General features: G+C 37.5%; 1 protein-coding gene across 1 annotated transcript; it reads right to left on the bottom strand.

Annotated features, from left to right (window-relative positions):
- Positions 1-1757: 1757 nt before the first annotated feature.
- arhgap15 (Rho GTPase activating protein 15) lies at positions 1758-78200 on the bottom strand. Its single transcript, XM_083776277.1, has 13 exons — positions 78162-78200; positions 72597-72756; positions 65242-65310; positions 64346-64498; positions 61493-61582; positions 44581-44679; positions 42848-43001; positions 39031-39168; positions 37118-37216; positions 34186-34263; positions 30368-30502; positions 14514-14619; positions 1758-2488 (listed from the first exon to the last, which is right to left on the bottom strand). The coding sequence occupies exons 1-13, from the start codon at positions 78173-78175 to the stop codon at positions 2308-2310; spliced, it is 1476 nt and encodes a 491-aa protein (XP_083632403.1). The 5' UTR covers positions 78176-78200; the 3' UTR covers positions 1758-2307.
- Positions 78201-144179: the final 65979 nt, after the last annotated feature.

Here is a 144179-nt window from a genome sequence, read left to right on the forward strand (position 1 = left end):
TCAGTAGCACCGTCGGGACGTAAAAAGTGGTCGGACAATATTCGATATCGAGAGTTGAGACTATAGAGCAATTGCAGCTACTGGCTATATAACCATTCTGGCTATATAGCCAGAATGGTCATTGCGGCGAGAGGCAAGCATTCAGCAGTAGCCGATACACAACGATGATTGCGCAACAAAATGGGAACGGTGCTAGAGAGACCAACCAGCCCATTTTATACTTTGACTATTCAATAGCAGACATACAAACTAGTAGATCTGCTGCACACAAAAAAAGTGAAATTGTGTGAAAATCTTTGAATATATATTCTTTTAAAGCGAACATTTTTAACTAAAATCTTTGTTTCTGGCTAATATATTTTGAGACGGCGACCAAAACCAAATACATCATTTTGGGGGTCCTTTACATGAAAAAGTTGAGCACCACCGATATATATTTTTCTGAAAACTGTTATGATTCAGAAGACATTTGACTCAGGTTTTAATGGGTTTAGTAATAACAGGAGCAGACATGACAAGAGTTTGACATGGGTTTTAAAGAGAGATATTGTGGCCCAGGCCGTAGCGTAACGGTCTGGGCACCGGACTGGTGATCCAGTCGCGGTGTGCCGCGGGTTCGACTCCCGAACCCGACACGGCCTTTACCGCATGTCATCCCCCCATCTCTCTCCCGTTTCCTGTCAGCCTACTATCTGTCCCTTAAAAAATCAATAAAAGGCGTAAGCCGCAAAAAAATATCTTAAAAAAAAAAAAAAAAAAAAAGAGAGATATTGTAAAATGCCAATGTTTATTGATGAAGGCTTGTTATACGAAATCATCTCTGGTCCTTTGTCATGACATTCAGCTTGGCACACAGAGAGAGAACACTGTCAACCTAGCATCAGGACTTTTCCAAAGAGCAAACGCAGACTTACCGTATAAAGCAGAAACAACCATTAATCAAGTTGAGAAATGCCAGTTATATAAAAGAAAATCAAGCACATGGTTGAGCAATACATTGCGGTTTCAGAATCATTATTCGGCCATCGCCGTGACCAACCCGGACGTTTCTTACAAATGGCTTGCATTGAGTGTTGTGCATCCGGGCGCGTTCGGAAATGCGCACCGGGAATGTGGTCAGTTTGTTGAGTGTGGTGGGCGGTGACGTCACAGAGTGCGTTCAGTGTGCCTTATTTACGAACGACCACAGCTGTGACGCATTCACACGAATCACACCGGACAACCCCAGCTTCAGGGTAGGGTCGCTCAGTGAGTGCACTGAATAAACGAACGACAAGAGAGCACACCAGTGCGTTCAGGGCGCATTTCCGAACGCGCCCTTCAAATCTTAGTTTTACTACACAACACATGCTTTTTTTAATTCTACATTTTCACCTTTTCACCCAAAATTAATTCCTCCCCACCCGCATGTTTATGTGTTTGCCATGATGGGGATAGGAGCCAGATTCAAACTCGGGTCCTGGTGAAACACAAGGAGCATTATGGTCACTGGGTGCACTAACTGGCACCCATTTGTGGTAACACACCCTGCGTCATTCTGCGTCCATAATTCTTGCTCTGTTGGCTGTGTCTTTTTGAATTAAAAATAAATCCTCTCCAAACTTTGGGCTAATAATCATCCAACTAATTATTTACCCAGCCCCCCGACAAATCAGTCAATCCAAGCGCACTTTTGGAACCATGCACACTTATTTTCTTTTAAAAAGTTCTTATGTACTTTCTGTATTTCTTCGTAAGCTCATCTAACTTCTCAGGGTGGGACAGGTCTGCTCTGTGCACAGCAGCCATATTGGAAAGATACTGGATCTCCTCCTTACTTCCTTCACAGGTCTTACCAATGATAGTAATGAAGGCTCTGGTCAAAGGGTGCTGATGATATTGTGCTTGGTGGTTGAGTGGCTCACTGTTAAACACTCTGCTACACTAGTGGGTCTCAAATGGGGTCCAACTGAGGTACACTCATGGTTCCTTAGAGGGGTTTCAAATGGCCCATCACGGGCACATAGACCCGTAATGGTCCATTTGGTTCCATTTGAACGCTCAGAGTTATGGGGGTCCCTGCAATTACAGAACTTTGAGAACCACTGTGCGCCACTAAATGGAACAGAGCCTTCATTAGTATCATTGTGATCACCTGTGAAGTCAGTAAGGAAGAGGCTCCAGTACGGCTGCTAGACGGAGCCTATTCATGCTCTGCAGCACGACGGTGTACAGTATGTGTACAGTATGCCCATGGGGCTACAGCACCATGGTGTACACTATGTCCCTGTACTGTACTGTACAGTACAGTATGCCCATGGGGCTTTACTAGTCCAGGCTGAAGACCTCTTGGTTGTTGAGGAGTATTAGCTCCACTATCTGGTTCTGGAAGGCCATGGTGACTGCCATGGTCCCGGGGTCGGGCAGCTCGGGCCACATCAGCGTCGGGCCGAACACAATGCTCAGGCCCTGCGTGGACATCAGGTTCTTCCTCGAGCAGGACAGGACTCTTGACAAAGAAAATAATATATAATAACATTATTACACAGAATTAATCGTGCATTATAGGATGTACTACTATACTATACTATACTATACTATACTATACTCATACTCATCTATCAATTACACACCATGAAGCCTTGAATCCATGGAGATTTTCTTTGTTTTCTCTTTTGTCACATTCCTGAGCCAATATTCCAATATTTGTTAAGTTTGTTAAGTTAATAGGAAAGCAAAACTATATGTAACGCATCATGTGTGTGGTTTTTCCTTGGTTTCCTACTGCTAGAAATCTATGTCAATTCAAGGCTTCATGGGTTGGTTTCATCTATAAACGAAAGTCTCGTATGACATACAGTACGACAGTAAAAGTTAAATGTGCATTGTATTAAAAAGTATAAAGCGTGGCAAAAATGAGTTTTGTGTGGAGGATTTCTGCATTGTACCTAATCATGCAATCAATTTATTAAGGCTACATGATAATACAGTTGCAGACTTAATGCTAACCCAACTAAGGTTCGGTCAGTTTGTGGTTAGAGTAGAGGTCAGCTCAGTGACCTTGTGGTTAAGAGTGTCCGCCCTGAGATTAGGAGGTCACACCAAAGACTATAAAATGGGACCCAGTGAATGCCTCCCTGCTTGGCACTCAGCATTGAGGGTAAATCCCTGTGGCATATTATAGTCCAGGGGGTGTACTTGTACATCGTAATCACATAATGTATCTGTACATCTTCACGCTGCAGAAACAGGATATATGCTCCTGAGTCCTGGCCTATACGGGCCACATCTGTTGGTTTCCAAGGCTATTTACTTCTTAAGTCCTCAGAGTACCTTGCCCTTTTGGCGAGAGAAACGACTCCCGCTACGAACAACACGCACTTCTATTATTCCTGCTCGACTTGTCAGCACAGAGTCTTTTTTTTACCCTTAAATGGCCCCTGTCGAAATGGTATCTTGTTTCAATACTGGCAACACTGGTATGTCATTTCGTGAACCCAGCTTTAGGTACTAAAGATCCAGCCCAGGTTGGGAGCCACAACCCAAACCACTCCAGTCTCCACACCACACTTTCAGCAGGAGCTCTGTGTGTGTGTGTGTGTGTGTGTGTGTGTGTGTGTGTGTGTGTGTGTGTGTGTGTGTGTGTGTGTGTGTGTGTGTGTGTGTGTGTGTGTGTGTGTGTGTGTGTGTGTGTGTGTGTGTGTGTGTGTGTGTGTGTGTGTGTGTGTGTGTGTGTGTGTGTGTGTGTGTGTGTGTGTGTGTGTGTGTGTGTGTGTGTGTGTGTGTGTGTGTGCGTGCGTGCGTGCGTGCGTGCGTGCGTGCGTGCGTGCGTGCGTGCGCACGCAGAACATCCATCGACTCAATTGGGGGAACGTTCTAAAAGTAATGTGGATCGAGGTTTTAGTGCCGGGAGCCTGGAAAGGCAAGGGAAACCAGCAAATGCGTGACAACTTAACAAACGCGTATACCGACTTGAGCGAGAGACTCCACATTCTGCGGTTGGGATCACGAAAGGTAGCAAGCATAACCATAGTGTGTATAACCCCAGCTGGGGAGAGGCGGACGGCAGGGCATGCACGTTGTCGGGTTTGAACCTCCCTCCCACTTTGCAGTAATTCTTCAAGAAGGTGTTCCATTAAAAAAAAGGCAGAGCTTAACCACTTTAATTAACCCTGGCATACCTATTTTGGGAACGTCATTAGAGGCATTATAGCCCATTAACAAACACGTGCATGGTATGAGTTTGTAGATACAGTATACCATATGCTTTTTTGCATTCAAATCTACTATTATTGAAAATATTGGAAGGGAGTTATGTGAGGACGTTAGGTCTGCACTGCGTCCATTTGGGGAGTGGAGGAAGTGATGGAGGAAGGAGCCGAAGCAGGCAGTCCAGGCAGTAACAACAGGAGAGTTCTGCATTCTCCCCACGCTGAGGCTTGGCTGGTGGTCAGAGGCAGGCCAGGCTGGGCTTGAGGGGGGGGGGTAGAGGAGAGCCTATCTCCACGGAGGGAGGCAGCCCACAGGCTTCTGGGCCCGTTATGGAGTGAGGCCTGGAACAGGATGGAAGGACTGTGGCTGAGGGCCCATCTCCAAGCTGTCAGTGGGCTCTTGACGGAGCGTTCTGAGGTGGGATCGGGTCCCTCCTTTGCCCAAAAAAAGGATCCTGCACATACACACACGCGCACGCACACACACACGGCCCCTCTCGGCAGCATAATTGCATCCAAAAGGTATTGTCAGCCTGCCAGAGCGTGTTCATTCGTTGGTTCTTCGTCTCCACCAACCACCACACTCTGGCGTCTGAAGCGTGGTATTTCTGGGAGAGCCCGAGTGATGTTATCTATGGCTTACGTGTCATACGACGCAAAGCAGGGGGGGGGGGTCGAGAAAAAAAAAAAGTAATACGCCCCCGTAAAATCTCCGAGCCCTAAACTGTTATTTAGATGCAACACACATGTGTGCTGTTGAAGAATGGTTTGTGACGCTTCAATTGTACCCCCCCCCCCCCCCCCTGCATACAATATGTGCTTTATACTGGAGGCTTATTTCAAGCCACATTATGTTACGGGACAATGTACCAAAATGTATAGCAGGAAACACTCCATATGATGTTGCACTGTATTTCCTGTCCCAATAAGGATCAGGATGTACGGTAATGGTTAACCACATAAACCCTATGTTTGCTGTACGACAAATAGAGAACATTGCCAATCGTCAAGTTCACAACGCGCACATCGCAAGCTTGTACGGTACTATATGGATCGGCTCTTTTCACTATTTTGGAAGGAAATTAATTGAGCAATTTAGAAAAATGTTAAATTAAGTTTTTGTTTACTTTGTAAACTTCCCCCCAAAATATGGATGGCAGGTTAATTGCATGTGCAATTGGTTAATTGCATGTGATGGCCAACATCTTGCCCTGCCATATGTCATTAGAATATGGCCTTGTGTATGTGCGTGCCATGCATATTCCTTAACCTCATTAGCGGGAACAAAAGCACTGATGATCATCCACACTGACACAGTCATTATGAATAATTATCCTCATCTCACTTTTTGAGCTAAGAAATGAAATTTTCCTTGAAATATGCCTTTAATCTGTCCCACGTCAAAACGGGGACCTTGCGCAGAAGTAATAATGCCCACAACACACACTAAAGTGGGCTAATGGCGTATGGAAGTCAATCGGTGATAAAGGACCACTACCGGAGCGGCGAGCGAGCAGTAACGCATTGCGTTATTGTTTGCTGTAATGGCATTTTCATTCCGTCATTAGATCATGAAATATGCATGTGCCGCGTGGTGCCCGCCAAAGCTGGAAATAATGGTTGATTTATACGAGGTCGGCGTGCCGGTGAAACACGTCGCAAATAGCCGATCTACAAGCTTAGAATGTGTTGTGAACGCATTGCGTTCTGAGCTTGTAGATCGGCTAGTTTCAGGTGCAGCGACTCTGCATACATCAGCCATTAAAGATGCATGAACGGTGAATAATTGGTAGAAATGGTTCTGGAGGGGAAAGAAAGTTGTAATTGTATCCAGATTTTTTGGGGTGGGAGCTCAGTTTCCAGGTGGGTGTTGTTTACATTGCAGGATGTCGATTCACTGCTACCCCAATTATCAGCTCTGCTTAAAAAGCATAATTACAGTTTTATTATCACAATACAGTCTCCTTAAATACATGCTCTGCTGCAGTCTGCTGCTCCGTGATGGTTTTTCAGACACCAGAAATTAAATCAAATATATATATTGGTATAAAAAAGAAGATTTTTTTTTGGGGGGAAAATCAATAAATCTGGCTTGGGTTCATGCAGGAGATGTGGAGGTACAGTACTGTAAACAGCAGCAGTGTAGAAGACTGAGAGGCCTTAATGGCATATTCCGATATTATCATGGGCCCTTGTTGGATTTATCCACTTAAACCCTCTATTCTAACTGTTGCGGCACATTGTGAGCTGTAGAGCTCTTTTTAGTTTAGTCTTTTTTACTTCATAGGGCTTAAGTGATTATGTAATTTGTCTCGAATTGAACAAGCAATGTATGCTATACTGTCATACTATTAGTCTTATTATTGAAGAAGCTCCTGGGAAAATGTGCAGAAAGTGAAAGTTATTAATACATACAGTATTGTGCATCATGCATACAAATGTCAACGCATACAGTAGGCTACACAACATGCACACACAATAACTAACTAAAACTCGAAAGCATTTTATAAAACGCATCTTTTAAAAGGAGCCTGTTCAGAGCCCCAGAATAAATTCCTGTTCTCCAAACGTCCTCAATTATACTGTACATGCAGATAATGAAAAACAATAACAGGTGACGATCATTAATTTACTGTCAGTATATGGAAGAGTTGTAATTAAGATTCCTTTCATGGTAATTGTCGCGGATGTTTCCTTGGATGCCAGACCCATGTTGGGAATGTCTGACAACTGCTGAAAGTTAAAAAAGAAAAAAAAAAGAAAAAAGAAAAAAAGTGTAGCTGCAACATTCAACAGATGTGTCTCTATCGCTGTAGAGAGACCAGCAATTAACTGAATGCATTTTGTAAAAAATATGTGCAGTTTCCAATTAGCCGGGATTCTCTGTATAAGGGGAGGGAGGGGGGGAGAGAGAGAGAGAGAGAGAGAGAGAGAGAGATGTCGAGGTCATTTGCATGTCCCTCACACCCTGGGTGAGAGTTGGCAGCCCTGACTCTCAAATTGCCCCCTGGCACTAGTAGTTGACCAAAACTTGCAAACTGCATAAACTTTCTGTATTTTCAAGAATCCCCACAACTCTGACAGACCTGTAACCTCAATGAAGTCCCCTGACCCCACTTTGAGAACCACTGGTTTAAAACAGCCCCTACAGTATGTCAGTGTCACGTTTTAGCCCAAGACCCAAAGACGTTTGCCTAGTGAAAACAGCAGATTTTTTCACTACTGCCTCAATTCACTTTAGCTATTTTCTTATATATTTTGTTATACAATGGTGGCGTAAGCCGTAAGGCATACCAATAGCTGATCTACAAGCTCCGCAACCCATCGTGAGCTTATACATGTGCGAATGTCGGTGCGGTTTGCCAACAATGACATGTTAAAATAGGCTCACCAGGTTAAATTGAGTAGTTAAATGTAGCAGAATGCTGAGAGAAGAGTGTTTTGTTCCCAAAAGTAAGTGTGTGTGTGTGTGTGTGTGTGTGTGTGTGTGTGTGTGTGTGTGTGTGTGTGTGTGTGTGTGTGTGTGTGTGTGTGTAGAAGAGCGAGACAGAACAAGTTTGCTTGTGCACACATGAGTGTTTATACAGTGTATATATATGGTGAGTTTCTGTGACTAAGTGTTTCTGGGTGTGTCCCTGAGTGCAGCGTAAGTGAAACCCGATTAGAATGTGTACACGCTATAATTTCCCATTTATGTCTGCAATTAACCTCAGCCCCATGCCTGTACACAGTATATCACTGCTTCCATGGCTGTCCTGGCATCAGCATTTTAACTTAATTAGAACAGTACAATGATCTAAGGGTCTGGATTGCCATGCCTAATGGCTCACTAATGATCTCAAATAAGAAGACTCAATTATTAAAGTAATTCTACTGTATATTCACAGGAGGAATACATCACCTAAGCTCCTCTCTGGCTAATTCCCTGGCTCTGTGGTGATCGACTGGGAGTTGGTGTTAATACACCAGCTGCTGATTCTCCTTCCTATCTACGTCTATAGCGTTGCTCCACAACCTCCTCCCTTTCACTCCCCTCCACATCTCACTCATCTTCAGCCCCCCCTATACGTCTATAGCGTTGCTCCACCACCTCCTCCTTTCCATTCCCCTCCACATCTCACTCCTCCTCAGCCCCCCCGCCTCACCCACCCTACCCACCCCACAACATATCCAACTTCCTTTCTGTCCAGCCTTTATATTGTCTGTCCTTTGACTTCCCACGATCGACCTGTATCGTGTGACACGCGGCACGCTAGCCTGGGGGACAGACAGAGAGACGCAACCGCCCCCCAAACTTTTTCCTCCTCGGTGTGTGTGTGTGACAGGCTTTGGAGGAGGAGCAGAGAGTGCGATGCCCGGTGTGTGTGTGTGCGTGCGTGCGTGGTGTGCGACTCACGGTGCCGTGCACACTGGCCAGTGTCCGGGGCGTGCCCAGGAGGTGACTGCAGGGCTCCGTTGATATGAACTGACGAACCATTGATAGCAGTCCACTAGAAGCTGACGTGCGCGAACCCAAGATGCCAATGCTAATTAATTAGCATCTCATTTTCCGTGCGCGCGGGGGAGGGGGGGGGGGGGTCATGACAGGAAATGGGAGCTGGACCATGATGGCGTCCCCTACCCTCCACCCCTCTCCACCCACCCACCCACCCTACCCCTCAGCCTGGAAGGCTCGCGCTAATTGGGTCAGGATCATTGCCTCCTTCAGGATCATGGGACAGATAATAAATTGAGGTGGGGAGAGGGGAGGAGGGGCTAAGAAGGATGGACGGAAGGGCTAGGGGGGCTGGGGCTGTTGGGAAGTGGGGGGGGGGGGCGGGTGCAACAGAGTGGGGTAATGGCTCAAGAGGTTGAAAGTGGACGTGTCACTGTCTCAACGCATACCCACAGCGCGTATACTCACGACCTGAGCTAGAAAATACCCAGTGGTGCGCTGAGGCAACTCGCGGTGGCGGAAATGTTTCCCGCCGACCACTATGTCCTTGTTTAGTGTGGTGATTCTCAGCAATGTCTGATTGTCAACCTTTTAAATTAAAATTAAAGGACTGCCAGGTTCATATTGTCGCTGTGTGTCTCTTTTCCTTGACTTGGACCCTTACGGGTCCATTTGGTTCCATTTGTACACTCTTGGAGTAATGGAGTTCCTAATATACTTATAGGTGTCCTAGAGCAGTGGTTTCAACCCTTTTTATATTAAGGTCCATTTTTTATTTGGCATTTGAGCTACTTGCAGGACCACCATTTGATGAGATTAGCCACTCAGACCCCAAACTCTGAATATGTTGTCATTGGATAAGATTTTATCTACCACCATAATAACTGATGTTAAAATACAAGAGCGTATACCTAATGCTGCTTCTCTGACAAAACTCTGTCTAATCACTAATCAGCACAGCTGATGATATTTCTAATGTGATCCGTGTCTAATCCGTTCTCAAATCTTCTATTAACAGCTAGGTGTGCTGCCTGTCATGCTCATTTCAGCACGGCTGGATAGCCTATTTCAACCAATTGCTTGGTCAGAAGACCTGTACCTGTAGTACCTACTTTATATTACTACTACCTGTAGTAGCAATATAAATATTTCATTCCACGTTTGTCTTTTTTCTCCTTTTTTGGGTGACTCCTCTGTGTACCACCAGAGGGGGGCTCAAGTACCACCATTTGTTGGGAACCTCTGACCCCCCCCCCCACACACACACAAATACAATAATAAGGATGTAATCCGTTCTGCTCCGGTAACCCGCTGCTCGGCGTTCGTTCAGGGGACTGCGCTGAACCAAGACGGTCGCTCGCTCCCGTCGGCGGGCGTTGTTTTCCACCATTCTCCTAAGGCCAGCGGAGGAGTGGAGACGGAAAACAGAGCCCAGTTGGATGTTTTAAAAACCCTCGTGGTAAATGGCAACCATGAACAGCAGTGACAAAAACACCCACAAAAAGAGGGGAAAGAAATAGAACGGCTAAGTGAAGGTACACTTCAGAAGAATCTGGTTTCCTTGACCACATCATCACAATGCGAGTACACAGCTCCATATTGAAGCCAGACCCCATGGACGGGGGTAGGGTGGGGAGGGAGGGAGGGAGGAACGCCGGTTCCACACAGGCAGAGGGACGAAGCCACAACAAAGGAGTTCGAAAACTTCATAGACTCCTACATTGCTAAAGGCCCGGCCCCAGCCAGGACCAAAATAAAAAACCCTCAGCCGAACCCGAGGAAAAAAACAAAACACGCGCGCGCACGATTCGGGGTAAACCTCACTTCATGTGGCAGACGACGAGGATAAACACACGCGCACACACGCACGCACATATTATTATACTTGTGAGGACATCAACATATTAGGACGGTATTGAAAGGAGCAAACTCTAAACGTAAGACCAAACCCTAAATCTAACCTCTAAATATCTAACCCTATAAACCCAACCTGAACCTTTTCCTAATTGTCATTGTAACGCCTGCACAGATCATATTTAACCTTAGACATTTTTTTTTCTGAGGACCAGGATTGGTGGTCCTTATTTCTTCCAATTCTACTATACCTGCATAGAAATAGAAGTACACACATGCACGTGCACACTCAACTACACACTCCAAAAGTGCAATCTTGTAATCTCATCCGACATCTCTGATAAGACCCATGGTCAACTGATAGGCTTGGAGAAAGTGTTATTATTTCCCCCCAGTGCCCCCTCCCCTCTCTCCCAGGGGTAAAAAAGCCCCCAGTGCCTCCTACTCTCTGTCCCCGGGGGTAGGAGGAAAAAAAGCAAAGCTAAACTGCATCCCCTCTCTGCTATGCTACGCTGCCTGTTCTTGAGGCAGAGAGAGAGAGGGAGAGAGAGGGCAAATAAGTATGTATACGGTAAATAAATAAATAAATCACACATGATACTCATTTATTGTGGTCGAGTGTGCAATTTAGATTAGGCACAGGGCTATGTATCCAGCGTGTGAGAGTGAGGAACAGAGGGTAGAGAAAGAAAAAAAGAGGAGAGAGAAATACATTTGGGGAGGTGGGGGGTGGTGGTGATGCGGTATGCGAGAGAGAAAGTGTAATGCCAAATGTATACTTCGCCATGTGATGGAGTCGCATGCACGCATAGAGCTGCAAAGTCACATCGCTGAGAGCACAGAGACGTGCACGCGCTGTGAGTGTGTAGATCTGCTATTTTCTGGCAGTGCAGCACGTCATGCGGCGAAGTATAAATCAGGATCAAGGGGGAGAGAGAGAGAAAGAGGGAGAAAGAGACATACTAAGTGAATAAATGCCCAGCCACATCAGTAGGTGTGGGTGTGTCGGGGCGGGGGGGCAGTCCCTGGCCCCCTGCCTTCCCCAGGGGCCCGTTCGCCTGTCGTTCCTCCTGTCACATGAGACGTCTCTGGGTTGATTATTTGCACGGCGAAAGCGGAGGCAGGAGGAGGGTGGGGGGGCCGGGGGGGGGGGGGGGAGCGATTTTGCGGCCGGGCGACAGACTTGGAGGCACTGGCGGGGATTTAGCCCTGTCCCCGCAATCCCTCCTCGCGTTATAGTGAAAGCGTGTGAACTTTCAAAAACAATGGCATGCACTGAGACTCGGGTGTACAGTACATACGACTGTACACGCGGCCCGTCGGCGGCGGGCCGTTTTGCGGGCGACGTTGTTCGGCGTGTCGTCATGCGCGCTCACGGCCCACTTCAAAAGAATCCCGGCTGCATGGGGAATGCTTGGGAAGGGCTGACCCATAGTATGGATCATACTGCAGGAGGAGATTTAATGTTTGTTAAATTGACTGTCAAATACCATACGATTTTCTTTCTTTCAATAGGTGTGATTGATTCTCAGAGTGGGGTGTTTGAGATGTGGGATATTTCTAATATAACATTTTAACAACAAGTCTTGTATGTGGCTCATATGGGGGTCTGTTGCTGAATACATTAGCTATCTCCATAATCACATTTTTTTAAGTGTTAAACTAAACCTTCTAAAGTAGCATATACACAAGCTCGAAACGCAGAATGTTGCGGATCTACTTTTGCTATTTTTGAAATAGAATCCTGAAAAGTAACAGAGACAACTTTAAATCATTGCATGTGTGTGTGTTTAAGAGCGAGAAAGTGAGCTGATGGTCTTGAAAAGGAGCAGGCAGAGAGAGAGAGAGAGAGAGAGAGAGAGAGAGAAAGAGCGATGCCGCCCCTGGCAGCCGTTCTCTGAGGGCGATTCTACAGGAATATGAATAGGGAGCTTTGCACTAATTGAGGAACCTGGCATGCGAAAGCAAACAGACAAACACATTCTCCCGTCCCAGCCAAGGGGTATGTTCCAGTTAGGGAGGGGCTCATAAATCTAAAATGAGTCAGTTGGCCTCCTGCGCAGGCTGGTAAATATGGCGGAGAGAGCTAGGGATGGGGATGGAACACCTCTCCAGGGATGTGGGTTTAGCCATATGGCCCCTCTTTAGCCTGGCCAGGACAAGGCTAGAGTGGACAGGAGCCAGTCCAACTGCGCTGCTGCACGCAAAGCAGTGAGGTCAGCTCGCCTCGCCTCGCCTGGGCTCTCACAGGAGACCTGGAGAGTGCAGGAGGAAGGGCAGGAGAGCGAGCGACCTCTACACTCCCCCTGCCCCCCCTCCACCCAGCTCCCATACACCCCTGGTCTGACCTCTCTGTCAATCTGCCTCGCAGAGCGCTGGACAGACAGCTGCACACAGCAGACCTGACTCAGGGCTTACTTTATTTAACTGCCTGTAAGCAGTGGTGTAAAGTAACTAAGTACATTATGTAGTCAAGTACTGTATTTAAGTACACCTTTTTTTTTGTTGCTTTACTGGTGTATTTCCAATTGTCAATACTTTTACTTCTGTTCCACTACAGTTCCGGAGCAAATATAGTAATTTTAATCCACTACAAGTATTATACTGTGAGCTTGTAGAATGTAGATCAGCAATTCTTTTAAGGATTTGTGTACACTTTAAAACTTGAAATGGGGGATTTCTACGTATTAATATTTCCTGCATTTCTACGTATTTTTAAGTACATTTTGATACCAATAGGCTACTTTTGTACTTATACTCAAGTATATTTTTAATTCCGTACTTTTACTTGTATTTCTACATTGCAGTATTGATAGTTCTACTTGAGTACTTTATCCACCACTGCTTATAAAAACCTTATTCCAGTTTTTCCCTATTTTTTCCTTTTTCCGTAAACGAATGCCCTACTTTCGTTTGAGAGCGTCATGCTAAAGTAGTGAAACTGGCCATTCGCACAGGATCATGATGACACGCTGCTATGGGATGGGCTGTTTTTACTGTTTTCAAAACAGCTAACAAGAGTTTCCATTCATCCATCCATCTTCAACCAGCAACAGCAACAGCTCCTCCAGAGAGCTCCAGACTTCCCTCTCCAGAGCAACATTTACATTTGTGACTTCCTCCTGGGGGATCCCGAAGCATTCCAAGGTCTGCCCAAGGGTCTCCTCCCAGTGGAATGTGCCTCGAGGACCTCCCTAGGGAGACGCCCGAGAGGCATCCAAACCAGATGCCCGAACCACCTAAGCTGGTCCTTTCCAGGCGAAGAAGCAGCGACTCTACTCCGAGTCTCTCTCGTGTGACTGAACTTCTCACCCTATCTCTTAAGGGAAATGCTAGCCCCCCGTCGGAGAAATCTCAGTTCGGACGCTTGTATTCGCAACCTTATTCTTTGTGTCATGACCCCTTTATGACCATAGGTAAGAGTGGGAACGAAGATTGCTCGGTAGACAGAGAGCTTTGCCTTCTGGCTCAAGAGCTTGTGACTAAATAATAACTACTTTGGCTTGATTAGAACACAGGTTTAAAAAATTATTCCCCAATTCCTGAAAAGTTAAGATTTGGGTCATGGGAGTTTTCCGCCCGACAGCGACGATATAATGTGTGTGCGTGTGCACACGTACATGCACATGTGTATGCATGTGCATATGCTAGCATATGTGTGAAGTGAGGGGTGCTCTTATCATCATCATTCCGACCAATCACAATTCGCGTCATCACTTTTGTCTCCAATGTTTGTGTTTACACACTTTTGTCTTCAATGTTTGTGTTTACACAGACCCTCAACGCTGGACATGTAGGAGTTGGAAAGGAACCTGTCTTCACCCCCACCCATTCCACTGAGCGAGACCTCTCTGTCCTGAGGACAGCGTAGCACCGATATAGCCATACAACAGCGGCGTAACGCCCCTGATACAACAGCCCCAGGCTGGGGTCGGCGGATCTTTGCTAGCTTGGTAGCACCCCTCAAAAATGTGAGTACTTTTTGCCACCCCTGCTGATATGTAACAATGAGAGCTAGATCAGGATGAACTTACTTCTGTAGGTGGCTAAAGAGGACTACCATGGTGTCTCGGTTCGGTTTGGGGAGCTGTGTGACCAAGTTCTTCATAGCCTGCACCTTCTGCATAGGATCCTTGTTTTCTGCACAGGAGAAAAATAAAAAAATGGAGCAGGCATTTTATGCATGACATTAAGGGCCAGCTGCGATACTATAATTAATTTGATTAATTTACTTACTTTGAGCACTCTAATTGCTTCGGTAATTAAAACTTACTCATAAACTATGGTCAGTCATGCCGCGCTGACCACGGAGTAATTAATTCCAAAGGCACGGTGCAGGGAGGAAGTTTTCCTTAGATGTGGCTAAAACGCTCGCATATAGCCTAAGAGCCCACACCTACAGTAGACACGGTATAGATCTCAAAAAAGTAAAGCAACTAACTAAGTACATTTCCATCTGGCATTGTACTTGCCTATTGTAAATAATGCAGTTCTTACACCATGCTAATTTGACATCTTGAGTTAATATAGATACTTTGTAGATGTAGAGATATGAATACAAAACATACAATTACCAGTTAAGCCCCATTTTATACTTCCACATTCTCACAACACTCCTAATCTACGAGCTTGTACAGGATATCTGCTATTTTCGAAAAGGTTTGAAAAATGTTTGTAGGCCTACTATTATATTCATGCCAACACGTTTGTGCTTTTTAACGCTAAGATTGTGAATGCGCGTAGTATTATTTTTTACACATATTGTGGTATTTCTACTTTGACTCAAAGGAGCACTTTTTTAAACAGATTCTAAAGATCCATTTTGAGCTTGTAGATCTGCTACTCTGGCTATTTTTTAATTTGAATCCTGAACAGTAACAGTTTGGGATATAAGGTTTCCACCCGACAGACGATGTGAAGACAGGTTGAAAAATAGTGATGTAGTCCTTTAACACAGTGGTTCCCAAACTGTGGTGGTGCACGAGCACCTTGTAGGGAAATGAAAAGGCTAATGGTGGTGCTATGGTTTTATTTTAAATATATGAACAAATTATGCCAATATATGGCAAATATATAGTCTATGCTGCATAGCATCCGTCGATTGGATTCCCTATGACGTTTCCATACGTCCTATGGATGGGATGTGTTAAAGGGCCACTTCACCACTTTTGCAACCAGCTCTGATTTTAACACAATGAGTTCCACCTGGGGGACAAAAGTGCTTGGGTGCCACGTGATGAGAAGCAATTCCACTATGACGCACCCGGTTTAGGATGCCATCCTGAATGCTAAAGCAATAGTCAATTCTAGCGAGCTAAAGTCCATCCTTGCTCTAGAAAACGCCAATGTTCAATCACACTCATCTGATAATTTGAAATTACCTCGGAACAATGCCGATCTATTCGAATCCACGAACAGCGCCGTAGTTTCTGAGAAAAGAGTGTGCAAAGGCCGTGGCTAAACAGAAGCTAATGTGGTTGATCGTGCAGATGCAGTACAGACGAGGCCTTAGCAACCCTGCCTAGCAACCAGAGTGCTTCCAAAAACAGCGAGGCAATCTTATATCGATATTAAATGCCTTAAGACGAGCCTACTCGTCATGAGCACCTCGCATAAATAATTAATAGGATGAGTATACCAAGTATATAGTATAAGTCAATAGCAACAAATGTGTTCATGATGTTTAGGACACAATAAACACTTTCCTGGGGGTTGTATGTGTGCATTTAGATATTTTAGTCATGATGCCATGTTCATGCCCAAAAATTAAAGTACTTCTTCCAGAAGTACGTCTGCTCTCCTGGCTTCATCCCTTTTGAGTGGCATTAGTGGGACTTTCAGTAGAAATGGTTGATTATTACCGGAAGCCATTAGATGCTACATTGTATACTACAGTAACACGAAGCCTTGATTGCTGACCAATTAGAGGAGCAGCGTGTGGGAATACTGGTAGCAGGAGCCCTTCCTCTGGGGAGCGGCACATATTGGCGCTAATGCAGGCGATGGAGAGCTCAGTGAAATGACCATCATCCTCCTCTTTATATCGGAGAGCCCCGAAGCTTGGCCTCTGACCCCCGGTGACACGGGAAGCATCCATCATGCGGCCGTTAAGGGTCACGCTCGTGGAAGCGTTGCAAAAAAGGTCTGCACGACCTTAACGATCAGGTGAAAAGAGGAGAGCCGATCCCCTTTTGTTTTTACCTGTTGGAGTTGAAGAGCTTTGTTTGAAAGTCCTGTGAGCAGACCATTACAGTAATCCAGTCTACTGGAAGCAAAAGCATGTATTAGTGTTTCTAGGTCTTGCTTAGTCCCCTGACCCTTGCAATATTTTTAAGGTGATAATAGGCAGATTAAATATATGACATATCATATGATATAATATGATTTTCTCTCTTCACCTGCCTTCAGAATAATAAAAAAGTGAGAACCCTGCCTCGATCCATCCTCGCCTGTCCGTCCGTCCCTACCCTCTCTCACCTCGACGGCCCAGAGACCCCCCACCCTCCCTTGCTTGTGCAGGACAGAGAGAGAGAGAGAGAGAGAGGGAGAGAGCCACTAATGGAGTCTGTCCTCGGCGTTCTCATTAGGGCAGGTTGTTAGCAGACACAGGCAGGACAATGTTTGGCCCGGCTTGTCTGTTGTAGCGTTCGAAAGGCTCCCCTTGAGCACGGCTCGCAGCAGATGTCTGCGTGTACACCGAGCTGGCACGGAGCACAGGTGGCAGATGCCCGCGTCGGGTGCCAACCCCCGCCAGTTGGGCACAGATGGACGAGCACGTTCAGGGGGAGAGAGAGTAGGGCCCCCCCTGACCTTCTGCTGTAGGTGAGGCTCTCTGGAATGTGTTGCAGGCAGGAGGAGCCCCCCCCCCCTCTCTGTCTCTCTCTTTCCACCACCACCTCGTGCTGTTTTCAATTGGTGGACAAGTGACCAAGTACGTTTACTTTAGTAGCCTGCCCTACTGCACTTAAGTGTCATTGCTGTCGGGCAGAAACCTGTCCATATTTTAACATTTTGTGTTTTGTTTTTTTGGTAAATTAATGCCCTAATTGATCATACTACAGTGTCAAAAGCATCAAGAGTAGCAGATCTACAAGCTCGTTTTGAGCTTGTCAATCTGCTACTTTTGTGTTCTTGAATTTGATCCTTTTTGAATTTGGACATAATGAGGTTTCCACCCGACAGAGACGGGTGTGTCTGTGTTTTACTTAGTATTTTGATCTTTTTGGGATGAATTTCACTCCACTACATCGCAAAGACTAATATTGCACTTTTGACATTTGACATTTCTAGAAAGGTTCTGCAAACTCACAATGCATCGTGATGCAACACGTTGTGAGCTTGCAGATCTGCTACATTTGTCTACATTTCAATATGGCAATTCATTTATATTTAAAAAGAAACTGCACTTTTAATTTGTACTTCTGAGTACAACTCTGACAGAGCAAATTAGTAATATTCGACCAGCTACTGTACTTTGACTCGAGCACTGGGGGGTCGAGTTACTCAGTCCAGCACTCGTGCTGCCTTCACTCGCTTCTCCCCACCGACCGACCAACAACACGAGACATTTTTGGAAATGTCAAAAGGGAAAAACTAGCTCTTTCAGGACTAAAGCTTCCAACGTGAGGTGGTGTCCCTGTTTTCTATTTCAAAGTGGAGGATCGACATTTGCCAGCATCTGCTGTTGCGCACAATCTATCAGCAGTAGCCTGGCTTTGAAATATTTAATCTAGTCTCTTACTGGCACAAAGGACATGATTCATTAATTACTTTGCCGTCGGTGGTGGACATATTGGAGATGCCCCTCAGCCTAGCATTGCGGACAGATGGTGGGGACACTGTCATTAATTTAATACAGGAAGAAAGTACTGCTATAGGACAGTGGCAGCAGAAATATGCTGAATCACTTCAGCTAACCATACACACACACACACACACACACACACACACACACACACACACACACACACACACACACACACACACCCCTGAACGGCCGGGATCAATTTAGGAATGACATTAGGACTGGGCAATTACCCGAGAATATATCAAAACCCTTTTTTTAAGAACCAATAACCGACTTAAAACCAATTAAATAATCGAAGATCAAGTTATATATATACACATATATATATATATATATATATATATATATATATATATATATATATATAATTAACTGAAAAACAATGATAATAGATTTTTAAATATTCTTTTATAATCTAAATCGATTAATCTGATTAACCACTTCAGTCCTGTATTATACCTTGTTGGACAATGGTGGCGTGTAAAACAAATTAGTGATAAATAGCTGATCTACAAGCTCGTAGATCTGCTTTTCACTCTTATATGAATAATCGTTCATTTCATGAGACCAAAGTTTGAAATAATCTTGATACTGAATCAAAGTCACATCGACGCCCGCAGCCTCTAAATGAGACCATGCAATGCAAAATGATAGCCAGTAGTACACAAGTTAAAGTTCCAACAAGAATGCCTCCAATTTAGTAACAAAAAAATAAAAAATGACTGATCAATCGCATACAGGGAGCAGCAACAGGGGCTTGGTGGGAAATGATGGGAAATTGTCTTTGGACGAGTGATGTTAACCCACAGAAGACTCAAATGAACATTAGTCATGTCAAAGAGCAGTCCCATGGCTGCAGCATTAGGCCGCTTTTTGGACACCTAGAGGGAACACAGTGATTTATGGCCTGTTATGACAAGAGACCATTACAAGTCCCCACTGAGCCCTGTTTACAGAAACACAAACAAACAGCGCATTGTTGGACAAAGAAATTCAATACAATGACACGGGGTAACGCAAGGAGCAGTAACAGGTCGCCTGCACATTTCAACACTCATCAACAGAGCCCGTTGTCGCCGGGCGGAAACCTTTTATCTCCATATTTCATGTTTATTTTTACTTACATAAATTAATGCCCTAATCCAGTGGTTCTCAAACGTTTTCATATCAATTAAGGACCCCCAAATTGAAATGTATTAGGCCGCGGACCCCCATCTCAGAATGTTTCGTGCCACGGACCACCAGGAGACTAGATTGGTGTAATAGCAGATATACAAGCTTGTAGATCTGCAATTTTTTTAATAGCCAACATATGAATCCATAGTAGTTATTCATTGATATAGTGGTTAAAATGATTGTGATGCTGTATTAACTACCTTTGCTGGAACCCCCCAAAGACCCTTTGAGAACCACTGCCCTGTACAGTGTAACAGCATTGTGGAAAAGTAGCGATTTTTAGCCCCATCTACAAGCACACAACTTGTGACACGCATGATGAAAAGTATCAACTTAAGAGCTTGTGTGGCTAAATAATTAGTCTCTGTCGGGTGTCCAAAAGCATCAAAAGTAGCAGATCTATTTTACTTATTTGTATTCCATTTCCTGAAAATTAACGGTTTTGGACATACAAGTTATTCTATACTTGAGCTCTGTCAGTGTGCTAAAGGAGAAAAGTAAACTTGCGTGTGTGTGTGTGTGTGTGTGTGTGTGTGTGTGTGTGTGTGTGTGTGTGTGTGTGTGTGTGTGTGTGTGTGTGTGTGTGTTTTTTGAATTTCCTGAACCTAAAATCAATATGTACACAATTCCCTTTTTTGCTTTTTCCATTTCCGGATAAATTGTATTAATTATCCAAACAATAGCCTCAAGTTTTTTTTTCCTTTTTTTCGCAGATAATTGTTTCAAACGGGTGACACAGTGACTATAGCGACACATTCGGCACCTAAAACTGTTCATCTAATCCCATTACAAACACCACAGAGTCCTAGTTTGTTTGGAGACAGCCTGCATGCGTGTACGAGGCGTCTCCAGGCTCCTCCAGTCTGCTAGCTTACATCCGCTCTAGCCCGTCAAAAGGCAAATATTAGCAGAGAGCAAAATAATCCTGCAGGTTGTGATTAAGATTTTAAATGGATCCCAATTGTGTGCTTTTGGTTAATGAATAACAAAGTCTTAGAGGATGGCGTCTTGTAATTTATAAAACATGAAAAAGCTCCTTGATGAAATATAGAAACTAGATATATTTTTGCATTTCAAACGATTTGCATGGCCAGCTTACTTGCATGCAAATGAGGTGGAGTTTCAAAGAGTTATAAAAATAAATTAACTAATAAGTACCATTGAATTCCCCCCTCCCTCCTCCGTTTCCTTAGGAAAAAGGTGTCATCTTGATCAGGAGTAAATGAATTATAGGGGAGTTGGGGGGGGGGGGGAGATTACACAATTAACCCACAAAAGTCGCACCCAGCAGCCAGCACACACACGTGCAGAAGTAAAATTTATTCATTTCCGTCATTGCATATTAATGTGAGGGCTTCACTCGGCACCCCAAACACAGAAATACACAAACATAATTAATACTCATTACGAATAAGTGAATAATCAATCTGACTGATAATGGTGGCGCTGCACTCAATGAGTCTGGCTTCATCAACGGAATAGAAATTCCTCTGCGACAAAAAAAACAAACAAACAAAGAGTGTTCTCCTCAACACGGCCGAGGTAAAGACACTTCAGAAGGAGAGATGTTACTGTATATACCGTATATCCGTGGTTCTCAAACTTTTTTGTGGAAATTTGGGGAAAAGGACCCCCAGAAGAGAAGATTTATGCAAAAAATATAAGACTTCCAAGCTCACTTCGTGCCACGCTGTGATCTTGTAGATCTGCTATTTTTGATAGCCATCAACTACATAAGTGGATAGTGGTTAAAAGACTACATTATCTACTTTAGCTGGGGACCTCCTGAAACCTTCCCAAGGGCCCTTGGAGGTTCCTGGACCCCACTTTGAGAACCAACGCTATACTGTGTCTGTATATACTTAATTGACTGGGGACCCCCAGGGCTCCATACTTGGTTCAATCTCTTCGCCGAAATTAGCTCACAAAGCGTGTCAACAGGACACTAATTCCACCCAATGTTCGTTCCAGAATACTGTAGGTACACTAGGGCAGTGGTTCCCAAAGTGGGGTCCGGGGACCCCCAGGGGTCCTTGAGGATGTTCCAGGGGGTCCCCAGCTAAATGATAGTTTTGTACACTCTTTGAGTTAAGTAAAAATCTTCTCTTATGGGGGTCTCTGCATGGCATATATTTTTCAAACGGGGGTCCGCAGGCTAATTAGTGTCAATGTGGGGGTCCTTGACATGAAGAAGATTGGGAACCTCTGCATTAAGGTTCATGCGGTTAAAGGCCCTTCCCTCCATAATAGTGCTCATAGCAAATTATGAATATATTTAACAACTAGGACACGACATAAATATGTACAAGAATTGATATGTAAATGACGAGGTCTTTGAAGCTGTGGTGTGTGTGTTACCCAAGATGACCTGAAGCTAGCGATGGACTTTACCCTTTTCCAAGAAAAATCTGGATAAAATATGCATCTGGTGATGGTGATTGGTGACCCAGTTGTTGGCCAATATTACAGTAGTGGTACTGTACGTGGGCTGTTGTTACATTGCATCATAGATATTCATACTGTAAGAGCATTGTCCAATCTGACAATACTAACATTTTCAAAATGTTTCAAACACAGAGACAATAGCCATCTAAATGCTCACAATGTGTCAAATATATACCCAAAGTCCCAGACGATTCTCATATCACATACTGTATTAATATCAATATATTGCTCAGCCCTAAATGACGCTGCAAAAACTAAATATAAAGCATACATGTTTGTCCTGTATAGTGGCAGATTTCTGGGTATGATGCCGATCACCACTTCTACCCTGGATTTTTACCATTGAGCTAATAGTCTGCCTGCTTGCTCAAGGTGTCTAGGTGAGACATGATCTTTGACACAATCTAAATGTCATCATTTATATTGTATTAAACACATTGCATGCCAAAGACGTATATTTAAGTCCTATGGTCTTTAAAAGATACAAAGCGACAAATATGCTGTACATCTTTGTATCTTTGCATCTGCCTGTGTGAATGCAGCATACGATTCATATATAATCTGCATTCTGCATGGTCTTAGATTCATATACTGTAGGATCTAGTCTTAGATTGAGTAGCATTCCATTTCAGATCTGTTCTTAGATTCATATAGGCTCTAGATCGTGGACAAGCATTCATATAACTCTGGTTTTCTTGCCTGGGTGGCCCAGTTACACTACAAACGCACATGCCTATTTCCATGGTTACTGAGGGCAAAAAGACGAGGACCAAACAACTAGGGATAATGTGCCTTTTCCCCTAATTAGCATTTTCAAATTAACAGAGTAGCATTTTTTTTTTACGACTATGGTTGCCAGTTTTAATTTCTGGGAACAAGACTAGGAGACAAAGGAAACAAGAAAGGAAAGACAAAACGAAAGGATGAATGTTAAGAGGGGTCAGAAAAAGTCAACATTCATTTACAGAAGCTTGATGCAATGTACTGCCAGTGTTGCAGATCTACAAGCAGATCTACAAGCCTGTAGTATGCAAGCAACTAAGTATAGATCACATAATGCACAGTGTAATGCACAGTGTAATGCTTGCACACAGCGGCACACAGCTACTGTACACTGTAACAATTATCACATAAAGCTATGCACAATGCAGCCTCAACCTGCTGAGCAAAAACATGCTCTGCCCAACACTCCCACTAAGGAAAGAAAAACAACAAAACAAAACAACACTCAAAACTCTCCCAACGGCGTTGGTGGTGTGTGTGTGTGTTTCAAACGACATCTATGTCAGCTCTCAAAACAGATAAAACTCAATTCATCAGTTTGTTTGCATTGATTTGCCGGGGAACAAAAAGGCACGCTTGTCTGTGAGACAGGTGGCTGGAGATTCCAGATCCCCCGCTCTGATACTAGGGCCACATGAATAATAGATTCTGCTCCGTCGGTGCCAGGATCATGGCCTGCAAACACAGCTGCTACGCTACGCCATCCAAGAATGAACAGCTCACAGGGAAGGGAAACGGGGCATGGGCCCCACCTGAGGACCCAGGAAAACACACACACACACACACACACACACACACACACACACACACACACACACACACACACACACACACACACACACACACACACACAAAATAACCCCCTCTAACTAAACCTAGTGAGATGAGAGACAGACTGAGAGATATCAGGCTTTTGTTCAGAGTCAGACTGCAGGCAAATCTGATTTGTTTCCCCCAAATCTGATCTTTAAAATTCCCCTATTCTTCTGGGGGGGGGGGGGGGGGGGGAGACGTTCGCCAGAAACGGCAGATTGAGCTTGTAGATCTGCTATTATTTCTGGAGAAGAGATTCGGTGTTGAAGGAAACTAGCGTAGAGAAGTAACAGTTGCTAAGTTGTTAAGATTGAATGGCCACACTGCTTATATCGTCTCTGTCGGGTGGAAACCTCATAGTGTATGTCCAAAACTGTTACTTTTCAGGATTCAAATTCAAAAATAGCAAAAGTATCAAATCTACAAGCTTGTGGATCTGCTACTATTGATGCTTTTGTGTGGGGCAGTAGCATGATCACGTTGGACATTATCTTTTAGAAAAAAGCGGTTTCTGCCCAACAGCGACAATTTGCAAGTGATCGGATTGGATTTTGTACTCAGACGTCGCTGACATATCTACGTTGGTTGCTGTGGTAACGATCGTAACATCTTAGGCGTGAGTAATGTCCAGTCGCTTGACAGCGGCCCTCACGGAAAATAGCAGAAACTGGCAGAATAGAAGTTTTTGTCGAGTGATATGCCGTACAACTATGTAAATATATCTGATTCCAAGCAGCGTATATTGACTACAATTCTGATTTGGACTGCCAGTGTACATGTGAACATGACAGAGTGGAGAGAAGGGACGTCTTTGCAAAACTAATTGAATAAATGGGAAGATTAAAAGCCACAGTCCTCGATTCCTCGGACTTGTGTGGTTGATCAGAAAGTTATAGCTTTGTTTAACATGTACGTTAAGTTAACATGTGCATGACATATCTCAGTCATGATTGCCATATTATTAGAAGTGCAAATATGAGTAGTGTATTGAATTGAATTGAGTGGGTACATATGGAAAGCCTGATGGCTAGCGGAAACATGAGTGGTCTCCACCCACCTGCACACTGCTGTGAATGTGCACGCCGCCACAGCAGAGCCTGCATGGTTTAGCTGGGGGGCTGGGGGATTTCAATTAGTTTGCCGGTGATGCAGGGGCTAGCCTAACGATCCCACCTCTCATTTCAACATGGCCGGGGACACACCCAGAGGGACTCCCCCTGCCACGCAACCCCATTAGCTTCACTCGCCAAGATGGCCGCCGCGGCGGTGCTAATGATGACGACCCGTCTCTTCCATTGCCACCGAGAGAGCGTTTCACACAGTGTCTTAAATGGAGGTTGATGGATGATGGGCACAGGGCAGGGAGTCACAAAAAAACAGATGAGCTCCACTGCTCATCTAAACGCATCATCCAGAGGGCCAGCCCGGTGTCCTCCTCTATTTAGAGGAACACGGTGGGCTCGTTATCAGAATGACACAAGCTGGCGGTGTTGCCAGATTCTGCGAGAGAAATAAGCAACCAGGTCTATGAAAAAGTCCAAAAGAAGCGACTAGGCCACATGAGCACTTAAAACACACTGTATACAACCATATTGGCTATTTTCTAAAACATGGTGGTGAACAAATATCATATGCCTACACATTAATTTGGGGGTCCTTGACATGAAATCATTTGAGAACCACTGGTTTAAACAACATTTAGGAAGCAAGCCCAAAATAAGCACACTTTAGAAACAATTACGCCCCAAAAACCTGCAATCCGCAACTACCAGCATATTTACGAGCAACTTTACAGGGAAAACGAGCCCAACGTTGCTTATAAAGAAGCACACTCTTATCTCAGATTGACTCTTATCTCATCAAAGCATTTATTTTGATATTATAAAGACACGTTTAAAGGGTGTGGATCAAACAATTCCTCTTGAGCTTGAAGATAGAATATTAGACATTTTGGGGAATCATTAAGACATTTTTATATATTTTAATCATGTATGGGGGCCCCTGGCACAGAATAATTTTCAGATGGCTATCCACCTACCAAATTACATATTCAGTTTGGAGAAAAGTTTGAGAACCACGGCGGTCCCTGCGAGGCTGCGACCGTCTCATCTCCTTTTGAAAAGCACCGTCTCGAGTGAAGAAGATGTCACGTCTATGAAAAGCGTTTGTTTGAAATGTTAACTAAGGTGCTCCTGCTAAAACATTTGCTCTACATCTCTTACTCAGCCCTCCTCGTCCTCCCACATTACCGCTGCCTGCCACGTTTAGTCGCAAATGTGCACGTTGGTTCTCCTCCCCTGGCCGTTTGATCTGGGTAACGTGTAGCAGGTTAGCCTAATTACACCTCCTGCTATGAAGGAGCCTTCCTCCGCTGCTAATTAGTTGTCTAAACGCTGTCTGCGACTCATCAGCCGCGCACATGCTTATCTGATTAACTGGATGGAACCACCTTGAGTGCCAGTGGGTATTCTGGCCTACATTTGGAGCATGTAAATATTTATTGCCAAATTATGCCCCCCCTCTACCTTGGGATTGTTTGGCAATCTGCTTTCAGGGTCTCTGTGAGAATATTTTCTGAGCGTGGTGTGGAACAGATTTGATAATAGAGGACACTTTCTCCAGACCGTAAAACTTGGGCTTGGGAGGAGCGGGGCTGATTGAAGTAGGCTGTCGGAGATGCTTCCGGCATAGACTTCAAATACGTTTTCCATAACTCAGTCAAACGTGTTTGTCTTTGCAAAAAGGGACCGCAACGCTAGTTACGTGATAGATAACAAAATACCAACTATTATTATTATAATGAGTAGCCTATTGTCGCTGTTGGGCTGAAACTGTGCATGTGTACTGTATGTCCAAAACCAGCATACACGTGTGTATACGGAGTGGATCCACTGTACTTAGTTTAGTCACAAGCTTGTGTTGATACTTTTCATTGGTTTAATATTTATAATACAGGCAGACTCACTCACTTTCCACCTGGCATCACTATTTTTGGCAACGAAGATAGTAGATCTAAGCTCACAGCGACACTTTGTGAGCCAGCAGATCTGCTGTTTTTGCTGCTTCAAGGTCACGGTCAAGGTAGACTTTATTGTCCACAAGGGAAATTTGTCTTGGGCTTTCACCCCAGCTACAGCCACACATAAAACATCAATGACAAACAAAATACATTACAGAGGGAGACACAACATTACACAATTGCACACATGATGTGGATAATCTAGCCTCACACAGTTACTGCTGTTTCAGAGCCTCGTTCAACATCTTAGTTTATGCTGGTACAAACCATTTTTTAAATCTGATGTACTTCCACTTTGGTTCTTTGTATCTTCTCCCAGGGGGCAGAAGTACACACTCGCCATTTAAAACATGGGTAACATAACTGACAATGTTTTGAGCCTGTTTTTGTAGCCTTCTCATAAATACTATGATAAAGACTGCAAAGAGGGGAGTTGTCTTACCCCTATGATCTAGCTGCATTCTGCACCAATCTGAACAATTTGGACCTCAGTTGCACTGAGAGATTACCGAACCAAAGCATACTTTTTTGTGACACGGTCACACGGCGACGCATAAAAAAGATGACACATGGAGATACAAGGTTTCTGCCTGACGACGACGATATCATGTTCTCGGGTCACGTTCGGAGACCAACTTATATGGCGCCATGGCCTTTTGGGGTCAGCGCTGAGGCAGGGGACACAGGGCTCAGGTAGCACTTCAGCACCACACTCTAAACATGGACTGGCATTGTTTATAGCAGTGGTTCAAGAAGTAAGTGTGTGTGTGTGTGTGTGTGTGTGTGTGTGTGTGTGTGTGTGTGTGTGTGTGTGTGTGTGTGGGGGGGGGGGGGGGGGATGCTCGACTGGTGTACCGGCATACACAACTGGCACCGTAGTCCCCGTACAGCCAGCCAATATGGTGGGGCCAGACTGGCGGGTCAGATGGCTAATATACGGTACGTAGGTCTGAAGGGGTCTTATTGATAGCTGAGACAGAGAGTGTAGGTCTGATGGGGGTCTTATTGACAGGTGAGACAGGGGAGTGAGTGACACATGACTGCCTTCATGAGCTGCTGACAGATGCTGGAGTGACCTTTGAAGGAGGGCGGGGCTGTACAGGTCATTTATTTTACTTAAGTAAAAGTATCAGTACTGCAATATAGAAATACCCAGGAAGTAAAAGTCAGGAATTAAAAGTACAATGGAATCAAAATGTACTTGAAGTACCAAAAATAAAAGTACCCATTGTGCAGAATGTCCCATTTCAAGTTTTCAAATGTATAAAAATATTTAAAAAATAGCATTGTACGCATTGTGAGATTGTAGATCGGCTATTTTCAAATGGCCAAAATGTATATACACTACGGCTGTTTTGTAATGATAATCAAAATAAAAAAAAGTAACTAGTAGTTTTCAAATAAATGTAGTGGAGTAAAAGTACAATATTTGGATCCGAGATGTAGTGGTGTAAAGTACAAATACCTCTAAATTGTACTTAAGCAGTAATTAAGTAGATTTACTTGGTTACTTTACACCACTACAGGTCATGCAGCAGAGGTGAGCCAAGTGACCTGCCTTGAGGTATGCGTCATTGCACAACCCTGTAACACTGTATGTCACCATATGACCTATTCTAAAAAATCACACCCGTGTGAAGTGAGTGGTGCAACTCTGTGTGGGGGTGGGGTGGGGGGCGGAAGTTCCAGACCCACAGGAACGCACCCAGGGTGTCTGCCCGATTCCGGCGAGCCGCCCCGCGTCCGAAACGGTTGAGAAATGACAGTTACCGTGTGGGGGTCCCTCTACTGTACTGTACTGTACTGTCTCTGTACTGTACTGGCACACCCGAAATCACCATATATACAGTTATTATGTGCGTGTGTGTTAGGTTGTGCACAGGTGGTGAAACCCCCCACCCCCTCTTTGATATTTTCTATCTGCTATCTACAAGTTCACAAGCTTGTAGATTGGCTATTTTCAAGTAGCTGATGTTTGAAGTGCTCATGCGGCCTATAGCTCTAGTCGCTTCTTTTGGTCTTGTTTTCATAGACCTGTTGCTTATTTCTATCACAAAGTCTAATGGGAAGAAGAGCACTCCTTTACCTTATGTATGTAGACATGACCCGTTGCTGTTCCAACAGTGCCCTCTTTTGATAGCACTGCCTGAAAGGCCAACGCTCTGATGTTGACTTGACTTTTTGAGGGGTCTTGGTGGGGATGGCGGTGGATTCTAATATTACAAACTGATTTAAAACACAATCAATGTAGTGTAGTGGAGAAAATATAGGTCTATGTTTGGCCCAGAATATGGACGCTAGGGTTCAAGTGGTTTAATTTGATGTGACATGCTGATAGCATACGAATTACTCTATTGCCCAAGGTTCGTACTGCATTTGGTAGAAAATAAAACATTTGTTATTTCTTGAACTTGGCTTCAAATCATGGAGGAAAATGAAATGCAGGTCTGTCAATGTTTTTGAGCCATACTGTAATCTCTGCAACACAATTATAAAACATCTTGCCTGCCTTCAATGTATAATCGGATCTTTTTTCAATTTGATTTGTTTTAAATGTATTATTATTTTCTTTTTCTATGTTCATGGTAGTCTGTATTACTTCTTTATATCGTCTATCGGGTGGATTCCTCATATGTCCAAAACATGATCTGAAACAGCAAAAGTAGCAGATCTACAAGCGGCTTGTTTCGTGCAGCGTTTGAGTGTACGGATCTGCTACTTGTGATGCTTTTGTGTGATGCTGTAGTTTGATAAAATAGGGCATTAATTTAAGAAAATTTCAAATAAGTTCAAATAAGGAGATACAGTAAGAGGTTTCTGCCCGACAACAGCGATAATGTAATTTTGTCTGTAACTTTCTGCTCACTCTTTGGCCAGGTCTCCGTTGCAAAAGCGAGGTTTAAGCTCAATGAGACTAACCTGGTTAATAAAGGTCAAAGATTACTAAAGTCAAGCCTTGTTTTTTTCTTCTGTATTTCAATTCAATTTTTGTTTTAAATTAGGTTAAATTTGAAAATTTTCATTCATTTGAAATTACACGCCCCCAATTTCACAACATTTGACTACAGCAAAACAAACTCTGGACTGACCCCGGCCAACTGTATTGATAGGTCTGTTCGTACAGTTATGTCGTTGCCTCTGTCAGGTAAAAACCACAAACTTTTCAGGATTTAAATTCAAAAACGGCAAAAGTAGCAGATCTACAAGCTCAAAACACATCGCCTCGTGTCATGTTTCGAGCTTGTGGATATGTTGTGATGCTTTTGTTTAACACTAATAGTAGGACACTAATTTACTAAAAACACAAAAAAGTTAGAATATGGAGATAGGAGGTTTTTGCCCGACAGCGACGATATGCACATGGTAGAAAAAAATCGACTTGCTTATCAGCTGTATTTATTCCCAATGGCCTCCCTCTCTCCAGCTCACAGAGTGAAGGAATAGTTTACTCTTTAACTGAGCTGCCTTAAGGGACAACAATTCTAGAGGCAAACAGAGGCACACACTGTAAACAGGATTAAGGCTAATACACCGCAGGGCCAAATGAATGTGTTACTACGTATATGTAAAATGCAAGGGTAGACTGCATCAAATATGGTCTTGGCTGGGTATCGACTATTCTTGATATATTAGCCAGAATCAATGTGAAATTTTAGGCTATTATTATAAGGCAAAAATATGAATGATAAAGACCAAAAAAGGAACACAATAATTATATAGCATCTAAGCCAAAACAATGGAAGTTGACAATGGTGCAAGGTGACCGGCCAGCCCTTGCCAAAATGGCAAGAAAAGTAGCTGACATGAAAAAACAAAAATGCAGCTGGGGCTAGTTCTGTACTCACTGATGGCCTCCACAAACAGCTCAAAGAAGCGAAAGGGGAACAGCGGCTCTGGCAGCTCGCGGAAAAACATCTTGAGCGCGCCGGTGACAACGTGGATGTCCTCCCACTGGCTGGCGTCCAAGTTGAGCTCCTCCTCTGGGGAGCAGAGCAGCAACCAGGAAGGGTTCGTGACGGGGGGAGACAGGAGGGAAAGACAGAGGGAAACAACACAGCTTTAATTGGGAGAATTAGTTGGGGCTAATTACTATGCTAATGTTTACCTGCTTACAGCGGCGCCTCGCTAACAGCACCAGGCCTCCGCGGCTACCCAGAGGTCTGGAGCCACATGGCTTTTTTTTTTTTTCGCCCGTCCCCCCATCCCCCTCCTCCGCTCGCTGTTTGAGTCGATATGAGCCTCTCCGCGCCGAAATCATTCCATTTTAATAGAGCTGAGACCAGAGAGTACCCCCTGGTATAGCGACACAGGCCATCAGGTAGACACGCGGTCCGTGAGTGGGGGGAGGCTGAACCATGCCACAGGAGGCCGAACCGTGTGAATGGGAGCCAAGCTGACACGCCTGGAGGTGTGGGGACTGGGGATGCTTCTGCCACCGCACTGAAAAGTCACATGTTGACATATACAGTACATCGTGCTGGAAGTAAGCCATCGTTCACCCTATTACTACTGAGACCATTAACTCACTGACGAGATAATAACCCTTTAAGACCTGAGGCAGATTCTACAAATTTCTTCTAAATCAGTGTCAAACTTTTTCATGCCAGGGACCCCCAAATTGATTATGTATTTGCCCCCGCCATCTGAAAAGGTGTTGTGCCAGGGACCCCCAGAAGAGAATTTTTGTTAAAATCTTTCATTAAAATTGTTCAAAATCGGCACAAAGTGACACACTGCGAGAAAGCAGTGTAGCCAACATGGATAAAGTGGTTAAAGGACCACCGCTTTCAACCAATCTTCTTATAATTGGTCCTCACTAATGTTCATGATAAAATACCACCATTTTCTGTTTCTCATAGGTCTGTGGACAGTTCAGAAACCACCAGTGACATTATCGGATAAAATATAAAGATATACAGTATATATATATAGAGAGAGAGAGAGAGAGAGAGAGAGAGAGAGAGAGAGAGATATTGTCAAGTGAACAATGGCTTCCATTTTCTTGGCTTCCATTGCAATTTTTGAGGAATAGAAAGCCTGTAGTTTCTATTAGCTTGGAATCCCCATCGATGATGTCACTGGTGGACAGGTTTCTGAACAGCACAGTCTGCCTATGAGACACAGACTGAGTAGGAAAATAAGTGCTATTTTATCATGATCATTAGTGAGGACCAATTATATGATGATAGGTTGAAAAGTGAAGTGGTCATTTAAAAAAGACTGTGATGCTGCATTAACTACTTTTGACGGGGACCCCCTGGGAAGCCCCCCCAGGGGGCTTGTATGTGGTGTGATCCAGTATTTTGTTTAGATGTATTTTATCGGATCCAATGAAAAGGTATATCTTTTTTTTTACACCGCCCAGGGTTTGTATAGTGAGGTGCATGCTTTTGCTCAGAGCTAGCAAAATAATAAAAGGAAGACCAAACAAAAACAGAAATGTGTTGAACACTCCAACTCCATATGCAAGGAGGTCCGCTCGTCTTGCAGAAGCATAATCTTTTGATCTCAAAGAATGCCGGGTGGATGAAAAAGACTAATGCATATGGGACGGAAGTATATTGGCAGTATGGGACACATTTATTATTTTTGAAACCACTTACAGTAAGCCCTATTGTCAAATGACAAAGTATATAGTAAGGCTAAACACAGCCAGAAATAAATCTGGCTATGAGTTGTGCAGTGTTGGATGCCACATTCATGCCTTGCAGTGTGTCTAAACCTAGAAATGAGTTTGTTTTTTCCTCTCAAATGACAACCTTTGACCTTTGATCAATGAAAACATTGATCCAAAACTTGTCAGCCCCTTAACCACACTTTCTTGATTTGAAGGTATTTGATAACCACTACTCTTATCTCTAGCGAAAGCCAACATGCTTTTCCTCTTGGAATGTGTAAAGTACATCAAGTTCAGCTGAGGGCCGAAAGAAGAGAGAATTTACTGTCAGTCCCCAAATCAAAGGTGTGAGTATCCTCTGTGGAATCTTCATACTACGCTATGCAATGCGACCCAAGCCTACAATATGGAAATGTTTGTGAGCGTTGTAAATTGCCCCTCACCCCCCCGTCCCTCTGTGTTTGACAATGTCCAGTTTCTCTGAGGCGAAGCGAGAGTTGGAGGAACAACACACATGCAGAACAAACGGGTGGGACACAGTGGTGTAGGCACATGGTGTCACCGCGCCAGAATGTGTGGAATGCCCAGAATGTCGCTGATGTCACTCCGTCGTTTTCCACTGTCTTGTGTGTGCCGTACGTGGATCCATCACGCAGAACAAGAGCGAATGGTACCCAAAAAAAAGGAACAGTCAGAACCAGCCGATGCCCGTTGTTTCAATAGAACGTTGAGTTAAAAATGAATAACACATTTTTAGAGATTTTATTATTTTTTTGATCATGGTTAGAGGGGAATGGGATATTCTTTATGTTCTTTCGTTAAGCAGAACAGACGTTGCCTTGTTTGTGTAAGAAAATCCCCACGGGGCTACGGCTTCTCACATGGAAATGTTGGATCATTTATAGACTGAAGTGATTGGGTGAGTGTGCTGCGCACTATACCGGTAGGTTTTGCTGAATTATTGTCTCACTGGAGGAGCTTTCCCATGCCTGGTAAAAAGCTATAGTCCATTCCTCATTCTGTTCTCTCAACAACAATTTACTTGGAACTTAATCGTTTAAGAAGCACTCAGTCACTATTTTACAAGCATAGTGTGTACTTTGTATGGTTTCCATTGTTGCATGCGTGCAGGTACAGATTTCACCGGCCAGGTTTGGGAGTCTGGACATATAGTAATGATCCCTTGTTGCAGGGATCAAGCTTGTGACATTTAACAGGACTATGACAATTTAGAGTTGCATTTAATTGATGTCAGGCAGAAACCCTCTTATCTCCATATTCAAACTTTATATGTTTTTTGTTTATTTTCTTTTTTTCCCCCGTAAATGAATGCCTATACTTGATCACACTACAGCGTCACACATAACTATCAGATCTACAGGACAGACAAGTGAACCGATAGCCACAGCCATAAACTGAAGCCATGCAGGTTAGAGCAAACGTTTTAGCGAAACTAGTGAAAATAGCAGATCTACAAGCTCACAATGCATCACATTGTGATTTATTGATTGATTTAAATTTGTATTTCACAGTATGCAGAATGGGTACAGAACAAAACAGCACAAAATACAAAAACTGTTACTATGGACAACACCATGATAAAGCATTACACTTGTTTACAACAGGGTCCACCATTTTCAATTCATCAGAAAAGAGAAAAGACCCATAAAAAAGACAGTGGTTCCCAAACGTTTCCATGTCAAGGACCCCCAAATTGACACTAATGAGCCCGCGGACCCCCATTAGAAAAGTTATTCCAGGGACCCCCCCATAAGAGAAGATTTGTACGACTCTAACACTGATTCTCAACCTGTTTAATTTCACGGACCCCCATTTAATGACATTTCTATCTCTGAGACCCCAATGTATATTTTAAAATCAATCAAAGTCCAATTGGTTCCATCTGTACACTCTGAGTTACAGACACATAAGGGTCCATTTGGTTCCTAACTATCATTTAGCTGGGGACCCCCTGGAACTCCCTCAAGGACCCCAGTGGGTTATAAAATAACTAAGCCCATGGTTCATGGCTGTGATTCAACCAACCTTCATCGATGATGAACCGAAGCTTCTGAATAGTAGATAGATTGCCGCTGACTCTGTAGATGCCATCCGCTTCCAGACCTGCAAGATATCCACCAAATATTATACTGTAGTAAAGTAAAACAGCTTCCCATTTGGTATAATAATTTACATCGAAATACATGCAATTCACCTGAGGGATACATACAGTGTTGTTGTCGGGGGGGGGGGGGGGGGGGGGATTTCTAAAGTGCCTATTTTGGGCTTGCTGTCTAATGTCTAAAGTTACTTGCGCAAGCAGAGCGTGCAAATACTCAGACCGTACCCAAACAGCAGCAGAGAGCTTTAGGACTCAGAGCAGCAGTGGTGAGCGCACTTCATGGCGTGCTCTGCTTGCGCCCAAGTCTTGCTTACTTACTTGCTTACAAGGCGCAAGTTGGCATCTTGAGAGAGTGCATTTCTAGTTTAAACCAGTGGTTCTCAAATATCAAGGACCCCCAACTTAAGTTGTATTTGTCCACTGATCCCCACCTGAAAATACTGTGTACAAGATTTGTGTATTTTAAAAAACTTGTAGAATTCCAATTTTTGTGTGTGAAAATAGTAGAGCTAGATCGGCTATTTTTACATACTGTAGTTGTGTGTGGTCATGTGGCCTTAGTCGTTTCTTTTGGGCATGTTTTCATAGGCCTGACTGCTTGTTTCTTTTGCAAAATCTGGCAAAACTGGATACATATACTGTACTGTACTTTTTATTGTATAATTTACTATAATCATACCATGTATATATTTTTATAACAAATGATCACCATTAGCTCTAGTTTTCTGCTTTTTTTTCCTAATTCACCTTGGGAAAATTATCTACTGACTTATAATAGTATATCTTCCCTGTCGTGCAGAAACCTCCATATTGTCATTAAAAAGAGCAACAATAATCAAATGCCCTACTTGCCCAAAGTGACACATTTTGAGCTCGTAGATCTACTACTTTTTCTATTTCTGACATGAGGTTTCCACCCAACAGAGACGACATGATATCATTATTGCTACTTTCACTATTTTTGTGCGACACTGCTGATGTATGATGGAGTATTACAGCACTGCTGTAAGTTGAAATATATGGAGATATTAGGTGAAATATAGCACCGATTTAAAAAGGTTAGAAGTATCAATAAGACTGCAGCTCTCCATCTCAGCTGCACATTCGTTCATATCCACTCAGTGCCTGAGCCTAGCTTGGACCGAGACGCCATATGGCTCCATTTCGCTGTGAGATTTTGAGGACTACTTTGATTATAGAGTATGCCTGCCATTCTGCACTGCATCCAAGGACGCCAGACAAAGTCTGCCAAACCAACTCAATAGCAGTCGACAGCTTGTCATGCTTTCATTGTCCCCACTCTAAAAATGAACAATGTTTTCTACATGCCAGTCTGTGTCGGAGGAGGATGTTCGTCGTCTCTAAATTATATATTCATTCATTTGAAGCTCTTTACAGTTCACAGAAAGTAACAACGCTATTAGTTATTAACATAGATTATTTTTTTGCAAACGAGTACAGGTACAGTAGGCCTACGTGAACATAATGCCTGTTGTATTTATTTTCTATACTTGGATGGATGATAAGAAAGGATCCAGAAGGAAAGGAGGAAAAAAAAGAACAACACATCCCCACAAATCCAGTGTGGATGAGGAGAAGAGTGCACGCCGCCACGACATGACCACTTCTGTAGCCTCAGGGCATCAGAAGAGGTTACGGTCATTTGAGGGACACTGTTGTCACTCTGTTGCAGACGCGAACACTGGGCAGAGGTAACCCGGGCAACATTTTCCTCTGCCCTTTATATTGATTGCTCTAATGAATGTCCCAGCGTTTGACACACAGCAGCACAACGTGTACCGTTGTCACTGTTGGGGTGACTTGAGGATATAGTCGACAACTTCAGCGAATGAAGGAGTCACACATGTGTCAGTTAAAAAAAGGGTCTTCTCTCGTTACGGCCTGCAATTTAATGTGGCCAAAATGTTAAAATGTTCCAACGGAGGTGATCTTAACTGTGTATTCTTGAGGTTGTCAAAGTTTGTTTATTTGCGCTCTCCTCCCTTTAAAAAAAAGCCCTCCCTAGTGCCTCTCTGGATAGTCTTGTTTGTGTTGAAAGGTTTATTTTCTAAATAGGCTGAAGTCATCATGGATCAATAAACATAACAGGACTCTAAATCATAATTGCCGTAGTTTAAAGGAGCTCTTAATCAGTATTATTTTCTCAGCAAGTTTATCGGGCCACCACAATTTTACCCCAAGATAACTAATAGTCCTGAACAAATGTTCAGCCAAAACCACAAACGGAACCCATTACACAAACACATAATTCACTCTCAATTTCGGGCGCGTTGTAAACAGTCTGAAGTGGACTCGGATTTGGACGTGGACCAAGAAATGAAGCGTTTTGGGATGCCGGGGAGCGTTTTCCTCCGGGTTCAGCCCCTTTGCCTCGCCAGCTATGTGAGGGAGCCTGGGAAACTGCTGATCACACACACACACACTGCAGGAACGCTGAAAAGTCAACGACCGAGACGCACTTCTTATAAAACAGGCACTTTCTAGACCGTGGATCTTGTCAAATGAGCTCGGAAAATGTCAACAAAATGGACAGAAAGTGTAAACATAACAAGAAAAAAAGCGTAAATGGCGATTTGCGAATGTGGGTTTAGATGGAGCATCAGAGAGAGAGAGAGAGAGAGAGAGAGAGAGGTGGACAGGCCTTGGGTCAGGATGGAAAACGCGTGAGGAGATGTCAGCCCTCCTTAATGCAAGAGAATAAAGGAAATGCATTCTTCTGGATTTTTTTTTTCCCACACAGATATCATGCATTTCAATCTCTTTCCCATACACAAAAGCCTGTCCTGTGGAATTGGAGCTTTCAACAGTGTGAAACGAGAGGACGTGTACACGTACCTCGTTTTTCGACGGCTTCCAAACAGAGCTTGACGAACTTTGGCACGCTGGTCCCCTCACGTTCGCACAGTGTCAACAAGTGGCAGCCAAACACTCGATCTGCAGGAGAATGAAATGTTATGACTTGATATAACTGCAAACCATGAGAGGAACTAGAAGTAGTTTTCGTCAACGTTGAAGGACAAGGGGTTAATATTGTTTCTTTGACCACTTCATTTTTCCTTCAGCTGCTGCATGCATCTTTTTTTGACAGCACTGCAAACCACACTTGCATCCATTGTTTTTTTATGATCTCATCTTTAATGGCTGTAGAACACTGTAGTTAGGAATTTAATATCTAAATCTAAGCTCAATCATTTTATCATTAACATTTTTGTCCCATAAACCTTTCGTTTAAGTGACCACTTAAACCCTATATACGCTTTGTTGACTGCAAGTCCCCCTAGGGCTCTATTTTAGGCCCCCTGCTTTTTCCCCATATACACCAAACGGCAGATTTACATTTTCTATGCGTTGTAAACTTGTACATCAGCTATCCCCCCAGAATAGGGACACTAGGGTTCATGTGGTTGATGAACTCCCGACCAGAGGCAGCATAATGCACCATGCTCACTATCTTATATGCAAACCACTTTCCATTGCTTCATTTCTCAAAAGTTCGTCCCCATCTAATTTGGTGAACAAGCCCTCTCTGAACTCGTCCCAACAGGCAATAAATCCCAAAGGCCTCTGAGGCTACTGGCTTCATCAAGCCACCGAACAGCGTGAGCGACCGTGGCCTCAGCAAACCTTACGGGTTAAGCCAAGCACACATGGAACACAGGCCATTTTCACACTCTGTGATGAGTAGGTGATCTCCCTCTCCCCTCTGCCGCATTCCAGTATCCGTATCACTCTCTCTCTCTCTCTCTCTCTCTCTCTCTCTCTAGCCTGTGGAACATCAAACGATCACCCTCTCTTGTTTATACACAAGCAAGCGAGGGGAGGGTGCACCAAATACATAAATGACTCCGAGCGAGGCACCTTTGCATACAAAATAACACTTTTCGCCAGCGCTCGGCAAGATAAGCAAGGAAGGGAGGGAGGGGGGTTGGAAGAGTTGAGGGGGCGGGTGGTGGTGGGGTGTGCAGAGAAATGGAGCAAAATTACCCCTCCTAAAGGAATTCAAATAACCCTCCCGTCGCATGGATTTAATTTGCATTCTGAAGAATGATAGGAGGGAGCGGAGGGGGTGGTGCGATTTGAGGAAGCCACTCTCTGAAGTGGCTTGCCCACTAGCTCTGCCAAAAAGGACAGTCTGGGGGCCACCTGCCCCATTCCTTAATCCACAAGTATTTCATTTATTCCGTCAATAACGTCCTCTCGCTTTGATCTCGCGTTTGTCCCGTGGACACAACATTAAAGGGTCTCCTTGAAGCTGTGGGGAAATTCCAAATACCGTTACCTTCTTCTAAGGATTGCAAATGTGCTTAAATATGCCCTTTAATGGTGTATTTTCCTTCAACCGTGAGCTCAATAAATTAGTTACCCCTTTGAGGAATGGCTCTCTGTGCCTAGCTGCCTGGATTGGCGTGGTTGTTCACAGTCAAATTCATGCGCTTCATTTATCTATCTACCGTTGTTCTTTGACTCTTAATAAGTGGGGAGGAGAGATGATTTTCAAATCACTGTAGTAGTAATTTCATGGTATTAATCTATTATATAAGAGAAACTGAGTCTCTAAGAAATATTATAGTCACCATGGTAACCTGCAAGACAAAGTATGGTAATTACACAGCAAAACACATACTGTAGTATCACATAAAGACCAAAAGCCTGTAAGATCAACGATGAGCCTAAATAATTAGAAACACTTGTTACAGTATATTTGAGGGTTTTTTCAGCTGATTTTCGGAACTGGTGAAAGTCACAACCTTGGATGATGCCTTTTTCCTGCAGGGTCTTCATGGAGGGTCGTCGAATGATGAACTTCTTTAGCCTGTTCTTCACCCCGTTCTTGTCTGCGCTGCTGTCTGACATGCTGTGTTTCAGCTTTCCGCTTGTGAACATATCTGCCAACATCCAAGCATCATGGGAAGAACAAAACATAGGAGAACTTGAGTGGTTAAACTGAAGATCAAGGTCAAATTTCTCTCTGCTGTTTCTTACTGTTGTTAACATAATAGTGGCAGCAAAAGGCAGCACATACAGATTGCAATGCAGTCAATGTGTGAGTGCTCAAAGTATTACAGGCAGCGCTTCATTTGGTTTGTTTTTTACCTGCTAGGCACTTTAACCCTCAATCTGTACTTAAACTGGACCTTTGTCGGCTCTGTACTTGAGTCTTGGACCGCATTTTTCCATCTACAACCAATCTGCTATCATTGGCAATAGCAGATATTTGACTAATGTTCCCCCCCAATAATGGATGGGGTCGCCGCTCAACATATATTTTAGTTAAAGGACCAATTCACCACTTTTCAACCTATCTTCATATAATTGGTCCTCACTAATGGTCATAATAAAATACCAAATTTTGTTTCTCATAGGAGGGCTGTTGGCAGTTCAGAAACCTGTCCATCAGTGACATCATCGTTAGGCAATTTCTATTCAGGAATAGAAAGCCTGCAGTTTCTTTAAGCTTGATGATGTCACTGGTGGACGGGTTTCTGAACTGCCTACAGCCCTCCTATGAGTCACAGACTAAGTACATTTCTTTTGCTATTTTATCATGATTATTAGTGAGGACCAATTATATGAAGATAGGTTGAAAAGTGTTCAAGTGATCCTTTAATGGTGATCTTTGTCTCTTGAGTATGCTGACCTTGAGTTTTAAAAATTGCGAGGAAAACCCCACATGACTTTGTAATACAAAGTCATGTGGGGTTTTCCTACAAAATTTGTATCATATGCATTAGGGCTGCGAATCTTTAGGTGTCCCACGATTTGATTCGATTCTGATTCTTGGGGTGACGATTCGATTCAAAAACGATTTTTCCGATTCTCGATTCAAAAAAGATTTTCTTCCGATTCTAAAGCAGTTTTTTTTTTAATTAAAAACAATTAAATAGAATTTTAGCATGATCTACTCCAGTCTTCTGGCATGAAAGCAGAGTACATTTAGTTTTACAGAGTACATTTAGTAAAAAGCTTGTATAATTGTAAAGGTTTTATCAACTGAATGATTTAAACACACAAAGGTTAAATCCAAGAGTAAGAACATGTCTCATTTATTTAGCTTGCACAAATTTGAACCAGTACAAAAGTTACAAAATCTCTTCTCACTCAATACCAGAACAATACATTAGTATTAAAACAGGTGTAAAATAAATACAATTGGCAGGCTTAGCTTAGCTGGTAGTAAATGCACTATGCAGAAACCCAGGCCATAATGCATTGCATGCACAGGTAGTACCTGTGCTTTTTTTTTTTTTTTTTTGCACAAATGTACCTGTCAGGTACAGGTACATTTGTGCAAAAAAAAGATTTTGGAAAATGAGAATCGATTCTGAATCGGACGGCATTAGAATCGCGATTCTAACTCGAATCGATTTCTTTTGACAGCCCTAATATGCATGCTCACCCATTGTATGTGACCGTCGTGACTCTCATCAACTGTTCCAAAGAGAACATTCAAAGCAGAAGAACATGATTGATATTTGACAAGAGCCAGGGGTTCTGATTATGACCAGACACCATTGTTGATGCTGTTAAGAAATATGACACGTACTGTAGTGGGTTTTGAAGGGGGGAAAAAAACTGCTCATACTGTATATGACTGTGATATATATACTCTGCCAGCACACTACTACTGTACAATTCCTTCCCGTTTCTCAAAATGGTATGATTTCATTTTAATGTGGCGGTGTGACCTGGTAGATTCTAGCACCAAATAATTAGTAGCTTATTTTTGGGGTTGTGGGGCGTGGTAGGGTAGTCTGCTGGAAAATACACTGTAAGAAGGCTTAAGCTCCCCCTAAATAGCAGCTGGCATTGCTCCACAGTACTACCTGATGCTAAAGTTTCCCCCCCTCGTTACACGTTCCCGCTCTTATTTATTCATTATAGGCTTCCTTCCAGGCACCTCTCCCATGGCTGTCTTTTTCTATTATTCATTCCAATTGAACTTTTCTATGTCTCTGGGAATTCCCAGCTGTTTTTTTTTTTTTTTCAAAAGACTAGCCTTGCTTGTCATTTTAATAAAAATGAACATTGCTCCTCCCAAATGGATGAGGTTGACCTATTTTGTCTATACTGTAGCATTGTAATCCAAGAAACAACTATTTTTTCCTTTTTTGCTTCCTATTTTGCTCTGAAAGAGGAGGGGCGGCTTCCAGTAGAATTAGTTTATTATCAGGTATGAGCGTATTATAAGTCCCTATAAGAATTTAAATGCATACAATATCTCTGATATTAATTTTATTGGCATTTCTTTTGTCATTGATGATGAGCAGAATTGTGTTGTTGTTTGAAATACATCTTGTATGTTCTGCTCTGCATTACTAAAAGAGATAAGACTTTGATGACATAGTGCCCTGCTAGTCTTGAGGGGAAATATCACTAGACTCAAAGGCAAAGGCTAAAGCTGACAATAAGAGCCGGGAGATCGGACTCCATGTCCCTTGTCCCTAATTAGGATTTTAATATGATCATCCTACATCGATAATATTCCTCGTGCAAGCGCCAAAAGGTGACAAGATTGATTTGAACCATTGACGGGGATTACCATAATTGCTGCTTGACATATGCTGACATAATGCTAATTAGCATGTTCTTGTGTCATGGTTCGTCTGCACAAATGTATAATTGAAATCAACAGTCACCACAAGATTCCTGTGCCATGTATTTGTTTAAAATAATAGTAAAATGACACGAAAATACCAAAGGAAACCTGTCAGACTGAATTACCTCAACGGGAGCTAAGCATGCATAATGCTTAATGTGTAGTGCAGCCATTGCATCTTCTAAGTCAGTGGTTCCCAACGTTTTTAGCTCGAGACCCAAAAGAAAGGTTCCCCGGGACTCAAACCAGTGAAAATAGCCGATCTACAAGCTCACACCGCATCGCTTTGTGGCACGTTGTGAGCTTGTAAATCTGCTATTTCCACATTTTCTTTAAAACTTTTGAAAATATATGACGATTTTTCAAAAATATTACTGTGATTATCTTGAATAATTGTGATTAGGTGATTATGTAATAATCGCCAGCTTGTTGTGACAGCCCTAGTCGCCGCTTGGGAATCTGATGGTTTCTGGTTTGATCCCCGGCTACGCCTGGGTGTCGAAGTGTCCTTGAGCAAGACTGAAGAACAACTTAACTTTCATTCTCGGCACCTCTGAATTACATTGTCATATTAATGGTACGTAAATATGTAAATATTTCCCCCAAAGATACAGTATGTCACAAGGAAAGAGCCTGGGCAGAGGCCTTTTGTGGCTGTTCTGGACAATCGTCGGTCCGACAGACTCGACACAATCTTTTTTATTCAAAAGACTGTGACTAAAAGTAAATCAAAATTTGCTGTCAAAATCCGTAAGCACAGTTGAGTAAGCAGTGTAACAAAGGTGTTGTGGATGGATGGATGGATGGATGGACGGACGGACGGACGGAGGGAGGGAGGGATGGATGGATGGAGGGAGGGAGGGAGGGAGGGAGGGAGGGAGGGAGGGAGGGAGGGAGGGAGGGAGGGAGGGAGGGATGGAGGGAGGGAGGGAGGGAGGGATGGAGGGAGGGAGGGATGGACGTCTTACTGATGGAGCGTCGGTGGCTGTGGTTCTGCTGCTGCTTGTGCTTGGTGGTGGGGGAGGAGGAGGGCGCCGACCCATAGCCTGGCAGGCTGCCATGCCTCGGCAAGTACTCTGTGCTGTTGGACCTCCTGCGAGCAAAGCCCCCGTCCACCTTCGACTGCATGCACGCACACAAGGAAAGAGAGGCAGGTTACAACCTTTCACTTCCATGTACCGAGGATGCCGATTGCATAACCGGCTAGGGCGTTACGTACTCACCCCCATCGCCGCCACCGCAGGACTTTTCTGAGCTGAAACGGTGGTGGTGGTGGTCAGTGATTCATGATAACTACGAACCATTGCTGACTATGTGTACCACGCGGTAGAGTTATTTAATTTTACCTTTGAAATCTGGTTTTCATTTCAATGAAATGAATGATTCATGCTGCCTCTTACAGCTTAATCACAGTGTTTATGACCTGTTGTCAACTTAGTCATCGTAACATCACTAAGCAGTGGTGGAAGAAATACTCAGATTTTCTTTTTGAGGAACAGCAATATCCGTTTCCGGTGTCCGCCTATATGTATGTGACGTTAATGAGCACGAGTATGACTATTAGTACCAGTAGGGGCGCTGTTGTGCCAGAAACAGAGAGAGAGATAGTGCTGTACTGTTGCCTGCTAATGAGAGAGAGAGAAGAGAGGAGGGGGGGGGGGGGGGGGGGGGGGGGGGGGGGGGGGGAGAGGGGAGTTGCACCACTCAGTTCACACGGGTGTGATTTTTACTAAAAGCGGCCTATGTAACTTTTTAATTAATCCAATGTCATTGCGGGTCCAATCTCTGTGGTAGGCTATTATGTGCAATTGTGCATGTTAATACCAGTAAGACAACCTGAGGGTGAGAAGCGTGCACACATCCACTTGGGTGACGGCAGACTGCTGGGCGATCTGGCGCTTTGGCATGGGGGGTCAGATCAACATATGGAATGACTTCTGTACTGGCCATATATGGAGCGTGTCTTGAGTGTACAGGGTTTGATGAGGTCTGGCCTTAATATGGAGCGTGTCTTGAGTGTTTGATGAGGCCTGTTGAGAACTCGACCGACTGACGGGAAATGCAGGTTTTCATAGTAAACTGCCACCTACAGTCGCAACAATATATTATTATACAATTGCATTGGTGTGGTTTTCTTTTGTCTCCCTGAGACATTTAGATTGTGTCAAAGGTCATGACTGGTCAAGATTCAATTTATTCTCTGAGCAAGCAGGAAGGCTGTACTAGCTCAATGGTTAAACAAAGTCAGCACTTTGGATTTTACTCTCTAGAAGAGGAAAGCTACATAGTGCAGCTTTAAGTAAAATTAGCAATTCCAATTTTAAAATACTGTAACTGAAAAGCATTATTTTTTTATTAAGTATTGACTTACACTGTTTGTAATATCTGCAAATATGCTTTTACTGCTCCTAGTAGGCCTATTGATTATTAATTGTAGTGTATGTCTTACTCTTTATATGCCTTGATTAATTGAATTCACAGGACTAGCTTAGGAAACAAGCCCCTCAGGGCTTTTTGTGTCATCCTTTTAACATTGTTGTATAATTGTACCTTGATCTGTACATTTTGCAAAGTATTTAAACAAAACACAGAGAAAACGTACCTCAAAAGTGTACTTATACGTGCAGTACTGCGTTTAATCATGTTTATGAGACGTTGCCAACATAACGCATACATAATGTAATAAGAGGCATGTGCTTACCAAGGAGTTGACCGTCTTTTTAATAGTGTCGTGCCATTTGCAAATTGTGGGGTAGCTGTCAGCCTGCAGAAGATATTCGCTACCTGTATTCATTGTGATCTGTAATAGAATGAGAATAATACTGCCGGTGATGCAACGTAATCACAAGCACACATTAACACACCGACGCTTCAGATGGAATCCTGGTATCGTTTAGAATTAAACACGTATCAACACACAGCACACAGTGATATCTGAGGTCACCATAATAAGCAGTAATAAACAGTTCTCATATCGTCGCAGTCGGGTGGAAACGTTTCAATGGATCCACTGTACCGTATAGTTATTATTTAGTCACAATATGAATCATTGGTATCATTGGTTAAAGATGGAGGACCGTGATTTGTATGTATTTATTTCTCCAGGTTTTCATGTGTTAGACCCCTTAGTGTGGTTGTTACAGTATGTGCAATGATGTCTTCCCTTTGTATTTAGGATTTCTTCCTGGATGCTGAAACCTTGACAGTCAAACGTGCCAATGAACAAAACAGTGTTACAGTGACATCACAATATCTTCCCCTCCCCTAACCCCTCCCCCTTTATCATACAACAACAGCTGTGGCTGCAGTTCAGGTGGATCACCACCCATCCCCACCCACCAGGCAAACCAGGCATACTTATTAAATTGGTCCACATAAAAATGACATTTGAACAAAAAAATACTGTACACTCATTCATACATTTTATATAATAATAATAATAATATTAATAATAATATTAATAATAATAATAATAATACTTGATGATCATGTTTTAGGGTTGAAAAAAATCACGGCACTCCATCTTTAAATATTTATAAAACCCACAGACAGACTTAACCACTTTTTCGCATGAATTGCAGATCTACACAGTGCACACTTGTACTGTAGATCTGCTATTTTCAACGAAGTAGGACATTAAATTCACGAAAAAACATACAAAAGTTGAGTTATGGAGATAAGAGGTTTCACCCCGATAGCGACAATATGGTGCTCGTGGTATCACCCAAACATCAGGAACCTTCATATCAAATTCCTGAGTGTGTGGCGCGCGTGTACTATGCGTACATTATGCTCACGTTGGTTTTGCAGGGGTGCTCGCGTGCACGGAGAAAAGAGACAAACGCACACTGTCTTCCTCAGAGGGGAGAAAACACAATTAGCGTGATACTTGTCATCTTAATATTGGGCCCGTTCTGCATCTCTCCAACGGTGCAGTATAACAGCGCTTGGCGCCGTCAGACGGAATAATCGCAGCCTAGCGGAAGTCTTTGAGAAAGCATGACATCAAGGTCAGCATTGTCAAGTGTGGTTGAAATTACGCTGATAAGAAGCCCACATTGAGACCAGAAGAAAAAAGGCTAAAAACATCAAAGCGAGTGAATAATATTTCATGTGCTGTAATGCCAACACACACACACACACACACACACACACACACACACCATCAGCCATTTCTAGTGGACTATTTTAATCATCAGAAAGATAACTTCTCCCTTGTTTGCCTCCGGGAGGTAATTCCTTTGGTCGTGTCGAGGAGTTCAGGAACATAACCTTTTTCCTTTTTATTTTGGGGGAAAATCGTCTTAATTCGCCATGAAGAGCTGGACCGAGCCATAATTCTTTGTATCGCACAAAACCTTTTAATGAATTCTGTGGATTTTGTTTATCAACCACCATGCATGTGGAGGGCCGCAAGCTTGATCTATGCCTGGCGAAGAGTTGTCGTGACGTGCTAGATGGAAATAGCATTTCTAACTGGGGAAAAAAGAACACTTTTGAAAATAATGTAATTCTTGTCGTAAATCTTTTTTTTGTCCGTTAAACATGTTTTTTGATAGTAGGAGTATAGAAAACCGTCCAAGAGAACATTCGAGGAGGATATCCATCGCTGTCGGGTGGAAACCTTGTATGTGCAAACCTGTGTTCCAATGGATCCAATGTAGTTATTATTATAGTCACATGATCATGTTAATACTTTTCATTGGTTAACAAACACTTTCACTTTCACTTAAAATTATATATATATATATATATATATATATATATATATATATAAAATTTTAAGTGAAAGTATGTATATATATATTTTAGGGTCGGGACTTTAATGCGTTAATTGCGTTTAATTAACTACAGAAAAATGATTGCGTTAAAAACATTTACGCATTTAATCGCACTCCTGTTTTCACACCGGAACGTTTCTCACAGGACGAGTTTCAGAGCAGGCAGTCGGACCGATATAAATGGCGCACCAAACAGCCTCCAGTGTAGCGTTGCGTGCGGTCAGTCAGACAGACAGACAACAACAAACCACCATTCACCCAAAGGAATGAAGAAGCCGCCTTTGCCCCGTAAAAGGGACATTTAGATTTAAAAGCTATTGATAACAGCACGGTTGTGTGCAATAGCGGAGGGGAAGGTTCGATATATGGGGCTGCTACACGAACGTTAGCTTCCTAGTACAGCAGATAATAGGAACGATCTTTCACTTGGTGATACAAGCGTGACATTTGGCATGAACATGCCTCTGGGTCACCTCTTTAACTTTTTTAACCGAGCCAACGAAAAATCCAATATGGCGGTCATTTTTCAAGATGGCTAAAATTTGTAAGAAATGTAGACATAGGCTAACATTTAGATGTGGCGGCCATCTTGAAATAGCACCGCCATATTGGATTCTTGGATGGCTCGGTTAAAAAAGTTAAAGAGGTGACCCAGAGGCATGTTCATGCCAAATGTCACGCTTGTATCACCAAGCGAACAACCGTTCCAATGATCTGCTATATTGCACAAATATTGTGTGCGTGTGTACATCTGTAATCCATGTAACCCGAGAACCGTTCGCCCCACCGACTTCAAATTCGACACACACGTTCCACACACCCACAGGGAGTGCAGTGTCCGGTCTCGAGTCGGCCGCACCCATGGTTGTCCAGAACCGCCACAAAAGGCCTTTTTTATTTGGCGGCCATCTTGAAAAATGACCGCCATATTGGATTTTTCGCTGGCTCGGTTAAAAAAGTTAAAGAGGTGACCCAGAGGCATGTTCATGCCAAATTTCACGCTTGTATCACCAAGTGAAAGGTTCTCTCACAATATGGCTGTTAGCCGCTGTACTACCATGCTAGCTGCTTCAACAACCTGGAGGCTCGAACGATGCGCTGCGGTGATTTCACCACATTAATGACAGCACAAAGCTGTCCTGATGCAAAACATAGGACTGAAGCAGCAAGCGTGGATGTCGACACAAGTCCAGCCCCACATGGAACCTCTCCTTCCAGCCCCACATGGAACCTCTCCTTCTGATATGTAGAGCTACATTATAGCAGAGTACAGCCCCACTTGAAACCTATCCTTCTGATATGTAGAGCTACATTATAGCAGAGTGACATTCCATATGGGGCCAATGTTAGTGCGACTCAAGCTATGAGTTGAACCCACGTCCAAGTCCAACCCACACTCGACCAGACAAAACGGTTATGGCCTATTAACTAAAATGTATGACAGAGTACCTCCACATTGTGATTATTGCTACTTTTACTTAAAACGAAATCTGAGTCTACTTCTTCCACCACGTGCCCTGCAGACTTTTCAAAGTGTCTTGACTGTTTGAGGAACCGACTTTTCTGACTTGGCTTACAAAGCGTCAGGAGCAGTTAAGCGGCATCCTTTTGTGATGCCAGATCTAAAATGGGGGGAATGGTTCCGGGCGCAGTCCTTGTCAGAGTGCGTTTGCGAGCCCTCTCGTCTTGGGTTACGAGCATCTGAACAAGCATGTTTGCTCTGGAACATTGTTTCTCCTGGAGGCTGCCCCGGGACGTGTCAGTAATAGGGTCCACACAATCACGCTGCATTGTGGGGGACAGGTTATGAGTAGGACTGGTGCATTCGGAAGCCCAGGCAATACACACACACACACGCATGGCACACGCACGCACGCACAGACCACGCAAACCTAGAATTCTGTTTGACTAGTTTGCTGCTCGTGGACAAAATATAATACTAATACAGGAACACAGGGAACATATCGCTGCCGTCAGGCAGGCAGAAACCTTGTATCTCCATATTTATTTATACTAGACGTTCAAGATTTCCACCAGACAGCGACGTCGTGCAGGGACTAGCAGGGGCTCCAAGTTGTAGTAACTCATAGTCACAATAAACCCATGTTGTGTTCATATCAAACCTCTGCGTGATTAGCAGCGGCATAATGCACTCAGAAAAGTTGTTTCATAAGCTCAGTTAGATGTCTTTACATGAATGTTGCATTAGTTACAGTCTGCTCCCTTCATTATGAATGTTGCATGGTGGACACAGAGAGCTTGGGTTCTCCACAGGAGCCTGGGCAGGCTCAGTATGCAGTATGTATGATATGTGTGTTTCATCAACTACACTATAGGATGCATCGCTGTACATACTGTAACTGTTGCTGTCAGGCAAAAACCTTTTAACTCCATATTCTAACGTTGTGTGTTGTTTCGTAAATCGACGCCATACTTGATCAAACTACAGCGTCAAAAAAAGCATCAAACGTAGCAGATCTGCAAGGTTGTCGATCCGCTCCTTTTGCTTTTTTGATTTGACTCCTAAACAGTTTTGGACATATGAGTTTTCCACCCGACAGCGACCATATGTTTGGTCAACTAGGATGCATCTATGTACAGTATAGTACAGTATGTTTCATCATACCATGTGTTGCTTTTTCCAGTGACGGAAGCACAACCTTTATTGAATTTTGTGTTACTACAGTATACAGTACATACAGCATAGCACATGCACAATTTTGCACATCTGCACTGCAGCTAGCGATCATTTATCAATCAATCATCAATCTCATAAATTACAATAACATTTTTTGATAAATCAAATAATTTATTAAGCAGCTAAGCATAATACTAATAATTTTACTACGCTGCACTTCTGTGTCATGCAAAAATAGTGACAATATAGAATACCCACACTACAAGCTTACAGTTGTGAAGAGGGGGGGGGGGTTGTTATTCAATATATTCATTAGTTTGGTTGACTATTGGTCTATAAGTGTGTTCTGTGTTGACATGACATTATATTAACACAAACTCTCCATTGTGAATGGGGTATTTCTGACGCAGTCCCCCATCTGAAGAAAAACAAAAGAAAGCAACAATTTTAACATAAAGTCTTCGAGAGTTATTTGTAGATTTACAAATGATGCCGAAACTCGGGATCCATGCATCCCTATAAATCCTCTGAGATCCAGGCCTATTTAAGAAACCAATGTCCTCCCTTTAAGTTATCCCGGCAACTTGTTATCTTGAAATCCAAAGATTCAACATGGTAGCTGCCGCGGTAAGACCCTCATGTCATCGGGGAGGGGGGTTTTAAGAGTACGGTGGATTTAACCCGCGTTCCGCAGGATCGCGCCACAGAAACGCATCCTGAACGTTTTGCTCCACTTTTCTTCCCCTGTCATCTCAGACACAGAAGTCGTCCATTGAAACGTCAAGACTTACACGCCAAAGTCTATCTGAATAGCCGATAAGGAAGAGGGGCTCATCCTTCTGAAGTTTAATCAGAAAAGGGAGAGCAAACTACTTAAAAATATATCAAACATTTTTCTTTTAGGAGGCAGTACGGCCAAAGATGCATTAAAGATTATCAAGAGGCAGCCTGAAGAGATGACACGCGGACTCTCTCTGTCTATTCACTCGGTTAATGAAAAAAGCAGATAAGCTCCCCGCAAACTAAATGCGGCCACATCCAGCCTCGAGTCCTGATGTCAGCTGTCCTAATCTCGCCAGCCACGCACAAAGGTACGAGTATAGTGGCGCGCCTCCTCTCGTGTCAGGCTCATATTGAGCTGTAAGGTTTCCGGGCCGCAAACTGGTAATATGATGGCTTGATGTTAATCCTGACACGTGGCGAGGCACCCTCTCAAAAGCACAGTTTGTGATTTTAATTAGCGTGGTCATTTCATTCTCAGGCAAAAAAAAAAGTTTGCCGGAGAAATGTTAATGTGCGTGAAAAAGCAAATATAGCCCCCAAAGGCCTCTCAATTCCTATGTAGCCCAAATGGGAGCTAACCAACAGCATAGGAGGTAATACTAACCAAACTGTACCTCTAAGGTCTATGGCGAAAAACTGAATGCGGGCAAATTGATAAACTAAGGCAAATAGAAAATGTATTTGGATACCAAATCCCTTGAGAAGTACCCAGTCACTGAGCAAACAGACCAAGAATTAACAAAACCACATTGTTGTCATTGGCTGGGTTTGGTTGCAGATATTACAACTCCCCAGTGCGTAAAAAACGAGACATTAAAGCTCATCCGGCATCTATAGTACACAGACAATCTTCAGCACTAATTTAACTTGGATAGTGTACAAATGGACCGTTATGGGTCCACTTGGTACAATTTGAGTTCAATTAACACTGAGGATTTTCCTGTGTAAGTAAAGCACACATGGGCTAAATCCACACATTGGGGTCTATCAAGGATTCTATCCCATCCATTGCCATTGGAGGAAAAAAGGAGAAAATACAAAATCTAATTCCAGTCAGAAGTTTCGTGTGCATTTCTTGCAAAGTTAAACGAAGTTACAGTAACCAGCACAAAGTACTGTTTTGCATCTAGAAATGAAAAAGAATATGAAATAAATCACTTTTTTTCATCACATTTCTTAATAAAGAGGATGTTGAATGTCTGGGCCTTATTTTGACTGGAGTCATTAATATTTAAATATGCACAGTGGTGCAGAGAGGAGAGTGCCATTTGTGCCTTTATACATTTGCATTTGGCTCTTAAATTAAACATTAATTATGGTTCTTCATAAAGGAACAATACAACATTGAAGCATTCTACTTTGCCAAGTTAATTATTTCCAATTTGCAACAAAATATCTGTGAATATGTCAAACTGTGATGATATGGTTCACAAAGATACTGGAGAAAAAAAAGTTCTTAGGCTTGGTGGAATAAAGAGAGTATCTATGCACTGGTGTTTCGTCAGGTTTGCCCTGAGAAGAATATTAATTCTAAAGGCCGAGGCACATGTTTGTGATGTTCACATTTTCCTATCATTTGTACAATATAAAAGCTTCCCTCATCCACCACTCTGTAGCTCCACGCTAGTCTCTCCCAGCCTGCATGTCCTCTTGATCTTGTGCTAATTCTAACGCTGGCTTCACAGCTGCCTGATGATAAAGGTAGATTGTTGAATGCGGTTCGTGCCTGTTAGTACGGAATAAAGGCCTTTGCCGGGATTTATCAGCAGAAGTTCATTTCTAAGTTGTAATCTCCAAAGGCAATCTGCTTGCCGAAGGTTTAAATCCGTGCACCGTTTTGGCGATTAACAACACTGTGCTTTCACTGTTTCTCTCAAGGACTCAAATTAATGCCCACTTCAATGTAAGCAGCTTTTGAACAGTACATGGCGGGTCCACACCACCACCACAAAATACCTTTTCTCTGCTTTGGAGACTGTCATTTCAAGAGATTATACTCCCCATTTCAAGCCTCTGGAGACTTCACTCACAGGAGAGGAATTATATTACAGTCCTAGAAAGGTATACAGTAACATCAGTCTGGTTATGTGAGCAGTCTCAGCGTACTGTACAACAACACAAGCCTCGCTGATGCAACAGCATGTTCCATGTTTACTTCTCCTGCTCGCTTGTCCCCGAGAGAGTATGACAATCCTTAAATCACGGAACGATTAAAAGCGTACTAGATAAAGCTTTTTGCTCTGACAATCAGATGGTTGGCGTGATTGCGTGGGTGAGAGTGAAGAGCAGCCTATGGAGGGTTCCATTTTCTGGGAGGGGGATGGCACTGCTTGTGATAATTGATAATAAAATGTTGGAAAACCTCATTATGTCCAAAACATTCAAATTTGAAAGTAGCAAAAGTAACAGATCTACAGGCCGAAAACGTATCGCTTTTCGCACGTTTCAAGCTTGTATATCTGCTACTTTTGATGCTTTCTGTGATGCTGTATAGTAATATGATAGAGCGTTAATTTACGAAAAACACACAGTTAAAATATGGAGATAAGAGGTTTCTGCCCGACAGCAAAGATAGCAGCATATATATTCTTTTTTTTAACTGCTTCTAAGATGTAGAAAATGTTTAGAGTCGGCCTCAGGTCCTTTTAGAATCGGCCTCAGAAAATGCCATGGACCCTGTTTCTTTTAGGAATGAAACACTGGCTGGTGGGATGGATGACACATACATTACGGAAACCTGCCTGTTTCATCGAGGGGTCAATCCTCAGTTGACAGACAAGCGCTTCGCTAGGTATCATTTTGTGGTCATCTGGGACCACTGCCAGCTGCCCTAGGACGCTATGTCACAAAGCGTCTGCGTTGGAAAGTGGTGACAGGAATTCATCTTTTAGAACCTTTTTTTGGGGGGGGTTGTTTTTCTTTTCCTACATTCTGTGGTATGTAGGGGGATGTTATTGTCTCCACCGCAATGCAGGGAAGCAGAAAAGAAAAAGAGAAAATAATCAAACTGGAAAGAAGACAATTCAAGTGACTGAATAATTCCAAAGAACAGGCAATGTATATAAGTACCGAAGGACAGTTCTTCTTAAGGAGGACCAGAAAACATGGCCATGAAAACCATGCCTCCCTTTTGCTAACCCTCCAGAGCTAACATGATGCTATTACCGCAATGACGCAAACTGATTGATGTGCGTTAATTTGCCACTATGAGACAGTTTCCATTGAAGCTATTCAGCAACCCTCTTGGGCCAATTAACCACAACACTTACGATACATCACAAAAGTCAACGCTGAACATAATCAGTTGCAGCGTATGCCCATGAGGTGAAAGAATATAAGACGCCGGTTATGATAGCACATGCAGTTTCTAGATGCTGCCCCTCTCTCTCTCTCGCTCCCACTGCTTTTGATACCACAGAGATGCTGCAATATGTTGCACATCAAGTTGAGGTGCATGCAGAGTGTTCATGGTGGGCACTGTCGTGACAGATGAAAAAGCCATCCTCCAGAGGTGAACGAACGGAGGAATGAGTTGGGGCGCTCGGAGTGCAGAACGATCAATGAAGATGTGATTCATAGCACAAACAGATCTTTTGGAATTTGGAGTAGGATTATTAAGATGTATTATTATTAAGGGACCAAGAAGTCACAAAGTGACATTGGTCACTTATTGTTTTTGTGGGTTTTTTCTTCTTCTTCTTCCTCTTCTTCTTCCGCCAAAAATAGCAGTTCTGGCTGAACCGTGCAGTCGGTTTTTGCGAAACGCGGTAATCTGGTAGAGGGCCCATGACATGAACATTGGACCTATAAGGACAATAAATCGTAGTAATTTATTTACTTATATAAGTGAAACTTTATAACTTTATAAGTGAAAAAAGTTTTTATGAGCCAATTAAAATTGCTGGTTTGTGAAAATTCTTCTTCTGCCTATAATACATACATGCAGCGTCATATGCTTATGTCACTTTACAGTATAGTAGAGGGTCATGCCAAATACCACTGAAAGCAGTCTTACTCCAATTGGCCAAAGGGGGGCGCTATAGCATTTTTCTTTTTAATTAAACCTTTGAACAGTCATAACTCATGCTTTGTTTGGCCAAACACTGGCCAAACACTGTTTAAAATGTAGTAACTGATTGTCTCCAGGTAGCTCAGTCAGTAGCTCTTGCCTTCGGACCACAAGGTTGTGTGTTCAAATCCGGTTACCGACAACTCAGCTCGTCTTATTTGTGCATATTGTTCTTAGTGCACATTGTCTTCTTTCTTGGTCCCGCCTTATCGCTGCTTGCAGCTATATTTATTATATTGAATCTGATCTATGAGGGTCAAAAACAACTTGTTCTAATGCGTACGAAGCCAATCTTATGTCAACCATGTAAAGTAAACCGTGCCATGAAACATATTTCACAGGTTGTGGATTTGTTTCCAGTGGTAGAAAGTAAATGAATACATAAACTCAAGTACTTTATTTAAGTATAATTTTGAGGCATTTTTACTTTACTGGAGTACTTCCAATTTTCAATAATTCTACTTCCACTCCATCTCAATGGCAAATATTGTGCTTTTAATAATTATTTGAAAAATGTACTATAGTTACTTTGTAAATTGTGTTTATCATTATTATTATCCACAATGTGTCACTTTGCGACACATTGTACAAAGGACTTTTATAAATGTTATACATTGTGCACCTTCTGCACAATGAGTTTTGCTGCTTTTACTTTAGGTATTTTACTCAAGTAAAATATGTGAGTGCTTCTTCCATGTTTGTTTCCATACACTACGAGCAAATCTTTCACAGATCCTAAATTGGGTCTTGCTCAGCAGGTGGTACTGAGTTCTGGGAACCCAGAAACTTGTACTTGCAAATGTTTTCAAACGTAGCGGAAAAATGGCTGATTTACAAGCTCACAGCGCATTGCAATGTGACAAAATAAATAAATAAATAAATACACGTACATACAGTACACACATCTTCACGGGTTGTGGAAAGTTCCAGGTTATATGGAAGGCCCTTCGTATATTGTCGAAAAGAGCTATTACGGTACTCACAACATGCAATCAGGATGCAGGCATCAGCGAGCAATCAAGCACCGTTGGCTTAAGACGGATGGCATTAAAGTACTCAGGTCAGCGGCTTTGGGGCGATTACATCCTGGGATCAGGGTGACAGTTCACACAGGACACTTAACTATGATTCCCTGCAGCTATCGCAAAACTATAGTTCCAACCTGCTTCCCCCCCTTCAACCTGGTCCCCCCTTCCCCCTTTGTTTCTGTTTTTTAAACTTTCGATAATGAGAAAACAATGTGCCGCTAATTGTGATCGTGGGCCCTTGAGGGGCTTGTGCGGCGGCGTTAAAGGTGACTGGTGCTAGGGTGTTTATGCAGCGTGTGCTTTTTGTAATCAATATCCTCATCAACGTGAACTTCTGACACAACGAGGTCCGTTCCAAATTCAGCGTGAAAAAAATTAATGAATGAAGAAAACGTTGACCCTGACGGTCGAGCCCTCCTCCAAACACTTGGCCTGAAATGCTGCAAGCGTAATTCACCTTTAACTTGTTTCAGAGAGCCTCATCTGCGAGGTGGCTATAGGTCTTTTTTGGGAAGAATATTAAACTTTCTTGGTGATTAGTCAAGACAAAAGCACTGTGTTTTGGAGTGGTGGCAGGTTAGGGCTCCTCCACTATGAAGTGGACTCATTATTTTCTAGCCCCGGGTCCCATTTCATCATCTTCAGTTGTTTCAGTCCTTCTCTCTCGCTTGTTGTTTTGTAGTCTGTTTTCTTTCTTTCTTTCTTTTTTTTTTATCAGATTGCGACTGCGAGAACCATTGTTTGTCAGACCACAAAGGGTACAGGGAACTCACAGCCAGAGTCACCCAAAACTCAAAAAGAATCAATTAATGATGAGAAGGATGCAAGTGTTGACGTCTTTGTCACAGTGACCAGTTGATAAAAACCCAAACCCCTTTGACACATTTTGCTTTAGTCTCCCTCCTCTTCTGGGCGGCGGGCGGGTTTTTGCCTTAGTTTAGACTACTTCTCCTCCTTTTGTTATTTACTTTTAACTCACTCAAGCCAGACACACTGGCACTTAGATATTCAGAGATGCATGAAAAATGCATGACTGCTTATTCAAAGTTGTGCTTCTTTTGATTCTGCGGAGCAATGTCAAAGAAAGAAAACCTCAAGTTGTATTAGCCTCAGGGGAGCCTTTTTTTGAGCCTTTAGTCTGACCCAGAGGACATCTCCTCTAATCAATGCTGAGGAGAGTCAAAAATGAATTGAGAATAATATTATCTATTGCCATTTGCCGCCTGGCCTACTTATGTTATGTATCTGTATCTCGCGGTCTGCGCTCTCATTTGAAGTCCCACATAACAAACATATCGTCTCTGTCCTGGGGGAAACCTCACATGTCCAAAATTGTTACTTTTCAGAAAAAGCTAAACAAAAGAACCTGTGTTAATGGTTCCAATGTAGTTATTATTTTAGATCGTTCGTACTTCTCATTGGTACATATAAAACACACAGACACACTTAACCACTTTCACGTTCAAAACGTTTCAAAAATGGCAAAAATATTGAAATAAGCTCACAACGTGTCACAATGCAAAGCGTTTTTGCTACTTTTGTACATTTGCGTGATGAATTCATTTACGAAAAGAAATAACACACATGCAGTAAAAAGCTGAAACGCGGAGATGCAAGGTTTCTGCCCGACAGCAACGATATGGAGCATCTTCTTCTTGCCAGTTTACACACTGCAGCTTTTTGACCTAATAGGTTGCAACATATTCTCGCTCTTTCTCCACCAGCCCCCGAGAAACACACAGAGCCGCGTAGACGAGAACCACCAAGCGGCTCTCTTCTCAACCTCAAAGCGACCCTGTCACAACGGTCAACGTTTCTCACCCTGGCTGGCTGCTCTTGTTTCTATATCGTGTTTGTGTTAGTGGTTCTTTTCCGTGAGCATGGCACGAGATCTGGGGGTCCCTCAGGTGTCAAAGAGTCCTAATACAAAGAGCAGAGCACTGCTTTCCCCCTGCCTTCCTGCTAGGTATGCATTACAGCTACGTCAAACCACTGGGGTTACTGATAGCAACTGGCGGAAAGGAACCATGCAGTACATGTACTGAAGTACTGTACTTGAGGACAATTTTGAGGTACTTATTTTTTCTACTCCACTTGTATCTCAGGCAGATGTGTATAGACAGAGATATATAGATCTATTGTACCTTTACCTTTTACTCCACTGCGATTATTTTAAAACTTTAGTTACTATACTACTGCAGATTTAGATTATTCCAAAACAAGCATTAAGCAATGAGGAAATTTATACTACGGCTATCAGGGAAAATTGCTGATCGACAAGCTCACAACGCGTTGCAATGGGGCGCTGTCGGGTGGAAACCTGATACATCCAAAACTGTTACTTTCAGGATTCAAAGTCAAAATCAGTTGCATTTCGAACTTGTGGATTTGCTACTTTTGATGCTTTTGTGACACTGTAGGATGATCAAGTAGGGTGTTAATTTATTTACGAAAAAACACAAAAGGCATGGAGATAAGGGGAGATAAGGGGATTCTGCCCGACAGCAATGATATTTTGACAAATACTGTTTGTACTGTTACTTTGGTACTGTGTGAGTAGGCCTATACATGCCAATACGTTTGTGGTTTTACTCGAACGCAGGCGTTTCACTTGTAACAAAGTATTTCTACATTGAGCAATTGCTACTTTTACTCAAGTTAAAACAATAATCTGAGTAGGCTACTTCTTCCAGGACTGCTGATAGGCAGATAAATGACACCGTGAGCAGGAAACACTAGTATTGTTTTGAGAATAGAGAGAGAGAGCAGAGAGAGGGTTTTATCTGCGAGCGTGGGTTAACCTTGAAGAAAAACAGCAGCACTCCAACATAACACTTACCACAGAACAATGTGCAGGGCTGTAGACAGGGATTATGATATTGTAAGGAAGGGTGAGGAAAGTGTCAAATAAAAAGGGACAGCGCAGCTGAGTAAATACAGTGCGGTGTGGTGACAATAGGCTCAGTGACATCCTTCAACCCGCTCCCCGCTACCACCCGCCAACCCCTTGCTGGTGGAATTTCTAGACCTGTGTGTCATTCTGCCAACACTGCAGTCAGTGCTTCTCAAACATGTTCATGCCAAGGACCCCCAAATTGCTTACGGTATAGCCTATGTGTTTGGCCGCGGACGCACCCCCGAACCCCCCATTTAGAACTAGTTTATGCCAGGGACCTCCATAAGAGAAGACGTGTTTTCCTCAAAAATTGCCAAAGAAATATTTAAACTGGGAACCTCATTTTGCCGGGGACCCATGGATCCTTCTGAACGACCCCTGGGGGTCACCAGACCCCACTTTGAGAACCAGTGCTTCTCAGTGACAAAAGGGGAACACGTGAACTTGGTTTGGCAACGACGTGTGGTGGTTCACACTTTACTGAGAACACCCCTTGAGCACTTGAACCCTCGGAGCTGAATTGCAACTGTACTTGGACCACTTTGTTTTGTTTTGTTCTAGGGAAAGAGGGCACTTCTTTATTTATTTATTCTTCTCGAGGAGATGATAGCTGGGAGGAGGTTTGGTTTTCAGCGTGCTCTTCTTCTTTCCCTTTTACCCATAACTTCCTGTAGGAAGGGAAGGACCAGGTCTTCCACTGGCTCTACTCTACTGGCAGTGGTGAAAAGTAACTAAGTGAATTTGCTAGTACATATCACTCAGGCAAATAAATATATATATTATTTTTTACTCCACTGCAGTTATTTTAATACTTTAGTTGCTAGTTACTTTGCAGATTTTGATTTATTCTTTTACAAAACATACATTGACCACTTAAACCCTATTTTCATCACAATAGTGTACTTTTACTTGTAGGCTACTAATATACAGTATATTTTGATGCCAATAATTTGTGTACTTTTACTCAAGTAAACATTTGAATATAGACCTTTTACTTGGTCATAAACACTGTAATTAAAGCGAGAAGTAGCAGCAGCACGAATCAAGTGCAGTGAGAAATACTGATTTAGAACACATTTTGTAGAATAGGCCTCAAGTCTTAACGGGTTCGTAGTGAGTAGTACTACGTTGTCTTCCACCAGTACTCATTGGTAGAAGCGATCTCTGGGAAAAAACAGCTGTTGAGCAGCATGGTTTACACAGTGGACGGGGGACGAGGGGGGATGAGGGGTTGTGACCTTTGCCTTTGGCAGAGCAGGCCGTCGATGACAACGCTGTCAAAGGAGGATACTGCCTCACAGGAAGGGAGAGGATAATAGCGATTCGGAGAGCAGTTGGGGGAAGAAAAAAAAACAACCGCACCATCATCACCAAAATATTTCATTATGTTAGCAAGCGATTGAGAAAAGTGGGCACTCAAGATTATTTTGCCGTTTTTCTTCAAAACGATGAAAAATGTAATCAACACTTTTCGCCCGCAGAACGCAATAAATGACTCATGTTACGGCGATGATGAAGTTTAGAATAATTTGTTGGCATAATTTAGTACAAAAAATGATATTCTCTCAAAATGTGCATCAGGGCTCAGATTGCAGCATTCAAAAAACTACATAGCCTATGGAGTATGGTTCAAAAGAAGTAATTATGGTGCTATGCTCTTTTAAATAGTGAAGAAAAGCCAAGAATCTGCCTCGTAGTCTGCGGTATGAGAAATGGTGACATAAGTGGGTATCAAAAAAATTGAATAATGCCATTATGTTTTAATCACATCTGTCTATCTGGCAGCCATATCTTCCGGAGGTATTTTCTTAGATTATAAATCACACTGTGGGGATAGGGGGCAAAAAATGTAACAGCAACTTTCTGTGCTAATTTTAACTTTAATCCCGGTGTTGATTGACAATGTTGTCAGCCCTCAGAATAGCCTCGCTGTCGACATTACAAGCACTTCTCTGTCCACGGCACTTGGATTATTTAAAGATTATGTTGTAATTCCCGTTTTAATCTTGCCTGCATTAAGATTTCAGAGCTGAAACGCTGTGCGAGAAGAGAGTAGCACTCTGCCACCATGAAGTGTCTTAAGCATTTGATGAGATCTGGAAATCACACTGTCAGCCCCGTCTCTTTCCCTCCTGGATGTCACTGCTCTCTCACTAGAGCCTGACTAGGTTTTTGGTTCCCATCGCAGAGATTCCTAATTAACTACTGATTACTGATGTTTTGACCAATATCTTTTGTCAAAAAGCACTGAATAACTTCTGAGCACCTGCTGGCCTATAGCGGCCCAGGTGCATACCACATATAGTAGGCTCTAATGCAGCGTGTCGCAGGTTTAAATCCCGATCCCGACAGCCTTTGCTGCGTGTCACTGCCCGTCTCTCTCTCCCTGCCCTCCTATCAATAAAGGCAGAAAAGCCCCCAAAAACATCTTAAATATAAATAAAAAAGTCTCGTCAACTTGGAAAAGTTTAATTTCATTAAACTTTGTTAAAATTGAACATTCAAATATTGCCAATTTACAAGCTCACAACACGCCACAATGTGTCACAGCATATCGCCTTAAATCGGCCATACCGATATATCGGTCTGGATCAAAATGTTACATGACATTTTGATCAGTTTACTTCCCTGGCTCAAGTCCTTGTCATTATCTTCAAAGACCAGACAAAAGGAAGAAGTACTGTGCAGGATCACCAGTCTAATTCCATAAACTCCATATAATTTCTATGATCAGGATGTAAAAAAGACTGTTCTGTAGCAGCATCACGTATTATAATAATACAATCTGACTCAAATGTAATTCTGCTCAGGAACAGGTGGCACAAAAGACAAAGATACTGAATGAATCATCTGAACTACTATCTTAAGCACTTAAGCCCTATATCCTTCTTCATGACAAATAATGAAAATAGCAGATTTTACAAGCAATTATGGCTTTCTTTTGAAAATGTCAAACATTAATGGAATTATTTTGAATTTTTGGATGTTCACCTACTATATCGGCTTGCCCAAAACTGTGCCTTTTCAGGATTCAAAATCAAAAACAGTAAAAGTAGTAGATCAACAAGCCCAAAATGTGTCGCTTCACGCCACATTTGAGCTTGCAGATCTGCTACTTTTGATGCTTTTGTGTGAAACTGTAGTATGATCAAGTAGGGTGTTCATTTATGAAAAACAAGTTATAGGATATGGAGATAATTAAGAGGTTTCTGCCCAACAGCAACAGATACACTGGCATGCCCAAAAACACAGACTCCACATTGAAAGTGGTTAAAAGGTGTGGAAAAGCAGCAAAAGACTTCAGGACAAGGGTATAGGACATTAATTGTGAAGCATGTATTGCCATCATCCTGTAGTTCTAGAGTAGACAGTAGGGAAAACGTTTGAGAACTTCAGGATGTAAGTCACATAGTCTCACCTGGACCACATGCTTCCTGCTGGACTTCTCTGTTGTCCAGTCAACCACGGCTCCACAGAGGTCCACTCCATCAGGCCTGACTCCAGATTTCTACAGATTAATTGAATATTTTATTAGTCAGAAATGTACAGTGGTGGAAAGATACTCACATTATTTACTTAAGTAAACGTCTGGGATTAAAAATGTACTTGAGTACAAGTTCAAACAATATCATGTCCAAAAGAGAAAAAAGGAATAAGGGCGGCAGATAGAAGCGTGGGTACGGAGAGGGTCAGAGGTTCTTGACTTCACAAAGTCCATAGTATGTATAGGGAGTTAATTTACCAAAACACACAACAAGTTAAAATATGGAGATAATAGGTTTCTGCCCCAGCAGCAACGATGCTACTTTTACTCCAAAGTCCAAAATCTGAGTTCTTCCAGCGCTGCTTGCGCTCTTCCACGACCTTTTCCACAATGGACTCACATCATTATTCCATCAACATGACCTTCATCAGGCTCGAGAACAAGAAAAAGAACAAACTCCAGAAATCAAAGTGAGTGCAATAATGTAATCGAATAAGGGACTACCAATTTATTTCTGGTTTGGTCTCATAGTTACCCACGTATATATTTCTATCATTTCTTTTCAAATGAGAATGAAAAGTTTACTGTATTTTCAATATCCTCGATATCTTATTCTTCTTCCTTTGGCAATTAAAACCGCTGTGTGTAACCGTGGCACAATAAGAGATGACTTTGTTTTCAGTCGAAGAGAAATGTGATTTGGAAAATGCTGCTTTTCAAGCAAGAACTAATCAAAGTAAAAGGCATGGCAAGGCCATTTAGATATTATTGCCTTTTACTGTGGTCTCAGCTAATTCAAACCATTTCTAAGACAGGAGATTTCTTGAGGATGAAAAAAAGAAAAGAAAAAAAGAAAGAAAATTAAAATTCCGTAAGCAATGTCATACAATATGGAAGGGCCCTTTGAAACAATGGCATCTCACTACAAAGGACTCCTATCTGGCTCCCATTTTCTCCATATCGGGAAACTAGAAAGTCGGCTAACGATTCCTATATTGACAAATTGGATTATTGATACTAAAGCCTTTATTTACCCACTTAAACCTACAGTATAATGACATGCCCAAGTTAGGGAGGCCAGGTTGGAAGTGGTACAATGAAAATGACACGACAAATCCAACCAATTGGGACACAAAACAAATTGCACAAACTGGGACACATCGGCTGCATAGTTTCACATACACATGTCGTCAAAGAAGTCAAATAATGGTCGATCAGCCCGATATATCAAAACATACATGTCTGAATTTGGCTTTTGCATTTTGATCCTAAAATCAAACTCTTTCTGGTTAAACGTCTCCTCAAAGGTAAAATGTGAAAGGGCACTCTAAACAGAGCCTTGCTGTGCATACATTATTTGACTAATGCTGCCTAGCATTACAACATAACACAGGGCACAAGCTCATTTTGTGTGAAGCAGTATATAGTTTGCAGGTGAGTTCAGACCTAAACTGTATACACGTTGGCCTATGACGGCATTGTATATAGCAGGCCTAAACCTAAACACTGTCTAAAATGAACAAACTACAGACCACGTGCGAGTGGCTAATTTGTTTCAGAGACTAAAAGATAAACCACATCATATAACCGTCATCAAAAATCTCTGTAAGGTTCGATTTCAAAGAAGACACGGCTATCGGGGTACATCGGCCACATGTAGATGCTTTCCTCCTGAAAAACAAGCAGTTAGACGAGACCACGATTTCCATCGGAAGGGGGTCAGATGATGACTTCAATCTGTAACCCAGCCCTCAAAATGTCGCTCTCGAATAATGAACTATTGGACGGAGGGACTCTGACAGACCCGACACTCATGGGGCTCAGTAAGGGAGAAGGCTTTGATTAAGTCCTCGGAGCTTCATTAAAAACCATGGCAAGCTCATTTTAGAGACAGCCCTCCCCTATCCAATACTCTCCTTCTCTCTCTCTACCAGTCACCAGTTTCAGTCTTTTTCTGTTTGTCTCTCTCTCTCTCTTCCTCCTCTCTATATGCACGTCAGAGCCACATCAGGGCAGGGTGGATTAAAGTCTGATACATACACACAGGCCGACAGACAGGCGCTCACGCACACGCTCGCACACACGCGGAGGCAGCAACAACACACACGCCACACGTCTGTGCACTGCGCTCCCTTCCAGGAGGTGGTGGGGGGGTAAACAGTCCCTCATTGGTTTCTGATGGGGTGAGCTCCAGTCCTCGGGATCAAAGCCAAAGTTAATTTGCCAGTTTGAAAAATATGAAAATGAAAAGAATACGGTTCATTTCTGGCATCAAATTAAAAATGCACACAGTGTGTGCGTTCACTCAACGTTTGCACTCTTTAATGCTAATAGGCAAGGCTCTCTGAAGGTTGATATGAGGCCATAATTGAACACTGGCCCTCTTATATAGTCTAACTGGTAATGGTGGCCAACTCTTTTACTGTTGCTGTCACTTCTGACTTCACTGTCACTTTTTCTTTTAACCCTGGATATGTAGCTCTCTCTCTCTCTATATCTCTCTCTCTGTGTGTGTGTGTGTGTGTGTGTGTGTGTGTGTGTGTGTGTGTGTGTGTGTGTGTGTGTGTGTGTGTGTGTGTGTGTGTGTGTGCGTGTGCGCGTGCGCCTGAGTGTGTGTGTGTGTGTGCGTATGCATGCATATGTGTGTGTCGGCATATGCACTCGTTTGTGTGCAAGCAAGAGAGGAAGAGAGAAAAACAAAAGGATAGACGGGGGATTGAGGGGAGCGACAGTAAAAAGGGAAGAGACGTGCAGCTTATGGGAGTGAGTGAATATGCATTTACATACCAAATTCGATAAAGCCGCCTCTTGCTTGCTGTCTTTGTAAAAGAGGAGCTGGTCCGCGGCCAGGACTACCCACGTGGACGTCCAATTCTTCCGCAGCTTTTTGCCACCTTCCGATATTTTCGCTTTATTCAAATATTCACCTTTCAGCTCAACCTGAAAAAAATAATCAACATTCAACAGTGGGGAGGGAGAAAAGAAAATAATCAGTGCCAGCAAAATTAACATAGACAACATATTGAGGGAGGGTAAAAAACAGTGAACGTTTAATAAAATAAGGAAATGCATGAATTGATTTGTAGGGGGGAAAAATGCAAAGCAGTGAATTATGCTGTGCCAAAGTACAAATCCTCAGTGTTAATGTATGCATTTGTAACAGGTCCATTTGGGTTACATTTCTAATACTCTCAGAGTTACATTGACAAGTGTGAGAACAATACATTTATATGGACTGGTGACTGACCACATACAGTACGGCCGGCACACACACGCACACAAGCACAGCCTACAGTAATTTGCAACCATATGAAACTTTTCTTTTCTGTCGTGTGCAAAGTGTTGGAGACGCTGTGTTGCGTTTCACATAATGGACGTGCTGCCATGTCCCATTAAAACCGGGAAAGCATAATATAATGTGTCATTTTAGATTTTAGCTATAGATATATGAATGTGTGTCACGATAAAACAATAGCAGATATACAAACTAATATGAGTATGGTTTATAGTATATACACACAAAATATTTTGGGATAGGGGTCCGAGACCAAATAAATAATAATTATGGGGGGTCCGTGACATGAAAAAGGTTTAAGCACCACTGCTATAGCAGAAAACTGTTCAGAAGACATTAGCATGGGCCTCAGGTCTAAACTCTGAATGGGATATAATACTGTACTCACAGAGAGCAGTGTGGCTGCAGCCCCTCCGACACTACTATGCTGGGACTGATTCCTCCGATGACGAGAGATCTGCACAGTAAAAACAAAAACGAGGGGACACAAGCTCTGTTATTCATACAGTAACTCGGAGAGGGTGCAAAAGGGAACCAAATGGACCCGGCCCGGCGTCCATCACATTTGGCACTCTCTCAGAGTTAGTAAGTAGCAGCTCTAGGGAATGTTGCATATCATTATTACTATGTCGTTGCTGCCATCCGAAAGGAAACCCCTTATCTCCATATTTTAACTTTTTGTTTTGTGAATTAATGCCCTACGTGATCATACTACAGTGAATTAATGCCCTACGTGATCATACTACAGTGAATTAATGCCCTACGTGATCATACTACAGTGAATTAATGCCCTACGTGATCATACTACAGTGAATTAATGCCCTACGTGATCATACTACAGTGAATTAATGCCCTACGTGATCATACTACAGTGAATTAATGCCCTACGTGATCATACTACAGCGTCACACAAAAGTATCAAAAGTAATGGATCTGCACGATCGAAACGCGGTGGGAAGCGACACACTGAGCTTTGCCAATCGGATATTTTTGTTCTTTTTGGAATTTGAATCAGGGTGAATTACAGTTTCCACCCGACAGAAACGATAGATATATTACAATTGTATAAATGTAATTATTATTATTATTATTATGCATGCATTGGATTGTTAACTGTACAGGCTGGGTATTTTTCATTTCTTCAGTTAATTAGTTATAGTATCGATTTAATGAAAAAGAAAAAAGAAAAAGCACAAATAAAATATTTCCAGGTACAAAAGAAAGACCGTGGGCTATGTATTAATCCTTGGCTTGATTTGGTTAATGCATTAATTTATACAGAAGCAATGGAAATGCAATGCAGATAATTAGATGACTATGTATACTGTACAGAAGATGGCACATTACTGCAGTGTTTATTATAATGTTTATTATAATGTGTATATAATGTGTTATATACTGTACAACGTCTTATTAAGATGTGTGTGTGTGTGTGTGTGTGTGTGTGTGTGTGTGTGTGTGTGTGTGTGTGTGTGTGTGTGTGTGTGTGTAAAAATAAATACAAAATCTGTAGCATTGCTAAAGGCAAACACCTTGTTGGCCTACATTCCAGGCCGATATTAATTATGATCAGGACATGATCATTGGTCTTAATGTTAAAATCTTGCAATGACAAAAAGGAAAAATATAATGGCAAACAATAATAAATACTCATACAATTTTAATGGAATACAATATATATATATATATATATATATATGTATATGTATATTTTCTCAGACGATAATCCTCCATCTTGAGTGGGAAAATAAACCAGAACAGAATGTGATTGCATTAATGTATTAATGATGATATGATGATTTATTGATGCAATTAACAAACGTATGTGTTTTCACTAAAAACAGAAATGCGATCACACCGTTCGCAACCGTGAGATGGAATTCATGTCATATACAGAGTGGAGAGAGCAGAGCTAGTCTTAAGAGTGTCTGCACTTTCTCACACTAAAACTTTTCTCCTCTGGCACAGTGCAGGCCTGCCCTCTACTGGGACACACGCAGTACTGCAGAAATGGGGACAACGCTTCAGAACTGACCTTTCTTCTGTCTCTGTTTGTTTGTTTGTTTATGCCAGCAGTGTTTCCCAAAGTCCAGTGCCCCCATGGAAGGGGTGCCAAAGTTCACGACCCATACCGGTGGTTCTCACACACCTTCTAATTTCAAGGACCACCACACTGTAACCATGAGATTGTGCTGTTTATGCAATAGTGTGTATATATGATCGAATTAGTGTACCATTTAAATGAAGGCCAAAATTGCATTCTATTTTTTTAATATAGGAATGATTAAAGGGAACCGCCAAGGAATCGGACTGTTAAGGAACCGGAAATCCTAAAGGATCCCAGCCCTAGTTCGTGGGTAATCCAACATTTCATCCCTTGCTTTCATCCACTCTCTGCACGTACGTACGTAAGGTCTAAACTTTTTTACAAACATTTTCAGCAATTAAACAAGCTATTTTACACATTGTTTTCATATGAGAAGTATATGGCTTAGGTGGTTAATATGTCTGAATAACTAAAGTAAGTGGATGTGTGTGTGTGGGGTGTCAGTTTTTGTCCACTGTAAGAAGGGGACTTCGGTTCAAGGTTCAAGGTTCAAGTTTATTTAGTGTCCCCGAAAGGCAAATTGGGTTGCAGCATAGACAGTACAGAAACACTTAGTTTCTTTGTAGCAGGGCTACTGTCATTGGACAGTAAAATATAAGCAATACTTTCTCATTATAATGTAAACATTAAAATATATAAAACAGGTCATCGGGAGGGGGAAGGGGGACTTTGAGGCAAAAGGGCAGGTGCCCAAGCCCCAATGTTGTCCCACCCCCACCTTTGCACGTGCCTGCTTTGTAGCCCTGCTGTCTTAAAATCAATATCAAAGACAACTGTCTTTATCATCATCGATCCTGCTGTATTCCTATGGCTTAATCAGAATGTCCTCTGCTGGATTTGAAAAGTGAAATGAAAACAATAAATTCACAGCTAGATGTCATCATCCGCTCTCTCTCTCTCTCTCTCTCTCTCTCTCTCTCTCTCTCTCTCTCCCTCTCCCATAATAAAGCCATATCCTCGGCAGCGCTCCATGGACAAACACAAAGTCTTGTATATGAGAGAGGATAACCTTTTGTGTTTTTCATTGCAACGCAATGAAACCTGTGACCGTAATCAACAACAACAGAGTACATGCTGGCATCATGGCGCACTGATGCAACATTACAGCAACACTTTTATACGCTCGCTCTGAATGTTAATGACCACGTTCCCCAGTCTACACTACAGGACACCATCACTGCTTAATTACACACGGTAGCCTCTTGCCTGGCTGCCCTCTGGCCAAAGCTTTATTATTATTACAGGACCGCTATCTCGCAAAACAAGTAGCGGGGTGTTGTCTGCGTAATTAGCAAACAGGGAAACGCAACAGCATCACTTATACGAGCCGGGATGTTGAGAAATGTTGCTTCCTTTTAAGGACTTGATATAAGCGCTGATTTATAATTTGTCGTACGATGGTGAAATTCTAAATAAATCTACAAAGGAGTCTCTATTGCAACTCTTTCACTTAATTTCTCATTATATGGTTGTTGTCGGGTGGAAACCTCATTATGTCCAAAACGGTTACTTTTCAGGATTCAAATTCAAGAAATAGCACATCTGCAAGCTCAAAACACGTCAATTCACTTATCTATGTGCTATTTTTGATACTTTTGTATTACGCTGTACTGTAGTTTGATCAAGTAGGGTGTTAATTTACTTTAAAAAATAAAATAAGAACTAGCATGTCAAAGTTTTCAGGGCAAGGCACTAACCAGCCGTCCATCTTGACTCTGATGAAGACCGCAAGGTCGAAACGTTATACTTTTGTATACTCAGCACCTAAATAAAAGGCTCTAAATGTCCGTGCTGCTCCAGTCTCTTCTCCTTATGCAAAGCACTAACCAGCCGCTTTGCAGCAGCTGGTAAAAACACAAAAAGTTAAAATATGGAGATAGATTTCTGCCAGCCCCCACCCCCCTCCCATTTTTCCATAATGTACACGTTTTCCCCTTTCTTACTTTCTTTAACTGTATATATGATGATTCCCTTTTTGAGGGGCGCTAGCCCCTCCTATGCCCAGCTTTGTCTGTTTGTGTGAACACAAACACGATGATTTGATTGGTTGATCACCCAATATAGCGATGATTTTATTGGCTGAGCAACTACATTTTGGGGGTAAAATGTGAGGGCAGAAAAAAGTCAAGATGGCAAAAGTGATTGGCTGAGCATGGAATGTGATGTATGATGATAATGTATCATGTATGATCACATCACATGAGGGTGATTTTTGATGGGCTCTAGCCCCTCCTATGTCCAGCTTTTGGTGTGTGTGCAAAACCTTGTCCTACACATAAGCATTAAAATGCCATTGACAATTAATTGACAATTTTGAGTGTTTGTGTATTACACAAGCATTGCGTAACAAACATTGATGACTAAGGTGAGGAGGCAAATTGTGACTGGCTGGAATGAGATGATGTATGATGATAAGAGCGCCCTCATTTCACACGGGTGTGATTTCTTTCATAGAAGTGTATATTTGTACATCTTTTCTGTGTTCTGATGGATTGAAAATGGTGGTCCCTGATGTAAACAAGTCCTAGTGCTTTACCTGGTTATATATGTAGCAGTTTTTGTATTGACCTGTACTTTCTGTCAGTGAAAGGGGCACTGAAGCCAGTGAAATGGGGTAGAGAAGCCAGTGAAATTGGGTAGAGAAGGTAGGGCTCAACGATTAATCGTATATACTAGTGAGTATAGTGAGCATAGTGAGTATATAGTGAGTGTATAGTGAGCATAGTGATTATATAGTGAGTATATCATACTAATTTAGTAATCGATTAATCACTGGAGTTTTTTGCAGCTGAGTCCACGCCCTCCAAGCTCCTTGTTCTGTTAATTTGTTCTTGTAGTATGTGGATGATTCAGACATCCTGGCCTCAGATCAGGATATGGTAAAGTTGAATGCCACCCTTGTCAATGAATTCAACAGCAATACAACTTGGCTCTCAGACAACAAAATGAACTGGCCTCACCCAGCATTACTCTTGGGGGCCAGTCCTTCCCGGCTAAACCCTCAGTCAACTACCTGTCTGCTAGATCGCAGCCTGGGTGTTACCACCCAGGCTGCAATCCATGATCCATGGCTCTTAAGACCATTAGCAAGGTGAATGGCAGAACCACATTCTTAGCCAAGAAAGCGCAGTTTCTGGACTGGGCTATTCTTCGCTTATTAGCAAACTCACTGGTTTGATCTTATTTCGATTATGCTATTGGCTCATGGTACGGCCGGTAGCCTATAACCAAAGCCCTTGATCATTGTTTTTTTGTTTTTTTTAAAGCATGCAATTCAATATCATAATACTAGTTTAATCTTAACCAATTAAATCATAAATCAATAAATCAATAATTAGTACAATGCACCTTACAACTGTAGCCTACTTGGTATGCTCTTTTTTTGAGGGGCGCTAGGAATCCCCTCCAACATCTGGCTTTCAGAGATAACGTGGCAGCCAAGTCTATGGATTTTTGAGGGGCGTTACCCCTCCTATGTCCAGTTTCAAGTTTTGCCATTGACGGTGAACAGAGAAATGGCGTCAGATGTCCGCTTTTTATGACGTAAATTAAACATCAAAACATTAAACGCCATTGACATTGAAGGGAAAATTTACATCATATGGAAACGAGCAAATCAGCTAACCAATCACAGGCAACAGGCATTCTGATTGGCCAGAATTAACCAATCACAGGCAACAGGCATTCTGATTGGCCAGTATGGGATGATGTATGGTGATAAGAGCTGATCATTCCGCTAAATATGACACGTCACAACGCAACAGGTTCTGAGACTTTTAGATTGGCTACTTATGGAATAAACCAGGCTGCACTGAGCAAACTTGTCTTCATGTATAGATTTGACTTTATCTCACGGTCACATCCAGGATGATTTAATTCTGCCCGTGTTATAAAATAGACAACAGATTGATGTGAGTAGATCTGGTTAAAGTTAACAGAGCAGATTCCAATTAACGAGGGACAAGTTAGCAGGACACTGCTTCTCAAACTTCTTCATGTCAAGGACCCCATAAATGAATGCAGGTCGCATTTACTATGGAATCTTGCATTTCCTGTCAGTGTGTCACACCAGGCAAGCCCCGAGGTGATGGTGACATCACGTGACATCAGCCACCATATATGGTGCCCGCCCAGGTCATTGTGACATCACGTTTCATCATCAGGGATGGATATAGTGTCATATGCCCTGATAGTCATAGTAAATGCAACCTGCCTCAGTTAAGCCCATATATGGAGATCCCTGATGCTATCAATATTGGCTAGCAACTCTACATCTGACCTCAGACCTCAATTCTCCATATATGGATATACCGGTATGTCAGAACAGGTTCTGACATTCCATATGTTGATCCTTCCCCATCCATCCTTCCTCTTCGATGTCTCCCTTTTGACTTAAGGCTCTTTCATAGTCTGGATTTTTGGTGGTGAGGTGACCACTGCAACTACAACATGACGTCACTGAGCCGCGGTGAAGAGAAAACCACCGCTCTCCCCAGCCCTTCACTCTGTTTTTACTCACCACCGCTCATCCATCCAACCACAACATTGGTGACATCCAAACCACCGGTGGTTTGGAGGTGGTCACCTCGCCACCGAAAATCCAAACTATGAATAGGCCTTTACCTGTCCATTCAAACTCTAGACGGGCTTGCCCCAAAGTTATTAGTGCAGCCGCAGCCGGCGAAAACTAGAGTTCTCAACAGACCCGAAAATTAAGGCCCTCATCAAACCCTGTACACTCAAGTGAATGTCCCCGCAACCACTCTCCATATACTGTAGTGAGCTGGCCTGTTCTGACATTCCATATGCTCATCTGGCCTAATCAAGCCCTGTACACTCTCCTTATATGGCCACTAGTACAGAATGCATTCCATGTTGATCTGACCCCCCATGCCAAAGCGCCAGCCCTCGCCCAGCAGTCTGCCGTCAATGAGGTGGATGCGTGCACGTGACCTGGTCGCATTCTCGCCCTCAGGCATCTTACTGGTTATATAAATTAATATGTATTCATATAGATGTATTGAAAGCATGTTCCCTCCACATGGACTCTGCCTTGTCGTGGCGTGGAGGCTTGGGTGCCTCTATGATGAAGGATCAGCTCTGTGACCTTAGATCACAGGGCCAAATCAAGTCGCAAATAAAAAAAACCAAATAACGCTTGTTGCTTAGAGTGTTAGATGTTCTCAAAACTTTTCATCTCAAGGAATCCCAAAATGATATGGATATGACACAAGGTTCTAAAAGTTATCATGTCATGATAAAGTACAGGGGTGAAACAAGTTTGAGAGAAACGGCTGGCTGGCCTTCTAATGAGAGCACAAAATCTCTCTCTAATATACGGCAACCTTCTCCGTGTTTCTTCACTAGTCCGATCCAGAAGAACACAGTTTGCTGGCCACTGCTACAGAGCTGATCATGAGGTTATATCTTCCCTTCTTCTCTGTACTCTTGCCTCAAAGCAGACCAGAGGTAGAAAACTATCGTTCCCTGATGTCATTGCTAGGGACACATGCATCAGTAAGCAGGAACTGGCCAGCAATGAAGGACCGTGACAGTCTGCCGTGGCCTTGTGAAAGCCATGATCTCGACCGCGGTCGAAAAATGATGATGATGTTGAGAACCGCTGCTGTACTTACAGGCTTCTGTGGCAGGTCAGTGTCCTGTAGCACCATGGACTTGGACTGGCTCAGACGCTCCCCGGGGCTCTGGGAGCTCTTTGTCCTGAGCTGCACAGAGCCCTGAGCCGCACCGGGCAGCAGGATCATGGGCGGGAGCTGCTTCTGCAAGTTGGTAATCCTGGAAAACATCAGTGGTTGTGGTAAAAGCACTAAAATGTTTTACTTAAGTAAAAGTATCAATACTGCAATATAGAAATAGTCTGTTGTAAAAGTCTGGAATTCAAAATGTACTTGAGTACTAATAGTACAAAAGTATTGGTATCAAAATATTCTTAAATTACAAAAGTAAATACCTAAAAAAATAGGCAGAATCAATACAAGTTTTCAAATGTATAAACATCGCTCTACAAGCTCACAATGCACGTATTGTGAGCTTGTAGATCGGCTATTTTCAAATGGCCGAAACGTAGTGGCAAATGTATGTTTTGTAATGATAATCAAAATGTATAAAGTAACTAGTGACTATAAAGTTTTCAAATATTTGTACTGTAGTGGAGTAAGTACAAAATGTTCCTCAGAGATGTAAAAATACCTAAAATATTTACTTAACACTTTGACTTCTAAACACGAGTTGCTCGAGTTAATTACTTGTAGAACACCTTCCCTGCGATTCACGAGTTGCCCGAGTTATGTGTTCATTGTTTAATCCACGTTTTTAATCAGTTTTAAGTCATACGGGCAATCCACCGGACAGAATGGGATATGAGACGCGTTTTGATGATGTCATCGCAAAAAGGTCTGTCACTCCGGTGTGCATTGCCCGTCATGCAAAGTGTCGTGCTCCGTTCTGTTGTTGTGATCGGCACTTTGGAATACTTTTCATTGTTTTCAACACTACAACAAGCGATTTCACCGTTTTAAAGTGGATTTTCATGATAAGCAACTCAGCAGTCGGTGCAGTGGCTGTTCAAAGGTAACTTTAAACATAGGCAGTTTAGCCTGAAAGACGGCCGTAAATGGTCCGCAGTCAACCTGTTAAAGGAAAATTTCACTTTAAAAAAAATGTTTGTTAATTTCATCGTCTCGTCTACTCACGTTTATATGATCACCCCAGAGAGTTTTTAAGTTGCTTGATTCAGTATTTAGACATTTCATAGTACTTAACTATGAACCTAGTGAGCCATTACTATGTAAACCAGAACATGTCTGTCTGTGTGTGTGTCACTCTGTGACACCACCCGCCCGCCACCGCAGCTGTATCACACAAAAAAACACACGTGTGCACGCACGCACACTCACACAGTAGAAAACCTAAATAAATAAATAAAATAAATAAAAACTTTTAAAAACGTAATTTATTCTAATTGTTGTTATTGCAATTTACGAGCTGCGTTCGCGCGTCTTACTTGTGTAAGTAAATGTACTTTGTTACTTTACACCACTGGAATACATACAGAAAAGCTATAGTAAAAACAGGTGACAAAGAGCGGAAAATACCTATAGCCACGTTGTTATACGCCTTCTGTAATGGATCAATTTGTTTTTGTTTTTTAAATATTTATTTTATTTGGAAAAAGCAGTACAGTATAGACAGCATTTCTATGTTTACATAGGACACAAGTGCAATTCCCAGGAGGACTCACCCCTCATCCCCCCTCCAAGTGGCTCCATCTCCAATGTGGAAAATCAATTTGGCACAGTTTGGGCACATTAGCTAAACTTTAGAGTCTGTCTAGTACAACTTCGTCTAAAATGGCTGTTTTGTTGTGCTTCAGTTCTATGACACCACATTTGGAGGAGCTGCAGTTCAGAAGTTGTAGAACACATCTGTGCATCCTTTGCCTGCTGGTAATTGGTATCGTGATGTTATTCTCATTCAGGAAGGGGTGGCAACTAGCCGTGACAGCCCATACATCCAAAAAGAAAAGTCTTATCTGATTGTATTAAACAACGTCAAATTCATCAACATTCATCAAGTAAGAACCGCCGCAGTGGTGTTCAACTAGAACTTAAACCAGGATGCACCTTCGACTTCTGCCTTTAACCTTGAGCAGACCTCTGTTATATATTATCTGACTATGCTTTGTCATGATGACCTCTGTTATATATTATTGTCTCCACCAGGCCGAAGGCATGGGGGGGGAGAGTATGTTTTTCACTCCGTCCGTCCGTGTGTCCGTCCGTGTGTGTGTGTGTGTGTGTCTGTCCGTCCGTCCGTGAGCAGCTAATCTCGGCCACCGTTAACCCGCTCGATGCCAAATTTTGCACACACACTCCCTGGATGCCAACGATGAACCTCTGCCCCAAATTTTCCAGAACGGCCTGTTATAGCGCCACCAGGAGGCCGCTTTGTGCAAAACAAGTTTTTGCACAGTACACCTACAGATTTTGTCCAAACATCACGCAAATTGGTACTCTATAGTCTCTATAGCCATTCAACGAAACCGGTCTTTCAGATTTCTCAGACTCCATCCTGATTGGTTAAGATTGCCTTCCAAAGTTCACAGGAGTGCTCAGTTTCAAACAAAATGCTGCAAATCATGAACACATCGCGTGATTTCCCTGAAATTGTGCACCCACATTCCCACTAGGCCCAGGACGAAATGCCACATGAACAATTTCAACTCAGACTCAAGGTGGCGCTATAACTGGCCCAAAACTGTTTTTACCTCTAACTGCACGGATCTGTGGATAACTTTGTATGCCAACTCCCTAGAGGCCAAGGAAAAACCTTTGCCTGGAATTTTTCACATCTGCTCTTTATAGCGCCACCAGGAGGCCGACATATGTAAAACACATTTTCTATTATTACTCCTTCATATTTTATCCAAATTTCACGCAAATCGGTATACACTATCTCCATAGTCATGTGATCAACACGGAGCGGCACCATTTCCCATCTTCCATCCTGATTGGCTAAGATTGGCTTCCAAAGCTCACACGATTCGTCCATTTCGAAAAAAGGCCACAAATCACAAACACAGTGTGCAATTTCCCTTACATTATACACGCACATTTTCACTAGGCCGAGGACGACATGCCACAATTTTTCCCTCAAAATCAGCCTCACGGTGGCGCTATAACAGGCCAATTCCTGTTTTTAGCTATAACTGCATCGATCTGTATACAACTTATGTATGCACACATGGAAAAACATTGTACCTGCATCCCTCCAACACGAACCTCCGGCCCAAATCTTCCTCAACAGCCTGTTATAGCGCCACCATGAGGCCACAACCTGACCTGCCCTGGTGGAGACCTGTGCCGATTGGCACTTTGTCTAGTCTGACTATGCTTTGTCATGATGACTAAGCCAATAGAATCTATCTATATATGGGTTCTATCACATCGATCTAATATCAGCACTAAGTCAACCAGGACCAAATATAGGGATTGTCATATTAAACATACAGTATCCCATGTCATATAACCAACGTCCTAGTCGAATTGACTTGAATATCCCCATATATGGAGACTAGATATCCACCAAACACTCTCCCAGATCCGATCATATTAATGGAAGTGAGAGTCTTCGTTACACCTCATTCTATCTGCAATGTGTCTATTTGCAGGTGATTCTTTTCATTGGATATCACACACTTGAATTTGCACATTGCATGAGGCAGCAGGTTGTTGCTTTGCTGAAAGTGATCGCTTCCAAACTCTGACACTGAATTTCTTGACAGAAAGTTGCTCATAACATGTCTATGGTGGATTTTTATGAAACACACACTTTGCAGATAGAAAGTAATAATTCAAGCTTTTCGTACATCTGCAATGTTGGTGAGTTTGAAGTTGTGTATCTGTTTACTATTGATGACTTACAACCAATGCTGTTTGAGGCAGCGAGCGGTTTCATATAGAATGCTCAAAATACAACATACAAGACATGTGTTCAGTTAACTGTCTGGGGCACATAAAGAAACCCTTTTCCCCCTAGATAAGAAACATCATTTTTTAATTAATTAAAATTATCCCCTTCCATTAAAAGTGTAAGGACATCAAAATGTGAGTCTTTTGTTATTGCAATGAAACAGAATTTCTACAGAACAGAATACCTTTACAAAATATTGTTGCTGTTGTGCACAAACCTTGTATCTCCATATTTCAACTAGTTTTGTTTATATATAAATGAATGTCCTACTTCATCATTGAAAAGTGTTGCCAGCCGGGGCGCCTGATGGAGGGGAAAGGAACTGGTTGGAATAACGTGTTCCTTCCACGCGCTACATCCAACCAGGGAAACTCCCCCCTGTCAGGCGTAAAGGAGCAACTTGGACACTCAGGCATGAAGGAAGCATGAGTTCAAGTCCGTTGCTCTCCCCTTGTCCCCCATATATGGGGACTAGGTTGGTGGAGGGTGTGTAGAGCCCAGGGTCACATTAGATGATTGACACAGGGGTGAAAAAAGGGTTACAAAATCGTGGGATAAAAAATATATATAAAAAAAGGAAAGTGTTGCCCAAAAGTAGTACAAAATTGCCGATCTGTAAGCTTACAATATTTTTTTTAAGTAGTTCATCTGTCAGTGGGTTGTATAAATATTGATGATGATTATTAACCAGAGCTATTGAAGCAATAATAACTGCATTGGATCCATCGGTAACAGTTAAGGTTTCCACCCGACAGCAACGAACAAGGTGCTGAAACCTATGTAATATACTGAATAGCCCCTCATATATAGGGGAATATGCCAACAACATGTTGGTAAGATGTCTGCGGGTTCCTGTTCCATGTCCCTGCTTGCCACACAAAAAGTTGCGTCAATTTCCTCTCTCTGCAAGTTTGGTTCCTCAATAACAAAGACAAACTCATTCCACTGCCACACTGAGTTATTTATTTCCCCTTCTAATTACTTCAGATAAAAACCAACATGGCATCCCGAAATACAAAAGCTATGAATACAGAAATCCTCGCTCTTGTTCTCTCAAAACAAATGTGATTACGGGTATAATCACGACACGTGTGACATGTTAGATATTCAAATTAGAAAACGGCTCAGTGACAGGAAACAAGCTGAAAGCCTCCAGACAACGGAAACCGAGGTCATGCATGAAGGAAGGCTCATCATTGTACGTCTCACTCAAACGTTAGTGAATATTAAACCAACATGCACAGTGGTCTTAGCGATGCATAATATACTGTAAGTCTGTATAATCCTTTACTCATCCTTCAGTGCAGGTGTCAATTAAGGCCCCTAAAAATAACTTGGCTAATATAGTGGAAATCAGTTGAATTGTTCATCCACTAGAATAGTGCTAAATATATACATAGCATAATGTTTAAGTAACTATTTAGTCATTCAGTCAGCCCTGAATTCCATACAGGATTGTAGAAAAACCCTAAACTGATTTGGATGTATATAATGTATATTAAACAACGTAACCAATGCCAATTTCACAGATCAAACCTCCAGTGGGCATATTGTACGTAATGTATAAATCACGACTAGGTATTACGGTATGTCACACACATGCAATTGCCAAGCTAGGAATTATGGTAACACCCCAACCTCCCCGCCCTTGCCTTCCCAAGTAAAACAACTTCAAATTAAGTCCCCGAGTGGTTTTAGTGGCATCTTACCTTGTCCCTGCCATCACTCTAACAGTCACAAGCAACACAAACGGAAAGAGACTGAGGGAGAGCACAAGTCTTGAAGTTAGAGGAAGTATGTTTCGTCACGTGGCTTTCTCAAACCACTGTCTCTCTCATTCAGTGTAGCAGTTGAGTCAAGTGTCTTTTTGCAACCTCCTCATTTCCTGACCCCAGACACCAACACAGAGTGTTTGTGACCGAAACAATCCTCCTAACTTCACAGCACAAATAGCAGACATTTTGTGTGGGAGGCACAAGTAACTACTGTATAGCCCAACTGTGCATGGTTCTCAAACCTTTTCATTTCAAGGACCCCCCGAAAATGACATGTATTTGGCTTCGGACCCTAATCTGAAAATGTTTTGTGCCAGTGACCGGGATGGAACCCCATAAAAGCTCAGTGTTATTTTGTTTATTTGTGTTTATTTATTGTTAGCAGATAATGCAAGCTCGCAGCCAGACACAAAGTGATGCAATGTGAGCTTGTAGAGCTGCTATTTTTGAATAGCCAACATATAAATGAATAAAGTGGTTAAAATGATTGTGATGCATATTGACTACTGTTGCTGGAACCCCCCCAAGGATCCCTGGGGGTCCCCCAGAACCTACCTTGAGAACCACTACTGTAGAAGAACCGTTGCAGAGTCCAGGGGCATCTAAACAAGCATAGGGAGTTGGGGTTCAGGAAAGCTACAGTGGTTTTCCGCTTCGCCTTTTCAATTACATGTGCAGCAAAACTACCCAGCCACCAAGTGCCATTTAAAATGGTCTGCATTGTTTATGTTGGCATTTGATTGACATGCATGTTTGCGAGGCAGTCTTGGGATTACACCCTTTTCGTTAAAGCAACAATGAAACCAAAAAACGGGGGGAAATAAATACATTTGTAAATTATGAGTTCAGTGATAAGAAGTAGAAGAAACTGACAATAAATTCTAAACTGATCTCTAGAACTCAGAATATGGATAAGATGGATTTTGAGCTACTGTATGAGGTACTGTACACAAGTCTACCATGCTACACATCCATCCAGATAATTCAAGCATGTTCTTTTGAACTACAAAAGGATGATATCTCTTAGGCAGTGGTTCCCAAACATTTTAACCTATGACCCAAAAGAGAAATGTGATGTCTCCCAGGCACCCAAACTAGTGAAAATAACCAATCTAAGCTCACAAGTCACATCTAGCAACCTATAGGCCTGCACATCCACGCTACGTGGCCCTCACATCTCTCTCTCTCTCTCTCTCTCTCTCTCTCTCTCTCTCTCTCTCTCTCTCTCTCTCTCTCTCTCTCTCTCTCTCTCTCTCTCTCTCTCTCTCTCTCTCTCACCTCAAAGTTCCAGAAGCTCGTGGGCTTCCTCCCCTCTCCCCTGTGTCCCCCACCAGTAACGGAGGTGTACTGGCACCATCTGGTATCCAGGAAAGTGGCGGCGGTCAACCGGGGTCCCCCGACCTGGGGGCCGGTGGTCCACTCTTCTCAGGAGGTGATGGGCTCTCTCCCTTACTGCAAATATTCCCTCCCGCGTAGACGGAAAGGCGATCTGTTTTCTGTTATTGTGGGAAAAGCTTTCGCTGAAAATAGCTGGTCGACAAGCTCACAACGCATTGATCTGTTAATTTCTGCCAAAGCTTCCCACACAATATCAATGCTTGGGTTTAAGTGGTTAAACAGACCTGAGTTACAGCTGTACTTGGGCAGCGTCCGCACCAAAAATAGCCACGTTGTGAGCTTGCAGATCGGGTATTATTTGCCAAATACGGATGCTGGGGTTCAAGTACAGTAGCCTTGGAGACCGCAGGCGTTTTAGGGTTATAAGCCCCCACTTGGGCCCCCACTACTGGCTCGCTAGATGACCATTCCAAGTGTGCTTGATTTGCTGTCCTGGATGCACCAGATGGTCATTGCTTTGCTATTGTGAATAGTGCTGTTGGCTAAAAGGTGAAAAGGCCCAGTTGTAGGTGTGAAATTGCACACGGTTATCTATTCACCTAACATAGTGTAATATCAGCATTTCTTAACGCAAGTTTGTTGTTTTGTTTTTCTACTCAACTCTATGACCCCTGGGCCTTTAGTCATCTTTTGACACTCGCTTTAATTAATGATGAAATGTGTTCTTGTTTTGTTTTCTTATATTTTAAAATTGTCATTGCTGTAAAGCAGTAGTAACCAACCTTTTCAAGCCCAAGAGCCCATTTTATTCCCAATTGTAAGCCATGATCTACTACTAAAATATGTAAAAACACTGGTCAGGATTGCAATTTCTGACAGGCTCAATGCATACAGTTTGTGCACACATCCACACAAAGACTATTAGTGAATAATAATAAACACCAATAGTTATGTTGTTTTGCATGATTGTTTTTTCATATTTTTTTTCATTGTCGAAAGTCGTCATGCTATACAGCTATAGTATGTTGTCGAAAACCATGAAAAATGACACACTATAGCTATAGCACTAGTAATGCTGCTGCCATTGCGTAATTTGCGCGCCATATAATTTGTATTTTCTCTCTTCTCTCTCTCTCTCTCTCTCTCTGTCTCTCTCTCTTTGTACCGATCCATTCATCGCCATGTTGGATACTCAAAATTACACTATTCATTCTCTGAATAAATGTATCTGTAAACATTTCAGCTTGTAGCTTGTAGATCTACTATTTTCAATCTCTTATTTTAACATTTTAAATGTAATTTATTTGATTTTTGTCTTTAAATATAGGGCTGTCAAAATTAGAGTTAACTGAGTTAATTAAATTGTTACTATGTGATGTGTGTTTATGTGATTTATGTCTTGTAGCCTATCATTTGTGTGAGTGAAGCTTCATCGCGTCGTCGTCAGTCTGTATACAGGCCCGGTATGTGATATGTATTGGTGTGATTGATATATGTTGTCATTTGAAGTTAAAACTTCATCAAGTTTAAAAATATTTTGCAAATAATTAGAAAATGTTAGTTTTGTGCTTCTGTAGTTTTCTTTTTTATATACTATTATTACTATATTCTTAATTATTGCCTACAATGTACTGTTGAAATGTAAATGAAATGTGATTGACCTGTTGTACTCCTGGTTTACCAGAACAGGGTTCAATTCCCTGCAGTGCCCTGCTCAATTTGTTGTATTTACATGGTTTATTTTTTTTTCTTTTCTGCTCGTTGTGTTGTCTTTTCATAGATGATACAGATTATTTACCCTTTGTACTCTCTACAGTTAGGTTACAAAGTCTATTTATTATGTAATTGTTCTGTTCACTATAACTAGAAGGCCACCTCCTGGTGGTTCAACCATCTCTTCAGGCCGACTCAGACTTCTTTGATGGCTAAGTGATTCAAGATAGACATTAGACTAAATTATTACCTCCTCAGGGTCGTCTTCTTCATGGCAAACTTCTTGATTGTTGGAATTGCAGGGAAAGGTGCTCCAAGAAGTTGGGGGGGAAGTGCTCCCCCTACTGCTCCAGGAAGATGGTGGTCATCTGGCTCCTCCTCCTCCCCTGAGGGGGGTAAAAAGTGTCTCGCTTTCAGCGCAGGCACACTTTAGCGTCACCAAGATGCCAAAAGCCGTGAGCGGCAGGCGTCTCTTCCGGGTTTTTAGACAGCTGATGGATGGAAATGAAGCTCCAACCCACGCGGCAGAATGCCGCAGGAGCAAGTGCTTCCGGGAATCTGGCCAAGCTTCATTTCCATCCACCAGCTGTCTAAAAACCAGGAAGAGACGCCTGCCAAGAGCGGCTTTTTGCCGCGCATGGAAGCCCAAGTGTGCTTACACCCTTTCTTTGGCCCCTGGACGTGTAATGACCTGCAATCCAGACTGAAATTGGCATCAAAAGTTATTTTGAGAAGTTTCAAAAGGATCCTCTTAATTCTTTCTTTCCCATGTCCGTATATATGCCCGACGCTAGATAGCCCAGGTCTGTATATATACTTACCCAAACGTATACTCCGTCTATATAATGGTTGAGGCCTACGGAAGCTTTTAACATTGGTCCGGTTCCTATGGCGCCCCACCGTTCCAACTATGAGATTGAAAAACTAATCACAGTGCAAAGCAGTTGAAAACCTCTATAAGTCGGTCTCCAGGATCGCTGTAAGCTGAATTATAAAACATACACATCCTAACATGATGGTATTTACTGCTCTACACATCCTAACATGATGTTATTTACTGCTCTACACATCCTAACATGTTATTTACTGCTCTACACATCCTAACATAATGTTATTTACTGCTCTACACATCCTAACATGATGTTATTTACTGCTCTACACATCCTAACATGATGTTATTTACTGATCTACACATCCTAACATGATGTTATGTACTGCTCTACACATCCTAACATAATGTTATTTACTGCTCTACACATCCTAACATGATGTTATTTACTGCTCTACACATCCTAACAAGGTGTTATTTACTGCTCTACACATCCTAACATGATGTTAGTTACTGCTCTACACATCCTAACATGATGTTAGTTACTGCTCTACACATCCTAACATGATGTTATTTACTGCTCTACACATCCTAACATGATGTTATTTACTGCTCTACACATCCTAACATGATGTTAGTTACTGCTCTACACATCCTAACATGATGTTATTTACTGCTCTACACATCCTAACATGATGTTATTTACTGCTCTACACATCCTAACATGATGTTATTTACTGCTCTACACATCCTAACATGATGTTAGTTACTGCTCTACACATCCTAACATGATGTTAGTTACTGCTCTACACATCCTAACATGATGTTAGTTACTGCTCTACACATCCTAACATGATGTTATTTACTGCTCTACACATCCTAACATGATGTTAGTTACTGCTCTACACATCCTAACATGATGTTAGTTACTGCTCTACACATCCTAACATGATGTTAGTTACTGCTCTACACATCCTAACATGATGTTATTTACTGCTCTACACATCCTAACATGATGTTATTTACTGCTCTACACATCCTAACATGATGTTAGTTACTGCTCTACACATCCTAACATGATGTTAGTTACTGCTCTACACATCCTAACATGATGTTAGTTACTGCTCTACACATCCTAACATGATGTTAGTTACTGCTCTACACATCCTAACATGTTATTTACTGCTCTACACATCCTAACATGATGTTATGTACTGCTCTACACATCCTAACATAATGTTATTTACTGCTCTACACATCCTAACATGATGTTATTTACTGCTCTACACATCCTAACAAGGTGTTATTTACTGCTCTACACATCCTAACATGATGTTAGTTACTGCTCTACACATCCTAACATGGTGTTATTTACTGCTCTACACATCCTAACATGATGTTAGTTACTGCTCTACACATCCTAACATGATGTTATTTACTGCTCTACACATCCTAACATGATGTTATTTACTGCTCTACACATCCTAACATGGTGTTAGTTACTGCTCTACACATCCTAACATGATGTTAGTTACTGCTCTACACATCCTAACATGATGTTATTTACTGCTCTACACATCCTAACATGATGTTATTTACTGCTCTACACATCCTAACATGATGTTATTTACTGCTCTACACATCCTAACATGATGTTAGTTACTGCTCTACACATCCTAACATGATGTTAGTTACTGCTCTACACATCCTAACATGATGTTAGTTACTGCTCTACACATCCTAACATGATGTTAGTTACTGCTCTACACATCCTAACATGATGTTATTTACTGCTCTACACATCCTAACATGATGTTAGTTACTGCTCTACACATCCTAACATGATGTTAGTTACTGCTCTACACATCCTAACATGATGTTAGTTACTGCTCTACACATCCTAACATGGTGTTATTTACTGCTCTACACATCCTAACATGATGTTAGTTACTGCTCTACACATCCTAACATGATGTTATTTACTGCTCTACACATCCTAACATGATGTTATTTACTGCTCTACACATCCTAACATGGTGTTAGTTACTGCTCTACACATCCTAACATGATGTTAGTTACTGCTCTACACATCCTAACATGATGTTATTTACTGCTCTACACATCCTAACATGATGTTATTTACTGCTCTACACATCCTAACATGATGTTATTTACTGCTCTACACATCCTAACATGATGTTAGTTACTGCTCTACACATCCTAACATGATGTTAGTTACTGCTCTACACATCCTAACATGATGTTAGTTACTGCTCTACACATCCTAACATGATGTTAGTTACTGCTCTACACATCCTAACATGTTATTTACTGCTCTACACATCCTAACATGATGTTATGTACTGCTCTACACATCCTAACATAATGTTATTTACTGCTCTACACATCCTAACATGATGTTATTTACTGCTCTACACATCCTAACAAGGTGTTATTTACTGCTCTACACATCCTAACATGATGTTAGTTACTGCTCTACACATCCTAACATGGTGTTATTTACTGCTCTACACATCCTAACATGATGTTAGTTACTGCTCTACACATCCTAACATGATGTTATTTACTGCTCTACACATCCTAACATGATGTTATTTACTGCTCTACACATCCTAACATGGTGTTAGTTACTGCTCTACACATCCTAACATGATGTTAGTTACTGCTCTACACATCCTAACATGATGTTATTTACTGCTCTACACATCCTAACATGATGTTATTTACTGCTCTACACATCCTAACATGATGTTATTTACTGCTCTACACATCCTAACATGATGTTAGTTACTGCTCTACACATCCTAACATGATGTTAGTTACTGCTCTACACATCCTAACATGATGTTAGTTACTGCTCTACACATCCTAACATGATGTTAGTTACTGCTCTACACATCCTAACATGATGTTATTTACTGGTCTACACATCCTAACATGATGTTAGTTACTGCTCTACACATCCTAACATGATGTTAGTTACTGCTCTACACATCCTAACATGATGTTAGTTACTGCTCTACACATCCTAACATGATGTTATTTACTGCTCTACACATCCTAACATGATGTTATTTACTGCTCTACACATCCTAACATGATGTTAGTTACTGCTCTACACATCCTAACATGATGTTAGTTACTGCTCTACACATCCTAACATGATGTTATTTACTGCTCTACACATCCTAACATGATGTTATTTACTGCTCTACACATCCTAACATTATGTTAGTTACTGCTCTACACATCCTAACATGATTTTAGTTACTGCTCTACACATCCTAACATGATGTTAGTTACTGCTCTACGCATCCTAACATGATGGTATTTACTGCTCTACACAAACTAACATGATGTTATTTACTGCTCTACGCATCCTAACATGATGTTAGTTACTGCTCTACACATCCTAACATGATGTTAGTTACTGCTCTACACATCCTAACATGATGTTAGTTACTGCTCTACACATGGCCCGTTCTGCCCCGCCCTGCCTTGCAGCAACAGAAATAGCTGGCCTGGCAAGCCAGCCAGCTCAGAATGCGAGCTCAGCAAGTCAGCGCAGCGGAAAATGTAACCAAATGGACCATCCCTTACATGTCTGTAACTCTGAGAGTGTAACACATGTAACCAAATGGACACTTACAGGTCTGTAACTCTGAGAGTGTAATACACATGTAACCAAATGGACACTTACAGGTCTGTAACTCTGAGAGTGTAATACACATGTAACCAAATGGACCCTTACAGGTCTGTAACTCTGAGAGTATATATGGTGGCCGACGGGCACGTACAGGTCTAGTGTAACCAAATGGACCATTTGGTCCATGTTCTGTAAGTCTGAGAGTGTAACCAAATGGACCCGTATAGGTCCAACACTGGTTACAGACAACACAAAAACTAAGGCACTGGTGTTGTACTTCTGGTTTACTGGAACGGGGTTCAACTCCCTGCAGTGCCCTGCTCAATGTGTTGTATTTACATGGTGCATTGGTCCATGGTCTCAGAGGTCATTGAGCAGCGTGCTATAGTGCGCGATTCTTCATCATTGTTGAGGATTTTAAAAAAGGTGAAAATCGCGAAAGGCTATAGTCCATGGTCATGGACCGCATACTGGTCAAGGTCATTTATACCGGTCAAGGTCATTTATACCGGTCAAGGTTATTTATACTGGTGAAGGTCATTTATACTGGTCAAGGTCATTTATACTTGTCAAGGTCATTTATAATGGTCAAGGTCATTTATACTTGTCAAGGTCATTTATAATGGTCAAGGTAATTTACTAGTCTTATGAAGATCATTTATACTGCTCAAGGTCATTGATATTGTTCAAGGTCATTGAGCGGCATGCTATAGTGCACGATTCTTCATCATTGTTGAGGATTTGAAAAAGGTGAAAATCAAGGAAAAGCAAAAGGCTATATAGTCAATGGTGTCGGAGGGCATATGTCGTTCGGAGGATTTGGAGGAAAAAAAAGAACTCAGAAACTACAAAACATTTCAAATAAAAAAGTTCCAGCATGTGACTCCACAGTAAGCTGAATAATACAAAGTGTGAATGGAGTTTCTAGGTGAAAGTGATTTTTTGACGTGCCAAAATCTGCCATTGAGCCCCATTATAAAAGTCTCAAATTTGAAAGCACTATATTTCTAAAACTATGACACCTTTCCAAGATTCCTTTTCAGGCAAACATGTCCACCGTAGGATGAACCTAAGTAGGCAAGAATGGGGTTGGTAGGTTTAAGTATGTAGGACTAGTAGCATGCCAAAGTTTGTGCTATTGCCGCATAGAGAATGCATTGGACGTTTAAGTTAAATAACTCAGAAACTACAAAACATTTAAAAGTAAAACGTTCCAGCATGTGTCTCCACAGTAAGCTGAATAATAAAAAGTGTGAATGGAGTTTCTAGGTGAAAGTGAGTTTTTGACGTGCCAAAATCTGCCATTGAGCTATTAGACGAGCGTCTAAAAATGGGATAAAAAACGTCTAAAAATAGACGTCTAAAACACGTCTAAAAATAGACGTGTTTTAGACTTCTATTTTTAGACGTTTTTTAAACGTCTATTTTTAGACATTTTTTATCCCATTTTTAGACGCACGTCTAATAGCCGGCTATTGCTCAGTGGGATGGTCAAAAATGATGAAAAACGAGGATTAAAAAAGAAACAAAAAAACGATGGGCTATAACCCATTGTTTTTTTTTTTTCATTCTTTTCAAATCCTCAAAAATTATGAAAAACGGCGTGCTACAGTATGCCGTACGATATGGGCTATTAGACGAGCGTCTAAAAATGGGATAAAAAACGTCTAAAAATAGACGTCTAAAACACGTCTAAAAATATACGTGTTTTAGACGTCTATTTTTAGACGTTTTTTAGACGTCTATTTTTGACGTTTTTTATCCCATTTTTAGACGCACGTCTAATAGCCGGCTATTGCTCAGTGGGATGGTCAAAAATGATGAAAAACGAGGATTATTTTATTAAAAAAAAAAAAAAAAAACAATTATCAATATCAATGACCTTGAGCAGTATAAATGATCTTCATAAGACTAGTAAATTACCTTGACCATTATAAATGACCTTGACGAGTATAAATGACCTTGACCAGTATAAATGACCGTGACAAGTATAAATGACCTTGACCAGTATAAATGACCTTCACCAATATAAATAACCGATTATTTTATTTTTAAAAAAATCAAAAAACGATGGGCTATAACCCATTGTTTTTATTTTTTTTCATTCTTTTCAAATCCTCAAAAATGATGAAAAACGGCGTGCTACAGTATGCCGTACGATATGGGCTATTAGACGAGCGTCTAAAAATGGGATAAAAAAACGTCTAAAAATAAACGTCTAAAACACGTCTAAAAATAGACGTGTTTTAGACTTCTATTTTTAGACGTTTTTTAGACGTCTATTTTTAGACGTTTTTATCCCATTTTTAGACGCACGTCTAATAGCCGGCTATTGCTCAGTTGGATGGTCAAAAATGATGAAAAGCGAGGATTAAAAAAAAATCAAAAAAATCAAAAAATGACCTTCACCAGTATAAATAACCGATTATTTTATTTTAAAAAAATTAAAAAACGATGGGCTATAACCCATCGTTTTTGTTTTTTCAAATCCTCAAAAATGATGAAAAACGGCGTGCTACAGTATGCCATACGATATGGGCTATTAGACGAGCGTCTAAAAATGGGATAAAAAACGTCTAAAAATAGACGTCTAAAACACGTCTAAAAATACACGTGTTTTAGACTTCTATTTTTAGGTGTTTTTTAGACGTCTATTTTTAGACGTATTTATCCCATTTTTAAACGCACGTCTAATAGCCGGCTATTGCTCAGTGGGATGGTCAAAAATGATGAAAAACGAGGATTAAAAAAGAAACAAAAAAACGATGGGCTATAACCCATTGTTTTTTTTTTTTCATTCTTTTCAAATCCTCAAAAATTATGAAAAACGGCGTGCTACAGTATGCCGTACGATATGGGCTATTAGACGAGCGTCTAAAAATGGGATAAAAAACGTCTAAAAATAGACGTCTAAAACACTTCTAAAAATAGACGTGTTTTAGACTTCTATTTTTAGACGTTTTTTAGACGTCTATTTTTAGACGTTTTTATCCCATTTTTAGACGCACGTCTAATAGCTGGCTATTGCTCAGTTGGATGGTCAAAAATTATGAAAAGCTAGGATTAAAAAAAAATCTAAAAAATCTAAAAACGATGGGTTATAACCCATCGTTTTTATTTTTTTCATTCTTTTAAAATCCTCAAAAATGATGAAAAACGGCGTGCTACAGTATGCCGTACGATATGGGCTATTAGACGAGCGTCTAAAAATGGGATAAAAAAACGTCTGAAAATAGACGTCTAAAAATATACGTGTTTTAGACGTCTATTTTTAGACGTTTTTTAGACGTCTATTTTTAGACGTTTTTTAGACGTCTATTTTTAGACGTTTTTTAGACGTCTATTTTTAGACGTTTTTTATCCCATTTTTAGATGCACGTCTAATAGCCGGCTATTGCTCAGTGGGATGGTCAAAAATTATGGATTATTTTATTTTAAAAAAAATCTAAAAACAATGGGCTATAACCCATGTTTTTTTTTTGTTTTTTTTTCAAAACCTCAAAAATGATGAAAAACTGCGTGCTATAGTATGCCGTACAGTATGGGCTATAGCCCATGTTCAAAAATGATGAAAAACGAGGTAATTTTTTTTTATCAAAATTTCAAAAAACGATGGGCTATAACCCATGTTTTTTTTGGGGTTTTTTTTTTCAAAACCTCAAAAATGATGAAAAACGGCGTACTATAGTATGCCGTACCGTATGTGCTATAGCCCATGTTCAAAAATGATGAAAAACGAGGTAAAAATAATAATATCAAAATTTCAAAAAACGATGGGCTATAACCCATGTTTTGTTTTTTTTTCATTTTTTTCAAAACCTCAAAAATGATGAAAAACGGCATGCTATAGTATGCCGTACGGTATGGGCTATAGCCCAAGTTCAAAAATGATGAAAAACGAGGTTACTTTTTTTTTCCAAAATTTAAAAAAACGATGGGCTATAACCCATGTTTTTTTTTTTTTTTTTTTTTTTTTCAAAACCTCAAAAATGATGAAAAACGGCGTGCTATAGTATGCCGTACGGTATGGGCTATAGCCCATGTTCAAAAATGATGAAAAACGAGGTTAAAAAAAATCTAAATTTCAAAAAACGATGGGCTATAACCCATGTTTTTTTTATTTTTTCATTTTTTTCAAAACCTCAAAAATGATGAAAAACTGCGTGCTATAGTATGCCGTACGGTATGGGCTATAGCCCATGTTAAAAAATGATGAAAAACGAGGATTATTTTATTTAAAAAAAAATCTAAACACGATGGGCTATAACCCATCGTTTTCTTTGTTTTCAATTTTTTTTTCAAATCCTCAAAAATGATGAAAAACGGCGTGCTACAGTATGCCATACGATATGGGCTATTAGACGAGCGAGTAAAAATGGGATAAAAAACGTCTAAAAATAGACGTCTAAAACACTTCTAAAAATAGACGTGTTTTAGACTTCTATTTTTAGACGTTTTTTAGACGTCTATTTTTAGACGTTTTTTAGACGTCTATTTTTAGACGTTTTTTATCCCATTTTTAGATGCACGTCTAATAGCCGGCTATTGCTCAGTGGGATGGTAAAAAATGATGGATTATTTTATTTTAAAAAAAATCTAAAAACAATGGGCTATAACCCATGTTTTTTTTTTTTTTTTCAAAACCTCAAAAATGATGAAAAACGGCGTGCTATAGTATGCCGTACAGTATGGGCTATAGCCCATGTTCAAAAATGATGAAAAACGAGGTAATTTCTTTTAATCAAAATTTCAAAAAACGATGGGCTATAACCCATGTTTTTTTTGGGGTTTTTTTTTTCAAAACCTCAAAAATGATGAAAAACGGCGTGCTATAGTATGCCGTACGGTATGGGCTATAGCCCATGTTCAAAAATGATGAAAAACGAGGTAAAAAAAATAATATCAAAATTTCAAAAAACGATGGGCTATAACCCATGTTTTTTTTTTTTTTCATTTTTTTCAAAACCTCAAAAATGATGAAAAACGGCATGCTATAGTATGCCGTACGGTATGGGCTATAGCCCAAGTTCAAAAATGATGAAAAACGAGGTTACTTTTTTTTCCCAAAATTTAAAAAAACGATGGGCTATAACCCATGTTTTATTTATTTTTTTCATTTTTTCCAAAACCTCAAAAATGATGAAAAACGGCGTGCTATAGTATGCCGTACGGTATGGGCTATAGCCCATGTTCAAAAATGATGAAAAACGAGGTAAAAAAAATAATATCAAAATTTCAAAAAACGATGGGCTATAACCCATGTTTTGTTTTTTTTTCATTTTTTTCAAAACCTCAAAAATGATGAAAAACGGCATGCTATAGTATGCCGTACGGTATGGGCTATAGCCCAAGTTCAAAAATGATGAAAAACGAGGTTACTTTTTTTTTCCAAAATTTAAAAAAACGATGGGCTATAACCCATGTTTTTTTTTTTTTTTTTTTTTTTTTCAAAACCTCAAAAATGATGAAAAACGGCGTGCTATAGTATGCCGTACGGTATGGGCTATAGCCCATGTTCAAAAATGATGAAAAACGAGGTTAAAAAAAATCTAAATTTCAAAAAACGATGGGCTATAACCCATGTTTTGTTTTTTTTTCATTTTTTTCAAAACCTCAAAAATGATGAAAAACTGCGTGCTATAGTATGCCGTACGGTATGGGCTATAGCCCAAGTTCAAAAATGATGAAAAACGAGGTTACTTTTTTTTCCCAAAATTTTAAAAAACGATGGGCTATAACCCATGTTTTTTTTTTTTTTTTCATTTTTTCCAAAACCTCAAAAATGATGAAAAACGGCGTGCTATAGTATGCCGTACGGTATGGGCTATAGCCCATGTTCAAAAATGATGAAAAACTAGGTTAAAAAAAATCTAAATTTCAAAAAACGATGGGCTATAACCCATGTTTTTTTTTTTTTTTTTTTTTTTCAAAACCTCAAAAATGATGAAAAACTGCGTGCTATAGTATGCCGTACGGTATGGGCTATAGCCCATGTTCAAAAATGATGAAAAACAAGGTTAATTTCTTTTTCAAAATTTCAAAAAACGATGGGCTATAACCCATGTTTGTTTCTTTTTTTTTGTTTTTTTTAAAACCTCAAAAATGATGAAAAACTGCGTGTTATAGTATGCCGTACGGTATGGGCTATAGACCATGTTCAAAAATGATGAAAAACGAGGTAAAACAAAAATATCAAAATTTAAAAAAACGATGGGCTATAACCCATGTTTTTTTTTTTTTTTAATTTTTTTCAAAACCTCAAAAATGATGAAAAACGGCGTACTATAGTATGCCATACCGTATGTGCTATAGCCCATGTTCAAAAATGATGAAAAACTAGGTAAAAAAAATAATATCAAAATTTCAAAAAACGATGGGCTATAACCCATGTTTTTTTTTTTTTTTCATTTTTTTCAAAACCTCAAAAATGATGAAAAACGGCATGCTATAGTATGCCGTACGGTATGGGCTATAGCCCATGTTCAAAAATGATGAAAAACGAGGTTAACTTTTTTTTTCAAAATTTAAAAAAACGATGGGCTATAACCCATGTTTTTTTTTTTTTTTTTTTTTTTCAAAACCTCAAAAATGATGAAAAACGGCGTGCTATAGTATGCCGTACGGTATGGGCTATAGCCCATGTTCAAAAATGATGAAAAACGAGGTTAATTTCTTTTTCAAAATTTCAAAAATACGATGGGCTATAACCCATGTTTTTTTTTTTTTTTTTTTTTCAAAACCTCAAAAATGATGAAAAACGGCGTGCTATAGTATGCCGTACGGTATGGGCTATAGCCCATGTTCAAAAATGATGAAAAACGAGGTTAATTTCTTTTTCAAAATTTCAAAAAACGATGGGCTATAACCCATGTTTTATTTTTTATTTTAATTTTTTCAAAACCAAAAAAATGATGAAAAACGGCGTGCTATAGTATGCCGTACGTTATGGGCTATAGCCCATGTTCAAAAATGATGAAAAACGAGGTAAATTTGTTTTATCAAAATTTCAAAAAAACGATGGGCTATAACCCATGTTTTTTTTTTTTTTTTTTTTTCAAAACCTCAAAAATGATGAAAAACGGCGTACTATAGTATGCCGTACCGTATGTGCTATAGCCCATGTTCAAAAATGATGAAAAACGAGGTAAAAAAAATAATATCAAAATTTCAAAAAACGATGGGCTATAACCCATGTTTTTTTTTTTTTTTTTTTTTTTTTTAAACCTCAAAAATGATGAAAAACGGCATGCTATAGTATGCCGTACGGTATGGGCTATAGCCCAAGTTCAAAAATGATGAAAAACGAGGTTACTTTTTTTTCCCAAAATTTAAAAAAACGATGGGCTATAACCCATGTTTTTTTTTTTTTTTTCATTTTTTTCAAAACCTCAAAAATGATGAAAAACGGCGTGCTATAGTATGCCGTACGGTATGGGCTATAGCCCATGTTCAAAAATGATGAAAAACGAGGTTAACTTTTTTTTTCAAAATTTAAAAAAACGATAGGCTATAACCCATGTTTTTTTTTTTTTTTTTTTTTTTTAACCTCAAAAATGATGAAAAACTGCGTGCTATAGTATGCCGTACGGTATGGGCTATAGACCATGTTCAAAAATGATGAAAAACGAGGTAAAACAAAAATTTCAAAATTTCAAAAAACGATGGGCTATAACCCATGTTTTTTTTTATTTTTAATTTTTTTCAAAACCTCAAAAATGATGAAAAACGGCGTACTATAGTATGCCATACCGTATGTGCTATAGCCCATGTTCAAAAATGATGAAAAACTAGGTAAAAAAAATAATATCAAAATTTCAAAAAACGATGGGCTATAACCCATGTTTTTTTTTTTTTTTCATTTTTTTCAAAACCTCAAAAATGATGAAAAACGGCATGCTATAGTATGCCGTACGGTATGGGCTATAGCCCATGTTCAAAAATGATGAAAAACGAGGTTAACTTTTTTTTTCAAAATTTAAAAAAACGATGGGCTATAACCCATGTTTTTTTTTTTTTTTTTTTTTTTCAAAACCTCAAAAATGATGAAAAACGGCGTGCTATAGTATGCCGTACGGTATGGGCTATAGCCCATGTTCAAAAATGATGAAAAACGAGGTTAATTTCTTTTTCAAAATTTCAAAAAACGATGGGCTATAACCCATGTTTTTTTTTTTTTTTTTTTTTTTTAAACCAAAAAAATGATGAAAAACGGCGTGCTATAGTATGCCGTACGTTATGGGCTATAGCCCATGTTCAAAAATGATGAAAAACTAGGTAAATTTGTTTTATCAAAATTTCAAAAATACGATGGGCTATAACCCATGTTTTTTTTTTTTTTTTTTTTTCAAAACCTCAAAAATGATGAAAAACGGCGTACTATAGTATGCCGTACCGTATGTGCTATAGCCCATGTTCAAAAATGATGAAAAACGAGGTAAAAAAAATAATATCAAAATCTCAAAAAACGATGGGCTGTAACCCATGTTTTTTTTTTTTTTTTTTTTTTCAAAACCTCAAAAATGATGAAAAACGGCATGCTATAGTATGCCGTACGGTATGGGCTATAGCCCAAGTTCAAAAATGATGAAAAACGAGGTTACTTTTTTTTCCCAAAATTTTAAAAAACGATGGGCTATAACCCATGTTTTTTTTTTTTTTTTTTTTTTTTCAAAACCTCAAAAATGATGAAAAACGGCGTGCTATAGTATGCCGTACGGTATGGGCTATAGCCCATGTTCAAAAATGATGAAAAACGAGGTTAATTTCTTTTTCAAAAATTAAAAAAACGATGGGCTATAACCCATGTTTTTTTTTTTTTTTTTTTTTTTCAAAACCTCAAAAATGATGAAAAACGGCGTGCTATAGTATGCCGTACGGTATGGGCTATAGCCCATGTTCAAAAATGATGAAAAACGAGGTTAATTTCTTTTTCAAAATTTCAAAAAACGATGGGCTATAACCCATGTTTTTTTTGTTTTTTTTTTTTAAACCAAAAAAATGATGAAAAACGGCGTGCTATAGTATGCCGTACGTTATGGGCTATAGCCCATGTTCAAAAATGATGAAAAACTAGGTAAATTTGTTTTATCAAAATTTCAAAAATACGATGGGCTATAACCCATGTTTTTTTTTGTTTTTTTTTTTCAAAACCTCAAAAATGATGAAAAACGGCGTACTATAGTATGCCGTACCGTATGTGCTATAGCCCATGTTCAAAAATGATGAAAAACGAGGTAAAAAAAAATAATATCAAAATCTCAAAAAACGATGGGCTGTAACCCATGTTTTTTTTTTTTTTTTTTTTTTTCAAAACCTCAAAAATGATGAAAAACGGCATGCTATAGTATGCCGTACGGTATGGGCTATAGGCTATAGGCTATAGACTATAGGCTATAGGCTATAGAAATTAACCCTGAAAAACGAGGTTAATTTCTTTTTCAAAATTTCAAAAAACGATGGGCTATAACCCATGTTTTTTTTTTTTTTTTTTTTTTTTAAACCAAAAAAATGATGAAAAACGGCGTGCTATAGTATGCCGTACGTTATGGGCTATAGCCCATGTTCAAAAATGATGAAAAACTAGGTAAATTTGTTTTATCAAAATTTCAAAAATACGATGGGCTATAACCCATGTTTTTTTTTTTTTTTTTTTTTCAAAACCTCAAAAATGATGAAAAACGGCGTACTATAGTATGCCGTACCGTATGTGCTATAGCCCATGTTCAAAAATGATGAAAAACGAGGTAAAAAAAATAATATCAAAATCTCAAAAAACGATGGGCTGTAACCCATGTTTTTTTTTTTTTTTTTTTTTTTCAAAACCTCAAAAATGATGAAAAACGGCATGCTATAGTATGCCGTACGGTATGGGCTATAGCCCAAGTTCAAAAATGATGAAAAACGAGGTTACTTTTTTTTCCCAAAATTTTAAAAAACGATGGGCTATAACCCATGTTTTTTTTTTTTTTTTTTTTTTTTCAAAACCTCAAAAATGATGAAAAACGGCGTGCTATAGTATGCCGTACGGTATGGGCTATAGCCCATGTTCAAAAATGATGAAAAACGAGGTTAATTTCTTTTTCAAAAATTAAAAAAACGATGGGCTATAACCCATGTTTTTTTTTTTTTTTTTTTTTTTCAAAACCTCAAAAATGATGAAAAACGGCGTGCTATAGTATGCCGTACGGTATGGGCTATAGCCCATGTTCAAAAATGATGAAAAACGAGGTTAATTTCTTTTTCAAAATTTCAAAAAACGATGGGCTATAACCCATGTTTTTTTTGTTTTTTTTTTTTAAACCAAAAAAATGATGAAAAACGGCGTGCTATAGTATGCCGTACGTTATGGGCTATAGCCCATGTTCAAAAATGATGAAAAACTAGGTAAATTTGTTTTATCAAAATTTCAAAAATACGATGGGCTATAACCCATGTTTTTTTTTGTTTTTTTTTTTCAAAACCTCAAAAATGATGAAAAACGGCGTACTATAGTATGCCGTACCGTATGTGCTATAGCCCATGTTCAAAAATGATGAAAAACGAGGTAAAAAAAAATAATATCAAAATCTCAAAAAACGATGGGCTGTAACCCATGTTTTTTTTTTTTTTTTTTTTTTTCAAAACCTCAAAAATGATGAAAAACGGCATGCTATAGTATGCCGTACGGTATGGGCTATAGCCCAAGTTCAAAAATGATGAAAAACGAGGTTACTTTTTTTTCCCAAAATTTTAAAAAACGATGGGCTATAACCCATGTTTTTTTTTTTTTTTTTTTTTTTTCAAAACCTCAAAAATGATGAAAAACGGCGTGCTATAGTATGCCGTACGGTATGGGCTATAGCCCATGTTCAAAAATGATGAAAAACGAGGTTAATTTCTTTTTCAAAAATTCAAAAAACGATGGGCTATAACCCATGTTTTTTTTTTTTTTCATTTTTTTCAAAACCTCAAAAATGATGAAAAACGGCGTGCTATAGTATGCCGTACGGTATGGGCTATAGCCCATGTTCAAAAATGATGAAAAACGAGGTTAAAAAAATATATCAAAATTTCATATACGTGTTTTAGACGTCTATTTTTAGACGTTTTTTAGACATATATTTTTAGACGTTTTTTATCCCATTTTTAGACGCACGTGTAATAGCCGGCTATTGCTCAGTGGGATGGTCAAAAATGATGGATTATTTTATTTAAAAAAAAATCTAAAAACAATGGGCTATAACCCATGTATTTTTTTTGTTTTTTTTTCAAAACCTCAAAAATGATGAAAAACGGCGTGCTATAGTATGCCGTACAGTATGGGCTATAGCCCATGTTCAAAAATGATGAAAAACGAGGTAATTTTTTTTTATCAAAATTTCAAAAAACGATGGGCTATAACCCATGTTTTTTTTTTGTTTTTTTTTTCAAAACCTCAAAAATGATGAAAAACGGCGTACTATAGTATGCCGTACCGTATGTGCTATAGCCCATGTTCAAAAATGATGAAAAACGAGGTAAAAAAAATAATATCAAAATTTCAAAAAACGATGGGCTATAACCCATGTTTTTTTTTTTTTCATTTTTTTCAAAACCTCAAAAATGATGAAAAACGGCATGCTATAGTATGCCGTACGGTATGGGCTATAGCCCAAGTTCAAAAATGATGAAAAACGAGGTTACTTTTTTTTTCCAAAATTTAAAAAAACGATGGGCTATAACCCATGTTTGTTTGTTTTTTTCCATTTTTTTCAAAACCTCAAAAATGATGAAAAACGGCGTGCTATAGTATGCCGTACGGTATGGGCTATAGCCCATGTTCAAAAATGATGAAAAACGAGGTTAAAAAAAAATCTAAATTTCAAAAAACGATGGGCTATAACCCATGTTTTTTTTTTTTTTTCATTTTTTTCAAAACCTCAAAAATGATGAAAAACTGCGTGCTATAGTATGCCGTACGGTATGGGCTATAGCCCATGTTCAAAAAAGATGAAAAACGAGGTTAACTTTTTTTTTCAAAATTTCAAAAAACGATGGGCTATAACCCATGTTTTTTTTGTTTTTTTTTTCAAAACCTCAAAAATGATGAAAAACGGCGTGCTATAGTATGCCGTACGGTATGGGCTATAGCCCATGTTCAAAAATGATGAAAAACGAGGTTAATTTCTTTTTCAAAATTTCAAAAAACGATGGGCTATAACCCATGTTTTTTTTTCTTTTTTTCATTTTTTCAAAACCAAAAAAATTATGAAAAACGGCGTGCTATAGTATGCCGTACGTTATGGGCTATAGCCCATGTTCAAAAATGATGAAAAACAAGGTTAAAAAAAAAAATCTAAATTTCAAAAAACGATGGGCTATAACCCATGTTTTTTTTTTTTTTTTTTTTTTTTTAAACCTCAAAAATGATGAAAAACGGCATGCTATAGTATGCCGTACGGTATGGGCTATAGCCCAAGTTCAAAAATGATGAAAAACGAGGTTACTTTTTTTTCCCAAAATTTTAAAAAACGATGGGCTATAACCCATGTTTTTTTTTTTTTTTTCATTTTTTTCAAAACCTCAAAAATGATGAAAAACGGCGTGCTATAGTATGCCGTACGGTATGGGCTATAGCCCATGTTCAAAAATGATGAAAAACTAGGTTAAAAAAAATCAAAATTTCAAAAAACGATGGGCTATAACCCATGTTTTTTTTTTTTTTTTTTTTTTTTCAAAACCTCAAAAATGATGAAAAACGGCGTGCTATAGTATGCCGTACGGTATGGGCTATAGCCCATGTTCAAAAATGATGAAAAACGAGGTTAACTTTTTTTTTCAAAATTAAAAAAAACGATGGGCTATAACCCATGTTTTTTTTTTTTTTTTTTTTTTTTAAACCTCAAAAATGATGAAAAACGGCGTGCTATAGTATGCCGTACGGTATGGGCTATAGCCCATGTTCAAAAATGATGAAAAACGAGGTTAATTTCTTTTTCAAAATTTCAAAAAACGATGGGCTATAACCCATGTTTTTTTTTTTTTTTTTTTTTTTAAACCAAAAAAATGATGAAAAATGGCGTGCTATAGTATGCCGTACGTTATGGGCTATAGCCCATGTTCAAAAATGATGAAAAACTAGGTAAATTTGTTTTATCAAAATTTCTAAAAAACGATGGGCTATAACCCATGTTTTTTTTTGTTTTGTTTTTTCAAAACCTCAAAAATGATGAAAAACGGCGTACTATAGTATGCCGTACCGTATGTGCTATAGCCCATGTTCAAAAATGATGAAAAACGAGGTAAAAAAAATAATATCAAAATCTCAAAAAACGATGGGCTGTAACCCATGTTTTTTTTTTTGTTTTTTTTTTTCAAAACCTCAAAAATGATGAAAAACGGCATGCTATAGTATGCCGTACGGTATGGGCTATAGCCCAAGTTCAAAAATGATGAAAAACGAGGTTACTTTTTTTTCCCAAAATTTTAAAAAACGATGGGCTATAACCCATGTTTTTTTTTTTTTTTTTTTTTTTTCAAAACCTCAAAAATGATGAAAAACGGCGTGCTATAGTATGCCGTACGGTATGGGCTATAGCCCATGTTCAAAAATGATGAAAAACGAGGTTAATTTCTTTTTCAAAATTTCAAAAAACGATGGGCTATAACCCATGTTTTATTTTTTATTTTAATTTTTTCAAAACCAAAAAAATGATGAAAAACGGCGTACTATAGTATGCCGTACCGTATGTGCTATAGCCCATGTTCAAAAATGATGAAAAACGAGGTAAAAAAAATAATATCAAAATTTCAAAAAACGATGGGCTATAACCCATGTTTTTTTTTTTTTTTTTTTTTTTCAAAACCTCAAAAATGATGAAAAACGGCATGCTATAGTATGCCGTACGGTATGGGCTATAGCCCAAGTTCAAAAATGATGAAAAACGAGGTTACTTTTTTTTCCCAAAATTTTAAAAAACGATGGGCTATAACCCATGTTTTTTTGTTTTTTTTCATTTTTTTCAAAACCTCAAAAATGATGAAAAACGGCGTGCTATAGTATGCCGTACGGTATGGGCTATAGCCCATGTTCAAAAATGATGAAAAACGAGGTTAAAAAAAATCAAAATTTCAAAAAACGATGGGCTATAACCCATGTTTTTTTTCTTTTTTCATTTTTTTCAAAACCTCAAAAATGATGAAAAACTGCGTGCTATAGTATGCCGTACGGTATGGGCTATAGCCCATGTTCAAAAATGATGAAAAACGAGGTTAATTTCTTTTTCAAAAATTCAAAAAACGATGGGCTATAACCCATGTTTTTTGTTTTTTTTTCATTTTTTTCAAAACCAAAAAAATGATGAAAAACGGCGTGCTATAGTATGCCATACGTTATGGGCTATAGCCCATGTTCAAAAATGATGAAAAACAAGGTTAAAAAAAAATCTAAATTTCAAAAAACGATGGGCTATAACCCATGTTTTTTTTTTTTTTCATTTTTTTCAAAACCTCAAAAATGATGAAAAACGGCGTGCTATAGTATGCCGTACGGTATGGGCTATAGCCCATGTTCAAAAATGATGAAAAACGAGGTTAAAAAAATATATCAAAATTTCATATACGTGTTTTAGACGTCTATTTTTAGACGTTTTTTAGACATATATTTTTAGACGTTTTTTATCCCATTTTTAGACGCACGTGTAATAGCCGGCTATTGCTCAGTGGGATGGTCAAAAATGATGGATTATTTTATTTAAAAAAAAATCTAAAAACAATGGGCTATAACCCATGTATTTTTTTTGTTTTTTTTTCAAAACCTCAAAAATGATGAAAAACGGCGTGCTATAGTATGCCGTACAGTATGGGCTATAGCCCATGTTCAAAAATGATGAAAAACGAGGTAAAAAAAATAATATCAAAATTTCAAAAAACGATGGGCTATAACCCATGTTTTTTTTTTTTTTTTTTTTTTCAAAACCTCAAAAATGATGAAAAACGGCATGCTATAGTATGCCGTACGGTATGGGCTATAGCCCAAGTTCAAAAATGATGAAAAACGAGGTTACTTTTTTTTTCCAAAATTTAAAAAAACGATGGGCTATAACCCATGTTTGTTTGTTTTTTTCCATTTTTTTCAAAACCTCAAAAATGATGAAAAACGGCGTGCTATAGTATGCCGTACGGTATGGGCTATAGCCCATGTTCAAAAATGATGAAAAACGAGGTTAAAAAAAATCTAAATTTCAAAAAACGATGGGCTATAACCCATGTTTTTTTTTTTTTTTCATTTTTTTCAAAACCTCAAAAATGATGAAAAACTGCGTGCTATAGTATGCCGTACGGTATGGGCTATAGCCCATGTTCAAAAAAGATGAAAAACTAGGTTAACTTTTTTTTTCAAAATTTCAAAAAACGATGGGCTATAACCCATGTTTGTTTGTTTTTTTCCATTTTTTTCAAAACCTCAAAAATGATGAAAAACGGCGTGCTATAGTATGCCGTACGGTATGGGCTATAGCCCATGTTCAAAAATGATGAAAAACGAGGTTAAAAAAAATCTAAATTTCAAAAAACGATGGGCTATAACCCATGTTTTTTTTTTTTTTTCATTTTTTTCAAAACCTCAAAAATGATGAAAAACTGCGTGCTATAGTATGCCGTACGGTATGGGCTATAGCCCATGTTCAAAAAAGATGAAAAACTAGGTTAACTTTTTTTTTCAAAATTTCAAAAAACGATGGGCTATAACCCATGTTATTTTTTTTTAAATTTTTTTCAAAACCTCAAAAATTATGAAAAACGGCGTGCTATAGTATGCCGTACGGTATGGGCTATAGCCCATGTTCAAAAATGATGAAAAACGAGGTTAAAGAAATAAATCAACATTTCAAAAAACAATGGGCTATAACCCATGTTTTTTTTTTTTTTTTTTTTTTTTTTTAAACCTCAAAAATGATGAAAAACTGCGTGCTATAGTATGACGTACGGTATGGGCTATAGCCCATGTTCAAAAATGATGAAAAACGAGGTAAAACAAAAATATCAAAATTTCAAAGAACGATGGGCTATAACCCATGTTTTTTTTTTTTTTTTTTTTTTTTTTAAACCTCAAAAATGATGAAAAACGGTGTGCTATAGTATGCCGTACGGTATGGGCTATAGCCCATGTTCAAAAATGATGAAAAACGAGGTTAAAAAAAAATATCAAAATTTCAAAAAACGATGGGCTATAACCCATGTTTATTTTATTTTTTTCATTTTTTTCAAAACCTCAAAAATGATGAAAAACAGCGTGCTATAGTATGCCGTACGGTATGGGCTATAGCCCATGTTCAAAAATGATGAAAAACGAGGTAAAACAAAAATATCAAAATTTCAAAAAACGATGGGCTATAACCCATGTTTTTTTTTTTTTTTAATTTTTTTCAAAACCTCAAAAATTATGAAAAACGGCGTGCTATAGTATGCCGTACGGTATGGGCTATAGCCCATGTTCAAAAATGATGAAAAACGAGGTTAAAGAAATAAATCAACATTTCAAAAAACAATGGGCTATAACCCATGTTTTTTTTTTTTTTTTTTTTTTTTTTTAAACCTCAAAAATGATGAAAAACTGCGTGCTATAGTATGACGTACGGTATGGGCTATAGCCCATGTTCAAAAATGATGAAAAACGAGGTAAAACAAAAATATAAAAATTTCAAAAAACGATGGGCTATAACCCATGTTTTTTTTTTTTACATTTTTTTCAAAACCTCAAAAATTATGAAAAACGGCGTGCTATAGTATGCCGTACGGTATGGGCTATAGCCCATGTTCAAAAATGATGAAAAACAAGGTTAAATTTTTTTATCAAAATTTAAAAAAACAATGGGCTATAACCCATGTTTTTTTTTTTTTTTTTTTTTCAAAACCTCAAAAATGATGAAAAACGGCGTGCTATAGTATGCCGTATGGTATGGGCTATAGCCAAGGTCCAAAAATGATGAAAAACGAGGTTAATTTTTTTTTTTCAAAATTAAAAAAAACGATGGGCTATAACCCATGTTTTTTTTTTTTTTTCATTTTTTTCAAAACCTCAAAAATGATGAAAAACGACGTGCTATAGTATGCCATACGGTATGGGCTATAGCCCATGTTCAAAAATGATGAAAAACGAGGTAAAACAAAAATATCAAAATTTCAAAAAACGATGGGCTATAACCCATGTTTTTTTTTTTTTTTTTTTTTTCAAAACCTCAAAAATTATGAAAAACGGCGTGCTATAGTATGCCGTACGGTATGGGCTATAGCCCATGTTCAAAAATGATGAAAAACGAGGTTAATTTTTTTTATCAAAATTTAAAAAACAATGGGCTATAACCCATGTTTTTTTTTTTTTTTTTTTTCAAAACCTCAAAAATGATGAAAAACGGCGTGCTATAGTATGCCGTACGTTATGGGCTATAGCCCATGTTCAAAAATGATGAAAAACGAGGTTAATTTCTTTTTCAAAATTTCAAAAAACGATGGGCTATAACCCATGTTTTTTTTTCTTTTTTTCATTTTTTCAAAACCAAAAAAATTATGAAAAACGGCGTGCTATAGTATGCCGTACGTTATGGGCTATAGCCCATGTTCAAAAATGATGAAAAACAAGGTTAAAAAAAAAAATCTAAATTTCAAAAAACGATGGGCTATAACCCATGTTTTTTTTTTTTTTTTTTTTTTTTTAAACCTCAAAAATGATGAAAAACGGCATGCTATAGTATGCCGTACGGTATGGGCTATAGCCCAAGTTCAAAAATGATGAAAAACGAGGTTACTTTTTTTTCCCAAAATTTTAAAAAACGATGGGCTATAACCCATGTTTTTTTTTTTTTTTTCATTTTTTTCAAAACCTCAAAAATGATGAAAAACGGCGTGCTATAGTATGCCGTACGGTATGGGCTATAGCCCATGTTCAAAAATGATGAAAAACTAGGTTAAAAAAAATCAAAATTTCAAAAAACGATGGGCTATAACCCATGTTTTTTTTTTTTTTTTTTTTTTTTCAAAACCTCAAAAATGATGAAAAACGGCGTGCTATAGTATGCCGTACGGTATGGGCTATAGCCCATGTTCAAAAATGATGAAAAACGAGGTTAACTTTTTTTTTCAAAATTAAAAAAAACGATGGGCTATAACCCATGTTTTTTTTTTTTTTTTTTTTTTTTTAAACCTCAAAAATGATGAAAAACGGCGTGCTATAGTATGCCGTACGGTATGGGCTATAGCCCATGTTCAAAAATGATGAAAAACGAGGTTAATTTCTTTTTCAAAATTTCAAAAAACGATGGGCTATAACCCATGTTTTTTTTTTTTCTTTTTTTTTTTTTAAACCAAAAAAATGATGAAAAATGGCGTGCTATAGTATGCCGTACGTTATGGGCTATAGCCCATGTTCAAAAATGATGAAAAACTAGGTAAATTTGTTTTATCAAAATTTCAAAAAAACGATGGGCTGTAACCCATGTTTTTTTTGTTGTTTTTTTTTCAAAACCTCAAAAATGATGAAAAACGGCGTACTATAGTATGCCGTACCGTATGTGCTATAGCCCATGTTCAAAAATGATGAAAAACGAGGTAAAAAAAATAATATCAAAATTTCAAAAAACGATGGGCTATAACCCATGTTTTTTTTTTTTTTTTTTTTTTTCAAAACCTCAAAAATGATGAAAAACGGCATGCTATAGTATGCCGTACGGTATGGGCTATAGCCCAAGTTCAAAAATGATGAAAAACGAGGTTACTTTTTTTTCCCAAAATTTTAAAAAACGATGGGCTATAACCCATGTTTTTTTTTTTTTTTTTTTTTTTTTCAAAACCTCAAAAATGATGAAAAACGGCGTGCTATAGTATGCCGTACGGTATGGGCTATAGCCCATGTTCAAAAATGATGAAAAACGAGGTTAATTTCTTTTTCAAAATTTCAAAAAACGATGGGCTATAACCCATGTTTTATTTTTTATTTTAATTTTTTCAAAACCAAAAAAATGATGAAAAACGGCGTGCTATAGTATGCCGTACGTTATGGGCTATAGCCCATGTTCAAAAATGATGAAAAACGAGGTAAATTTGTTTTATCAAAATTTCAAAAAAACGATGGGCTATAACCCATGTTTTTTTTGTTGTTTTTTTTTCAAAACCTCAAAAATGATGAAAAACGGCGTACTATAGTATGCCGTACCGTATGTGCTATAGCCCATGTTCAAAAATGATGAAAAACGAGGTAAAAAAAATAATATCAAAATCTCAAAAAACGATGGGCTGTAACCCATGTTTTTTTTTTTTTTTTTTTTTTTCAAAACCTCAAAAATGATGAAAAACGGCATGCTATAGTATGCCGTACGGTATGGGCTATAGCCCAAGTTCAAAAATGATGAAAAACGAGGTTACTTTTTTTTCCCAAAATTTTAAAAAACGATGGGCTATAACCCATGTTTTTTTTTTTTTTTTTTTTTTTCAAAACCTCAAAAATGATGAAAAACGGCGTGCTATAGTATGCCGTACGGTATGGGCTATAGCCCATGTTCAAAAATGATGAAAAACGAGGTTAATTTCTTTTTCAAAATTTCAAAAAACGATGGGCTATAACCCATGTTTTATTTTTTATTTTAATTTTTTCAAAACCAAAAAAATGATGAAAAACGGCGTGCTATAGTATGCCGTACGTTATGGGCTATAGCCCATGTTCAAAAATGATGAAAAACGAGGTAAATTTGTTTTATCAAAATTTCAAAAAAACGATGGGCTATAACCCATGTTTTTTTTGTTGTTTTTTTTTCAAAACCTCAAAAATGATGAAAAACGGCGTACTATAGTATGCCGTACCGTATGTGCTATAGCCCATGTTCAAAAATGATGAAAAACGAGGTAAAAAAAATAATATCAAAATTTCAAAAAACGATGGGCTATAACCCATGTTTTTTTTTTTTTTTTTTTTTTTCAAAACCTCAAAAATGATGAAAAACGGCATGCTATAGTATGCCGTACGGTATGGGCTATAGCCCAAGTTCAAAAATGATGAAAAACGAGGTTACTTTTTTTTCCCAAAATTTTAAAAAACGATGGGCTATAACCCATGTTTTTTTGTTTTTTTTCATTTTTTTCAAAACCTCAAAAATGATGAAAAACGGCGTGCTATAGTATGCCGTACGGTATGGGCTATAGCCCATGTTCAAAAATGATGAAAAACGAGGTTAAAAAAAATCAAAATTTCAAAAAACGATGGGCTATAACCCATGTTTTTTTTTTTTTTTCATTTTTTTCAAAACCTCAAAAATGATGAAAAACTGCGTGCTATAGTATGCCGTACGGTATGGGCTATAGCCCATGTTCAAAAATGATGAAAAACGAGGTTAATTTCTTTTTCAAAAATTCAAAAAACGATGGGCTATAACCCATGTTTTTTGTTTTTTTTTCATTTTCTTCAAAACCAAAAAAATGATGAAAAACGGCGTGCTATAGTATGCCGTACGTTATGGGCTATAGCCCATGTTCAAAAATGATGAAAAACAAGGTTAAAAAAAAATCTAAATTTCAAAAAACGATGGGCTATAACCCATGTTTTTTTTTTTTTTCATTTTTTTCAAAACCTCAAAAATGATGAAAAACGGCGTGCTATAGTATGCCGTACGGTATGGGCTATAGCCCATGTTCAAAAATGATGAAAAACGAGGTTAAAAAAATATATCAAAATTTCATATACGTGTTTTAGACGTCTATTTTTAGACGTTTTTTAGACATATATTTTTAGACGTTTTTTATCCCATTTTTAGACGCACGTGTAATAGCCGGCTATTGCTCAGTGGGATGGTCAAAAATGATGGATTATTTTATTTAAAAAAAAATCTAAAAACAATGGGCTATAACCCATGTATTTTTTTTGTTTTTTTTTCAAAACCTCAAAAATGATGAAAAACGGCGTGCTATAGTATGCCGTACAGTATGGGCTATAGCCCATGTTCAAAAATGATGAAAAACGAGGTAAAAAAAATAATATCAAAATTTCAAAAAACGATGGGCTATAACCCATGTTTGTTTTTTTTTCATTTTTTTCAAAACCTCAAAAATGATGAAAAACGGCATGCTATAGTATGCCGTACGGTATGGGCTATAGCCCAAGTTCAAAAATGATGAAAAACGAGGTTACTTTTTTTTTCCAAAATTTAAAAAAACGATGGGCTATAACCCATGTTTGTTTGTTTTTTTCCATTTTTTTCAAAACCTCAAAAATGATGAAAAACGGCGTGCTATAGTATGCCGTACGGTATGGGCTATAGCCCATGTTCAAAAATGATGAAAAACGAGGTTAAAAAAAATCTAAATTTCAAAAAACGATGGGCTATAACCCATGTTTTTTTTTTTTTTTCATTTTTTTCAAAACCTCAAAAATGATGAAAAACTGCGTGCTATAGTATGCCGTACGGTATGGGCTATAGCCCATGTTCAAAAAAGATGAAAAACTAGGTTAACTTTTTTTTTCAAAATTTCAAAAAACGATGGGCTATAACCCATGTTTGTTTGTTTTTTTCCATTTTTTTCAAAACCTCAAAAATGATGAAAAACGGCGTGCTATAGTATGCCGTACGGTATGGGCTATAGCCCATGTTCAAAAATGATGAAAAACGAGGTTAAAAAAAATCTAAATTTCAAAAAACGATGGGCTATAACCCATGTTTTTTTTTTTTTTTCATTTTTTTCAAAACCTCAAAAATGATGAAAAACTGCGTGCTATAGTATGCCGTACGGTATGGGCTATAGCCCATGTTCAAAAAAGATGAAAAACTAGGTTAACTTTTTTTTTCAAAATTTCAAAAAACGATGGGCTATAACCCATGTTTTTTTTTTTTTAATTTTTTTCAAAACCTCAAAAATTATGAAAAACGGCGTGCTATAGTATGCCGTACGGTATGGGCTATAGCCCATGTTCAAAAATGATGAAAAACGAGGTTAAAGAAATAAATCAACATTTCAAAAAACAATGGGCTATAACCCATGTTTTTTTTTTTTTTTTTTTTTTTTTTAAACCTCAAAAATGATGAAAAACTGCGTGCTATAGTATGACGTACGGTATGGGCTATAGCCCATGTTCAAAAATGATGAAAAACGAGGTAAAACAAAAATATCAAAATTTCAAAGAACGATGGGCTATAACCCATGTTTTTTTTTTTTTTTTTTTTTTTTTTAAACCTCAAAAATGATGAAAAACGGTGTGCTATAGTATGCCGTACGGTATGGGCTATAGCCCATGTTCAAAAATGATGAAAAACGAGGTTAAAAAAAAATATCAAAATTTCAAAAAACGATGGGCTATAACCCATGTTTATTTTATTTTTTTCATTTTTTTCAAAACCTCAAAAATGATGAAAAACAGCGTGCTATAGTATGCCGTACGGTATGGGCTATAGCCCATGTTCAAAAATGATGAAAAACGAGGTAAAACAAAAATATCAAAATTTCAAAAAACGATGGGCTATAACCCATGTTTTTTTTTTTTTTTAATTTTTTTCAAAACCTCAAAAATTATGAAAAACGGCGTGCTATAGTATGCCGTACGGTATGGGCTATAGCCCATGTTCAAAAATGATGAAAAACGAGGTTAAAGAAATAAATCAACATTTCAAAAAACAATGGGCTATAACCCATGTTTTTTTTTTTTTTTTTTTTTTTTTTTAAACCTCAAAAATGATGAAAAACTGCGTGCTATAGTATGACGTACGGTATGGGCTATAGCCCATGTTCAAAAATGATGAAAAACGAGGTAAAACAAAAATATAAAAATTTCAAAAAACGATGGGCTATAACCCATGTTTTTTTTTTTTACATTTTTTTCAAAACCTCAAAAATTATGAAAAACGGCGTGCTATAGTATGCCGTACGGTATGGGCTATAGCCCATGTTCAAAAATGATGAAAAACAAGGTTAAATTTTTTTATCAAAATTTAAAAAAACAATGGGCTATAACCCATGTTTTTTTTTTTTTTTTTTTTCAAAACCTCAAAAATGATGAAAAACGGCGTGCTATAGTATGCCGTATGGTCTGGGCTATAGCCAAGGTCCAAAAATGATGAAAAACGAGGTTAATTTTTTTTTTTCAAAATTAAAAAAAACGATGGGCTATAACCCATGTTTTTTTTTTTTTTTCATTTTTTTCAAAACCTCAAAAATGATGAAAAACGACGTGCTATAGTATGCCATACGGTATGGGCTATAGCCCATGTTCAAAAATGATGAAAAACGAGGTAAAACAAAAATATCAAAATTTCAAAAAACGATGGGCTATAACCCATGTTTTTTTTTTTTTTTTTTTTTTCAAAACCTCAAAAATTATGAAAAACGGCGTGCTATAGTATGCCGTACGGTATGGGCTATAGCCCATGTTCAAAAATGATGAAAAACGAGGTTAATTTTTTTTATCAAAATTTAAAAAACAATGGGCTATAACCCATGTTTTTTTTTTTTTTTTTTTTCAAAACCTCAAAAATGATGAAAAACGGCGTGCTATAGTATGCCGTACGTTATGGGCTATAGCCCATGTTCAAAAATGATGAAAAACAAGGTTAAAAAAATATCAAAATTTCAAAAAACAATGGGCTATAACCCATGTTTTTTTTTCTTTTTTTTTTCAAAACCTCAAAAATGATGAAAAACGGCGTGCTATAGTATGCCGTACGGTATGGGCTATAGCCCAGGTTCAAAAATGATGAAAAACGAGGTTAATTTTTTTTTCCAAAATTTCAAAAAACGATGGGCTATAACCCATGTTTTTTTTATTTTTTTCATTTTTTCAAAACAAAAAAAATGATGAAAAACGGCGTGCTATAGTATGCCGTACGTTATGGGCTATAGCCCATGTTCAAAAATGATGAAAAACAAGGTTAAAAAAAAAATCTAAATTTCAAAAAACGATGGGCTATAACCCATGTTTTTTTTTTTTTTTTTTTTTTTTTTTAAACCTCAAAAATGATGAAAAACGGTGTGCTATAGTATGCCGTACGGTATGGGCTATAGCCCATGTTCAAAAATGATGAAAAACGAGGTTAAAAAAAATATCAAAATTTCAAAAAACGATGGGCTATAACCCATGTTTATTTTATTTTTTTCATTTTTTTCAAAACCTCAAAAATGATGAAAAACAGCGTGATATAGTATGCCGTACGGTATGGGCTATAGCCCATGTTCAAAAATGATGAAAAACGATGTTAAAAAAATATATCAAAATTTCAAAAAACAATGGGCTATAACCCATGTTTTTTTTGTTTTTTTTTTTTTAAACCTCAAAAATGATGAAAAACGGCGTGCTATAGTATGCCGTACGGTATGGGCTAAAGCCCATGTTCAAAAATGATGAAAAACGAGGTTAAAAAAAATATCAAAATTTCAAAAAACAATGGGCTATAACCCATGTTTATTTTATTTTTTTCATTTTTTTCAAAACCTCAAAAATGATGAAAAACAGCGTGCTATAGTATGCCGTACGGTATGGGCTATAGCCCATGTTCAAAAATGATGAAAAACGATGTTAAAAAAATATATCAAAATTTCAAAAAACAATGGGCTATAACCCATGTTTTTTTTTTTTTTTTTTTTTTAAACCTCAAAAATGATGAAAAACGGCGTGCTATAGTATGCCGTACGTTATGGGCTATAGCCCATGTTAAAAAATGATGAAAAACAAGGTAAAAAAAAATATCAAAATTTCAAAAAACAATGGGCTATAACCCATGTTTTTTTGTTTTTTTTTCTCAAAACCTCAAAAATGATGAAAAACGGCGTGCTATAGTATGCCGTACGGTATGGGCTATAGCCCAGGTTCAAAAATGATGAAAAACGAGGTTAATTTTTTTATTCAAAATTTCAAAAAACGATGGGCTATAACCCATGTTTTTTTTTTTAATTTTTTTTTCAAAACCTCAAAAATGATGAAAAACGGCGTGCTATAGTATGCCGTACGGTATGGGCTATAGCCCAGGTTCAAAAATGATGAAAAACGAGGTTAATTTTTTTTTTCAAAATTAAAAAAACGATGGGCTATAACCCATGTTTTTTTTTTTTTGTTTTTTTTTTTCAAAACCTCAAAAATGATGAAAAACGGCGTGCTATAGTATGCCGTACGGTATGGGCTATAGCCCATGTTCAAAAATGATGAAAAACGAGGTTAATTTATTTTTCAAATTTTCAAAAAACGATGGGCTATAACCCATGTTTTTTTTATTTTTTCAAAACAAAAAAAATGATGAAAAACGGCGTGCTATAGTATGCCGTACGGTATGGGCTATAGCCCATGTTCAAAAATGATGAAAAACGAGGTTAATTTTTTTTATCAAAATTAAAAAAAACAATGGGCTATAACCCATGTTTTTTTTTTTTTGTTTTTTTAAACCTCAAAAATGATGAAAAACGGCGTGCTATAGTATGCCGTACGTTATGGGCTATAGCCCATGTTCAAAAATGATGAAAAACAAGGTTAAAAAAATATCAAAATTTCAAAACACAATGGGCTATAACCCATGTTTTTTTTTCTTTTTTTTTTCAAAACCTCAAAAATGATGAAAAACGGCGTGCTATAGTATGCCGTACGGTATGGGCTATAGCCCAGGTTCAAAAATGATGAAAAACGAGGTTAATTTTTTTTTTCAAAATTAAAAAAAACGATGGGCTATAACCCATGTTTTTTTTTTTTTTTCATTTTTTTCAAAACCTCAAAAATGATGAAAAACGGCGTGCTATAGTATGCCGTACGGTATGGGCTATAGCCCATGTTCAAAAATGATGAAAAACGAGGTTAATTTCTTTTTCAAATTTTCAAAAAACGATGGGCTATAACCCATGTTTTTTTTTTTTTTTTTTTTTTTTTTTTTTAAACCTCAAAAATGATGAAAAACGGTGTGCTATAGTATGCCGTACGGTATGGGCTATAGCCCATGTTCAAAAATGATGAAAAACAAGGTTAAAAAAAATATCAAAATTTCAAAAAACAATGGGCTATAACCCATGTTTTTTTTTTTTTTTTTTTTTTTTTTAAACCTCAAAAATGATGAAAAACGGTGTGCTATAGTATGCCGTACGGTATGGGCTATAGCCCATGTTCAAAAATGATGAAAAACAAGGTTAAAAAAAATATCAAAATTTCAAAAAACAATGGGCTATAACCCATGTTTTTTTTTTTTTTCTTTTTTCTCAAAACCTCAAAAATGATGAAAAACGGCGTGCTATAGTATGCCGTACGGTATGGGCTATAGCCCATGTTAAAAAATGATGAAAAACGAGGTTAATTTCTTTTTCAAAATTTCAAAAAACGATGGGCTATAACCCATGTTTTTTTTATTTTTTTCATTTTTTCAAAACAAAAAAAATGATGAAAAACGGCATGCTATAGTATGCCGTACGTTATGGGCTATAGCCCATGTTCAAAAATGATGAAAAACAAGGTTAAAAAAAATCTAAATTTCAAAAAACGATGGGCTATAACCCATGTTTTTTTTTTTTTTTTTTTTTTTTTCAAAACCTCAAAAATGATGAAAAACAGCGTGCTATAGTATGCCGTACGGTATGGGCTATAGCCCATGTTCAAAAATGATGAAAAACGAGGTAAAACAAAAATATCAAAATTTCAAAAAACGATGGGCTATAACCCATGTTTTTTTTTTTTTTTTTTTTTTTTCAAAACCTCAAAAATTATGAAAAACGGCGTGCTATAGTATGCCGTACGGTATGGGCTATAGCCCATGTTCAAAAATGATGAAAAACGAGGTTAAAGAAATAAATCAACATTTCAAAAAACAATGGGCTATAACCCATGTTTTTTTTTTTTTTTTTTTTTTTTTTTAAACCTCAAAAATGATGAAAAACTGCGTGCTATAGTATGACGTACGGTATGGGCTATAGCCCATGTTCAAAAATGATGAAAAACGAGGTAAAACAAAAATATCAAAATTTCAAAAAACGATGGGCTATAACCCATGTTTTTTTTTTTTTTTTTTTTTTCAAAACCTCAAAAATTATGAAAAACGGCGTGCTATAGTATGCCGTACGGTATGGGCTATAGCCCATGTTCAAAAATGATGAAAAACAAGGTTAAATTTTTTTATCAAAATTTAAAAAAACAATGGGCTATAACCCATGTTTTTTTTTTTTTTTTTTTTCAAAACCTCAAAAATGATGAAAAACGGCGTGCTATAGTATGCCGTACGGTATGGGCTATAGCCCAGGTTCAAAAATGATGAAAAACGAGGTTAATTTTTTTTTTCAAAATTAAAAAAAACGATGGGCTATAACCCATGTTTTTTTTTTTTTTTCATTTTTTTCAAAACCTCAAAAATGATGAAAAACGGCGTGCTATAGTATGCCGTACGGTATGGGCTATAGCCCATGTTCAAAAATGATGAAAAACGAGGTTAATTTCTTTTTCAAATTTTCAAAAAACGATGGGCTATAACCCATGTTTTTTTTTTTTTTTTTTTTTTTTTTTTTAAACCTCAAAAATGATGAAAAACGGTGTGCTATAGTATGCCGTACGGTATGGGCTATAGCCCATGTTCAAAAATGATGAAAAACAAGGTTAAAAAAAATATCAAAATTTCAAAAAACAATGGGCTATAACCCATGTTTTTTTTTTTTTTTTTTTTTTTTTAAACCTCAAAAATGATGAAAAACGGTGTGCTATAGTATGCCGTACGGTATGGGCTATAGCCCATGTTCAAAAATGATGAAAAACAAGGTTAAAAAAAATATCAAAATTTCAAAAAACAATGGGCTATAACCCATGTTTTTTTTTTTTTTCTTTTTTCTCAAAACCTCAAAAATGATGAAAAACGGCGTGCTATAGTATGCCGTACGGTATGGGCTATAGCCCATGTTAAAAAATGATGAAAAACGAGGTTAATTTCTTTTTCAAATTTTCAAAAAACGATGGGCTATAACCCATGTTTTTTTTATTTTTTTCATTTTTTCAAAACAAAAAAAATGATGAAAAACGGCATGCTATAGTATGCCGTACGTTATGGGCTATAGCCCATGTTCAAAAATGATGAAAAACAAGGTTAAAAAAAAATCTAAATTTCAAAAAACGATGGGCTATAACCCATGTTTTTTTTTTTTTTTTTTTTTTTTTCAAAACCTCAAAAATGATGAAAAACAGCGTGCTATAGTATGCCGTACGGTATGGGCTATAGCCCATGTTCAAAAATGATGAAAAACGAGGTAAAACAAAAATATCAAAATTTCAAAAAACGATGGGCTATAACCCATGTTTTTTTTTTTTTTTAATTTTTTTCAAAACCTCAAAAATTATGAAAAACGGCGTGCTATAGTATGCCGTACGGTATGGGCTATAGCCCATGTTCAAAAATGATGAAAAACGAGGTTAAAGAAATAAATCAACATTTCAAAAAACAATGGGCTATAACCCATGTTTTTTTTTTTTTTTTTTTTTTTTTTTAAACCTCAAAAATGATGAAAAACTGCGTGCTATAGTATGACGTACGGTATGGGCTATAGCCCATGTTCAAAAATGATGAAAAACGAGGTAAAACAAAAATATCAAAATTTCAAAAAACGATGGGCTATAACCCATGTTTTTTTTTTTTTAATTTTTTTCAAAACCTCAAAAATTATGAAAAACGGCGTGCTATAGTATGCCGTACGGTATGGGCTATAGCCCATGTTCAAAAATGATGAAAAACAAGGTTAAATTTTTTTATCAAAATTTAAAAAAACAATGGGCTATAACCCATGTTTTTTTTTGTTTTTTTTTTCAAAACCTCAAAAATGATGAAAAACGGCGTGCTATAGTATGCCGTACGGTATGGGCTATAGCCCAGGTTCAAAAATGATGAAAAACGAGGTTAATTTTTTTTTTCAAAATTAAAAAAAACGATGGGCTATAACCCATGTTTTTTTTTTTTTTTCATTTTTTTCAAAACCTCAAAAATTATGAAAAACGGCGTGCTATAGTATGCCGTACGGTATGGGCTATAGCCCATGTTCAAAAATGATGAAAAACGAGGTTAATTTTTTTTATCAAAATTTAAAAAACAATGGGCTATAACCCATGTTTTTTTTTGTTTTTTTTTTCAAAACCTCAAAAATGATGAAAAACGGCGTGCTATAGTATGCCGTACGTTATGGGCTATAGCCCATGTTCAAAAATGATGAAAAACAAGGTTAAAAAAATATCAAAATTTCAAAAAACAATGGGCTATAACCCATGTTTTTTTTTCTTTTTTTTTTCAAAACCTCAAAAATGATGAAAAACGGCGTGCTATAGTATGCCGTACGGTATGGGCTATAGCCCAGGTTCAAAAATGATGAAAAACGAGGTTAATTTTTTTTTTCAAAATTTCAAAAAACGATGGGCTATAACCCATGTTTTTTTTTTTTTTCATTTTTTTCAAAACCTCAAAAATGATGAAAAACGGCGTGCTATAGTATGCCGTACGGTATGGGCTATAGCCCATGTTCAAAAATGATGAAAAACGAGGTTAATTTCTTTTTCAAATTTTCAAAAAACGATGGGCTATAACCCATGTTTTTTTTATTTTTTTCATTTTTTCAAAACAAAAAAAATGATGAAAAACGGCGTGCTATAGTATGCCGTACGTTATGGGCTATAGCCCATGTTCAAAAATGATGAAAAACAAGGTTAAAAAAAAAATCTAAATTTCAAAAAACGATGGGCTATAACCCATGTTTCTTTTTTTTTTTTTTTTTTTTTTTAAACCTCAAAAATGATGAAAAACGGTGTGCTATAGTATGCCGTACGGTATGGGCTATAGCCCATGTTCAAAAATGATGAAAAACGAGGTTAAAAAAAATATCAAAATTTCAAAAAACGATGGGCTATAACCCATGTTTATTTTATTTTTTTCATTTTTTTCAAAACCTCAAAAATGATGAAAAACAGCGTGATATAGTATGCCGTACGGTATGGGCTATAGCCCATGTTCAAAAATGATGAAAAACGATGTTAAAAAAATATATCAAAATTTCAAAAAACAATGGGCTATAACCCATGTTTTTTTTTTTTTTTTTTTTTTAAACCTCAAAAATGATGAAAAACGGCGTGCTATAGTATGCCGTACGGTATGGGCTATAGCCCATGTTCAAAAATGATGAAAAACGAGGTTAAAAAAAATATCAAAATTTCAAAAAACAATGGGCTATAACCCATGTTTATTTTATTTTTTTCATTTTTTTCAAAACCTCAAAAATGATGAAAAACAGCGTGCTATAGTATGCCGTACGGTATGGGCTATAGCCCATGTTCAAAAATGATGAAAAACGATGTTAAAAAAATATATCAAAATTTCAAAAAACAATGGGCTATAACCCATGTTTTTTTTTTTTTTTTTTTTTAAACCTCAAAAATGATGAAAAACGGCGTGCTATAGTATGCCGTACGTTATGGGCTATAGCCCATGTTAAAAAATGATGAAAAACAAGGTAAAAAAAAATATCAAAATTTCAAAAAACAATGGGCTATAACCCATGTTTTTTTTGTTTTTTTTTCTCAAAACCTCAAAAATGATGAAAAACGGCGTGCTATAGTATGCCGTACGGTATGGGCTATAGCCCAGGTTCAAAAATGATGAAAAACGAGGTTAATTTTTTTATTCAAAATTTCAAAAAACGATGGGCTATAACCCATGTTTTTTTTGTTTTTTTTTTTTCAAAACCTCAAAAATTATGAAAAACGGCGTGCTATAGTATGCCGTACGGTATGGGCTATAGCCCATGTTCAAAAATGATGAAAAACGAAGTTAATTTTTTTTATCAAAATAAAAAAAAACAATGGGCTATAACCCATGTTTTTTTTTCTTTTTTTTTTCAAAACCTCAAAAATGATGAAAAACGGCGTGCTATAGTATGCCGTACGGTATGGGCTATAGCCCATGTTCAAAAATGATGAAAAACGAGGTTAATTTATTTTTCAAATTTTCAAAAAACGATGGGCTATAACCCATGTTTTTTTTATTTTTTCAAAACAAAAAAAATGATGAAAAACGGCGTGCTATAGTATGCCGTACGTTATGGGCTATAGCCCATGTTAAAAAATGATGAAAAACAAGGTTAAAAAAAAAATCTAAATTTCAAAAAACGATGGGCTATAACCCATGTTTTTTTTTTTTTTTTTTTTTTTTTTAAACCTCAAAAATGATGAAAAACGGTGTGCTATAGTATGCCGTACGGTATGGGCTATAGCCCATGTTCAAAAATGATGAAAAACGAGGTTAAAAAAAATATCAAAATTTCAAAAAACGATGGGCTATAACCCATGTTTATTTTATTTTTTTCATTTTTTTCAAAACCTCAAAAATGATGAAAAACAGCGTGCTATAGTATGCCGTACGGTATGGGCTATAGCCCATGTTCAAAAATGATGAAAAACGAGGTAAAACAAAAATATCAAAATTTCAAAAAACGATGGGCTATAACCCATGTTTTTTTTTTTTTTTTTTTTTTCAAAACCTCAAAAATTATGAAAAACGGCGTGCTATAGTATGCCGTACGGTATGGGCTATAGCCCATGTTCAAAAATGATGAAAAACGAGGTTAATTTTTTTTATCAAAATTTAAAAAAACAATGGGCTATAACCCATGTTTTTTTTTTTTTTTTTTTTTAAACCTAAAAAATGATGAAAAACGGCGTGCTATAGTATGCCGTACGTTATGGGCTATAGCCCATGTTCAAAAATGATGAAAAACAAGGTTAAAAAAAATATCAAAATTTCAAAAAACAATGGGCTATAACCCATGTTTTTTTTTTTTTTTTTTTTTTCAAAACCTCAAAAATGATGAAAAACGGCGTGCTATAGTATGCCGTACGGTATGGGCTATAGCCCAGGTTCAAAAATGATGAAAAACGAGGTTAATTTTTTTTTTTCAAAATTACAAAAAACGATGGGCTATAACCCATGTTTTTTTTTTTTTTTCATTTTTTTCAAAACCTCAAAAATGATGAAAAACGGCGTGCTATAGTATGCCGTACGGTATGGGCTATAGCCCATGTTCAAAAATGATGAAAAACGAGGTTAATTTCTTTTTCAAATTTTCAAAAAACGATGGGCTATAACCCATGTTTTTTTTTTTTTTTTTTTTTTTTTTTCAAAACCTCAAAAATGATGAAAAACGGCGTGCTATAGTATGCCGTACGGTATGGGCTATAGCCCAGGTTCAAAAATGATGAAAAACGAGGTTAATTTTTTTTTTTCAAAATTAAAAAAAACGATGGGCTATAACCCATGTTTTTTTTTTTTTTTCATTTTTTTCAAAACCTCAAAAATGATGAAAAACGGCGTGCTATAGTATGCCGTACGGTATGGGCTATAGCCCATGTTCAAAAATGATGAAAAACGAGGTTAATTTCTTTTTCAAATTTTCAAAAAACGATGGGCTATAACCCATGTTTTTTTTTTTTTTTTTTTTTTTTTTTTAAACCTCAAAAATGATGAAAAACGGTGTGCTATAGTATGCCGTACGGTATGGGCTATAGCCCATGTTCAAAAATGATGAAAAACAAGGTTAAAAAAAATATCAAAATTTCAAAAAACAATGGGCTATAACCCATGTTTTTTTTTTTTTTTTTTTTTTTTTAAACCTCAAAAATGATGAAAAACGGTGTGCTATAGTATGCCGTACGGTATGGGCTATAGCCCATGTTCAAAAATGATGAAAAACAAGGTTAAAAAAAATATCAAAATTTCAAAAAACAATGGGCTATAACCCATGTTTTTTTTTTGTTTTTTTTTCTCAAAACCTCAAAAATGATGAAAAACGGCGTGCTATAGTATGCCGTACGGTATGGGCTATAGCCCATGTTAAAAAATGATGAAAAACGAGGTTAATTTCTTTTTCAAATTTTCAAAAAACGATGGGCTATAACCCATGTTTTTTTTATTTTTTTCATTTTTTTCAAAACAAAAAAAATGATGAAAAACGGCATGCTATAGTATGCCGTACGTTATGGGCTATAGCCCATGTTCAAAAATGATGAAAAACAAGGTTAAAAAAAATCTAAATTTCAAAAAACGATGGGCTATAACCCATGTTTTTTTTTTTTTTTTTTTTTTTTTTAAACCTCAAAAATGATGAAAAACTGCGTGCTATAGTATGCCGTACGGTATGGGCTATAGCCCATGTTCAAAAATGATGAAAAACGAGGTAAAACAAAAATATCAAAATTTCAAAAAACGATGGGCTATAACCCATGTTTTTTTTTTTTTTTTTTTTTTCAAAACCTCAAAAATTATGAAAAACGGCGTGCTATAGTATGCCGTACGGTATGGGCTATAGCCCATGTTCAAAAATGATGAAAAACGAGGTTAAATTTTTTTATCAAAATTTAAAAAAACAATGGGCTATAACCCATGTTTTTTTTTTTTTTTTTTTTTTTTTAAACCTCAAAAATGATGAAAAACGGTGTGCTATAGTATGCCGTACGGTATGGGCTATAGCCCATGTTCAAAAATGATGAAAAACGAGGTTAAAAAAAATATCAAAATTTCAAAAAACGATGGGCTATAACCCATGTTTATTTTATTTTTTTCATTTTTTTCAAAACCTCAAAAATGATGAAAAACAGCGTGCTATAGTATGCCATACGGTATGGGCTATAGCCCATGTTCAAAAATGATGAAAAACGATGTTAAAAAAATATATCAAATTTTCAAAAAACAATGGGCTATAACCCATGTTTTTTTTGTTTTTTTTCTTTTTAAACCTCAAAAATGATGAAAAACGGCGTGCTATAGTATGCCGTACGTTATGGGCTATAGCCCATGTTCAAAAATGATGAAAAACAAGGTTAAAAAATATATCAAAATTTCAAAAAACAATGGGCTATAACCCATGTTTTTTTTTTTTTTTTAACCTCAAAAATGATGAAAAACGGCGTGCTATAGTATGCCGTACGTTATGGGCTATAGCCCATGTTCAAAAATGATGAAAAACAAGGTTAAAAAAAATATCAAAATTTCAAAAAACAATGGGCTATAACCCATGTTTTTTTTTTTTTTTTTTTTCAAAACCTCAAAAATGATGAAAAACGGCGTGCTATAGTATGCCGTACGGTATGGGCTATAGCCCAGGTTCAAAAATGATGAAAAACGAGGTTAATTTTTTTTTCAAAATTTCAAAAAATGATGGGCTATAACCCATGTTTTTTTTTTTTTTTCATTTTTTTCAAAACCTCAAAAATGATGAAAAACTGCGTGCTATAGTATGCCGTACGTTATGGGCTATAGCCCATGTTCAAAAATGATGAAAAACAAGGTTAAAAAAAATATCAAAATTTCAAAAAACAATGGGCTATAACCCATGTTTTTTTTTCAAAACCTCAAAAATGATGAAAAACGGCGTGCTATAGTATGCCGTACGTTATGGGCTATAGCCCATGTTCAAAAATGATGAAAAACAAGGTTAAAAAAAATATCAAAATTTCAAAAAACAATGGGCTATAACCCATGTTTTTTTTTTGTTTTTTTTTCAAAACCTCAAAAATGATGAAAAACGGCGTGCTATAGTATGCCGTACGGTATGGGCTATAGCCCATGTTAAAAAATGATGAAAAACGAGGTTAATTTCTTTTTCAAATTTTCAAAAAACGATGGGCTATAACCCATGTTTTTTTTATTTTTTTCATTTTTTCAAAACAAAAAAAATGATGAAAAACGGCATGCTATAGTATGCCGTACGTTATGGGCTATAGCCCATGTTCAAAAATGATGAAAAACAAGGTTAAAAAAAATCTAAATTTCAAAAAACAATGGGCTATAACCCATGTTTTTTTTTTTTTTTTTTTTTTTTTCAAAACCTCAAAAATGATGAAAAACGGCGTGCTATAGTATGCCGTACGGTATGGGCTATAGCCCAGGTTCAAAAATGATGAAAAACGAGGTTAATTTTTTTTTCAAAATTTCAAAAAATGATGGGCTATAACCCATGTTTTTTTTTTTTTTTCATTTTTTTCAAAACCTCAAAAATGATGAAAAACTGCGTGCTATAGTATGCCGTACGTTATGGGCTATAGCCCATGTTCAAAAATGATGAAAAACAAGGTTAAAAAAAATATCAAAATTTCAAAAAACAATGGGCTATAACCCATGTTTTTTTTTTGTTTTTTTTTCAAAACCTCAAAAATGATGAAAAACGGCGTGCTATAGTATGCCGTACGTTATGGGCTATAGCCCATGTTCAAAAATGATGAAAAACAAGGTTAAAAAAAATATCAAAATTTCAAAAAACAATGGGCTATAACCCATGTTTTTTTTTTGTTTTTTTTTCAAAACCTCAAAAATGATGAAAAACGGCGTGCTATAGTATGCCGTACGGTATGGGCTATAGCCCATGTTAAAAAATGATGAAAAACGAGGTTAATTTCTTTTTCAAATTTTCAAAAAACGATGGGCTATAACCCATGTTTTTTTTATTTTTTTCATTTTTTCAAAACAAAAAAAATGATGAAAAACGGCATGCTATAGTATGCCGTACGTTATGGGCTATAGCCCATGTTCAAAAATGATGAAAAACAAGGTTAAAAAAAATCTAAATTTCAAAAAACAATGGGCTATAACCCATGTTTTTTTTTTTTTTTTTTTTTTTTTTTAAACCTCAAAAATGATGAAAAACTGCGTGCTATAGTATGCCGTACGGTATGGGCTATAGCCCATGTTCAAAAATGATGAAAAACGAGGTAAAACAAAAATATCAAAATTTCAAAAAACGATGGGCTATAACCCATGTTTTTTTTTTTTTTTTTCAAAACCTCAAAAATTATGAAAAACGGCGTGCTATAGTATGCCGTACGGTATGGGCTATAGCCCATGTTCAAAAATGATGAAAAACGAGGTTAATTTTTTTTATCAAAATTTAAAAAAAACAATGGGCTATAACCCATGTTTTTTTTTTTTTTTTTTTTTTTTTTAAACCTCAAAAATGATGAAAAACGGTGTGCTATAGTATGCCGTACGGTATGGGCTATAGCCCATGTTCAAAAATGATGAAAAACGAGGTTAAAAAAAATATCAAAATTTCAAAAAACGATGGGCTATAACCCATGTTTATTTTATTTTTTTCATTTTTTCAAAACAAAAAAAATGATGAAAAACGGCATGCTATAGTATGCCGTACGTTATGGGCTATAGCCCATGTTCAAAAATGATGAAAAACAAGGTTAAAAAAAATCTAAATTTCAAAAAACAATGGGCTATAACCCATGTTTTGTTTTTGTTTTTTTTTTTTTTTTTAACCTCAAAAATGATGAAAAACTGCGTGCTATAGTATGCCGTACGGTATGGGCTATAGCCCATGTTCAAAAATGATGAAAAACGAGGTAAAACAAAAATATCAAAATTTCAAAAAACGATGGGCTATAACCCATGTTTTTTTTTTTTTTTTTCAAAACCTCAAAAATTATGAAAAACGGCGTGCTATAGTATGCCGTACGGTATGGGCTATAGCCCATGTTCAAAAATGATGAAAAACGAGGTTAATTTTTTTTATCAAAATTTAAAAAAAACAATGGGCTATAACCCATGTTTTTTTTTTTTTTTTTTTTTTTTTAAACCTCAAAAATGATGAAAAACGGTGTGCTATAGTATGCCGTACGGTATGGGCTATAGCCCATGTTCAAAAATGATGAAAAACGAGGTTAAAAAAAATATCAAAATTTCAAAAAACGATGGGCTATAACCCATGTTTATTTTATTTTTTTCATTTTTTTCAAAACCTCAAAAATGATGAAAAACAGCGTGCTATAGTATGCCATACGGTATGGGCTATAGCCCATGTTCAAAAATGATGAAAAACGATGTTAAAAAAATATATCAAATTTTCAAAAAACAATGGGCTATAACCCATGTTTTTTTTGTTTTTTTTCTTTTTAAACCTCAAAAATGATGAAAAACGGCGTGCTATAGTATGCCGTACGTTATGGGCTATAGCCCATGTTCAAAAATGATGAAAAACAAGGTTAAAAAATATATCAAAATTTCAAAAAACAATGGGCTATAACCCATGTTTTTTTTTTTTTTTTAACCTCAAAAATGATGAAAAACGGCGTGCTATAGTATGCCGTACGTTATGGGCTATAGCCCATGTTCAAAAATGATGAAAAACAAGGTTAAAAAAAATATCAAAATTTCAAAAAACAATGGGCTATAACCCATGTTTTTTTTTTTTTTTTTTTTCAAAACCTCAAAAATGATGAAAAACGGCGTGCTATAGTATGCCGTACGGTATGGGCTATAGCCCAGGTTCAAAAATGATGAAAAACGAGGTTAATTTTTTTTTCAAAATTTCAAAAAATGATGGGCTATAACCCATGTTTTTTTTTTTTTTTCATTTTTTTCAAAACCTCAAAAATGATGAAAAACTGCGTGCTATAGTATGCCGTACGTTATGGGCTATAGCCCATGTTCAAAAATGATGAAAAACAAGGTTAAAAAAAATATCAAAATTTCAAAAAACAATGGGCTATAACCCATGTTTTTTTTTTGTTTTTTTTTCAAAACCTCAAAAATGATGAAAAACGGCGTGCTATAGTATGCCGTACGGTATGGGCTATAGCCCAGGTTCAAAAATGATGAAAAACGAGGTTAATTTTTTTTTCAAAATTTCAAAAAATGATGGGCTATAACCCATGTTTTTTTTTTTTTTTCATTTTTTTCAAAACCTCAAAAATGATGAAAAACGGCGTGCTATAGTATGCCGTACGTTATGGGCTATAGCCCATGTTCAAAAATTATGAAAAACAAGGTTAAAAAAAATATCAAAATTTCAAAAAACAATGGGCTATAACCCATGTTTTTTTTTTTTTTTTTTTTCAAAACCTCAAAAATGATGAAAAACGGCGTGCTATAGTATGCCGTACGGTATGGGCTATAGCCCAGGTTCAAAAATGATGAAAAACGAGGTTAATTTTTTTTTCAAAATTTCAAAAAACGATGGGCTATAACCCATGTTTTTTTTTTTTTTTCATTTTTTTCAAAACCTCAAAAATGATGAAAAACGGCGTGCTATAGTATGCCGTACGGTATGGGCTATAGCCCATGTTAAAAAATGATGAAAAACGAGGTTAATTTCTTTTTCAAATTTTCAAAAAACGATGGGCTATAACCCATGTTTTTTTTATTTTTTTCATTTTTTCAAAACAAAAAAAATGATGAAAAACGGCATGCTATAGTATGCCGTACGTTATGGGCTATAGCCCATGTTCAAAAATGATGAAAAACAAGGTTAAAAAAAATCTAAATTTCAAAAAACGATGGGCTATAACCCATGTTTTTTTTTTTTTTTTTTTTTTTTTAAACCTCAAAAATGATGAAAAACTGCGTGCTATAGTATGCCGTACGGTATGGGCTATAGCCCATGTTCAAAAATGATGAAAAACGAGGTAAAACAAAAATATCAAAATTTCAAAAAACGATGGGCTATAACCCATGTTTTTTTTTTTTTAATTTTTTTCAAAAACTCAAAAATTATGAAAAACGGCGTGCTATAGTATGCCGTACGGTATGGGCTATAGCCCATGTTCAAAAATGATGAAAAACGAGGTTAAATTTTTTTATCAAAATTTAAAAAAACAATGGGCTATAACCCATGTTTTTTTTTTTTTTCTTTTTTTTTTAAACCTCAAAAATGATGAAAAACGGTGTGCTATAGTATGCCGTACGGTATGGGCTATAGCCCAGGTTCAAAAATGATGAAAAACGAGGTTAATTTTTTTATTCAAAATTTCAAAAAACGATGGGCTATAACCCATGTTTTTTTTTTTTTTTCATTTTTTTCAAAACCTCAAAAATGATGAAAAACGGCGTGCTATAGTATGCCGTACGGTATGGGCTATAGCCCATGTTAAAAAATGATGAAAAACGAGGTTAATTTCTTTTTCAAATTTTCAAAAAACGATGGGCTATAACCCATGTTTTTTTTATTTTTGTCATTTTTTCAAAACAAAAAAAATGATGAAAAACGGCATGCTATAGTATGCCGTACGTTATGGGCTATAGCCCATGTTCAAAAATGATGAAAAACAAGGTTAAAAAAAATCTAAATTTCAAAAAACGATGGGCTATAACCCATGTTTTTTTTTTTTTTTTTTTTTTTTCAAAACCTCAAAAATGATGAAAAACGGTGTGCTATATTATGCCGTACGGTATGGGCTATAGCCCATGTTCAAAAATGATGAAAAACGATGTTAAAAAAATATATCAAAATTTCAAAAAACAATGGGCTATAACCCATGTTTTTTTTTTTTTTTTTTTTTTAAACCTCAAAAATGATGAAAAACGGCGTGCTATAGTATGCCGTACGTTATGGGCTATAGCCCATGTTAAAAAATGATGAAAAACAAGGTTAAAAAAAATATCAAAATTTCAAAAAACAATGGGCTATAACCCATGTTTTTTTTTTTTTTTTTTCTCAAAACCTCAAAAATTATGAAAAACGGCGTGCTATAGTATGCCGTACGGTATGGGCTATAGCCCAGGTTCAAAAATGATGAAAAACGAGGTTAATTTTTTTATTCAAAATTTCAAAAAACGATGGGCTATAACCCATGTTTTTTTTTTTTTTTCATTTTTTTCAAAACCTCAAAAATGATGAAAAACGGCGTGCTATAGTATGCCGTACGGTATGGGCTATAGCCCATGTTAAAAAATGATGAAAAACGAGGTTAATTTCTTTTTCAAATTTTCAAAAAACGATGGGCTATAACCCATGTTTTTTTTATTTTTGTCATTTTTTCAAAACAAAAAAAATGATGAAAAACGGCATGCTATAGTATGCCGTACGTTATGGGCTATAGCCCATGTTCAAAAATGATGAAAAACAAGGTTAAAAAAAATCTAAATTTCAAAAAACGATGGGCTATAACCCATGTTTTTTTTTTTTTTTTTTTTTTTTTAAACCTCAAAAATGATGAAAAACTGCGTGCTATAGTATGCCGTACGGTATGGGCTATAGCCCATGTTCAAAAATGATGAAAAACGAGGTAAAACAAAAATACCAAAATTTCAAAAAACGATGGGCTATAACCCATGTTTTTTTTTTTTTAATTTTTTTCAAAAACTCAAAAATTATGAAAAACGGCGTGCTATAGTATGCCGTACGGTATGGGCTATAGCCCATGTTCAAAAATGATGAAAAACGAGGTTAAATTTTTTTATCAAAATTTAAAAAAACAATGGGCTATAACCCATGTTTTTTTTTTTTTTGTTTTTTTTTTAAACCTCAAAAATGATGAAAAACGGTGTGCTATAGTATGCCGTACGGTATGGGCTATAGCCCATGTTCAAAAATGATGAAAAACGAGGTTAAAAAAAATATCTAAATTTCAAAAAACGATGGGCTATAACCCATGTTTATTTTATTTTTTTCATTTTTTTCAAAACCTCAAAAATGATGAAAAACAGCGTGCTATAGTATGCCGTACGGTATGGGCTATAGCCCATGTTAAAAAATGATGAAAAACGAGGTTAATTTCTTTTTCAAATTTTCAAAAAACGATGGGCTATAACCCATGTTTTTTTTATTTTTGTCATTTTTTCAAAACAAAAAAAATGATGAAAAACGGCATGCTATAGTATGCCGTACGTTATGGGCTATAGCCCATGTTCAAAAATGATGAAAAACAAGGTTAAAAAAAATCTAAATTTCAAAAAACGATGGGCTATAACCCATGTTTTTTTTTTTTTTTTTTTTTTTTTAAACCTCAAAAATGATGAAAAACTGCGTGCTATAGTATGCCGTACGGTATGGGCTATAGCCCATGTTCAAAAATGATGAAAAACGAGGTAAAACAAAAATACCAAAATTTCAAAAAACGATGGGCTATAACCCATGTTTTTTTTTTTTTAATTTTTTTCAAAAACTCAAAAATTATGAAAAACGGCGTGCTATAGTATGCCGTACGGTATGGGCTATAGCCCATGTTCAAAAATGATGAAAAACGAGGTTAAATTTTTTTATCAAAATTTAAAAAAACAATGGGCTATAACCCATGTTTTTTTTTTTTTTGTTTTTTTTTTAAACCTCAAAAATGATGAAAAACGGTGTGCTATAGTATGCCGTACGGTATGGGCTATAGCCCATGTTCAAAAATGATGAAAAACGAGGTTAAAAAAAATATCTAAATTTCAAAAAACGATGGGCTATAACCCATGTTTATTTTATTTTTTTCATTTTTTTCAAAACCTCAAAAATGATGAAAAACAGCGTGCTATAGTATGCCGTACGGTATGGGCTATAGCCCATGTTCAAAAATGATGAAAAACGATGTTAAAAAAATATATCAAAATTTCAAAAAACAATGGGCTATAACCCATGTTTTTTTTTTTTTTTTTTTTTTAAACCTCAAAAATGATGAAAAACTGCGTGCTATAGTATGCCGTACGTTATGGGCTATAGCCCATGTTAAAAAATGATGAAAAACAAGGTTAAAAAAAATATCAAAATTTCAAAAAACAATGGGCTATAACCCATGTTTTTTTTTTTTTTTTTTCTCAAAACCTCAAAAATTATGAAAAACGGCGTGCTATAGTATGCCGTACGGTATGGGCTATAGCCCAGGTTCAAAAATGATGAAAAACGAGGTTAATTTTTTTATTCAAAATTTCAAAAAACGATGGGCTATAACCCATGTTTTTTTTTTTTTTTCATTTTTTTCAAAACCTCAAAAATGATGAAAAACGGCGTGCTATAGTATGCCGTACGGTATGGGCTATAGCCCATGTTAAAAAATGATGAAAAACGAGGTTAATTTCTTTTTCAAATTTTCAAAAAACGATGGGCTATAACCCATGTTTTTTTTATTTTTGTCATTTTTTCAAAACAAAAAAAATGATGAAAAACGGCATGCTATAGTATGCCGTACGTTATGGGCTATAGCCCATGTTCAAAAATGATGAAAAACAAGGTTAAAAAAAATCTAAATTTCAAAAAACGATGGGCTATAACCCATGTTTTTTTTTTTTTTTTTTTTTTTTCAAAACCTCAAAAATGATGAAAAACGGTGTGCTATATTATGCCGTACGGTATGGGCTATAGCCCATGTTCAAAAATGATGAAAAACGATGTTAAAAAAATATATCAAAATTTCAAAAAACAATGGGCTATAACCCATGTTTTTTTTTTTTTTTTTTTTTTAAACCTCAAAAATGATGAAAAACGGCGTGCTATAGTATGCCGTACGTTATGGGCTATAGCCCATGTTAAAAAATGATGAAAAACAAGGTTAAAAAAAATATCAAAATTTCAAAAAACAATGGGCTATAACCCATGTTTTTTTGTTTTTTTTTTCTCAAAACCTCAAAAATTATGAAAAACGGCGTGCTATAGTATGCCGTACGGTATGGGCTATAGCCCAGGTTCAAAAATGATGAAAAACGAGGTTAATTTTTTTATTCAAAATTTCAAAAAACGATGGGCTATAACCCATGTTTTTTTTTTTTTTTCATTTTTTTCAAAACCTCAAAAATGATGAAAAACGGCGTGCTATAGTATGCCGTACGGTATGGGCTATAGCCCATGTTAAAAAATGATGAAAAACGAGGTTAATTTCTTTTTCAAATTTTCAAAAAACGATGGGCTATAACCCATGTTTTTTTTATTTTTGTCATTTTTTCAAAACAAAAAAAATGATGAAAAACGGCATGCTATAGTATGCCGTACGTTATGGGCTATAGCCCATGTTCAAAAATGATGAAAAACAAGGTTAAAAAAAATCTAAATTTCAAAAAACGATGGGCTATAACCCATGTTTGTTTTTTTTTGTTTTTTTTTTCAAAACCTCAAAAATGATGAAAAACGGTGTGCTATATTATGCCGTACGGTATGGGCTATAGCCTATGTTCAAAGATGATGAAAAACGAGGTTAAAATAAAATATCAAAATTTCAAAAAACGATGGGCTATAACCCATGTTTATTTTATTTTTTTCATTTTTTTCAAAACCTAAAAAATGTGGAAAAACAGCGTGCTATAGTATGCCGTACGGTATGGGCTATAGCCCATGTTCAAAAATGATGAAAAACGATGTTAAAAAAATATATCAAAATTTCAAAAAACAATGGGCTATAACCCATGTTTTTTTTGTTTTTTTTTAAACAAAAAAATGATGAAAAACGGCTTGCTATAGTATGCCGTACGGTATGGGCTATAGCCCATGTTCAAAAATGATGAAAAACGAGGTTAAAAAGAAATATTAAAATTTCAAAAAACAATGGGCTATAACCCATGTTTTTTTTTTTGTTTTTTTTTCAAAACCTCAAAAATGATGAAAAACGACATGCTATAGTATGCCGTACGTTATGGGCTATAGCCCATGTTCAAAAATGATGAAAAACAAGGTTAATTTTTTTTTTCAAAATTTCAAAAAAGGATGGGCTATAACCCATGTTTTTTTTTTTTTATTTATTTTTTCAAAACCTCAAAAATGATGAAAAACGGCGTGCTATAGTATGCCGTACGGTATGGGCTATAGCCCATGTTCAAAAATGATGAAAAACGAGGTTAATTTCTTTTTCAAAATTTCAAAAAACGATGGGCTATAACCCATGTTTTTTTTTTTTTTTTTCAAAACCTCAAAAATGATGAAAAACGGTGTGCTATAGTATGCCGTACGGTATGGGCTATAGCCCATGTTCAAAAATGATGAAAAACGAGGTTAAAAAAAAATATCAAAATTTCAAAAAACGATGGGCTATAACCCATGTTTATTTCATTTTTTTCATTTTTTTCAAAACCTCAAAAATGATGAAAAACAGCTTGCTATAGTATGCTGTACGGTATGGGCTATAGCCCATGTTAAAAAATGATGAAAAACGATGTTAAAAAAATATATCAAAATTTCAAAAAACAATGGGCTATAACCCATGTTTTTTTTTTTTTTTTTTTTTTTTTTAACAAAAAAATGATGAAAAACGGCGTGCTATAGTATGCCGTACGGTATGGGCTATAGCCCATGTTCAAAAATGATGAAAAACGAGGTTAAAAAGAAATATTACAATTTCAAAAAACAATGGGCTATAACCCATGTTTTTTTTGTTTTTTTTTTCAAAACCTCAAAAATGATGAAAAACGGCGTGCTATAGTATGCCGTACGTTATGGGCTATAGCCCATGTTCAAAAATGATGAAAAACAAGGTTAAAAAAAATATCAAAATTTCAAAAAACAATGGGCTATAACCCATGTTTTTTTTGTATTTTTTTTCAAAACCTCAAAAATGATGAAAAACGGCGTGCTATAGTATGCCGTACGGTATGGGCTATAGCCCATGTTCAAAAATGATGAAAAACGAGGTTAATTTCTTTTTTCAAAATTTCAAAAAACGATGGGCTATAACCCATGTTTTTTTTTCTTTTTTCATTTTTTTCAAAACCTCAAAAATGATGAAAAACGGCGTGCTATAGTATGCCGTACGGTATGGGCTATAGCCCATGTTCAAAAATGATGAAAAACGAGGTTAATTTCTTTTTCAAAATTTCAAAAAACGATGGGCTATAACCCATGTTTTTTTTGTTTTTTTGTTTTTTTTCAAAACAAAAAAAATGATCAAAAACGGCGTGCTATAGTATGCCGTACGTTATGGGCTATAGCCCATGTTCAAAAATGATGAAAAACAAGGTTAAAAAAAAAAATCTAAATTTCAAAAAACGATGGGCTATAACCCATGTTTTTTTTTTTTTTTTTTTTTTTTAAAACCTCAAAAATGATGAAAAACGGTGTGCTATAGTATGCCGTACGGTATGGGCTATAGCCCATGTTCAAAAATGATGAAAAACGAGGTTAAAAAAAAATATCAAAATTTCAAAAAACGATGGGCTATAACCCATGTTTATTTCATTTTTTTCATTTTTTTCAAAACCTCAAAAATGATGAAAAACAGCTTGCTATAGTATGCCGTACGGTATGGGCTATAGCCCATGTTCAAAAATGATGAAAAACGATGTTAAAAAAATATATCAAAATTTAAAAAAACAATGGGCTATAACCCATGTTTTTTTTGTTTTTTGTTTTTTTTTTAACAAAAAAATGATGAAAAACGGCGTGCTATAGTATGCCGTACGGTATGGGCTATAGCCCATGTTCAAAAATGATGAAAAACGAGGTTAATTTCTTTTTTCAAAATTTCAAAAAACGATGGGCTATAACCCATGTTTTTTTTTCTTTTTTCATTTTTTTCAAAACCTCAAAAATGATGAAAAACGGCGTGCTATAGTATGCCGTACGGTATGGGCTATAGCCCATGTTCAAAAATGATGAAAAACGAGGTTAATTTCTTTTTCAAAATTTCAAAAAACGATGGGCTATAACCCATGTTTTTTTTGTTTTTTTGTTTTTTTTCAAAACAAAAAAAATGATCAAAAACGGCGTGCTATAGTATGCCGTACGTTATGGGCTATAGCCCATGTTCAAAAATGATGAAAAACAAGGTTAAAAAAAAAAATCTAAATTTCAAAAAACGATGGGCTATAACCCATGTTTTTTTTTTTTTTTTTTTTTTTTAAAACCTCAAAAATGATGAAAAACGGTGTGCTATAGTATGCCGTACGGTATGGGCTATAGCCCATGTTCAAAAATGATGAAAAACGAGGTTAAAAAAAAATATCAAAATTTCAAAAAACGATGGGCTATAACCCATGTTTATTTCATTTTTTTCATTTTTTTCAAAACCTCAAAAATGATGAAAAACAGCTTGCTATAGTATGCCGTACGGTATGGGCTATAGCCCATGTTCAAAAATGATGAAAAACGATGTTAAAAAAATATATCAAAATTTAAAAAAACAATGGGCTATAACCCATGTTTTTTTTGTTTTTTGTTTTTTTTTTAACAAAAAAATGATGAAAAACGGCGTGCTATAGTATGCCGTACGGTATGGGCTATAGCCCATGTTCAAAAATGATGAAAAACGAGGTTAAAAAGAAATATTAAAATTTCAAAAAACAATGGGCTATAACCCATGTTTTTTTTGTTTTTTTTTTCAAAACCTCAAAAATGATGAAAAACGGCGTGCTATAGTATGCCGTACGTTATGGGCTATAGCCCATGTTCAAAAATGATGAAAAACAAGGTTAAAAAAAAAAATCTAAATTTCAAAAAACGATGGGCTATAACCCATGTTTTTTGTTTTTTTTTAATTTTTTTCAAAACCTCAAAAATGATGAAAAATGGCGTGCTATAGTATGCCGTACGGTATGGGCTATAGCCCATGTTCAAAAATGATGAAAAACAAGGTTAAAAAAATATATCAAAATTTCAAAAAACAATGGGCTATAACCTATGTTTTTTTGTTTTTTTTTTCAAAACCTCAAAAATGATGAAAAACGGCGTGCTATAGTATGCCGTACGGTATGGGCTATAGCCCATGTTCAAAAATGATGAAAAACAAGGTTAAAAGAAATATCAAAATTTCAAAAAACAATGGGCTATAACCCATGTTTTTTTTTTTTTTTTTTTTTCAAAACCTCAAAAATGATGAAAAACGGCGTGCTATAGTATGCCGTACGGTATGGGCTATAGCCCATGTTCAAAAATGATGAAAAACAAGGTTAAAAAAAATATCAAAATTTCAAAAAACAATGGGCTATAACCCATGTTTTTTTTGTATTTTTTTTCAAAACCTCAAAAATGATGAAAAACGGCGTGCTATAGTATGCCGTACGGTATGGGCTATAGCCCATGTTCAAAAATGATGAAAAACGAGGTTAATTTCTTTTTTCAAAATTTCAAAAAACGATGGGCTATAACCCATGTTTTTTTTTCTTTTTTCATTTTTTTCAAAACCTCAAAAATGATGAAAAACGGCGTGCTATAGTATGCCGTACGGTATGGGCTATAGCCCATGTTCAAAAATGATGAAAAACGAGGTTAATTTCTTTTTCAAAATTTCAAAAAACGATGGGCTATAACCCATGTTTTTTTTTTTTTTTTTTTTTTTTTTAAACAAAAAAAATGATCAAAAACGGCGTGCTATAGTATGCCGTACGTTATGGGCTATAGCCCATGTTAAAAAATTATGAAAAACAAGGTTAAAAAAAAAAATCTAAATTTCAAAAAACGATGGGCTATAACCCATGTTTTTTGTTTTTTTTTAATTTTTTTCAAAACCTCAAAAATGATGAAAAATGGCGTGCTATAGTATGCCGTACGGTATGGGCTATAGCCCATGTTCAAAAATGATGAAAAACAAGGTTAAAAAAATATATCAAAATTTCAAAAAACAATGGGCTATAACCCATGTTTTTTTGTATTTTTTTCAAAACCTCAAAAATGATGAAAAACGGCGTGCTATAGTATGCCGTACGGTATGGGCTATAGCCCATGTTAAAAAATTATGAAAAACAAGGTTAAAAAAAAAAATCTAAATTTCAAAAAACGATGGGCTATAACCCATGTTTTTTGTTTTTTTTTAAAAAAATTTCAAAACCTCAAAAATGATGAAAAATGGCGTGCTATAGTATGCCGTACGGTATGGGCTATAGCCCATGTTCAAAAATGATGAAAAACAAGGTTAAAAAAATATATCAAAATTTCAAAAAACAATGGGCTATAACCCATGTTTTTTTGTTTTTTTTTCAAAACCTCAAAAATGATGAAAAACGGCGTGCTATAGTATGCCGTACGGTATGGGCTATAGCCCATGTTCAAAAATGATGAAAAACAAGGTTAAAAGAAATATCAAAATTTCAAAAAACAATGGGCTATAACCCATGTTTTTTTCTTTTTTCATTTTTTTCAAAACCTCAAAAATGATGAAAAACGGCGTGCTATAGTATGCCGTACGGTATGGGCTATAGCCCATGTTCAAAAATGATGAAAAACGAGGTTAATTTCTTTTTCAAAATTTCAAAAAACGATGGGCTATAACCCATGTTTTTTTGTTTTTTTTTTTTTTTTTTAAACAAAAAAAATGATCAAAAACGGCGTGCTATAGTATGCCGTACGTTATGGGCTATAGCCCATGTTAAAAAATTATGAAAAACAAGGTTAAAAAAAAAAATCTAAATTTCAAAAAACGATGGGCTATAACCCATGTTTTTTGTTTTTTTTTAATTTTTTTCAAAACCTCAAAAATGATGAAAAATGGCGTGCTATAGTATGCCGTACGGTATGGGCTATAGCCCATGTTCAAAAATGATGAAAAACAAGGTTAAAAAAATATATCAAAATTTCAAAAAACAATGGGCTATAACCCATGTTTTTTTGTTTTTTTTTCAAAACCTCAAAAATGATGAAAAACGGCGTGCTATAGTATGCCGTACGGTATGGGCTATAGCCCATGTTAAAAAATTATGAAAAACAAGGTTAAAAAAAAAAATCTAAATTTCAAAAAACGATGGGCTATAACCCATGTTTTTTGTTTTTTTTTAATTTTTTTCAAAACCTCAAAAATGATGAAAAATGGCGTGCTATAGTATGCCGTACGGTATGGGCTATAGCCCATGTTCAAAAATGATGAAAAACAAGGTTAAAAAAATATATCAAAATTTCAAAAAACAATGGGCTATAACCCATGTTTTTTTGTTTTTTTTTCAAAACCTCAAAAATGATGAAAAACGGCGTGCTATAGTATGCCGTACGGTATGGGCTATAGCCCATGTTCAAAAATGATGAAAAACAAGGTTAAAAGAAATATCAAAATTTCAAAAAACAATGGGCTATAACCCATGTTTTTTTTTTTTTTTTTTTTTCAAAACCTCAAAAATGATGAAAAACGGCGTGCTATAGTATGCCGTACGGTATGGGCTATAGCCCAGGTTCAAAAATGATGAAAAACGAGGTTAATTTTTTTTTTTCAAAATTTCAAAAAAGGATGGGCTATAACCCATGTTTTTTTTTTTTTTTTTTTTTTTTCAAAACCTCAAAAATGATGAAAAACGGCGTGCTATAGTATGCCGTACGGTATGGGCTATAGCCCATGTTCAAAAATGATGAAAAACGAGGTTAATTTCTTTTTCAAAATTTCAAAAAACGATGGGCTATAACCCATGTTTTTTTTATTTTTTTCATTTTTTCAAAACAAAAAAAATGATGAAAAACGGCGTGCTATAGTATGCCGTACGTTATGGGCTATAGCCCATGTTCAAAAATGATGAAAAACAAGGTTAAAAAAAATATCTAAATTTCTAAAAACGATGGGCTATAACCCATGTTTTTTTTTTTTTTTTTTTTTTTTCAAAACCTCAAAAATGATGAAAAACGGCGTGCTATAGTATGCCGTACGGTATGGGCTATAGCCCATGTTCAAAAATGATGAAAAACGAGGTTAAAAAAAAATATCAAAATTTCAAAAAACGATGGGCTATAACCCATGTTTATTTCATTTTTTTCATTTTTTTCAAAACCTCAAAAATGATGAAAAACAGCTTGCTATAGTATGCCGTACGGTATGGGCTATAGCCCATGTTAAAAAATGATGAAAAACGATGTTAAAAAAATATATCAAAATTTCAAAAAACAATGGGCTATAACCCATGTTTTTTTTGTTTTTTGTTTTTTTTTTAACAAAAAAATGATGAAAAACGGCGTGCTATAGTATGCCGTACGGTATGGGCTATAGCCCATGTTCAAAAATGATGAAAAACGAGGTTAAAAAGAAATATTAAAATTTCAAAAAACAATGGGCTATAACCCATGTTTTTTTTGTTTTTTTTTTCAAAACCTCAAAAATGATGAAAAACGGCGTGCTATAGTATGCCGTACGTTATGGGCTATAGCCCATGTTCAAAAATGATGAAAAACAAGGTTAAAAAAAATATCAAAATTTCAAAAAACAATGGGCTATAACCCATGTTTTTTTTGTATTTTTTTTCAAAACCTCAAAAATGATGAAAAACAGCGTGCTATAGTATGCCGTACGGTATGGGCTATAGCCCATGTTCAAAAATGATGAAAAACGAGGTTAATTTCTTTTTTCAAAATTTCAAAAAACGATGGGCTATAACCCATGTTTTTTTTTCTTTTTTCATTTTTTTCAAAACCTCAAAAATGATGAAAAACGGCGTGCTATAGTATGCCGTACGGTATGGGCTATAGCCCATGTTCAAAAATGATGAAAAACGAGGTTAATTTCTTTTTCAAAATTTCAAAAAACGATGGGCTATAACCCATGTTTTTTTTGTTTTTTTGTTTTTTTTCAAAACAAAAAAAATGATCAAAAACGGCGTGCTATAGTATGCCGTACGTTATGGGCTATAGCCCATGTTCAAAAATGATGAAAAACAAGGTTAAAAAAAAAAATCTAAATTTCAAAAAACGATGGGCTATAACCCATGTTTTTTTTTTTTTTTTTTTTTTTTCAAAACCTCAAAAATGATGAAAAACGGTGTGCTATAGTATGCCGTACGGTATGGGCTATAGCCCATGTTCAAAAATGATGAAAAACGAGGTTAAAAAAAAATATCAAAATTTCAAAAAACGATGGGCTATAACCCATGTTTATTTCATTTTTTTCATTTTTTTCAAAACCTCAAAAATGATGAAAAACAGCTTGCTATAGTATGCCGTACGGTATGGGCTATAGCCCATGTTCAAAAATGATGAAAAACGATGTTAAAAAAATATATCAAAATTTAAAAAAACAATGGGCTATAACCCATGTTTTTTTTGTTTTTTGTTTTTTTTTTAACAAAAAAATGATGAAAAACGGCGTGCTATAGTATGCCGTACGGTATGGGCTATAGCCCATGTTCAAAAATGATGAAAAACGAGGTTAAAAAGAAATATTAAAATTTCAAAAAACAATGGGCTATAACCCATGTTTTTTTTTTTTTTTTTTTCAAAACCTCAAAAATGATGAAAAACGGCGTGCTATAGTATGCCGTACGTTATGGGCTATAGCCCATGTTCAAAAATGATGAAAAACAAGGTTAAAAAAAATATCAAAATTTCAAAAAACAATGGGCTATAACCCATGTTTTTTTTGTATTTTTTTTCAAAACCTCAAAAATGATGAAAAACGGCGTGCTATAGTATGCCGTACGGTATGGGCTATAGCCCATGTTCAAAAATGATGAAAAACGAGGTTAATTTCTTTTTTCAAATTTTCAAAAAACGATGGGCTATAACCCATGTTTTTTTTTCTTTTTTCATTTTTTTCAAAACCTCAAAAATGATGAAAAACGGCGTGCTATAGTATGCCGTACGGTATGGGCTATAGCCCATGTTCAAAAATGATGAAAAACGAGGTTAATTTCTTTTTCAAAATTTCAAAAAACGATGGGCTATAACCCATGTTTTTTTTGTTTTTTTTTTTTTTTTCAAAACCTCAAAAATGATGAAAAACGGTGTGCTATAGTATGCCGTACGGTATGGGCTATAGCCCATGTTCAAAAATGATGAAAAACGAGGTTAAAAAAAAATATCAAAATTTAAAAAAACGATGGGCTATAACCCATGTTTATTTCATTTTTTTCATTTTTTTCAAAACCTCAAAAATGATGAAAAACAGCTTGCTATAGTATGCCGTACGGTATGGGCTATAGCCCATGTTCAAAAAGGATGAAAAACGATGTTAAAAAAATATATCAAAATTTAAAAAAACAATGGGCTATAACCCATGTTTTTTTTGTTTTTTGTTTTTTTTTTAACAAAAAAATGATGAAAAACGGCGTGCTATAGTATGCCGTACGGTATGGGCTATAGCCCATGTTCAAAAATGATGAAAAACGAGGTTAAAAAGAAATATTAAAATTTCAAAAAACAATGGGCTATAACCCATGTTTTTTTTGTTTTTTTTTTTCAAAACCTCAAAAATGATGAAAAACGGCGTGCTATAGTATGCCGTACGTTATGGGCTATAGCCCATGTTCAAAAATGATGAAAAACAAGGTTAAAAAAAAAAATCTAAATTTCAAAAAACGATGGGCTATAACCCATGTTTTTTGTTTTTTTTTAATTTTTTTCAAAACCTCAAAAATGATGAAAAATGGCGTGCTATAGTATGCCGTACGGTATGGGCTATAGCCCATGTTCAAAAATGATGAAAAACAAGGTTAAAAAAATATATCAAAATTTCAAAAAACAATGGGCTATAACCCATGTTTTTTTGTTTTTTTTTCAAAACCTCAAAAATGATGAAAAACGGCGTGCTATAGTATGCCGTACGGTATGGGCTATAGCCCATGTTCAAAAATGATGAAAAACAAGGTTAAAAGAAATATCAAAATTTCAAAAAACAATGGGCTATAACCCATGTTTTTTTTTTTTTTTTTTTTTCAAAACCTCAAAAATGATGAAAAACGGCGTGCTATAGTATGCCGTACGGTATGGGCTATAGCCCATGTTCAAAAATGATGAAAAACAAGGTTAAAAAAAATATCTAAATTTCTAAAAACGATGGGCTATAACCCATGTTTTTTTTTTTTTTTTTTTTTTTTCAAAACCTCAAAAATGATGAAAAACGGCGTGCTATAGTATGCCGTACGGTATGGGCTATAGCCCATGTTCAAAAATGATGAAAAACGAGGTTAAAAAAGAATATCAAAATTTCAAAAAACGATGGGCTATAACCCATGTTTATTTCATTTTTTTCATTTTTTTCAAAACCTCAAAAATGATGAAAAACAGCTTGCTATAGTATGCCGTACGGTATGGGCTATAGCCCATGTTCAAAAATGATGAAAAACGATGTTAAAAAAATATATCAAAATTTCAAAAAACAATGGGCTATAACCCATGTTTTTTTTGTTTTTTGTTTTTTTTTTAACAAAAAAATGATGAAAAACGGCGTGCTATAGTATGCCGTACGGTATGGGCTATAGCCCATGTTCAAAAATGATGAAAAACGAGGTTAAAAAGAAATATTAAAATTTCAAAAAACAATGGGCTATAACCCATGTTTTTTTTTTTTTTTTTTTTTAAAACCTCAAAAATGATGAAAAACGGCGTGCTATAGTATGCCGTACGTTATGGGCTATAGCCCATGTTCAAAAATGATGAAAAACAAGGTTAAAAAAAATATCAAAATTTCAAAAAACAATGGGCTATAACCCATGTTTTTTTTGTATTTTTTTTCAAAACCTCAAAAATGATGAAAAACGGCGTGCTATAGTATGCCGTACGGTATGGGCTATAGCCCATGTTCAAAAATGATGAAAAACGATGTTAAAAAAATATATCAAAATTTCAAAAAACAATTGGCTATAACCCATGTTTTTTTTTTTTTCATTTTTTTCAAAACCTCAAAAATGATGAAAAACGGCGTGCTATAGTATGCCGTACGGTATGGGCTATAGCCCATGTTCAAAAATGATGAAAAACGAGGTAAAAAGAAAATATCAAAATTTCAAAAAACGATGGGCTATAACCCATGTTTTTTTTTTCCATTTCTTTCAAAACCTCAAAAATGATGAAAAACGGCGTGCTATAGTATGCCGTACGGTATGGGCTATAGCCCATGTTCAAAAATGATGAAAAACGAGGTAAATTTTCTTTTTCAAATTTTCAAAAAACGATGGGCTATAACCCATGTTTTTTTTTTTTTTTTTTTTTTTTTCAAAACCTCAAAAATGATGAAAAACGGCGTGCTATAGTATGCCGTACGGTATGGGCTATAGCCCATGTTCAAAAATGATGAAAAACGAGGTTAATTTCTTTTTCAAAATTTCAAAAAACGATGGGCTATAACCCATGTTTTTTTTTTTTTTTTTTTTTTTCAAAACAAAAACAATGATCAAAAACGGCGTGCTATAGTATGCCGTACGTTATGGGCTATAGCCCATGTTCAAAAATGATGAAAAACAAGGTTAAAAAAAAAATCTAAATTTCAAAAAACGATGGGCTATAACCCATGTTTTTTTTTTTTTTTTAATTTTTTTCAAAACCTCAAAAATTATGAAAAATGGCGTGCTATAGTATGCCGTACGGTATGGGCTATAGCCCATGTTCAAAAATGATGAAAAACGAGGTTAAAAAAATATATCAAAATTTCAAAAAACAATGGGCTATAACCCATGTTTTTTTTTTGTTTTTGTTTTTTCAAAACCTCAAAAATGATGAAAAACGGCGTGCTATAGTATGCCGTACGGTATGGGCTATAGCCCATGTTCAAAAATGATGAAAAACGAGGTAATTTTTTTTTCAAAATTTCAAAAAACGATGGGCTATAACCCATGTTTTTTTTTTTCTTTTTTTTTTTAAACCTCAAAAATGATGAAAAACGGCGTGCTATAGTATGCCGTACGGTATGGGCTATAGCCCATGTTCAAAAATGATGAAAAACGATGTTAAAAAAATATATCAAAATTTCAAAAAACAATTGGCTATAACCCATGTTTTTTTTTTTTTCATTTTTTTCAAAACCTAAAAAATGATGAAAAACGGCGTGCTATAGTATGCCGTACGGTATGGGCTATAGCCCATGTTCAAAAATGATGAAAAACGAGGTAAAAAGAAAATATCAAAATTTCAAAAAACGATGGGCTATAACCCATGTTTTTTTTTTCCATTTCTTTCAAAACCTCAAAAATGATGAAAAACGGCGTGCTATAGTATGCCGTACGGTATGGGCTATAGCCCATGTTCAAAAATGATGAAAAACGAGGTTAATTTTTTTTTTCAAAATTTCAAAAAACGATGGGCTGTAACCCATGTTTTTTTTTTTTTTTCATTTTTTTCAAAACCTCAAAAATGATGAAAAACGGCGTGCTATAGTATGCCGTACGGTATGGGCTATAGCCCATGTTCAAAAATGATGAAAAACGAGGTTAATTTCTTTTTCAAAATTTCAAAAAACGATGGGCTATAACCCATGTTTTTTTTTTTTTTTCATTTTTTCAAAACAAAAAAAATGATCAAAAACGGCGTGCTATAGTGTGCCGTACGTTATGGGCTATAGCCCATGTTCAAAAATGATGAAAAACAAGGTAAAAAAAAAATCTAAATTTCAAAAAACGATGGGCTATAACCCATGTTTTTTTTTTTTTTTTCATTTTTTTCAAAACCTCAAAAATGATGAAAAACGGCGTGCTATAGTATGCCGTACGGTATGGGCTATAGCCCATGTTCAAAAATGATGAAAAACGAGGTTAAAAAAATATATCAAAATTTCAAAAAACAATTGGCTATAACCCATGTTTTTTTTTTTTTTTTTTTTTTCAAAACCTCAAAAATGATGAAAAACGGTGTGCTATAGTATGCCGTACGGTATGGGCTATAGCCCATGTTCAAAAATGATGAAAAACGAGGTAAAAAGAAAATATCAAAATTTCAAAAAACGATGGGCTATAACCCATGTTATTTTTTTCCATTTTTTTCAAAACCTCAAAAATGATGAAAAACGGCGTGCTATAGTATGCCGTACGGTATGGGCTATAGCCCATGTTCAAAAATGATGAAAAACGAGGTTAATTTTTTTTTTCAAAATTTCAAAAAACGATGGGCTATAACCCATGTTTTTTTTTTTTTTCCATTTTTTTCAAAACCTCAAAAATGATGAAAAACGGCGTGCTATAGTATGCCGTACGGTATGGGCTATAGCCCATGTTCAAAAATGATGAAAAACGAGGTTAATTTCTTTTTCAAAATTTAAAAAAACGATGGGCTATAACCCATGTTTTTTTTTTTTTTTCATTTTTTCAAAACAAAAAAAATGATCAAAAACGGCGTGCTATAGTGTGCCGTACGTTATGGGCTATAGCCCATGTTCAAAAATGATGAAAAACAAGGTTAAAAAAAAAATCTAAATTTCAAAAAACGATGGGCTATAACCCATGTTTTTTTTTTTTTTTTCATTTTTTTCAAAACCTCAAAAATGATGAAAAACGGCGTGCTATAGTATGCCGTACGGTATGGGCTATAGCCCATGTTCAAAAATGATGAAAAACGAGGTTAAAAAAATATATCAAAATTTCAAAAAACAATTGGCTATAACCCATGTTTTTTTTTTTTTTCATTTTTTTCAAAACCTCAAAAATGATGAAAAACGGTGTGCTATAGTATGCCGTACGGTATGGGCTATAGCCCATGTTCAAAAATGATGAAAAACGAGGTAAAAAGAAAATATCAAAATTTCAAAAAACGATGGGCTATAACCCATGTTATTTTTTTCCATTTTTTTCAAAACCTCAAAAATGATGAAAAACGGCGTGCTATAGTATGCCGTACGGTATGGGCTATAGCCCATGTTCAAAAATGATGAAAAACAAGGTTATTTTTTTTCCCAAATTTTCAAAAAACGATGGGCTATAACCCATGTTTTTTTTTTTTTCATTTTTTTCAAAACCTCAAAAATGATGAAAAACGGCGTGCTATAGTATGCCGTACGGTATGGGCTATAGCCCATGTTCAAAAATGATGAAAAACGAGGTAAAAAGAAAATATCAAAATTTCAAAAAACGATGGGCTATAACCCATGTTTTTTTTTTCCATTTCTTTCAAAACCTCAAAAATGATGAAAAACGGCGTGCTATAGTATGCCGTACGGTATGGGCTATAGCCCATGTTCAAAAATGATGAAAAACGAGGTAAACTTTTTTTTTCAAAATTTCAAAAAACGATGGGCTATAACCCATGTTTTTTTTTTTTTTTTCATTTTTTTCAAAACCTCAAAAATGATGAAAAACGGCGTGCTATAGTATGCCGTACGGTATGGGCTATAGCCCATGTTCAAAAATGATGAAAAACGAGGTTAATTTCTTTTTCAAAATTTCAAAAAACGATGGGCTATAACCCATGTTTTTTTTTTTTTTTTTTCAAAACAAAAAAAAAGATCAAAAACGGCGTGCTATAGTATGCCGTACGTTATGGGCTATAGCCCATGTTCAAAAATGATGAAAAACAAGGTTAAAAAAAAAATCTAAATTTCAAAAAACGATGGGCTATAACCCATGTTTTTTTTTTTTTTTTAATTTTTTTCAAAACCTCAAAAATGATGAAAAATGGCGTGCTATAGTATGCCGTACGGTATGGGCTATAGCCCATGTTCAAAAATGATGAAAAACGAGGTTAAAAAAATATATCAAAATTTCAAAAAACAATGGGCTATAACCCATGTTTTTTTTTTGTTTTTGTTTTTTCAAAACCTCAAAAATGATGAAAAACGGCGTGCTATAGTATGCCGTACGGTATGGGCTATAGCCCATGTTCAAAAATGATGAAAAACGAGGTAATTTTTTTTTTCAAAATTTCAAAAAACGATGGGCTATAACCCATGTTTTTTTTTTTCTTTTTTTTTTTAAACCTCAAAAATGATGAAAAACGGCGTGCTATAGTATGCCGTACGGTATGGGCTATAGCCCATGTTCAAAAATGATGAAAAACGATGTTAAAAAAATATATCAAAATTTCAAAAAACAATTGGCTATAACCCATGTTTTTTTTTTTTTCATTTTTTTCAAAACCTAAAAAATGATGAAAAACAGCGTGCTATAGTATGCCGTACGGTATGGGCTATAGCCCATGTTCAAAAATGATGAAAAACGAGGTAAAAAGAAAATATCAAAATTTCAAAAAACGATGGGCTATAACCCATGTTTTTTTTTTCCATTTCTTTCAAAACCTAAAAAATTATGAAAAACGGCGTGCTATAGTATGCCGTACGGTATGGGCTATAGCCCATGTTCAAAAATGATGAAAAACGAGGTTAATTTTTTTTTTCAAAATTTCAAAAAACGATGGGCTATAACCCATGTTTTTTTTTTTTTTTCATTTTTTTCAAAACCTCAAAAATGATGAAAAACGGCGTGCTATAGTATGCTGTACGGTATGGGCTATAGCCCATGTTCAAAAATGATGAAAAACGAGGTTAATTTCTTTTTCAAAATTTCAAAAAACGATGGGCTATAACCCATGTTTTTTTTTTTTTTTCATTTTTTCAAAACAAAAAAAATGATCAAAAACGGCGTGCTATAGTGTGCCGTACGTTATGGGCTATAGCCCATGTTCAAAAATGATGAAAAACAAGGTTAAAAAAAAAATCTAAATTTCAAAAAACGATGGGCTATAACCCATGTTTTTTTTTTTTTTTTCATTTTTTTCAAAACCTCAAAAATGATGAAAAACGGCGTGCTATAGTATGCCGTACGGTATGGGCTATAGCCCATGTTCAAAAATGATGAAAAACGAGGTTAAAAAAATATATCAAAATTTCAAAAAACAATTGGCTATAACCCATGTTTTGTTTTTTTTTCATTTTTTTCAAAACCTCAAAAATGATGAAAAACGGTGTGCTATAGTATGCCGTACGGTATGGGCTATAGCCCATGTTCAAAAATGATGAAAAACGAGGTAAAAAGAAAATATCAAAATTTCAAAAAACGATGGGCTATAACCCATGTTATTTTTTTCCATTTTTTTCAAAACCTCAAAAATGATGAAAAACGGCGTGCTATAGTATGCCGTACGGTATGGGCTATAGCCCATGTTCAAAAATGATGAAAAACAAGGTTATTTTTTTTCCCAAAATTTCAAAAAACGATGGGCTATA

The sequence above is a fragment of the Protomyctophum parallelum genome (genome assembly GCF_964188405.1).
Source record: "Protomyctophum parallelum genome assembly, chromosome: 11".
Lineage (NCBI taxonomy): Eukaryota > Metazoa > Chordata > Actinopteri > Myctophiformes > Myctophidae > Protomyctophum > Protomyctophum parallelum.

What these genes read in the sequence shown, in the direction of transcription:
- arhgap15 (XM_083776277.1), bottom strand. An exon ending in CTGCAGCCACACTGCTCTCT is followed by an intron (nt 64,499 to 65,241) that starts GTGAGTACAGTA and finishes TATTTTTTTCAG; the next exon opens with GTTGAGCTGAAAGGTGAATA. An exon ending in AGGCGGCTTTATCGAATTTG is followed by an intron (nt 61,583 to 64,345) that starts GTATGTAAATGC and finishes ATTAATCTGTAG; the next exon opens with AAATCTGGAGTCAGGCCTGA.